Raw genomic sequence first — 124,385 nt, 5'->3', positions numbered from 1 at the left:
AGGATCAGAACTAAGGAAACATGTTCAAGGAAGGGGGGTGGTTGGATCATGAAGGATCAGAACTAAGGAAACATGTTCAAGGAAGGGGGGAGGTGGTTGGATCATGAAGGATCAGAACTAAGGAAACATGTTCAAGGAAGGTTGATGGAGAGGGAGAGATTAGCAATTTGGAATGAGAAAAAAAAAAGGAAACGCCTCCACGCGAACTTATTACTTAGGTGATAAAAGGACGTCATTTTAATACTTAGGTAATGAAATGACGTCATTTAAAAACTTAGGTGATGAAAAGACATGACTTAAATACTAAGGTCAATAAGGGATGTCATTTAAAATAGTAAGGTGATGAAATGACGTCATTTAGATACTTAGAGATAAAAGACGTCATTTTAATATCTGATTTTAGAAATGACGTCTTTAATTACATGAATTATGAAATGACGTTATTTAAATACACACGTGATGAAATTACGTCATTGAAATACGTAAGGGGTGGGATGACATCATTTATATTAAGGATTTACTTTTCTGAGCGAACATAGATTATTACTCACAATTTCTCTAATATGGTTTTACAGCTACAGTGCATATACACACCTTGTGTTGTATCTACAAAATGTATCAATCTCTACTTCGCGGTTCAAAAACATTCTTCTATACCAGTAAATTTAATAGCAGTGTCATGCAAGAAAAGCACATGCCAAATAGACGATACTCTTTTGGGATATATTCAACTAATCCTGTATGCAAAGAACGATGAATGGGATTAAATAGTTGCAAATTGATTGATTCGTGATGACCACTTGACTTGAAAAAAGTAAAGTTCCATTTAGGGCAGATGATTTAAAGGTCACCTGTTTCTGTGGCCTCTCGGTTAATGAGGGAGTCATGTGGCCAGCGCAACGACTAACCATTTTTACTTTTCCCCAACTAATGTCCGGTACCCATTAGAGCTGGTTGGCCAAAGATCCCGAAATTACCGCTTTACCGCTCAGCTACCGCGCCTCCCCTTTACTTGTCAAATTAAAAAATGGCAAGGCAACAAGAGAGAATGGACTGGCGCAAAAAAAAAAAAAAAGAACAAACTGTAAAGAAACGGAGCGAAAGGAGGAAACAATTAACTAACAGAGTAATGGACAGTGTAAGAACAAAGAACAGGATTCAAGAACACGGTACAGGAGCAGAGTACGACATAGTCTTGTATTCAACCATACCTCCATAATAAATCATACTATTACACTTCCATGTCTTATCGTTTTGTTTGGGATTAAATTAAACAGTTTGTTACCATGGAAACATATTATTTACGTTCTCCATGACAAGAAAAGTTTACCTGTTTCTTGTTGCCTTTTTCTTCGCTCTGAAAGTAAAATTGTAAAGAAAAAAACTTTGTAAGGAGGAGGTAATAAAAAAATGTTCATGATTTATTTTCTACCACCGTGGTCAAAAAAACAAAAAGGAACATCCGTGGCTGGTGTTTGTGAGTGTGTGTATAGATAGATACATTGATAGATAGACAGATATTCCAGGATAACATGCAAGCAAGAGTCCAAGACAACGGAGACTACTTCAAGCCTTTTCCTGTCTCAAATGGCAGGGCTATGTGCTGGCTCCAACGCTTTTCAGCATAATGTTCACCGCCATGCTGAAAGATGCATTTCGCACAGAAAGCATTGGAGTTGGCATACGATATCGCACCAATGCAAGTTTATTTAATGTTCAGAAACTCAAGGCAAGGACCAAGATAAACTACGACTGCATCATAGATCTGCTTACTGATGACAGATGACTGTGCCCTAAACGCCACAAACGAAGAAGACCTTCAAAAGAGCCTGTCCCTCTTCGCTAATGCCTGCAAAAATTTTGACCTCACCATTAATGTAAAAAAGACAGAAGTGCTGCACCAACCTCCTCCTAAAAAAGATGTCACAGAAGCAGACATTCTCATAGATAGCCAGACATTAGCAAATGTCAAAAATTTCTCTATCTGGGAAGCACCATTTCAGCCAACGCCAACCTAAATGATAAGGTTGACGTCCGTATTGCTCGTGCCAGTGCTGCTTTTGGAAGACTTCAAGAACAAGTGTGGCAACGGAGAGGACTCAGCATATCCACAAAACTGAAAGTGTACAGTGCTGTAGTGCTCCCGTCACTCCTATATGCATCAGAGTCCTGGACCCTATACTCCTGCAACACCATAAAGCTAAACTCATTCCATCTACGCTGTCTAAGGAGTATCCATAAGGTGCGTTGGTCCGACCACATAGCAGACACAGAAATCTTAAAGCTGTCCAACATGCACAGTATCAATGCGACAGTAAAAAGGTCCCAACTTCGATGGATAAGACATGTAGTCCGCATGCCAGACAATCGCCTTCCCAAACAACTTCTGTACGGGAAGCTGTGTGAAGGAAAACGCCCCCAAGGAGGCCAATACAAGCGCTACAAAGACACTCTCAAGAGCTACTTCAAGGAATGCGATATCGACATTCATGGCTGGGAAGCACTAACTCTCGATCGCTCCTCATGGCGAGAAGCTGTGAGTCTCGGAGTCTCAAGATTTGAAGAAAGAAGAGTGGCCAGCGTAAAAGAGCGCTGAACCTACAAAAATCTGAGAAAAGAAGAAGGACTATCTGCAACTGACCAAACCCACCCATGCCACGTATGCGGCCGGATTTTTAAAGCGGGTATTAGACTTTACAGTCATTTTCGAGTCCATAGGAAATGAGAAATGTGCTCATCCTCGATCACGAAGGAGGAGCTATATAAGATAGACAGACAGACCGAAAACAGACAGATAGATAGATAGATAGATAGATAGATAGATAGATAGATAGATAGATAGATAGATAGATAGATAGATAGATAGATAGATAGATAGATAGATAGATAGATAGATAGACTGATTGATAAATTGGAGTTTTACATATATCGGGTGTTCCTTCAAATTTGAAGATAACTCTATCCTAGCCCGCACCTCCCGCAAGACGGGTATGGCAACGAGCAGGTTTCGGACTCGTGACCATCGAGACCACCAAATGACATTCCAGAGAGCATACCACACGACAAGGCATCCATGGGGGTCAGTGAGAGAAAGTACGTTTCTTAGAATTCGGAGCGGTTGTAATGCCGTGGAATTGTGAACATTTTATTGACCAATTTTGATATAAATCTGCGTTGTACTTCAACACCGACAACTCAAGGCAACCGGAAGTTAAATGCAGCGCAGTATTAATTTTTTTTTTACTGTATTTTTATACCTTCTTTGTAATTCAAAATGTATGAATACAAAACATTATAAATAAATAAAAATATTTCATGTTTTTTGTTCTATTTTGTACCTTTTCATCTGATGAGCTTTCTTGTCCTTCGTTTGATTTCTCTTCGGATTTCTGAAATTTGTGAACAAGATGTTTAGAAAAGTTTTGTACATTATTTGCATTTCTCTGTAATAAGTATAAAATACATTCAAGCTACTAGCTTGATTCTATTTTATATAGCAGAATGTTTAAGTACTCTGATTATTTGTAATAGCCTTAATAACAAAATAAAGCATATTGTATACAATAATTATAGTTCACTTTAATAAATATAATATTAATTCTGGTTTGCAGAGATTTAGTCAAGAAAAAGTCAGAAGAACAGAACATTTACTGACCTAAACAACTTATAGTCTGTGTAGTTTAAAGGTTAAAAATAATGTGATCATATTGTTATGACTCTGCATTGCACACTTTGTTTAGGCGAGACAGTGTGCACCATGAGACACGGGACAGGAAATGTGCACCATGAGACACGGGACAGGAAATGTGCACCATGAGACACGGGACAGGAAATGTGCACCATGAGACACGGGACAGGAAATGTGCACCATGAGACACGGGACAGGAAATGTGCACCATGAGACACGGGACAGGAAATGTGCACCATGAGACACGGGACAGGAAATGTGCACCATGAGACACGGGACAGGAAATGTGCACCATGAGACACGGGACAGGAAATGTGCACCATGAGACACGGGACAGGAAATGTGCACCATGAGACACGGGACAGGAAATGTGCACCATGAGACACGGGACAGGAAATGTGCACCATGAGACACGGGACAGGAAATGTGCACCATGAGACACGGGACAGGAAATGTGCACCATGAGACACGGGACAGAGACTGGTAAAAGATAAAGGAAGTCGGAAAAACGCCCGGTGATTTGGATGTCAAGAAGAAGTCTTGGTTTTACTGGTTACTCTATTGAACTTCTGTTGTTATACAATCCTTTCGTTGAGATCTTTTGATTTGACTGCTGGCTACGTTACAGCATTATTGTTGTTCGCAGTGGCGTAGCTAGGGTGGGGGGAGGAGGGGAGAGAATTTGAAAATATCCCCGGGTCGCATTTTTAGGGGAGCCCAAATGAATGTTTTTTACATTAAAAATTAAATATTACGCAAAATGCAGGGGCCCCCAAACAGATCAAGACCCCCGGTCCCCAAAATAATGGAAAATTCCTAGCTGCGCCCCTGGTTGTTCGGTTCATAATGAGAAATGCAACAAATTGATAAACACAGTGTTATATACTTATTCCTATTGGACAGAAAAGAAACTCAAGCTCTCTTATTTACATAGAAGCGGTAAAGCGCTTACTTTCCGAATCAGGAGTCTCGGGTTTCTAATCCTGGTGAAGACTTGAGTTTTTAATTTCTGATCTATTGGCGCCTCTGAGTCTAATGGGTACCTTACACTATTTTAAGAAAAAATAAAAGCTGTTCGTCCTACGTTTCTATTGCCGACGGTTAACGAGAGAATCATGTGGCCAACACAACGATCCATCGCCTTGTCTTGCTCCAACGTAACAACCCCCGAAAATTCAAAACCACAGTCTTCACCAAAATTCACCAAAATTCAAACCTATCAGAAGCCAAGCACTTTACCACTCAGCCACAAGGTCCCATGAAAGAAAAATATTTAGTACTCACATCGCTGTCCTTGCCTTTGCCTTTGCCTTGTTGGCCATTCTAAACAATGAAATAAAAAAACATGCTTAAATATAGTAAAAAGGAAGACAATTTCAAAAAGATACTTTTTTGTAAGACAGATACTATTTTCTTAGACATCTGTTAGTAGGTTTTACGGTGTCACATTATTTCACAACAATTATTAGCCACTCCTGTTATAAAAACTTATGTTATGCGACTAACCTTTCTGCTCTTGTGGTTGCCATTGCCCTATAAATAAAGAAATACAGGCACAATTATGTGAACGTCACTCAATCTATATGTATAAGAAAATCACTTAATCGAACTTTCTTATATTAATGAAAGTAGAATCTCATTGTGGCACCGTGTTGAGAAATCCATTCTCTGTTAACACAGACAAAGAAAGCAGCAGTTCTTTCTAGAGATTTCCTGTCTCCGTACAGGACCAACTCACCATCAATAACAGTTTCCTCTTCACTCAAATGGCCATTCTTGGGGTGCAGTATCGCGCACTCACATAGCAGAAGGCCAACCGTATCATCGTCTTGCTGGCAGTGTCTACAACGTGAATCGAAGTTAAATTTAGCAAAACAGGCTCCGATTGGACAGTGTCCCGTTCTGTACCTAGCCATTGTCACCTGTTCTTGTCTGTTCAACTGCCACCATTCCTCCGATGGAGAAGGTCCTTTAAAGTTTTGCCAGACCTCCCTGCCTGGGCTTCCGTTTTCCTAATTTCGGTGCCACTTGTCTCTTGTCCGTGACGAGGTGACAGGTCTTCCGAACACGATTCTCTAAACCATTCGTAACTACACGCCATTTGTCATCTGTCATCTACTGTCGTCATCCAACACCAGAAGCATACATCATTATCATCCACACAATCATTGTTATAGTCTGTAGCCTGGTGCTGTGTCTAGCAATTTATGATGTCCTATTGTCAGGTGATCAAAGCACCTTGAATTTGGCAATGGTATGCATGTTGTTAAAAGGGCTAATTATGTTGTGCTCTCTCTCTCTCACTCTCTCTCTCTCTCTCTCTCACACACACACTCACTCACTCAAAAGATATAATTTATCAATTAATCGATTATTTTTCATCCAATTTATAAAAAAAAAATTCACTTGATAAATGAAACAAATCAAAATATCCAAGTGTCTTACTTCATTATTGTCTTTGTAGTCCTTCTGAAATAGACAAAGGAAAACAAGCAAAATATTTTTTAATTATATCCTTGAAAAAAAAAGCTTACTATATACACCTTTATATCTTAATAATGTAGACGTTATTTCCCTTATTCTATATTAAACAAAATAATAAATTACAAAAAATTAATAGACTAATTGGGTGCAATTTTAATTGATTCATGTTTTGAGAGGTACAATAAATAATTGTTTAAAGTTTTAATTTGATTTGTTCCATATGCTAGGACAAATTTGTACAAATACTCCTTCTTCCCTAGTGCTATTAGAGCATGGAATGGGTTGCCTGGGCCAGCCAGGAAAACCAGTGACTTGGAAGAATTTAAGTCATTGGTTAATATGTATGACTAGATGCATAGCGTGTAGGACGTAATCATCTACTTTTTTGAAGTTACGTCTGTATTTTATAAGATAAGATGGGTGTGGGAGAAACAACGTTTTTAATTACTCAAGGGGACGAAACCCTATAATTTTTTCCGTATCTGCGAATACTGAAGGATTAGTTTCCCTTGTTGGAACCAAAGAAAATAATTAAGTACTTGCTAAATTGGCTAACTGGTTAATATTTTCATTGAATTATGTCTTGTCTATGTCAATAAATGATTGTGCAAAGTTTCATCTTAATCCGAGAATGGTTGTAGCATATTATTTTTGTTTGCTAATTTCTAGCCTGCCACTTATGCAAATATAACTAATTGTGGATTGCTGCCTGGTCGTGCGGTTTGCGCGCTGGACTGTCGTTCGGATTTATCGACGGTCGAGGGTTCAAACCCTGCCCGCTCCCATCCCCCGTCGTCCTGCCGGAGGTTTGGACTAGGAAGTAAACTATCTTCAACTCTGAAGGAACATCCGAAACATGTAAAACATTTTACAAAAAAACAAAATAAAAATATACTCACGGGTGAACGCTAAAAGAAAAAAAAATTAAACATTTACAATTTTAACTTCAATTATTGAACATTTATATCTACTGCAAAAAAAAACAACTTTCATTTTAATAGTTTATTTTAAGCTGCTTTGCTTTTTTAAAAATAATACAAATATTTTTTTTTTAAAAGTGGGGTGGAATGAAATAAAATGATATCCAAGCTTTTTCATCATTATTCATTGTTACAGCAAAAATAATAAAAAGAATTTTTTTGCAAATGGCCATGAACTCTAGAATCACCATTAAAGCGATACCTCATTAATCATCGGACTCGAAGATATGCCTTACTGTCATACATATTTTATGATTATGACAGTGATCAATGTAAATTGTATATATGAATAAAATCTCAAACATAATAATAGAACTCGTATAATTCACCTTGACAATGACTTGGGTGTCCGTCAAGTTGGCTGACACTGAAACATTATCTACTCCATTATCAACCTCTTTGTTTTGACCTCTCTGTTGAATCACAAGTGGGAACACATTAAACATGATCAGGCTCCACATGGAACTGTGGGTCTAAGACACTTTGACATTTGACATGTGGGTCTAATACACTTTGACATGTGGGTCTAAGACACTTTGACATTTTACATGTGGGTCTAATACACTTTGACATGTGGGTCTAAGACACTTTGACATTTGACATGTGGGTCTAATATACTTTGACATGTGGGTCTAAGACACTTTGACATTTGACATGTGGGTCTAATACACTTTGACATGTGGGTCTAAGACACTTTGACATTTGACATGTGGGTCTAATACACTTTGACATGTGGGTCTAAGACACTTTGACATTTGACATGTGGGTCTAATACACTTTGACATTTGACATGTGGGTCTAATACACTTTGACATGTGGGTCTAAGACACTTTGACATTTGACATGTGGGTCTAATACACTTTGACATGTGGGTCTAAGACACTTTGACATTTGACATGTGGGTCTAATACACTTTGACATGTGGGTCTAAGACACTTTGACATTTGACATGTGGGTCTAATACACTTTGACATGTGGTTCTAAGACACTTTGACATTTGACATGTGGGTCTAATACACTTTGACATTTGACATGTGGGTCTAATACACTTTGACATGTGGGTCTAAGACACTTTGACATTTGACATGTGGGTCTAATACACTTTGACATGTGGTTCTAAGACACTTTGACATTTGACATGTGGGTCTAAGACACTTTGACTTTTGACATGTGGTTCTAAGATACCTTGACATTTCACATGTGATTCTAAGACACTTTGACATTTCACATGTTGGTCTAAGTCACTTTGACATTTAAGAAATGCGCGAAAATGAAACTAAGAAATATGTTTTTTACATATTCATACGTATATTCAATATTTTTTGTTTTTGAGTTTAAGCCATTTAGAAGTATAATCCAACTATAGTTTGCGCTTCTATGTAAAACCGTGTCAAGTGTAGTAGTATTAACAAGCAAAATATTAAAAACGAGCCGACCCGCGGTGTAGCATACGCCGCTATTTAGTGAGAATTACTTCCACTCCCCCCCTCTTTATTATTATGAGCCACGCTCTCTGTCGTCGCGAAAGTTACGTGGGGTAACTCTAGTCCGACTTGCAGAAATAAAAGAGGTATCTTTCCATGACTTTTCATCGAGGGTTAGAGAGTCGGCGTGCCTGTGTGGTGTCCTGCATGGTTGGCGATGTGGGAATTATATATATAGATAGATAGATCCTTAAGAAAAGCTTATCTAAAGGGGAAGAATTCTGTCCATAAAACTAAAAAATGTACGTTATTTCCCTTATTCAATATTAAACAAAATAATAAATTACACATAATTAATTGACTAATTGATTATTTTTGTGTATTGACTCGTGTTTTGTTAGGTACAATAAATAATTGTTTAAAATATCAACTTGATCTGAGAATGGGTGTTGGAGAAATAGCGTTAACAATTATTTAAGGGGACTAAACCCAACAAATGTAGCCATTATCTGTGAATATTGAAGTATTAGTTTCTCTTGTTGCTTTTAAGCAAAATAGCGAATTACCAATAAATAATTGTTTAATTGGTAATTTTTCGTATTGATTCTTGTCTTGTCTATGTCAATGAATAATTTAATAGTTGCTGCTTGATCCGTGAATGAGTGTGGGAGAAATAACGTATACACACTTTTTTACCAGACAGACAGACAGACAGAGAGTGTTGGTGTAAGTTTTGTAAAAAAAGTAGCTCTATATTTGCTTTTCCTTTTATGTGCATTCTCATCCTCTCGGAATGTATGAAGTCTCAGGAGACTATGAAAACATTTTAAACGCCAAACTGACCAGAGTGTAAACTTTAAAGCTGAACTTTGAGTTCAATAGAAATTGTTTACTCCAGAACAAGGACACGATGAATGGCCAAAAAAATTATATATACAGATTAAAATACTTTTTAGACAAGGAGAGAACTGCTCATATATAAGCATAGGTTTCAATAATGCAATATTAATTTCCCTTTTCTATATTAAACAATTGTAATTAATTACCATTAATTAATTAATTAATTGTTTAATTTGTCTATTGATTCATGTGTTGTTATCGACAATGAGTAATTGTGCACATGTTTAACTTGGTAAAAATAATTAGAAGGACTAATGAGTACAAACAATAGAAGTAACCTTTCTTCCCTTTCCGTTTGGCTTCTGCAACACACAAGAGAAAAAGAAATCATTGCTCTTTAGGCAGGAAAACAAAAGTATCAAGTTTTCATTTCATTTCCATGTTGTCGAATGATTAGATTGTTTATTTATCAGATGGCAAATGAATTTGATTGTTGAAGAATAAGATTGTTAATAAATTACTTAAATTAATGATTAGATTGTTGATTAATTATAGGCCTAATCTTGATGTTTAGTTGATTACTTATATTCTTGATGTTTGTTGATAAATTATATTGTTAACAAATTAGATTGTTAATGAATTAATTTATGAATTAGATTGTTGATGCTTGCTACTGAATTATATAGATCGTTCTGGTCCTAATTATTGTCTGGTCCAATTAATCAGATACGACTGTATTTATACAAGAGGTTTTTTGATTTACTAACATGGAATCTTTTGTTCCTGATTATTATATAAGCTTAAAAGTAACTTTAGTTATAAAATATATGCTGTTATTTTTAAACAAGAAAGATGTAAACTTAATTTAATTTAAAAACAAGACAATACCTCATTTATACACTCATAAATTATTTTGGTCATACTAACTAATGAATGTTAATTTAAAAAAAAAAAAAACATTTAAAACCCAGCCCCATTTCCACCGCAACCCCCCAACCCACGAGAAAAAATCCTGGTTAATTAATCGAATGTAAAAATGTAGACTTTATAATATTGTAATGATAGGCATAATACAGTTTTTTGGCTTTTCATATAAATACAAGTAGCAATCTTTTTCTTCGATTATTTTGAAGATAGTTCAAGGAATTAGATTTGAACTCACCCCGCCGTTTCTGTTGCCTTTCCCTTGTTTCTGCCAATACAAATATAAGCATTAGTCTAACGTAATCCAGATTTCATTCTCGTATCAAGTTGGTAATAGTTCATTTACAAAGACGCTGAACTAGAAACACATTCATAATAATTATTAACCTTATCCATACATTCATTATTCTTCTTACAAAATTAGATAAATTGGTAACACGAAAAAAAAATTCTTGACCTGTTTTAGTTAGGTAGTAAGCTAGATCTAGAACTAGGTCTAAGTCTAGATCTAGAAATATATTTAAGTTTAGGTCTAAAACTAGATCTAAGTCTAGATCTAGAACTAGATCTAGATCTAGAATTTTGATATAGAATCTAGATCTAGACTAGAATTCGTGTGGCCTTAAACATTTAATTTTAAAATTACTAGACCTAGGCCAATGTTATGATCAGGAATAGTAGGCCTTTTGGTACGGATAATACTGTAGGCCTACTATGCTGTCCGTATCCGATTCACTTCTTACTGTTTACATTATTAATAAATCTGCACCCCTAAGCTGTCAGAAGAAAAGTTATTGCCTCAATAATTAAAATTTTGTTCAAATTATTAATACATTTATAATATACATATTATATTAAATATATCTAGATCTGGAATCTATTTAGTTTTATTTAGACTGACAAGTGTTTAAAAACTGCGCGCTGATAATTAAAACGAAGTTCGTATCAAAATTCTTTTTTAAAAACAACATTTCAATCAGTATTCCATTCAATGAGTTAGTTAATAAATGGAAAATATATTTTATATTGAGCCGTCCACATTTGTTTCCATTGTGAATTTGATGCTAATTTTGTGTACCAATGCGTGAATCTATGAGTGAAGCTTGAGTTATTAATAAAGAAGTCTGTGACCTTTTTTAATTTCTCATTTAAAAGTGGTGTATTGTTTTGAAAAATCTGCTTGCATATGTAATATAAAAAATTAGATGTTTCACTTCTTGAAAATAAAAAAGTAGCCGTTGCACCAAAATTTGAATGATCTAAAATATCATGATGTCTGATTTTCATTTTCTCTTCTAGTTTCTGAGATCTAAACGGATGGACAGACGGACGGACAGACAGGCCACACAAAACTAATAGCGTCTTTTCCCCTTTCGGAGGCCGCTAAAAAGAACAACATATCAAAATACTTTTAAAAATAAGCAAAGCTTCTATTAAGCGTACATGTATCAATAAGTTTGGATCAGCCATGTAATTAAATTTGTTTTAGATTCGGACTTATAGCTCAAACCTTCTCAGGCTTCTGAAGCCAACACGGTAACCACTCTTTTGTGGAGAGCCTATGAACACAGAAGATTGTCTGGTTATCTCTTGTTTCTGGATTACGACATTTAGATCCTAAGAAGTCACTTTACTTCGATTTATTCTTTCTCAAAATTGTCACTGGGAAATTTTTTACTCTCTTTCACATATTTATGGGGGTGGCTAAGTGGTAAAGCGCTTGCCTTCCGAACCCAGGATTCCGGGTTCGAATCCTGGTTAAGACTGGGATTTTGAATTTCGGCATTTTAGTGCGCCTCTGAGTCCACCCAGCTCTAATGGGTACCTGACATTGGTTGGGGAAAAGTAAAGGTGGTTGGACGTTGTGCTAATCACATGACACCTTTGTTAACTGGGTTAGGGTTAGGTTTTTTTTTTCATATTTATGAGGTAATAGCTTAAAACAAAGCTTTTTTATCTGTGTTGTTGTTTTAGTAGCCTTAAATAGGTGGGAAATTTGCTTGGTGAGGCAGGTGGTTGTTTCGGAGGATGGTTCGTGAAAAGGTTGTTTTTGAGGGGAGAAATTGCTGTGGCAGGTAGTTGGTGTAGCAGCTACTTGCCGTAGGACTTGTTGGCGCAGCAGGTGGTTTGCCTAACAGGTGCATTGTGCGAGATATTGTTAATGTAGAGAGTGGTTGGTGAAGCAAGTGGTTGTTGATTTTTGGCTAATTATTAACATAACACAAAAGTAACTTACGTTATCCTTTTTTCTTTTTTCTTTGCTCTAAAAAATAAAATCAAAAGTTTATTTAACATAACAGTTAAAATTTAAAAAAAAAAATTAAAAATCAATGAAAAAAAAAGTCACTTGGCTATATACATTTGTTATTTCAAATCAAGTTGTTAAGAACAAGCTGCATTTGTAAAAACCTTGAAAAAAAAAGGGTAATGTAAAAGAAATAATAGTCTCAATTAAAAATTATATTGAATATAGGTTTTCTACGAATGTTTTTGCATTAAAAATAATTTACCAATACCAGTCAAATATTTTTAAGAGAGAGAGAGATAAGGGAGATATTTTAAAAAATAATGAAAAGAGAATTGTAAAATTTAAATTAAGAAATATCTTTTTTTTTTTACCTTTTCTTCTGAAGAGCTTTTGTTGCTGTCATCTTCATCACTTGAAGACTGAAAATAAAAAAAAACAACGTCAAAGTCTTAAAGTCAATTATGGGAATTTAAAAGCTTGTTGCTAAGTAATTTAATACAAATATTTTTTTTTTTCAGAGGTCTGCTAAAGCTAAGTTTCTGATTTCTGTCGATGAATTCAAATGATATATGCAAAAATACTTGACATAACATTATAATGTTTTTTTTTATTATTCTTTTTTAAGGTTAGTGCCTTCATCTGTTATAAAATGAATGATTTATCCCTGAATTTAATAATATCTATTTTGTCCCACGTAAAGAGTTAAACTTTGCGCACCTAATTTCTTAAGTTTTAATTTGAACATTGGTTTTAACCATTGTCGTTAGGCTATTGATTGGAGGCCAGGACAGACTTCTCTTAAGTTCTGATATTTATCAAGCTTCAAGCTATAGGAAGCTGTGAAAAGTTCTAGCAGAATCGATCTACTGGGGCTATATTATACACTATGGACGGAACTTTCGAAAGAGCCGGAAAACACGGAATCACGGGCCCAATGCGGTCGTCGGTTTTTAGTTCAGTGTGATCTTGTCCATACGTTTTTGTGGACATGATGGGAGGAGAGTATTTAAGAAGTTTTCCGTGCTGCGTTTAGGCGCCAAATAAACACAATTCACCTCGAGTTAGATTTCCAACTTTAAATTCTTAGTCCCCAACTAGATTTGAACTTTACCCCCCCCCCCCAAGGTTATCAAGGTTTACAGTGTTAAAGTGACAATACGTATTTCAGCGAAATTTAATTAAGAATTAAGTCAATTATTTGTTTAATTTATCATGTTGTATAAGAATAATTTTTTTAATGCTTACATTGTTTCCTCTGCCTTTTCCTTTGTTGCCTTTTCCTTTGTTGCCTTTGCCCTTGTTTCCTTTGCCGTTTTTACCGTTGCCTTTTTCATCTTTGTCCTTTTTAGACAGATATACAATTAAGCAATAAGTTTCAGAAAGCGAATAAAAAAAAACTCTAAACATCAACCTATTAATTTGACGTTCTCACTTCATAAAAGTAATGCGACTTCTTTTTAGATTCATAACCTCCATTTTATTAGTGACCATTAGATATTCGTGGTATCTATACCAATAGTAACTTTGTGACCTTTGTCTTCTTCATTGCCATATGTCAAATGTTAATTAGGCTAGGGGCACTACGAATATTATTTTCTTTTAACATTGAATTGAATTTGTCATTAAATACAGAACAGTTCATTTACCTTTAAACCCTCCGCTATTTTTGCCAAAAATTGATTCTATAAAGAGCAGCTTTTAAAGTGGGGAGAGAAGGTGACGGAATACCAATTATGACTTTGTTTTATCTTTGCAGATTTCTCAAAAATATCAACATAAGTCTTCAAATGTATACTATTCAAAAGTTGAGTTATATCTTCCTTTCTTTTTTATATGTGTCTCTCTTCATTTCTGTCTGTTGTACCTAACACCTTAATCTTAACCTAACCCCTTAACCCTAGCCCTGTAACCCTAACCCTCAATTACATTCTTTCTAGTGTACCTAACACCTTAATCTTAACCTAACCCCTTAACCCTAACCCCTTAACCCTAACCATCTCTTACATTCTTTCTAGTGTACCTAACACCCTAATCCTCTAACCCTAATTCTGACTTGGCCGAATTGACTGATTTTGTTTTCTAGTTTTTAATTTGTACTAGCCAGGTAGTCGCCGAGAAGATCAGTCTCTTTCATTTGTAATAGCTAGGAAGTCGGTCGCCGAGAAGATCAGTCTCTTTCATTTGTAACGTAGTTCTTAAAACTGAGACATTGTTAAAGCATCGCCTCTCTTTTATAGTTCTTTCCATCTCTACTTTTTCTTTCATTTTGTTAAAGATTATACGCGCTTATTAGCATCCAAAAGCACTCATTCTTTTATTGATGAAATCACTAATGCTCACAAACTGGCTGCATGTTTATGAATAAACTGTTTTAACCTGAAACAAAACTTGATCAAACAAAACTAGAAAAATAAATATAATATTTTCTTACATCATTTTCATCTTCGCTTTCCTTCTGAAATAAACAAACAAATAATTCAACATTTATTTTACATTTAAAAAAAAAGTATTCATATTTATCCAAGTAATATAGTAAAGTATTTCTCCACTACTTAAGGCTCAAGTAATATACTAAAGTATCTGTACCACCCGACTAGGTAAAGTGATATAATAAGGTATTTGTCCACTACTTTATGGTAAAGTGATATAATAATGTATTTGTCCACTTCTTTATGGTAAAGTGATATAACAAGGTATTTGTCCACTACTTTATGGTAAGTGATATAATGAGGTATTTGTCCACTACTTTATGGTAAAGTGATATAATAAGGTATTTGTTCACTACTTTATAGTAAAGTGATGTAATAAGGTATTTGTCCACTACTTTATGGTAAAGTGATATAATAAGGTATTTGTCCACTACTTTATGGTAAAGAGATATAATAAGGTATTTGTCCACTACTTTATGGTAAAGTGATATAATAATGTATTTGTCCACTACTTTATGGTAAAGTGATATAATAAGGTATTTGTCCACTACTTTATGGTAAAGTGATATAATAAGGTATTTGTCCACTACTTTATGGTAAAGTGATATAATAAGGTATTTGTCCACTACTTTATAGTAAAGTGATATAATAAGGTATTTGTCCACTATTTTATTTTTTGGTTGCAAATTTGCCAGTATTGGGATGTCCAAAATTGTAACTTGAAATCAAGTATTTCTTTTTTCCAAATTTACATTTTTTTACTATGACAAAAGTGTGAAATCGTTGGAATAAAAAATACGTTATTAAAATGTTCACAAAATGAAGAACGACTTCACCAGTATTACTCAATAGACTTTTTAAAACTATTTTTTTAAAAGAACTTTCAAGTAACCAAATTAATTCTAGATCTAGCACATGTGAAATCTAGCGTGACACAGACACAGACGAATATGAAACGTTTTCTAAAATAGATTTAAAATTGGTTGTTGTTTTTTTCAAATTATTGAATACATTTAATTTGGTTTACATGGTCATGTGTATAAAGTTTGGAGAGAGAGAGAGAGATTTCTCAATTAAATAAAACATCTATACTAAGATTACAAAATCATATTTTTTTAATTGTTATGGATTGCTAAAATCTAGCCTACCACGTACGCAAGTATAACTAATAAAAGCCAAAAGGAATTTATACTCACAGGTGAACGCTAAAAAGAAAAAACAAGAAAAAATGAAATATGAGTGTAAACTTTAATTGTTAAACATTTCCATTACGTACTAAAAAATGTGTACTACTTTATTAGGTCTGTACATTTACAGATTTATGCATCTGTACATACACCCGTTTAAAAGCTATTGAAGACAAATAATACTATGATAACTACATTAATTATTGTACCATCACATCCCCTTGTATCTGCAAATCAAAATATTTATCACACATGTCCATGAATTGTATATTTATCTTCAAAATGATAAATTTAAATGTCAATATTCAGCTTAACATTGCGTAATTCATAATTATTAGACGAGTATAATAAAAAACATATAATAATATAAGACAATTGTGATTTACCTTCATTATGGACTTTAAAGTTGTTTCGTTTTGGGCATTGGCTAGAGATGCGTCACTGTTAACATCAGTGATTTCTTCATTATCTGCCTTATTGTGTCCTACCTGTCAGATTGTAGAGATGATGTCTATTACACTTCAAATAGGCTTCTTTTTTTTTAAATTGCTTTATGCTACGTACAAGTCTATTCTTACATTCTGATGAGGTACCCAATAGTATCTCTATTCCTATACTCATTATAGCAGTTCTTAAAGTCGTGTATTCTTATAATCATTATAGCAGTTCTTATAGTATCCCTATAACTACTGTAGTAGCTCTTATAATACTGTATCCCTATGATCACTAGTAGTTCTTATAGTTTTGAATTCCTATAATTACTGTAGTATCTCTAATAGTCTTGTATTCCTATAATCATTGAAGTAGCTCTTATAATCTTGTATTTCTGTAATCACTATAGTAGCTCTTATAACCTTGTATTCCTGTAATCACTATAGTAGCTCCTATATGTGTTTTTCCACTCAAGCGCATGTGGGAAGTCTCAACATGACTATATTCTAACTATCAAAATATTTTTATAGGCCAGTGCCTAAGGTTAAATGTTGCTCTTCGTAATCATAGGTCACTATAAGCCAATGTCAATTCTTTAATCAAGGAAACAAAAAAATGGATTGAATATAACAATTAAAAAAAAAAAACTAAACAGAGAAAAATGTGAAAACGACCAAAACTACAAATAATAAAACATAATTACCTTTTTACCTTTTCCACTTTTCGTCTGAAATTCACAAGAGGAGGAAACAAATAAGATTGATCCTCTCAAGTTAAATCAAAAGTATAAAATCTGAATTTAATTTCGTTGTCGCAAATTGATGAGATTATTGATGTATTAATTTAGTAGATGGTTATGAAATATATTGTTGATGAATTAAATTGTTGGTCTTTGTTGATAGATATAAATTATAGTGTTGCCAAACTAGATTGTTACGTTACTTTTTAATTGTGTATAGTTACTGTTTAATCCACTAAGGTGACTATACAGTAATTACTTTCTTTAAAATATTTGCAGTTGGAATATATACGTGATCAGAGATTCTTATCTTATACATTACAGACGTTACTTCATAAAAGAAGACAATTACATCCTACGCATTTCCTGTGTCTATCTAGTCATGCAAGTTTATCAATGAATTAAACTCAGCTAAGACGTTGGTTTTCCTGTCTGTTTCAGGCAACCCAATCCATTCTCTAATGACTTTTAGGGAAGAGGGAGCACTTGTACAAATTTGTTCTAGCGTATGGGATAAGAAATGTGCCTCTATCTGTGTCTATAGATAGATTCAGATATTATAAATAGAATGAAACTAGTACCATTGAATTGCTCATTAGCTGGCTCATTAACTAGCTAAAATCAATATTTAAATTTAGACCTCTAATGGCAATGCTCTCCACAATAGAAGAAAAGAATGTATTGTTCCTTTGAAAAAGGGACATAACTGGTGTATCGTATCTTATGAAATACAGATGTGACTTCCTAGGTTAATCTAGTCATGCATGCTAATCAATGCCTTAAATTCTGTCATTGGTTTTCCTGCGCATCAGGGTCTGGATATCGTAGCGATACGTGACGTTTTGGCGCCGCCGTTTTGGCGACGCCGTTTTGGCGACGGGACGTTTTGGCGCGAGCCGTTTTGGCGACGGGACGTTTTGGCGCGAGATATCATTTGACGATAATTTAATAAGCACGTAACTTTTATAATAATGTTTATTTCACTCTACCATAATATTGTATGTATAGTATGAATTCTAACACCGTTCAGCGAATTGTTTTTTTTTTTAATTATAAAGGTTTTGCTTATTTCATGAATATAGGCCTATAATAAGTCAGATTCCTGAATGGTTATGACATGCTATATGTGAGTTCTGCTAATCGCACTGGATGACATTTTTGGATTTCTTTCAAAAAGATTTAGTTTTTTATTTGACATTAGTGTAATATACGAATTAGCTAAGTCTCACACTGTAATATAACAAAACATCTAACGCTCTATTACGCTGAATGACGACAATAACTCCACACATAGTAAAGATCAAGACTTGGAATGTGGTCAGTACAAACTGTAACGTGAATCCACCAATGTAAACAAACACTCTGGGCGACAATAGATAGAAACAAATTCACGACACTAAGATACTTTGAAAAGATATATTTTGAGAAATTGGGTAGGGGTGATTTGGGTGACACATCTCGCATTGACGCAGGTAGAGTTAAACAAATGAAGACAAGACCAGCACCGAGCACTGGTCGTTGGCGTCATGCGTCTGGCGATCATCTCCTTGGGAATGGTCATTACATGTGACACCTATCCCGCCCCCTCTCTTCTGCTCACATTTCACTCCTTGTATATACTCTTTCCTCCACCCCTCCCCTCTCTCACGCGTAAGCACTCCACTTGACATCCCTAGGTGCGAATTTATAATCCTTAATCTTTAATTCCGAGAGCGGCCCAAAGTCTACATACCAAAGTCATTAAATAAACCAATGTTAATGTAAACAAATAATTGCATCAATTTTTAGTCTATCATCGTTTCATTTTTTTTTTTATTTTTTTTTTAAATTTTAAAGTAATATCTTAATAAACTTTTTTGAAAATAAAAGTGTGCCTCTTAATAAACACACATACACAAGCCAAAATGTTTATTAAAGAAAATGATGTGAAACACAAACACACATTTACATTTAATACGTGAAAAATATGTCTTAACACAAACACTCATGCAAAACATAGATATGAATAATTCTTTTAAAAGAAATAATACAATAAACGTACATAATGTATATCGCGCCAAAACGTCCCGTCGCCAAAACGGCTGGCGCCAAAACGACCTTCGCGCCAAAACGGCGGGGCCAAAACGGCGTCGCCAAAACGGCGGCGCCAAAACGTCCTGCTTCGATATCGTAGGATTATACGCCCTTGCCAGATTGAGGACACGGCTAGGTTGTCAATATTGATGAAAGAAGATGCATCATTCACTAATTGCGACTTTCAAGAAACAAAAGAAAATACACTTTTGCCGGAAATATTGAAACATTAAGGTCATTGGGTTTTATGTTAGCCCCCCCCCCCCCCAAAAAAAAAAAAATACTGACAAATGTAATAAATGGTGACAGAAATAAATCAAATCTGTTATGACATTTTACTTATTGCATCTCAGTACGAGAGGGTCCCTTTTATTTGGATCTCACGTATTAGATGGTTCATTGTGTCCGTGTTTCACAAACTGTGTTCCACGGAACCCGTGAGGCCACGAACTACTGGAATACTTATCTAGTAGGTTAGCACGTAAGCACGTGAATTAATCTCTCTTAAAAAAAAATAAACAAAGTGTCCCGCTAAATGCTCAGAATGTGCGAAGTGTCCCCCTAAATACTCAGAATGTGCGAAGTGTTCCGTTAAAGAAAAAGAAAAGGTTTGAGAAACACTGGTTCAAATGGTTTGATTGAATTATGTACAGTAACTCTATTTTACTGCAAATCACGGTTCTCTGTTCTTTAATGTTTATATAGAGCATTTGACTTATTTGGACTTGAACTCACCCCGACTTGTTTGTTTCCTTTGCCTTGTTTCTGAGAATCAAAATGAAAAGTTTAAAGTCGTTCACGTTTTCATTGTTTGATAAAGATAACAATAAATAACCATAAATAACAATAAATAACAATAAATAGCAACAAATAACAATAAATAACCCACAGTGAATGTCAACTAGAAAAGACGCCACGATTCAATACTTTCAATGTCAACTCTCTCTAATAGGAACTACTGGTTCTACTTAACTTCAGATTTTGCAATATTAATTATTCGTTGTCCATGGAGACACAAGAAAAAATTCAAAAAAAAATCAATTAGTTAATTGTGAGTTATTCATTTTGTTGTTATAAAAAAGGGATATTCGGAGAAAATCAGACTGGCACCCAGGTGCATTATCACTTCATCATTTTGTGTTCGCGCCTAACCTAATCATCAAACAAGCAAACTATTTTTAAATGCTCTTAAAAACAATGCTAATATAAGGGTAAGAACTGCATATTTACTGCCATATCTCTTATGACTACAAGATTTATTTCCATTTTCTATAAAAACACAACTAATAGCTTTTTTGAATTAGGTTAGGAACAGACCCAAAATGATGCAGTGGTTATGAAAATGAAGTGCAATTCTAATCTTCTAGGAACAGACCCTGGTGTAGAGACATTACTAGTTGTCTCTTACTCAACTAAACAACTTTGATTTGCATATTAAGTCCAAGTTTTGAAAAGCAAACGGGATTCTGAATAAATAGTACTTTCATTATGTAACAAGTGGTTTATGTAGCAAGTGGTTTATGTAGCAAGTGGTTTATGTAGCAAGTGGTTTATGTAGCAAGTGGTAGAGAAAGTGACTGTTGCAGCGTGTGCTTGGTGTGACGGGGAGTAAGGGGGCTAAACTCTAAGAGTAGAGTCAATAATAAGTAAAGTTCCCCTTTCAGACCTTCCGATCTATAGGGCAGAGGATGTAAAGGTCATCTGTTTCAGTGGCTACGGTTAACGAGGTTGTCATGTGGGCAACACAACGACCAGCCGCATTTTCTTTTCCCCAACTAAGGTCAGGTACCTATTAGAGTTGGGTTAACTCTGAGGCCCCAAAAGATCCCGAAATTAGAAATCAGGATTCACTAGGATTCGAACACGGGACCCCCCGGTTCAGAAGCCAAGCGCTTTACAGCTCAGCAACCGCGCTTCCCAAACTCTTAAGAGTACACAAAAAATAGCTTACGTTTCTTTTGTTTCCTTTTCCTTCGTTCTGAAAAAACAAATTTTTAAAAGCTTTTTTAATAAAGCAATTAGTTCTTGAAATAGTGATTCTGGTCATAGTTCTATTACTGACTAAACATACTGAACTTAATTTTAATTTGTTGGTGTGTATCAACTAATTACACTTAGTAAACAAAAAAACTATGAGAATTGTACTGTTGATTTCTTGCTGTTTAATTTATGCAACTCAAATTGTAGCAAGTGTTGAATATCAAGAATATGATAATAGTTATTATAAAATACAAAAATATTCTCCCGGCTGTTGGCCATGAATAGTGTCCGCTGACAATGGTGACTTTATTATAGAACAATACATAGAATACCAATTGGATTGTCAGCCGGGTTATACAAGACCATTTGGAAGCAGAAAAGTCTGGATCTGTTACACATCCGATCTAAGGTTACTTACTCCTCTTCAAGAAAACGAGCATACTCTGCCCACATCCATGTGTTAGTATTGACATTCTTTAAGTTTAGAATGTACCACTTTACCTATTTCAAATTTCATTCCTCTTAGCGTACTGGACACCGCAAAACGTAAACTTGAGGAACATGCGAATTTTTCAATATCCAATTATGTGTCTCACTCCGAAATACAAATCACAAGGGTCGATCTTTTCAAAGCTGGAGAGTGTGCTCAAGGAAGTTTGGTAGAGCCTAATGAACGCAGCTTTGAGTCCAACATATCATTGTGCAGAATGGGCAACATTGGCATGTACATGGACCCAGAGACTAGACGGTGTTTACCTTGTAAGGTGGGTTACAACGACATTCCAGGAGCAGTAGAATGTAAGCCCTGCCCAGTTGTCATGGTGGACTCTTACCTAAGTGCCGATTCAATCACTGGCTGTTACGTTGATTTAGACAATCTGCCAGATCGCGTTGAAACTTTACGGGAAGGAGTTATTTTCTTCGTATTTTTTCATCTAATTTTTTTCGGTATAGTTATTTAGCAACTCAAGTATTTTCATCCTCTTGCTTGTTGAAACATGCCATTTGATGAATAAACTGCACACACATATTATAACAACCTCGGAGAGTATCACAAAGATCTAGTCCCTATGAGCTTCATAGGCAGCTGAAGAGACCAGACCGAGAGGATGCGTGGTGGCAACTTAGTGTCGCGGAGCAGGCTATTCTAGCCCAGTTTCGAGTCGGTCACTGTCCAATCGGTACTTTCTTCGGACTATTTCGAGAAAACTACGTCACTCGGTGTCGCCACTGCATAACGGACGAAGAAACAGTAGAGCACATTCTCTTTGAATGTCGCGCTTTGCATGAAGGGCGATCGGGACAAGGATTTGAAAGAAAGAGAACTTTTCCTTGTGCAGCCATGGGTCTGTCCTTGTATGGGGGCAAGGCGACCTTAAAACTCACTGCCCCCTTCCTCTCACGTGCTCTAAGGGATCAATCTCAGCATTATTCATTTATTAATGGGGTTTCTGATACTGCTGGCAATCGAAATTTCCGAAATTAAAAAAAAACAAAACCAAAATCTTCTTGATAATGTTTTAGGCGCTTCCACGCAATGTCTTAATGGCGGTAACACTCGAATAAGCAAACCAATAAGCACAACCGAAAGGCCAACTCTATAAAGGTTGTCGATGCTGATAAACAATGTCGACCAAGAAGCCTAATACGTAGTGAAGGAAACAGTCAAATGTCGCTAAGTTAAATATCTACTTCAGAAACTAAAGCCGACCTTACTCTAGCACTGCCAAAAGTCTTTGTTTACTTTTACTACCCTTCTTGTTTTAACTGGCCAAGTGGCAGTCTCTAACTAAAAACATTTTCTTTTTATGAAAGAAATAACTTTTCGCACCAAATTCTTAATCATGTCATAACAAATGTTAGGTAAAAAAGCAAATCATTAATAGTATTAAGATTACATTGAATTGTGTCCTTTTAAAGAATGTTTTGCATTTCTATGAACTTTGCGCTTGCACAAAGCCAACGAACTATTCATAACAAGAAATACAAACTTTGTGGCAGAGTTTTATAAGAAATATATTTAAAAGAGAGGTTTTAAAAAAAAATAGAAAATTATTTCTATCTATACATTTTTACTTATAAATATTTAAATTGAAAACTTATTTTGTACCTTTTCTTCTGAAGAGTTGCTGCTACTGTTGTCGTCTTCATCTTCATCCTCAGAAGACTTCGAATAATAAATTAAGAATGTTAATAAAGAAAGATAGTTTTTTTCAAATAATCGGTTGTCTAAAGTTAATTGTGTGACTTCTATCAGTAACGTCTATTGACAATGCAGGAATTTCACATACAAACTGTATGTTTTCCAGTGCTAAGTTTAGCGCCTTCATCTATTTTAAAAGTAATGTCCTCTCACTGATCTTAATAAATATTGAACAGCTCATTATTTCCAGAGGCTTCCAAAAGTTTTGAGTCTGAGCCTCTATTTTGAATATTGCCACACTCTTAAGATGGGAAGCCATGACAGAAGTCTCTTATGTTATCCAGCGTCAAGCTGGATTCTTCAATCTGGAAGCTGGTGTCAGAAGCTGTGTTTTCATTATAATAGTATCGTTTTTTCGGGTCTTGATTATTTTCAAGGGTGCCGGAAAACACAAAATAAAATTCCCAAAATGACTGCGGGCCTTAGCTCAATGTAAACTAGCCCAAACTTTGTGTGGACAAATAGGGGTACCTACGAGAAGGTTTACTTTCGTGCTGCCCTGAAGTGTTCAGCCAACCCATATCAGCACGAATTACATTTTTAATTAGAAATTGTAAATCCCCAGCAAGATTTGAACTTTAACCATCATTGTTAGGCAGTAAAGGTTGGAGTTTTTCTGAGGAAATCGGAATCAAGGTATGCTTTTTAGCGTACATTAATTATGGAGTAAGCCAATTATTTAGTCTAATTATTTATCATTTTGTATTATAAAAAAAATTCAATGCTTACATTTTTCCCTTTTCCTTGACTGTTTCCTTTGCCCTTGTTTCCTTTGCCCTTGTTTCCTTTGCCCTTGTTACCGTTGCCCTGGTTTCCGTTGCCCTTTTCGTCGTTGTCCTTTTTAGATAAGAGTTTCAATTCAATAATAACTTTCAAAAAAGCGAATCGCAAACTTCAAACATCAGGTTATTGAGTTGTGTTTCTTATAAAATAGAAAGGGTTTTAAAAAAAAATCGTTCTCGTGGCCTTCATTCTAGTACTGACCTCTAGGTATTCGTGACCTTTATATCATACGTTTATTATTATATTTGTTTGACCTTCATGCCGTTCATAACCATTAAGTGATTTGTGAACTTTGCGTTTGAATGTTAACAAGGGCGTGCAGTGTGAAAATAGAATTAAACTAAAGACATCATTGTCTTTTGTTTCATTTAACTGGTGAAAGACAGGTTTATTTCCTCCAAATTTTCAGATATATTTGAGTTAAGTGATTCTACAAATCAGAGCACCAGGAGAGAGAAAATAACCGTTAGAAACTGGACTTCACATCAATAAATTCTCTGCTTTACCTTTGCAGATGTGTTTAAAACTGTTAAGGGTGGTGAGTGTTAAGTATCTTTCCTATGTAGTATCTCCCCTTCTATCTTCTCTGAGTGTACTGGTGTCCCTTACCCCCTAACTCTAACCATAATCCTAGCCCGAGACCCTAACCCTAACACTGACTAGTCTTACGTATATTTTAAGGTCACGCGTAGCCCATTATCTATGACAATTATAAGCGTCGGTTTGTACAATGCATGTACGAAATTTGGTGAACCCTTTATTGATTAGGGATTTACAATTGTTGTTACATAAAAGCCTAGCTCCTGTTAAATTTAATGTGGAAATAATTTTACAAAAGTTTCTGCGATTATAATTCTGAGATCAAAGAAAATATTTTTAATGTACTGTTTACAATAATTCTTAAAATTTAAGAGCTTTTTTTTTGTTTTGTTTTTTTTTTCTTTATTCACGCGCAGACTTTTCACTTCTCTCCCCTGACACAGATACACGCACTTGCATAAATATTTCCAGACATAATGACATCACAGATACTCACGGGAGATCGCTGGAGGAAGAAAAGAAACAAAAAAGGTAGATAATGTAAATCTTTTTATAGTTGTGTATCTATGTAAGTAATACTCTATGCGCCACATGAGGAAGTGTGCAAGATGAACCATAGTTGTTCTACGACTGAAGGAGGTCAATAAATCTATATTCAATACATGTCTCATTAGGCCTTTTCTTTTACCAACAAAATAAGAAAGTCTATGATGGTTCTCACAAACCTTTCGTATGGCTGAGACTTGGGTATTCTATATTGGCCATTTAAAACTCCTCGAAAGCTGAAGAATATGTAAATATTACGCTTCTGCCTTGTTATCTTGCTATTCATGCTGTTATCACTAGCGGATCCAGAACTTTGGAGGGGGGGGGGGCAATTAGTTTCCAAACCCTAACCCTAACACCCAGTAAACCCTAACCCTAAGCATAAACGCTCGTATAGCATATATATATATTAAAATAAAAAATAAAGCAGTGTTTCTCAGCGTGGCTCAAAACAAGCATGCCGCCATATTTATTGTATAATGCTGATATATATGTTGTATTTTATAACAGCCACACTTTCTTTATAAAACAAAGATGTTGGCTTATTATTATTATATTCCACAAAAAAAAAACGTAAAGATCCGCCCTATGGTCCAGGTAGATTCTACATTTCCTGTTCATAAACGCACAAACATGAAAACATTAAAGGTGATGGTATCAATACATCAGAGAAAATATGAAAGCCCTATAGTAATAAAGATACATTTTTCAATTTTTTACATTTTTTTTTGGAGGGGGAATTTTCTCCACGTTTTGTCGACGTTTCGGCGAGCCGGATAGAACCACGTCGCGGGACGGATCTGGCCCGCAGGCCGTATTTTGGGCATCACTGATCTAATTCATCAATGCCTTTCATTTCTTCTAATTCCGTGTACATAACACCATAACCCTAACCCATATATAGACACACACAGGGACTTACAATACTTACAATACAATACAATACTAATGTGTACTTACAGGTGACCGCTGAGGAAAAAAAGAGAAAAAATATGATTATCACACTGTATCATTTAAAAAAGTAACTCCAGTAAAAATGGTTACGTTCTAAATATATTATTACTCTATCTTTCAACAATATTGAACAATGACTTACCTTATTAACTATGTGTGATTCAGAAGTCCCTGTAGCATTGGCATTGGCGTTGGCGTTGTTTTCAGCAACCTCTACATCTTCTTCCTGCAACAAACTTGCAGATTTTAGGAACTAACATTAACCCTAACCCCAACCTCTACATCTTCTTCCTGCAACAAACTTGCAGATTTTAGGAACTAACATTAACCCTAACCCCAACCTCTACATCTTCTTCCTGCAACAAACTTGCAGATTTTAGGAACTAACATTAACCCTAACCCCAACCTCTACATCTTCTTCCTGCAACAAACTTGCAGATTTTAGGAACTAACATTAACCCTAACCCCAACCTCTACATCTTCTTCCTGCAACAAACTTGCAGATTTTAGGAACTAACATTAACCCTAACCCCAACCTCTACATCTTCTTCCTGCAACAAACTTGCAGATTTTAGGAACTAACATTAACCCTAACCCCAACCTCTACATCTTCTTCCTGCAACAAACTTGCAGATTTTAGGAACTAACATTAACCCTAACCCCAACCTCTACATCTTCTTCCTGCAACTGAAATAAACTTGCAGATTTTAGGAACTAACATTAACCCTAACCCCAACCTCTACATCTTCTTCCTGCAACTGAAATAAACTTGCAGATTTTAGGAACTAACATTAACCCTAACCCCAACCTCTACATCTTCTTCCTGCAACTGAAATAAACTTGCAGATTTTAGGAACTAACATTAACCCTAACCCCAACCTCTACATCTTCTTCCTGCAACTGAAATAAACTTGCAGATTTTAGGAACTAACATTAACCCTAACCCCAACCTCTACATCTTCTTCCTGCAACAAACTTGCAGATTTTAGGAACTAACATTAACCCTAACCCCAACCTCTACATCTTCTTCCTGCAACAAACTTGCAGATTTTAGGAACTAACATTAACCCTAACCCCAACCTCTACATCTTCTTCCTGCAACAAACTTGCAGATTTTAGGAACTAACATTAACCCTAACCCCAACCTCTACATCTTCTTCCTGCAACAAACTTGCAGATTTTAGGAACTAACATTAACCCTAACCCCAACCTCTACATCTTCTTCCTGCAACAAACTTGCAGATTTTAGGAACTAACATTAACCCTAACCCCAACCTCTACATCTTCTTCCTGCAACAAACTTGCAGATTTTAGGAACTAACATTAACCCTAACCCCAACCTCTACATCTTCTTCCTGCAACAAACTTGCAGATTTTAGGAACTAACATTAACCCTAACCCCAACCTCTACATCTTCTTCCTGCAACAAACTTGCAGATTTTAGGAACTAACATTAACCCTAACCCCAACCTCTACATCTTCTTCCTGCAACAAACTTGCAGATTTTAGGAACTAACATTAACCCTAACCCCAACCTCTACATCTTCTTCCTGCAACAAACTTGCAGATTTTAGGAACTAACATTAACCCTAACCCCAACCTCTACATCTTCTTCCTGCAACAAACTTGCAGATTTTAGGAACTAACATTAACCCTAACCCCAACCTCTACATCTTCTTCCTGCAACAAACTTGCAGATTTTAGGAACTAACATTAACCCTAACCCCAACCTCTACATCTTCTTCCTGCAACAAACTTGCAGATTTTAGGAACTAACATTAACCCTAACCCCAACCTCTACATCTTCTTCCTGCAACAAACTTGCAGATTTTAGGAACTAACATTAACCCTAACCCCAACCTCTACATCTTCTTCCTGCAACAAACTTGCAGATTTTAGGAACTAACATTAACCCTAACCCCAACCTCTACATCTTCTTCCTGCAACAAACTTGCAGATTTTAGGAACTAACATTAACCCTAACCCCAACCTCTACATCTTCTTCCTGCAACAAACTTGCAGATTTTAGGAACTAACATTAACCCTAACCCCAACCTCTACATCTTCTTCCTGCAACAAACTTGCAGATTTTAGGAACTAACATTAACCCTAACCCCAACCTCTACATCTTCTTCCTGCAACAAACTTGCAGATTTTAGGAACTAACATTAACCCTAACCCCAACCTCTACATCTTCTTCCTGCAACAAACTTGCAGATTTTAGGAACTAACATTAACCCTAACCCCAACCTCTACATCTTCTTCCTGCAACAAACTTGCAGATTTTAGGAACTAACATTAACCCTAACCCCAACCTCTACATCTTCTTCCTGCAACTGAAATAAACTTGCAGATTTTAGGAACTAACATTAACCCTAACCCCAACCTCTACATCTTCTTCCTGCAACTGAAATAAACTTGCAGATTTTAGGAACTAACATTAACCCTAACCCCAACCTCTACATCTTCTTCCTGCAACAAACTTGCAGATTTTAGGAACTAACATTAACCCTAACCCCAACCTCTACATCTTCTTCCTGCAACAAACTTGCAGATTTTAGGAACTAACATTAACCCTAACCCCAACCTCTACATCTTCTTCCTGCAACAAACTTGCAGATTTTAGGAACTAACATTAACCCTAACCCCAACCTCTACATCTTCTTCCTGCAACAAACTTGCAGATTTTAGGAACTAACATTAACCCTAACCCCAACCTCTACATCTTCTTCCTGCAACAAACTTGCAGATTTTAGGAACTAACATTAACCCTAACCCCAACCTCTACATCTTCTTCCTGCAACAAACTTGCAGATTTTAGGAAATAACATTAACCCTAACCCCAACCTCTACATCTTCTTCCTGCAACAAACTTGCAGATTTTAGGAACTAACATTAACCCTAACCCCAACCTCTACATCTTCTTCCTGCAACAAACTTGCAGATTTTAGGAACTAACATTAACCCTAACCCCAACCTCTACATCTTCTTCCTGCAACAAACTTGCAGATTTTAGGAACTAACATTAACCCTAACCCCAACCTCTACATCTTCTTCCTGCAACAAACTTGCAGATTTTAGGAACTAACATTAACCCTAACCCCAACCTCTACATCTTCTTCCTGCAACAAACTTGCAGATTTTAGGAAATAACATTAACCCTAACCCCAACCTCTACATCTTCTTCCTGCAACAAACTTGCAGATTTTAGGAACTAACATTAACCCTAACCCCAACCTCTACATCTTCTTCCTGCAACAAACTTGCAGATTTTAGGAACTAACATTAACCCTAACCCCAACCTCTACATCTTCTTCCTGCAACAAACTTGCAGATTTTAGGAACTAACATTAACCCTAACCCCAACTCTATTGATGCCCTAACGGTAAATACAACCCTTACCATGATCCTGACCAATAACCTAATCCTAACCTAACTCTAACCCTAGCCCTAGCCCTTACCCTAAACCTTATCACTGAAAAAAAGAAAACACAATAAACAAATCTTCTTTTTTCCCCACATTTTGACATACACTTTAAAATATTTCAAGACCCACGTTGGGGCTTATACACAAGTTATTAATTTGTTTGCAAAATTCAAACGAGTCATAAGAAAAAGTTTTAGATAGATAGATAGATAGATAGATAAATAGATAGATAGATAAATAGATAGATAGATAGATAGATAGATAGATAGACAGACAGACAGACAGACAGACAGACAGACAGACAGACAGACAGACAGACAGACAGACAGACAGACAGACAGACCTTTTTCTCGTTTTCTTTTCCTTCATTCTGAAAGTAAAATTGTAAAAACTTTGTAATTACATATAGATTAGATGGATAGATTTGATAGCTAGATAAATAAATAGATAGATAAATAGATAGATAGATAGATAGATAGATAGATAGATAGATAGATAGATAGATAGATAGATAGATAGATAGATAGATAGATAAATAGATAGATAGATAGATAGATAGATAGATAGATAGATAGATAGATAGATAGATAGATAGATAGATAGATAGATAGATAGATAGATAGATAGATAGATATAGATAGATAGATAGATAGATAGATAGATAGATAGATAGATAGATAGATAGATAGATAGAAAGATAGATAGATAGATAGATAGATAGATATAGATAGATAGATAGATAGATAGATAGATAGATAAGATAGAAGAGAGAGAGAAAAAGACAATACAATTATCTGGAATGTGGTGTTGTAAATATAATATACAAATATTAGATCAAGGAAATGGAAGAACTACAAGTCAAGAATTTGAAAGTTTTCAAAAGGTTAGCAAAGAAGCAATGTTTACCTTCTGAAACTTTTTTCCTTTCTGAAAATAAAAATATGTTAACTATTACATTGGAAGAATATTTTTATTTTTAATAATTTAATTTATTTAAAATGTTACCATTTGATTTATTCCTATATCTATCTGTTTGTCTGTCTGTCTCTTCCTCTCTACCTATAATATCAATCTATCTATCTCATCTATCCCTATTTTACACAAACTTTGTGTAGCTAGCAACAGTGAATCGCCTATAATGTCAGATACCCACTAGAGAGACGGGTGTGCTTTGGGAATGTCTTAAATTCACAGCTACCTTGAGATGCATTGTAGAGCCTCGCTCCTCTATCAAAGAACATTGTAGGGATTGAAACTTAAGAGATGTATCAATTTAGCCTCGCGGGCCTAATTAGACCCGCGGGGCCAAGTTTGACAAACACTGAACTATTTCATTCAACTTACCCCTTTACATCTCTTCCTGTCTTTATTTTTCTACAAAAGAAAAAAAAAAGATGATGTTAGTTTTTATTACATATCATCGCTGCAATTTGTATAAATACATTACTAAAGTAGGAAAGCAATCTAGACAATTAATTAGTCACATAGAGGCTACCAAGCGGGTATTGAGCTTACTAGGTTAGAGGTCAAGCTGCACTAGCTACATGGTGGGCCGGAACCCAAATCGTCTAGTAGGCCACCGATCGGTCCGCATGGATGCCACTATGTATAAAATTGTTAAAGGTTTTATAATATTCTTTATAAAAGTGACCCTCTGAAGGAGGTGTTTACAAGACATCTCTCTACAGTGTAATACGAATGTAATCGAACACATTTTCCGAAATAATGTAATAGCCGACATTCGTAGACAGTGTTACTAGTGAAATTCATCCTTTAAGGGCCTACACACTCAGCGATTAAAAAGCCACAAAAGTCCTATATTTCTTATAAAAAAATATAGAGCTCACTGTTTGCACGTGTACAGTTATCGATACTAATGGCTTTGAGTATGCCTATACTTGTCTATCAAATACTATGTAACTTATGGCCCGTATTGTATTGTCCGCCCCTGACCAGCTTTGGATATGTGAAGCTACGATAAATTTTTTTTGGTGGTCAGATTGAGACATGAAGATAAAGTATTCATCCGAAAAATCTTTTGGGGAGATGGTTAATGGGGCAAGATATCGAGGTCATAGGTTATTAGTCATGTGATCAGTAATTATTCATTTTTCACTGTTCTTTTGTTTGTATTTGCAATATGTGTCCCTCAAGCTCTTTTACTACTTATATAGACAAGTGATTTGTGACAAAAATAGTGGCAGTCTATTTTTGGTGAGCTAAAAAGTGGTCAACGTAACAGAGGCGCCCCATGGAAACGCTTCAAAGACCAGCTTAGGCGTAAACTTTCTTTGGTTGACCTAGAAGAGAGCACCTGGTTGCATGCGGCCTCAGAACGAGACAGCTGGAGGTCACTCACGAAGGCAGCGGTATACACATTTGAGACCAAAAGAAAATCCGCTGCCGAGGACAGACGCAGATGGCGAAAAGAAAATCTAAATCAACCACCTGCGGAAAATGTTTATGCTTGTCCTGGATGTGGCAAAATATGTAGGTCACAGCTTGGGCTGCGCAGCCACGGGAAAAACTGCACTCCTCACTAATCCTCGGACTCGAAGACAAGCCTTATGATTTATATCTGAGTTTGACTGAGTGTGAAAATATTCAAATCTAAAATAATAGTATGTGTAACACTGTGTTTCTTCGGTGGCGCGAGGTTATACTAGTTTAAGATACAAAAAGTCTAAAAGTGTGACACCACAACTCTTTAAAAATAACGCCCGAGGGATTAAAAATAAATCAAGAAAAACATTTTAAAAAATACTTAAAAACAAAACTTATATTAAGTGTAATTGTATCAATTATTTTGGATAAGTGATATAAAATATATGCGATCGACCTTTACATATTAAATAGTTGCATTTATAATTTTTTTTACCAATAGTTTTTGTTTAGTTTTAGCTTTCTCAATGCGCAATGATCCTGGAGCAGTGGAGCAGATGTGAATGGGGAGGAAAGAAGGGGGTATCTTGGTGAATGTTTACATGTTGTTGTTTTTTTTAAAAGCATAAAAAATGTTCACTCATGGCTCGAGTCATCAAGAGGACTAATTCAACTGATACCACCACATCTGTAAATACGATTTCTTTCCCTTGTTCAAGATGCCATAAAAAAATATTAACAATTGTTAATTAACTATTGTTAATTTTTAAAAATTGATTCTTGTGTTGTCAGGTAAAAGAAATAATTGTGCACAATTCCAGCTTAATCCGAGATTGGGTGTGGGAGAAATGACGTGCACAAACTTTTTACCAGACAGACAGACAGTGTGAGTTGATAGAAGCTTTGATAACAATGAGTTGAGAGTTATGTTGCTTGTTTGTTTTTTACTAAAGTTAATCATTTTAATAGAATAGATATAAACATAATTTTTTTTATCAATCTTTTCCGGTAGTCGCACTACGACGACAGTCTCTTAGAAATAATGAGCTGAAAGCTCTGGTCATTAGCTCTGGTCTAAACGACGTTTCGAATGAAGCAGTTAGTTAGTTTGAAGTGGCATATATATGCACTAACTCTACTAATACTGGTTAGTACTGTTCTATCAATCTAGTAAAATCTAAAGTGCGTAATTTCTTATACACAGAACTAAGTGAAACAAACAAGTTTTTTACCTTTCCGACTGAAGAAGACTCCTCATTATCACCTTCACCTTTCCCTTGCTGCAAAAAGCAAGAAAATGTCGTATCCAATAAATAAATATGTAAATTTATAAGTTCACGTATCAAAACGTGCAGACCATAGGGGTAGATGCTTATTTGACCAAAAGTTAACGAGGGTATCATGGGGCTAGCACAACGCCAAACCACCTTAAGTTTTTCTAAGCAATAAGCAAACAAGAAAACAAAAGCGCCATCTATGTTTCACGTCTGTGCAAGTGCTAGTCTTATTCCGTTATATGTTTAGGCCTAGCATACATTCCCCTCCCCCTCTCCTGTAAACTAATCTCTCTTTCTGCACCTATCATCAGCTCAGTCCTTCGGCATGTCATCAACATAGATCGTTGACTTTGTCAGTACATTATGACAACCTATGACATTACTAGTCTGTCAAATCAAGTATATTTACTAACACTGGTTATTATTTAGAGATGCGAGAACATAGCAATGCTGGTCAATCAAAACAAGCACATTAACTAACAAGGTTACAAAGACAGTTTGTGTGCAAACACAAACTCAAAATCGGCCCACCGAAGTGGTCCACCAAGGCTGGTTAAAAGGCAAGTCTCAATATTTTGAGAAAGAAAATCAGAATGGAATTCTATCAAAGACAAATGACATAGAAGAATGGAGAAAGAAGGTTGAAAGATCTTGTGTGGTGCCCCAGCTGGCCGGCAGACCAAAGGATAGGTAAAAGTGAATGTGATGTTAGATGTGAACCTGACCTAAATGATGTCTTATAATGAATATCTAATTGATCTAATTGTTTTGTAAAGGGTCAATCTCATATTCCTCAAGAAAAAAAACGTCATTAATCGTGGGCCACAGAAACAGATGACTTTTACATCATCTGCCCTGAAATGGGAACTAAGGTTATGAGTAGATATCAGAGATTAACAAACTCCAGTATTTACAATTTTTTAGTTGGTAATGAATCCTTAATTTGTAATAGAATAACCCTCAAGTGTTTGAACACGTAAAGAGATGTCTATGCATTATTTCACGCTGACCTTTTTGCCTTTGCCCTTGCCATAACGTTTGCCTTTTCCATTACCTTGACCCTTGGAGCCTTTCTAAAAGATAGAAAGCAAAGAATATGCGGGAATTTCAACATAGAATAACTTCAAACATATTTTCTAAATAGTGTAAAGAGATTCTTTCCCTTTTTATACCTATCTAAAAGTAATATAAAAGCCTTAGTCTAAATCTATTTAATAAACAAGATTTATGAATAATTAAAATTATAATTAACATATATAATCATACGCTCAAGTGATAAGGTCATGTAAGTAGATATACTGCTTTGCATTCTTTTTTTTTTTGGGTTACAAAGGTCATATTAAATTACGCTGTCTCTCTGTCTGTCTGTTAGGTCAAAATTTTAAAACACATTATTTCACCCACTCCCGTTCTCCATCAATTTAAAACTTGGCACAATTATTTATTCGCAAAGACAATAAATAAAAAAAATTAACCAATTGGCCTATTGAGTAATTATTTCGTTTGATATCTAGACAAGGGAAATATAATCTACAGTATTGAGAGATATAGTTGTAAGTGGTGAGTTCTTATATAAACTTTGGTGACCCTAAATGAAATAGAAATAAAAACAGATTGAAAGCTAAATACTGAGAATGTAGAACTGCTCCGTTAAAGAAACATTTGGGAACCACTGATTGAAAGCATTAAAAAAATACGTTTCTTACTCTTACCTTCTTGCCGCCATCTTGATCGTTGTCCTGGAAACAAAGTAGATAGAAAGATTAGTTTGCTTTCTACTTACAGTGATCAATCGGCAAAGTAAATTCATCACTAACAGTCTTATTATTGAAAGGATTTTTTTTTTTATTTTAAGGTTGAATAGTCGCTAAAGAAATTAAAATCCTTACTTGATTTCTTGATTCTTCATTTTCAATCTACAATTAATGCAGAAAAATTGTAAAAATATTTTTTTTATAAAGATTTAGATAATCCAATGAAATCATGTATTTAAATTATAATTAGCCAAATTAAAATCATTATCACAATACTTATAAAACAGGGGGGATAACGAAGTTACTAACTCGGCAATTATAAATTAAAAATCATGGTCCGTGTAGTATTTAAAGTAGACCAAGAGACAGGGACAAAAAATAGGCTATATTATTGGTGCATCTAAATCGACCACCTGCGGACAATGGTTATGCTTGCCCTGGATGTGGCAAAATATGCAGGTCACAGCTGGGGCTGCGCAGCCACGGGAAATACTGTATTCCTCATTAATCTTCGGACTCGAAGAGAAGCCGTATTATTATTATTATTATGGGTGCATGTGTTAAAAGCAACATTATTAAAGTGATACAATTATATGCTGGAGTATCTGTTGTGTTTTAACATATTATTGTTTGGCACCCTTGGAGTTGCTTTCATTGGAATAAAATATATGAAAAGTAAATAAGAATTGTACTGAGGAGACAATGCTATTGTAATACAACTTAGCATATAAAACATCTTAATATTTCAATTCAATTCATTATAACTATATAATCAGTTTACAAGTAGTCACATTATAATACTTACAGTTAGTCTCTGAAAATAAATGTGTAATTGAAACGAAAAACAGTTAAAAATACATATGTTTGTATGCCTAATTTCAATATGTTTAAACTATATAGATATTTACTGTTAGGTATGTTAAAACACAGTTGCACATTAATAAATTGTCCAATCTATAATCTTGAAATTTTGACTATTATTTTAATGCCTGAAAACTACAATAATGTACTTTATAAGATAGATAAGATAAGATAATTTTTATTGATCCAATCTGATGGAAATTCAGTTTGACTAAAATTGACAAGCTCAGCGAAACTACTGTACAAAAACAATATTGATTAAAATAGAAACCAAGATATGGGCTACTGTATGTTTCATTAACCTACTTTGCAAATGAACTATGTTGAGGTTCTAGTTAATTTGTTAGTCTAGCCTATCTGTATATTTCTAACAATGTCCTGTGTACATAATTTGTTACGCATAAGCCTTGATAAACAAAACCTTTAGACTAGCTATATACACCAATAACCCTTGCAAGGCAATACCAATAGCATCTTCATTCACTACCAATATAGTTCTAATATCAACTTCAAATTGCCTTGTTATAAACTATTAATATAGTCATGTTATGATCTACCAATATAGCCTAGCTATCCACCACAAATAAAGCTTTGTTATTATCCACCACCAATATCACTAAGATTACTTCGCTTTCTACTTGACAAGATGATTTCACAAAGTAAATTCATCACTAACAGTCCTATACGTAGAACACATTTTTTTTTTATCTGCGGTTAAATCGTTTTAAAAAGTGGCTTAAGAAAGTAAAATCCTTACTTGACTTTTTGATTCTTCATTTTCAATCTACAGATAATACAGAAAAATTGTAAAAAGAATATATTTATATAAAGATTTAGATACTCCAATCCAATCATTTATTTAAATCATAATTACCAAAATTAAAATCATGATCACAATAGCAAGTAAATCAGGGCGAAAGAGAATTACTTTCTGTTCCCCACCCCATCTTTTTTTTCTGAGCCTCGCTCTCTGGCATCGCGAAAGTTTCGTGGGATAACTCTAGTTCAACTTGCAGAAATAAAAGAGTTATCTTTCCATGACTTTTTAATCGAGGGTTAGAGAGTCGGCGTGCGTGCGTGTCTCGCATGGTTTGGCGACTTAGAGAATTATATATCCTATACTCTTAAGCGAGCAATTCTTGTATGTATGTATGTATGTATGTATATATATTTATATTTATATATATATATAAATTTTATTTCGAAAACGGCTCTAACGTTTTTCTTTAAAATTTCACGGTATGTGCATAATAGTGAGAAAAAAATTCTCATCTCATTGGCCACATCGGGAAAACTCGAGATCGACCGTTATATCGGTTTGAAAATGGCTCATTATCGAAAAATTAATTTTGGCTAGAATGTTTTATGAATGAAAATTTTCCATGACGTAAACGGGAAAAACGGTGCTTACGTCACAAAGCTTACAGCAGTATACTAAAATATTTCTTTGCAAACAAGATCGAGTTCTAAAGGATCAATAGACCTAATTAAACATTTGCGCACCATCTTACTGTAGATTGATTTATTATAGAACTATGAAAGAAAAGTAATGAAATTAAATGTGCCGATATATGATTAGTTATTGTGTTTTAAGTGCTTAATAAGTTGTTTACTCTTTAATTGTGTAGAGCGGTGTACATACCTTTTACTTTGTTGTTTATTTTGCTGGTGACCTCCAGCTGTCTCGTTCTGAGGTTGCATGCAACCATATGCTCTCTTCTATGTCAGCTAAGTCAAGTTTGCGCCATAAGCTGGTCTTTTAAGCGTTTCGGTGTTACGTAGACCACTTTTTAGCTCACCAAAAAAGACTGCCTTTGGCATGCGTTCGTCTGAGATTCGTCTCCCATACAGGATACTGCTCTGTCCAGCGTAACTGTCGGACTTAAAGAATTCGGATACACATTTGAGACCAAAAGAAAATTTGCTGCCGAGGACAAACGCAGACGCTAAAAGAAAATCTTAATCGAGCACCGCGGACAACGGTTATGCTTGCCTTGGAAGTGGCAAGATATGTAGGTCACAGCTGCAATCCTCATTAATTTTCGGACTCTAAGACAAGCCTTATTATTATTATTATTTTGCTGGTGAATTATTACCATGTGCTCATGCTTCGGTGTCTACCTCTCCTGTACCAAAACAAAGGAAAGGGTCATAACACAGCTTCTCTACGCCTTACTTGCTCACACTAAACATGATATCCATCTAGCGGTCAACGAGTTTGCGTACGCTGCAGTCTCTTTTGATTTAACTATAAACCTCGGTAAAAAGCTTGGAGTTAGGGCGTGTTGACGGAAGGCCCAAGAGAGATCTGAATGGAGGGATGTGTAAAAGCAGGCCATATCCCTCCACGGGCTGTAGCACCACTGGGATGGAAGGATGGCAAAAGCCGGTATGAACTTCTTATAGTCAGGCTGGGCAGGGCACGTATCCCGTATGGGTAACGAGCATATTGTTCGGCGCAACTGAGGTGCCCCACGGAAACGTTTCTTTAGAAAACTAATGCGATGATTTAAGTCTAATAAGAAAAAATGCGCCATTTTACTTTGTCACTAAGTGCATGTTTTACCCTATAACGTAGAAAAGTTACACTGCAATGACTTTCTTTCAAGCCATTAATAGTAAGCCTACAATTGTTTTACGCAAAAGATGGATTGTAAAACTATAAGACCGACGTGAGCTGTAGTTTGTCTAGGCTGTAGGAGGACTTAAAAGACTTTAAATTTAATCGACATGTACAATTAGGCCTACAATTAGAACTAACAGAACACTAAAACAACTCTTCAGATTAGTAGTCTTTATCCGATCGTTCATTTTCGTAATTACAAGAATATTCCCAAAATGACTTCGGGTATGACTTCCTTAACAAATTATTCATCCGAGCGAGGCTCGGTCACCTGATATTATATATAGAGAGAGATCTGGTCCGTGTAGTATTTAAATGTGACTAACTGACATGGACACAAATAGGCTAGATTAGTGGTGCTCAAAGTGTGCAAAGAAACATTGTTATAGTAATATAATTATATGCTGGAGTATCTTTAGTGTTTTATCAATTCATTATTGCTCATCGACCTTTGGAGTTGCTTTCATTGGAAAAGTAAATACAAATTGTACCGTCGACACAATCCTATTGCAACACAATTTAACATATAAAATGTCTTAATTTTAAAAATCTAATTAATTATATCCATTAATGTCTATAACGCTGTATCATTCAGCTTACAATAAGTCAGGTAATAATACTTACAGCTTGTCTCTGTAACAAAAAATATGCAATAGAAAATAAAAACAGTTTAAAATATTTTTATTTATCGGCATAATTTCAATATGTTTAAACTGTTTAGATATATTTACTGTTAGGTGTGTTCAAACACACTTGTACATTAAAAAATGTTCATTCTAGTCTAAAATACTGACTATTATTTTAATGCCTGAAAACTCCAATGATGTGCTTTGTAAAACTGAGATAATAATAGTTCATGGTTTTATTGACTTCAGTTACAAGTGAAATTTGCTAAGGTTTTAGTTCATTTGTAAGTTTAGCCTATCTGCATATTTCTAACCATGTTGTGTGTACATAATTTGTCAATCAAAAGCCTTGGTAGTTATCGACTACTAATAGACTACTCTCCACTACTAATAGCTTGTTATCGACTACTAATAGGCTACTCTCCACTACTAATAGCTTGTTATCGACTACTAATAGACTACTCTCCACTACTAATAGCTTGTTATCGACTACTAATAGTTTGTTATCGACTACTAATAGACTACTCTCCACTACTAATAGCTTGTTATCGACTACTAATAGTTTGTTATCGACTACTACTAGCTTGTTATCGACTACTATATTTATGTATAAGGTAATACCCATTGAAGTCCCGATCAACACTTAGTCTGAGCGCTTGGGCATATAACGTTGAATTTGTTTGCATTATGGACCAAACGACTTCACTTCCCCCCCCCCCACAGGTATCCTAGGAAGGCTGTTTCAACTCTTGGATCTCAAACCAAAATCCTGCAAACATTACTTTGTGGCTCTAATATTCGACCACCAATGACATATAGCGAGTTCAAATCTTTGTATTGAAGAATTATTCTAAGAGGTTTTAGTTGCAATAGGGATAAATAGATGTCGTTGGACTGGACATACATTCCACTTTCAAATCACCATCATCATAAACGTCCATTTGAGTGAGGGCTTGAGAGGCTCAAATCCTCTCATGAAAAAAGCCGTCGTGCCTACATGTCACCAAACAGGTCGAGAATCTCTACTTTCCCAGACCTGTCGAGAAACACGGTTTCCTCTTCTTCCCTAAAGTGGCGGCACCGTAAGTCGAAGTTCGGTCATAGCCATAAAAAATTATCCCCTTTTAAACATTGGCTAGTACTTTTAAAAAAGGTAACAGTCATTATACACTTAAAACTATAATGCTAAGAAAAATGATACAGAACTAACACTATTGACATAAATGATTATAGAGAACGATATGGATTCACATTGACAAAAAAATAATAATATTATTAATAACCATTTTTTTAAAGTGTGCTTTTAACAGATAGACTCCACAGATAGACTCCACAGATAGACTCCACAGATAGACTCCACTGATAGACTCCACAGATAGACTCCACAGATAGACTCCACAGATAGACTCCACAGACGTCAATAAATAAAAACAACAAACAAGCTAGTTATGCCTAGTCCGTGCATTACATTCATAAAGATAAGATACTCTCATTACCAAATCGAAGACATTCTAATATATCAATGGAATAAATAAAGGAACACTGAAGAGTAACCTAAAACAAGACTTTATTCAACTAGAACGACACATGAACTGACGAAAGAGACTTGGACAGTAGCACACTAGATCAATGTTGTGAACACATTCTCACGACGTTACACAAACATAAACAAATAGTAACAATTTCACCACAATCAGATAGAGCCATCAACAAATCAATAAGAACACAAAAGTAAATACGTTTAAAAGATAAGGTTTTACTTTAAATAGCCGAAAGAAAAAAAATGCGAATTACCTTTACGACTGTGTGATTCTGTAAATGAAAATGTAATCGTTTATCTTATATTCATGCTAGAGATTTTCGTCTACGGCGGAACAAAACTATAAATAGCTTGTTTTTTTTTTTTTGGTGTATCCGGTGTACAGAATCAAATAATGGCGGGAAGCTACATGCTTTTTTTTTTTTTAAAGTTAAATGAAATTATTTTTTGTTCACTGTACAATGGACTGGCCGCTCTCTCTCTCTCTCTCTCTCTTGATATCCTGCTAAGAACAGCTACAGACCAGGGAAAGAGGGGACTTTGGTTACACGAACACCCAGATCTAATGGGTACCTGACGTTAGTTGGGGAAAAGTAAAGGCGGTTGGTCGTTGTGCTGGCCACTTGACACCCTCGTTAACCGTAGGCCACAGAATCAGATCAGGTCTGAAAGGGGAACTTTAATTTTTTTTATAACATAAAACAAATACTTTAAAAAAAATGGAAGCATCTGTAGTCTGTACATTTATGGCCATATCTATCAATACAATTAGATTTATTTCCCTTAAAAAATATCGAATCAAATTAATTAATTACCAATAATTAATTGTCTAATTAAATTTATTATTTTTTATTGATTCATGTTTTGTTAGGTACAATAAATAATTGTGGAACGTTTCAACTTGACCCGAGAATGGGTGTGGGACAATAGCGTTAGCGAGTATCTAATGGGACAAAACCCCACAAATTTAGCCATATCTGTTGATAATGAATGATTAATTTTCCTTGTTAGTATCAAACAAAATATTTCATTACCAGTAATAAATGACTATTTTTTAATTGATTCATGCTATGTTAGTTACAATAAATATTTTAATGAACTTTGAACAATGAACATAATGAACAAAACACGTGTATGCAATTTGTGGCAGACAGAGCTGATATAAACATTAAAAACAAATCTTCAGTAGAGAGGTAGAAGGGCGATATTAAAACGAGGCTAAGCCTACATTATGTAAAGAATTTCTTACATTGCCAGTGGTTTTATCATCAACCTGGGGAACAGCAGCAGCAGCATTAGTGTCGTTTGAAGCTTCGGACTTTAAACAAAATAAATACAAATAAGTTGGACTATTTCGTCCATCAAATAATACTTTTGTTCTAACTATAGAATGTAAAAAAAGAAATTCAGTCAACATACAAATTCAAACTGTTCCTCTATTCCTCTAGTTGCTAAAGTGACAGATATTATATGTCAGGGGACAAAGACAGAATACATGTTTGTCGACTGCATTGGAAGGCTTGTACATAAATAGAACGGGTCTCCCAGATTAGGATATACAAATGAAACGGGTCTTCCCAGCATCCTCAGACAGCGCCGTCTGCACTGGCTGGGTCACGTCCGCCGGATTGAGGATGCATGTATCCCGAAAATCCTCCTTTACCTCAACATGCGAGTTGCGCTACGCCGCTACCTATGTATTTATGTATCTATCGATGTATCTATGTATTTATGTATCTATCGATGTATCTATGTATTTATGTATCTATCGATGTATCTATGTATTTATGTATCTATCTATCAAACTATCTACCTATATCTATCTATGTATCTATGTAGCTATCTATGTATCTATGTAGCTATCTATGTATCTATGTATGTATCTATCTATTTCACTCTCTCTCTCTTTATATATATTTATATCTATCTATCTATCTATCTACCTACCTTTCTCTCTCTCTCTCTCTCTCTCTCTCTCTCTATATATATATATATATATATATATATATATATACCGTATATATTTCTACATCTATATCTATCTATCTATCTATCTATCTATCTATCTATCTATCTATCTATCTATCTATCTATCTATCTATCTATCTATCTATCTATCTATCTATCTATCTATCTATCTATCTATCTATCTATCTATCTGTCTATCTCTCTCTCTCTCTCTCTCTCTCTCTCTCTTTCTATATATATATATATATATATACAGGATTGGAAGGAAATTCCCGAAGCAGCATTGTTTCTAAAATTTGAAGTTATTTTTTTATGTATGAATATTACCTTATTTTTGCATCTCTTGTCCTGGAGAAACAAATGGTAGAACATAGAGTTAACATAAAGAATATTCTACTATAGACATTTGGCAATTCGTTTGCCATTTTTTTTTCATGATTTAAAGGCGCACTCTTTTCATCTTAGAATTTCGATTTCCCAGATTGTCCTAATAGTGTTTGTCGTCAAGGATTTGGTTGGCTCACTAAATTTAGTAATGGAAGCATTGAATTTATATTCTCTATGTGTCAATTATTGCGTGTATGATGATAGTTACAAGTGAGACTAGCAGAAATACCCGTCGTGAATGTTAAAATAAAGTTAAAAAAAAATACAAAATAGTTTTCATTACAACATTTCAATTTTTAAATACAAAGCTAGTGATCTATAGACCCTATCCTATTTCTCAATGCCTCGGAAACTTGGAGAGTGTACAGAAAACAAGCAATAAACTAAAGAAAAATACTAAATGTCAAATGGTAAGACAAAATACCAGATACTGAAGTCCTTCGAAGAGCGGGTTCTGCAAAGTATCCACACAATCATTATGCAGTCCCAGCTGCAATGGGCAGGACACGTCTGCAGAATGGAAGACCGCCGCATCCCTAAACTACTCCTGTATGGCCAATTAAAGGAAGGAAAGCGCTCGGAAGGCGGTAAAAAAAAAAACGCTTCAGGGACACCCTCAAAGCTTCTCTGAAAGCGTTCAGCATTTACCCAACCACCTGGGAGACAGAGGCACATGATAGAGCATTTACTTCGTGCTGTGAAAACTTTTTACTTATATTTTACTTACCCTTATGTGTGACTTTCCGAATTCTGCAGCCTGTAGTGAAAGGAATGTGTTTATTATTATTTTATAATGATTTTAGTAAACATTAATCTTATTTTCAAAAAAAAAAAAAAAAGATATTTCGCTTCTTCGTACCCAAAACGAAATAAATATATAAACCGTACACCTGAACTCCAGTAAGGCCCCCAAAGAATGTGGAATCAGCATCCTTAGAAAAAATGAACCTACGATCGATCTTCAAGGCGAGAAGTCACCAGTTTCGGTCATTCTTAAAGCCTGACAGCAAAGAATAAGGGAAAGCCAATAAAACTCATACAAGCCATCAATAGGCTCAGTCTTCCTTTTCCCTAAATGTATTCTGCTTTTCAAAGGATCGGAGATATATGAAGTGAAGAAGCTCTCATTTTCAAATCAAGTAATTGGAAATCTTTGCGATAACTGTGACTAAAATTAGGTAGTTTTTTTTTTTATTATAGCTTTGATATTAAGGCATTATTTTTAATTTATTTTAAGACTTCCTAAATGAAAAATACAATATGATTACATTTGTTATTACATTTCTTTGATTAAAATTAAAAATTAAAAAAATAAGTGAAGGAAGTTTAAATAAATAGGAAAATTATGAAGAAGAAAATATGCAGAGGAAAATAGAAGCAAAACCATTTTTAAAACTCATTTATGATATATGACATGAAATAGACATCTGCCACCTGCTACTACACCGTAGTAGACATGCAGTGTAAAGTCCATGTCCTATTTTTCTTTTTTGAATGTAACCCATTATCACAGCAATGACCAACCACACCCTTAAAATCTATCTGACACCATGGGTCTTAGACGTCTATTAATTAGCCTTATACTCAAGAACAAAATTCAGACGATATAGAGACTCCCCTTTCAGACCCTGCTTTCTAAACGGCCGATGGTTAACGAGGGTGTCCTGTTATCAGCACCAAGACCAACGCCCTTACTTTTATCATTTTATGTCAGGTACCTTTAGAATTGCGTACCATTAGAATTGGGTGGGTTCTTATAATCCCGAAATTAAAATCCCATTTTTCACAAATATTCGAACCCGGGACGCCTTGGTTCGGAAGCCAAGCGCTATACTACTTGGTACCCCGAATTTAGAAAGTCTGACAAACATTTCTGAGTATCAAACAAAAAATGTTTACATTAAATAAATATGATTTCCATTCCTAATTTTTAATACTTTAATTTTTTTTAATTCAACGATCCTAGTTCTAATAAAACGAGAAAATATGAATGAAACCTAAAAATGCTAAAAATAGATTTAAACTTACTTCTTCTCCTCTCTGACCTTTTTTACCTCCCTGGTAAACATGAAATAGAACGTGAATAAGAATTCATATCACCAATGATACATATTTACAATTTCATTTACATTTTAACTTAAAACTATTGCAAAGCATCACTAAACGACACCTGTATGGCCAATTAAGGGAAGGAAAGCGCTCACAAGGTGATCAAAGAAAACGCTTCCGTGACACCCTCAAAGCTTCTATGAAAGCGTTCAGCATTGACCCAAGCACCTGGAAGACGGAAGCACATGATAGAACATTACGGCTTGGTGCTGTGAAAATTGGCGCACAAATTGCAGAGGACATTAGAGCAGCGCTGGCAGAAGAAGTGCGTTAGAGAAAAAAGCAAGGCCATTGACACTAGCTCCAGCTGGAATAACCTGCCCAGTGTGCGGCCGAACATTCCGGGCTCACATAGGTCTCACCAGCCACATGAGGAGGCTTAAAACCCTCAGCCCCCCTGGATGACAAAAGTGTTCATCATTGAACCACAATGGACGAACTACACATTATGATTTTGATTTTTTTATATTGATGAAGATTTTGAAATTATCTTGACAACTTAACTTCTATAAGTTTATTTGGTTCATTACAAAAAAAAAAAAAAAAACAAGGTTACAAAGACAGTTTTTGTGGAAACACAAACTTAAAATCAGCCCCCGAAGTGGTCCACCCAGGCAGGCTTCAATATTTTCAGAAAGAACATCCAAATGAAATTATATTAAAGACAAATGAGAGATAAGAATGGAGAAAGAAGGTTGACAGATCTTGTGTAGTGCCCCAATGGTGCTGCAGATCAAAGGATAGGTGCAAGAGAATGCAAAGTTAGATGTGAACCTGGCCTAATTGGTTCCCCTTTCAGACCTTGTGGTCTATAGGGCAGATGATGTAAAGTTCATCTGTTTTTGTGGCCTACGGTTAACGAGGGAGTCATGTAGCCAGCACAACGACCAACCGCCTTTACTTTACCCCAACTAATGTCAGGTACCCATAAGAGCTGGGTAGACTCAGAGGCGCCTAAGGATTCCGAAGCTGAAAATCCCAGTCTTCACCAGAATTCGAACCCGGGACCCTCGGTTCGGAAGCTAAGCGCTTTACCGAGCCTCTCCTGGTCTTTTCATAATGTAATTGTTTTGAAAAGGCTTAATCTTTCATTCGAATTCTCATACATTTACATAAGCAATAAGTGTTCAAGAAGATGAAGTTTATAAGATTACTATTCGTTTTAAATTAGATCTAACTTATAATGCATACTAATTAGCTTTTTCTCTTTAAAAAACTGCTTGCATAACTGATTTAAAAAATTAGATTTTTTGCTTTCAGGAAAAAAAAAAGTAGCCGTTGCATCAGAACTTTGAATGGTCTAAAATATTGTGATGTCGGATTTTCAATTTCTTTTCTAGTTTACGATATCTAAACGGGACAGACGCACAGACGGACAGACATTTCGCACAAAACTAATAGCGTCTTTTACGCTTTCGGGGGCCGCTAAAAAGAATGACTGTTACAAACTCTAGAGCAATTGTTGTAAATATGTGTTCAATTATTTGGACAGAATAGTGTCAAAATATTTGCAATATTCATCCATCCCTGTGGCGCTACAGATCATGGAGGGCCCTGGCCTGCCTTACCACCTCTCTCCGTTTTGATTTATCCTGTGCTTTACGTCTCCTTGCCTGGATTTTTAGCTGTAGTAGATCCGCCTCTACATCATCAAGCCACCGTGTTCGTGGTCTGCCTTTGGGTCGCTTGCCTTTTTGTTTTTGTCGGAAATATTCTTGGTTCCCCTGTACATTCTTACGAGGTGCCCAACGCAATCTATTATAAGTTGTTTCAGTTTACATGCAGGGGTCTTCCTATAATATAGCTGATATATTTCTTGGTTGGTGCAATTCCTCCATCCGGTTTACTCATATTTGCATAATATTATTTTTAAATATTGCAACTTTTATGATATTGTGGTAGAAAGGTGAGAAGTAAGAAATTGGGCACAACTTGGTGTGACTAAATCTAACTATGGTAATATGACTAGAGCTACTAATGTACTCACTTTCCCTCGACCTTGTGGTCCCCTACTACCTCCCTGTTGAACAGATCATTGAACGTTATAATGTTAAACACAATGGTCTAGTTCTATAGAAGTAGAACTTTCTACAATATATATACAAGGAAAAAAGAAAAAAAACTTTTTAAAAAAGAAGGGAAAGAACTCCGCACTTACAACAATATACATCAATAATCAATAATGTCGAAGTTATTTCCTTTATTTGACATCAAACGAAGAAATTAATTTCATATACTCAGCTGATCAATTGGTTAATTATTCTTTTTAAATGATTCACGTTTTGTTAGGTAGAAAAAATAATAATTGTTTAAGGTTTGCTCTTGATTCAAGAATGAGGGAGAAATAACGTCTTCAATTATATAAGGGGATAAATCCTAAATATTTAGCTATATATGTGAATACTGAAGAATTAATTTCCTTTCTTGTTATCAAGCAAAATAATTAATAAACAATAACTTATTGACTTTTTTAAAAATTGATTCACGTATTGTCTACGCCAATAAATAATTTTGCAATGTTCCAACTTGATCCGACAGTGGCTGTAGGAGAAATAACGTGTTCAGCCTTTCTACCAGACAAATTTGATCTAAGTTTTATAAAAAGGAACATTGCTAGAATGTTCTAGATCTACTCACTTTGCCTTGTCCTTTGCCTCCTCTCTGTAAATTGATATTAAAGAAAAATTGTTTATTTACTTGTGACAAAGAAGTTTTAAAATTTCATTATTTAGGAGGAAAATAGTGCTAGAACTTTCTGGAGATACTTGCCTTGCCTGGTCCTTTGCCTCCGAAGTTTCCTTCCTGTGAAATTCATTCAATAAGAATTTTACATTAATTTGATACTTTATTTTTAAAAAAGCTTATAAAAGAGGAAAAACTGAACATTTACAGTAATATATCTCATTACTGTAAGATTTATTTCCCCATTTTCTATATTAAACAAAATTATGATTCATGTTTTATTAGGGACAATGAATAATTGTGCAAAGTTTCAAATTGATCCGAAAATGGGAAGTGGGAGAAATTATGTGTATTTGTACCAGACAGACACACAGAATGTTTGGTTTGTTTGTTTGACATGTTTCGGATGTTCCTTCAGAGTTGAAGATAATTACTTCCTAGTCCAAACCTCCCGCTGGACGACGGGGGATGGGAGCGGGAAGGGTTTGAACCCGGGACTATCGATAAGTCCGAACGACAGTCCAGCGCACAAACCGCACCACCAGGCAGCGAGTTGATGATGAGTTGATATATGATTGTAATTACTTTCTGCTACACGAATTTGAGCTTAGAAACTCGACAGTGTTGACTCATGCAAAATTTTTGTTTTGTTTTATTAAACACTTCGTTTATCATTGCCAGCATAATAATATGTTTTTATCATACACAGATCGGGTCGAACACTTAGTGAGGTTGTGACAGAGCGTCGCATGAGATTTGCAGGACGTGTTCTCCGACAAAATGAACTACGCATTCTAAGAGTTGCGATGACATGGAGGCCAATACGAGGAAAGCGCAAACAGGAACGTCCTCGTATAACTTGGCGCCACACTTTCAAGGAGGACCTCAGAACAGTGGACACCAGGTGGGAAGAGGCTTCAGACATTGCCAGTGACAGATCTTTGTGGAGACAGCTTGCCACCGAATGCGCCGAGTGGCGCGGGAGGACTTAAGTTTAAGTCTAATCATAGCAATATCTTTTGATGAATTAGCTTAAATTGCATGCCCGTCTCTAGTGACACATTTTAGTTTTTGTTTTCCAATATGTTTCAAATGTGTGAGAACAAAAACTGGTTCATGAGTGAGGCAATCTTTAATCAATTTAACCTGTTCAATTTAATATAACTAGAACCTGATTCAGGCAGCCCATTCCATGCTCTAACAGCACTAGGGAAGAATGAAGACTTGTACGAATTAGTCCTCGTGTATGGAAAAAGAATAATGCTTTTATCTTTGTGTCTCTCTAAGTATTTTATTAGGTTTTTTTTTATTTGTAAATTATGGCTCAGTGTTTTATATATAATTACTTTACTTTTTATTCTTCTGTCCTGGAGTGTCTCTAAACCTAGTCATTTTACTAATGGTGCTCTAATGAAATTAAATATTCTTTTGTTATATATCTCAAGGTCGACTGCAAATCTTGTGATATTTCGCTGACAACAGTAATATTTCAATTTAGCGTCCTTGACATTGCAAATGTTTTTTCTTTCAAAATCTCTCGTATTATTTTAATTTTTCTAGCATTTTTTTTCTTTAGGTTCCATTACATTGTCTCAACATTTCTCCAAAGCACTGGACACAAGACATTCTTTTTAACCTTCGGTCATAGATACGGATGAGCTTAACATCATCGACTCCCATAGATCTTAACTTATAACTTTACATATTTATATAAAGAGAAAAATATCTATTGTATCCATACCTGTCCAGCAAAAAATTCATCGTTGTCATTCTGAAATATTATTTACATAAAATATGATTAAATAAATGAATAAATATATTCGAATAAAAATGAGAGAGAAAGAGAAAAGATGGCTGACTGATATATAGATGACAGAGAAAGGAAAAAGAGAGAGAAACAGACAGTAGAGAATTGGTCTGTCTTTTAAAAATAATAATAATAATAAAATCTAAGTTTAAAAGCCTAGTGTATTTCAGGGATCAATCTCATTGCCCTAAATGTAGGCGCGAACGCCCGTGGCGTTTTCTATGAAACTTAAGTCTTTGTAAAGAAGGCAATGTAGAACTTGTGTTTTTGTGCGTAACAGCCTAAGAAGTTGTCAATAACCTGCTCCATCAGAAACCGCTCTCCTCTTTCAACCAAACAAAGGGGAACAATTCAGAGTTTTATAAACAGAGTGGCGCCAAAAATACAGAATTGCAAATCCAAATCTTTACTAGGCTTCGAACTCGAGATTCTCATTTTGAAAGTCAACCTCTCAACCACCACGCCATCTACCTTTAAAATTACTTTAAAATTAAAACTTTGTTCGCTGCCAATCATAGTAAGTACTATATTTTCAAAAATTCTTAGGGTAATTCTAAAAGTGTAGAGGATGTGTTGCTAAATTAGTTGATCTTATGCTTGCTAGACGAATACTAACAAAGTTTGGTTGATTTCCGAATCCAAGCTAACAAAAAAACATAAATTATATAAATAAAGAGAAAATGTGAGTACATTCAGCACCATATTGCACACATTGTATCAAAACGTTTAATACTTAATCTAGATCTTTGTAGAGTTAAAATTCTCACAGAATCATCGTCATTATTATCGTCTTGGTTGTTTCCTCTACCTCGGCCCTGTGAAGAAATAAGATAAGCAAGAAATAAGATAAGCAAGAAATAAGATAAGCAAGAAATAAGATAAGCAAGAAATAAGATAAGCTCTTCCATGAAACACGCAATTTTGTTCTCATTTTTAATGGTAGATGCATAGCATAATTTGTTAAATTTTTTTTTTTGTTACTTTAAAGTTTCAAAGGTAAACGCTATTATAGAGTATCCGGAACTATCGCTAGTTGGTCTTATCCTGGAAAATATTGAGAGGAAATTATAAGACACGCAGCGCTCAAATTGATTAATGTTCAATTGAAAGGATTCTATTGATCTTTCAACGTTTCGTTATGTAATATTGAACTAGTGTAATCGAAGAAAAAACACTACTGCGCCTATTTATATCACATATTTTAATTCATTTTATTAAAGATTTGCGGATTCATTGTATATATTGTAGTGAATTATTAAATGAAAAGACCTGCATCGTATTTAAGCTACAACAGATAAGTCGCTACATCGTGGAAGTTTTCATAGAGTGACAGGCAGTACAAACCCAAAGAGACAGGCAGTACAAACCCAGAGACAGGCAGTACAAACCCAGAGACAGGCAGTACAAACCCAGAGAGACAGGCAGTACAAACCCAGAGAGACAGGCAGTACAAACCCAGAGAGACAGGCAGTACAAACCCAGAGAGACAGGCAGTACAAACCCAGAGAGACAGGCAGTACAAACCCAGAGAGACAGGCACTACAAACCCAGAGAGACAGGCAGTACAAACCCAGAGAGACAGGCAGTACAAACCCAGAGAGACAGGCAGTACAAACCCAGAGAGACAGGCAGTACAAACCCAGAGAGACAGGCAGTACAAACCCAGAGAGACAGGCAGTACAAACCCAGAGAGACAGGCAGTACAAACCCAGAGAGACAGGCAGTACAAACCCAGAGAGACAGGCAGTACAAACCCAGAGAGACATTTACTACTTTCGTCATTTCTGATATTATTCACGTTGGAAGAGTAAGGAGGCGCACAATGTGTTAAAAAACATAAAAGTATTTAAATAAAAAAAAAACGACGCTTATATAAGGATAAGAACAGCACAATTACTGCATGGTTCTCTCAATACTGCAAGAGCTATCTCCATTTTTTTAATAAAACACACATTAATTAATTAAATATTTCATTAATTAAAAATGATTCGATAACTAATTGGTTCATTTTTTATTCATGTGTTGTCATCGACAATTAATAATTTTTGCAAAGTTTCCATTTGATCCGAGAATGGGAAGTGGGATAAAAAAAAAAACCTATACAAGATTTGTACCAGACCGACAGAGTGAGTTGATATAAGCTTTGTACAAATCTCCATTTTTAAATGTTTCTGATCTTAAGGTGAGCAGACTGTTGGTGTGACTCTACACAAAAGATATTTTCAAACAAAAGATAATACATCTAGATTCTGCAACTTGTATATAGAGCCAGGCTCTATGTCAGTGGTGCTCAAATGTTTTCGGCCATAGGTGGCAATAAAAATTTTCTACCCACGAGTCGAGGACCGCCTCATCAAAGATTGATGTCCATTAAAACCGAGGTTTCAATATGCAAAATGAGTAGAAGTTTGGAGTTGGCATCGCCTCGCGAGTGGGGTTCGTGGGTCAGAGAATGTCCTGAGAAATATAGACTTTGGTCACTTTAGAACTCACCTCGTACAATGCTTGAGGTATGGAGATGTGTACATTAAGAACCTACCGCTCCATGTTTCTGATAAACGCTCTTTCCTCTCTTTCTTCTCTTTCCTCTCTTTCTTCTCTTTCCTCTCTTTCTTCTCTTTCTTCTCTATCCTCTCTTTCTTTTTATCTTTTTTCTCTTTCCTCTCTTTCTTCTCCCCATCCCCTTTTCTAGACTATATATATATATATTTCTCTACATTGCCCAACCATGCTGGACAAGACGCGCGCACGTCGACTATCAAACTCTCAATGAAAAAGTCATGGAAATATAACTCATTTATTTCTGCAAGTCGGACTAGAGTTATCCCAAGTAATTTTCACAGCGACAGAGAGCGCGGCTCAGAAAAAAAAAGTTGAGCGGGGAAGAACAAGTAATCTTATCTGTATATATAATTATCTACGTCGCCCAACCTCCCAGGAAGTGTTCACCCGTCACTAAATGGCGGCGTATGCTACGCTGCGGGTCGGCGAGTGACCTTGAAAGTTAAATTAAAGTAAAAAATTAATTTTTTTTAAATGTTCAGACAAACTAACCTTTCCTCTCCCTTTTCCTTTCGACTTTCCTTGACTTTTTTCTCGGCCAACGCTTCCCTTGCAAACAAAAGATTAGCAGACGATACATTAGTGGACGGGAAATTTCATTTGAGAATAAAAATGTCATTCGTGGAAGATTAATGTTATTCAAGAAAGATAAATTTCATTCAAGAAAGGAAATGTCATGCACGGGAAATGACATTCTACAAAGAAAATGTCATTCTAGGACGGTTAGCTTGTTCTTAAACGAAAATTTATTTAGAGCCGAAAAAAAAAGAGAAAAAAAATCGTAAAACAATTTGTTTACAAACTATGTTAAATTGAATAAAATTTTACTAAGAAGCAGATTTCGTAACTAAAGTACAGTTCACAGAGGAAGGAATGTAACACAGACCCAAAGTTATCTCGTTACATAACGTTGTTTCTAAATAATATTTAAATCATCAAACAGTCCTCATAGCGAAACCACCTTTGCTAATTCTTCGTTGTCCTATATCTCTTCTATACAAAATACGCAATCCATAAAGGCTGTCACGTGCTACGTGTTTTTTTTTTCATTGTTTTATCAATATTATCACGTGGCTATAATGTTGTTTGTTAACGATTGGTGAATGAGGTCCATTATGTGGAAATGTTTTTGCACTTACTTCTTTAGGGCCTTGACCTCCTTTGCGTGGATACTGCAGGGACAGAAAAAACGTTGTTATTAATAAACACACACACACACACACCCGCACACACACACACACACACCCGCACACACACACACACGCCCGCACACAGAAACAAAAGACATATAGGGCTTAAAAGTCAGTTCTTTCAAGTAAAGAGAACATGAAAGTTTCCCTCAGCCAGCCCTGGACAAGTCAAACTTCCTCCATTCACTATATACATGCTAGTTTACAACCAAAAACAAATTATTCACATTGATTATAAATATACATATACATAAATAAAAAAAAGTATTTTAAAAGATAACAAAAAGGTATTTTGTAAATAAAGAAAATAAAGCGGAAATCGGAAAAAAAAAGGTTTGTAAGCAATACACCCCCGCCCCGACAGTAGATCCAACGTCCAGACGGCTTACAGACTGCGCTATTAACGTTGAATAAAGATACATTGATGTTTTTTTTTTTTATTTGAAATGACTGGTCATTGGATTTGCTTTATTGTTTCTTCACCTCCAATCCTGCCCACGTGATCAGTTTGGAAGCGAGTTAAAGAATAGCGAAACTTTCTGTGTAGCAAAGTTATGAAGCGCAAAATCATAAAGCACACAATCATTTATCACACAATCATTTTGCACACAATCATTTTCCACACAATCATTTTCCACACAATCATTTATCACATAATCATTTTCTACACAATCATTTACCATCAAATATTTCAAGTCGTATTCTTCATAATCAAATTTAAAGAATCATAAAACTGTTTAATTTGGTAATTAAAAAAAAAAGCTAAACATTTTCGATTATATAACATCCATCTTTTGGTGGCTACTTACCGAGTAAGTTTCGACTGTAATATAAATTAGCAATATTGCCAGGGCGAACAGAAGCGATTTGGACAACATCTTGTTTCTGAGGAATATAAAAAAAACAACAACAAAAAACATTAAATATCATTGTGAGAACCAATGGAGTCAAAGCACATAGGCCTGTGCAATCACACGCATATACTGACCAGGGCCGGACTTACGGCAGTGCAGTAGCCAGGGCACATTCAAAACCTACAAACACCCACCCTAGAGACGCCACTGAGTACAACTGTTCGTTTGTGGTGAAATTGTGAGATGTAAACAGACGATAACAAAATAAAAAGAAATTATCGCAAAATTAGTTTCAGAAATCGCCAACTCCCTCTATTGGGAGTGTAAAAAATTAAATGTAAATGTATAACACAATATAAATGTGAATTAAAATACATTGTACAGTTAGCTAGCGTATTTTTCTAAGTTGTAAGTACATTATATATACATTATATATACATTACATATGTATATTCGGCCCCCACTCCCCAAATTTGTGTAATGTGGCCCTCGATAGAAAAAGGTTGCCCACCCCTGAACTAAGCTATGCAAATAAGTATCAAAGAAAATTCAGTCAAAGCATATGTCAATAACATGAAAATCTATAAATATTCACATATACCATCAATGCATAAGCACATTTCAAAAATTAAAATATACATTCTATTTGTAGACAACAGCGGTTGCCCTATATAAAAAATGTGCATAATTTTTATAAACTTACCTGTAGGGTCCGTTAGCCTAGGAGAAGACAGAATATGATGTTCTTCTCACTCTCTAAACATCTTTTATACTTTACAGTTCGAACTACTAGGGCGTTGAAATTAATCCCCTTTAATTGTGTGTTATTATCTCCCATTGTCCTAAAGATATAATTCAGACATGTTGATTAACAATGTCGGCAGAAATCAGGTGATTAACTAGTTATTTTTAGACATTAATTTGAAATAAATGACACATGGCCTTTTTTTTTAATAATGATATCTCCATTTCATTTTTTTAAAAGGTTTTCAAACTTATCATTACATATTTATTGTATTTCTAAATCGTGCCCACGCCAAGGGGATTAGGTCGAAACATTCCCCACCTTAACAGTGTAATTATTGTTTATTTATCCCCGATGAGAATTATCCCTATCGGTTGCTAGTTAAGAGCAGAGGAACAATCCTATGTTAATGTGCTTGAATGATATGCAAGAAAGTCACTCAATACGTAGTAGGCGTCTTGCGAGTGAAGAGATAAGTCTAACTATTGTTGGTCATTTCACTAACGCCCAAACAACCCATGTACATCATTGATCACTAGACCTAGGAACCTACTCAAGCTCAGGGCCGGATTTAACGCCCAGAGATTCACACTTCAAATGGCTCTATATTTATTTTTTTAAATGTACATCGTAAATATAAGAAAAACAAATATATATATATATATATATATATATATATATATATATATACGTCTTCTCTTACATTCGGATTTTCCGAACGCGACAGTCCTTTCAAGAACGCGACAGTCCTTTCAAGAACGCGACAGTCCTTTCAAGAACGCGATGGTCCTTTCAAGAAGGCGACAGTCCTTTCAAGAACGCGATGGTCCTTTCAAGAAGGCGACAGTCCTTTCAAGAAGGCGACAGTCATTTCAAGAACGCGACAGTCCTTTCAAGAACGCGATGGTCCTCTCAGAACCATTGTATGATCTAGACCTTGATTTAGTCTTCAGTCAAATTAACATTTATTTATTTTTACTTTGAAAAATTATAATGGTCAAACGTGAGTTTTTCTCCATGTGGCCAAAGAGCTAGTAATTCTTTTCTCAGCAATATACATTAGCTGTAAAATTTCTAGGAAAATCGTTATTATTATTATTAATCGTGCAGATCTATTGTTGTTGGTCTACATCTATTGTAAGTGTAACTACATGACTGATCCAAACTAATTGATACAAGTACATGTTGTATAAGCCGTTTTTGTTGTTTTTTTTTTAAGTATATTTTATGTTTTTCTTATTAGGCATTCTGGGTTAAGATTGGATAATAAATAATCAAATGCATATATAAATTGTTAAAAATCTGACAGACTAAAATATTGTTTGGCCTGAACCCTTTTGTTGTTCTTGGTACATCCTGCAAATGCTGACATAATACTTTGGCCGTACACCCCTTCCCCTCTGACAAAAAAAACAATCCCCCTTTAGGTCCGTGAAATCTAGTATATGTTACGTTGAAAGAACGACCAGCTTTAACTCTTTGTCTCCTAATTGATGAGACCATTGTTGATTTGACCTCATTAAATTTTAAAAAAATGTTTAATTTTATAAACTTTACTTTGTGTTATACAAAAAGAGCATGCATTCCCCTTTGATTCTATACCAAAATAAAACATTTTCTGATAACAAACAAAAATGTTATTGAAGCTTAATCATAACAGGGTAGTGAAATAGTAATGAGCGAAATGAAGAATTCCGTCAGAATGTGAAAAAATAATTACGGAGATAAAGAGTTAAAACGCTACACCCCAACACAACTCTCTTCTATGTCAATCTCCTTGACCACCTTCCCCTCCCCCCGCTACTAAGAAAAGTTTTGTATCTGTTAGGTGTGATAGGCACGGCTCGCTTCATTAAGCCTCCCCCCTCCGTTTCCCCAAACATATACTTTTTGTCCGTGAAGTCGATGACAGATAACCGGGTAGCACTTACGCCCCCCCCCCCATTTTTTACGTCATGGGAAATAGCCCTGCATACAATCTTGAGTATTCTTTGGTCTTTTCAGATCTTTATCGAAATAGTGGAAAGGCTCTATGACACTTTCTAACCTAAACCCTTTTTATAAAGCTTATATTAACTGTTTGGCAGGATTATTTGACACGTTTTTTCTCCCACTTTGCGGATCAAGTTGAAAATTGTGTACAGTTATTCATTGTCCATGACAACCACATGTATCATAAAAAAAAAAACAGTCAATCGAGTAGTGGTAATTGATTAATTTTGTTATATATAGAAAAAGATAATTAAATCTGGCAGTATTGAGAGGTTTTTTTTTTAATTTGTTATCTAATATTGCATCCTGCGCATGGAAAGATCCAAACCTCAGCATTACCTTTCCCATTTTAACTCTCTCCCCCCTGACATAATTTTGACCCATGTCTAGGACGTTGAATTCGATGAATTAGAATGGCCCGATTTTATCGACCTCCCACTCACTTAGACATACTTTTGGCTTGAGAATTCTTCTCGCATTCCCCGCCAACACCCCTTCATAAATAATCCTACACAAAATCTTGGACTTTTCTTTCTCTTCTTAAATCTTAAAGAATTTCACAATCTACATGTTACTTTGTATTTATCGCTCAGTTTGTTTATTGTATTATCTTTTTTTTAAACCTCCGCCCTCCATACACAAAAAACTGACGTTTTACCAACATGTCATTTTGTTTTTACACACAAAAACATGGATTCAGTCAGTAGCGGCTTCATATGACATATCAAAAAAGTAATTGTTTATATGGTGTCTTCAAAAGGAAATTGCGCGCCAAGATGTGCAAATGAAAGCTAGACAAACAATGAGTTTCAATAGTGCTTGAAAACAGAAAGAAGTATATTGTACTTAGTGCGTTTTAACCGCTGCGGTTTCAATAGTAAAAAAAAAGCTTAGTACTTTAGGCGCAAGTGAATAAATAATTGGTTAATTTTTTGTATTCTTTTCGTCCACCGCAAGTGGGAGAATTAGTGATAGGGGAGTGGTGATTGAATCAGCCTGGGCCCTTGCATTTATACATTAGAATTTATGGGCTCTACTATCAGATAGGTAGATAGATAGATAGATAGATAGATAGATAGATAGATAGATAGATAGATAAATAGATAGATAGATAGATAGATAGATAGATAGATAGATAGATAGATAGATAGATAGATAGATAGATAGATAGATAGATAGATAGATAGATAGATAGATAGATAGATAGATAGATAGATAGATAGAAAGAGAGAGAGAGAGAGAGAGAAAGAGAGAGAAAAAGAGAGAGATAGCATTCACCTGTAATACAAATTATTATTGTCAGTCATTGTGTGTGTGTAAATATGTGTGTGACAGACAGACAGTCAAATATATATATATATATATATATATATAGAGAGAGAGAGAGAAAGAGAGATAGATAGCGGTCACCTGTAAGTACAAATTATTATTGTCAGTCATTGTGTGTGTGTAAATATGTGGTGACAGTCAGATAGATAGATAGATAGATAGATAGATAGATAGATAGATAGATAGATAGATAGATAGATAGATAGATAGATAGATAGATAGATAGATAGATAGATAGATAGATAGATAGATTTCACAACCGGATCTGTTTAGCCACCTAACATACTGCACTCTATCATTAAAACCATATAGTATAATATTTATCGTGCTATATGCTAGAATCATAGCTCTGCTGCAGGTAACAATAGTGGTGAATTGATAAAAAAAATGTACCTATCTAGTGAAACAGACCCTGGAGGTTTACATAATTAGTAGACATGTAATTTGAGGTTACCAGAGAAAGAGGATTAAGGTAAGAACCCAGCGACTTCATTCCTTGTATCTAATTGTTGGGTAGAGAAGATATTCCTGGATAACTGTTATTTAGTAAGAAATGTTGAGCTCGGGGAATCGCAATATTTATTGCTATATAGGTCACGGATCTCTGTTATCTAGTAGATCTATGTAAATTCTATAAGTTCTTTACAGTTTCAAGTCACAATTGTGTGGAGATGTGGATTCATTGATACTATAAATGTTGCCCAAGCAATAATGAAACTTGTGAAAGACGCACTTTAAATGATAAAGATAATTAACTCTTGGCATCCTACTTTATTTTGAAGGGTTGCGACCCATCTCTTATAATACGATGCCGTCATGTAGACTGGACGTGTTTAAAGGGACGTAACTTAACGATGTAGTAGCTTTGAGAACAATGGAAGTAATGTCTTTTCCTAGATAGGCTTATCTAAGAAGACAGAAAAAGAAAAGATTATTTTACAACTAAAAATTAAAAAAAGGGGTGGGAGAGGTGGGTCAATAGATTCAGAGGAAACGAGAAAAATATTTTTAAAATCTTATTTAAAAAAACTGAAAAACTCTAAAAGGGAAGAGCCATAATATTGCTGTCAGATATCGTCATCCTTCAGAACCATCTAACTAGCCATCTATCTATCTATCTATCTATCTATCTATCTATCTATCTATCTATCTATATATATATATATATATATATATATATATATATATATATATATATATATATATATATATATATATATCTTTTTTTCCATTTCAATATGAAGGACAGACAAACTGACAGACAAAAAGCATAAAAAATGCGGCTTTTATCCTGATATATATATATATATATGTGTGTGTGTGTGTGTGTGTGTGTGTGTGTACGTATTTATTTGAGCATGTAAAGTTTCCCCTATATCTATGAACCTTCGTCTCGTGTTCATCAAAACATTTTGAGTCGAACTAGGCCGTGTGGCGTCATCCAATTTTTTTCCTTTGACGTCATATGGAATGAAGTTTTTAAATTAAATTTAATAAGAACTCGGTGCACTAAAGCTTATTATACCTCGCCAACGTTCTCGTATTGATAAAGACATTTTTAGTCTAACTTGGCCGTGTGACATAAAGGAAATGCTTCTAAAACTCGAAAATCTCGCCAAGTTTCTCGTATCAAAAAAAGACATACTAGCTAGATAGTGTGTTCAAGATTTTCTATTTCTCTAGCTACATTTGAATTAAATAATTTTTTTGACAATACGTTTATTCAAGTCAGAACTTTCAAGGGACTTGGATCCAGGAAAAATCTAGATTTTATACACTAGATCTGGATACTTGTTCTTTTCTATTTTTTTAAATTACAAAACAATGCCACAATATTATCTAAAATCGCTCGTCTGGCATATTCGTTAGTTGTCATGCCGAAAATGTGTAATACATCTCTTTATCAAAAATACGCTATTAGTTTTGTTATTAAGTTAACAGCAATGGCTGGTCGTGCGATTTGCGGACTGGCCTGATTATCTCAACGGTCTCAGGTTCATAACTGCTCAGTGCCATCCCACGTCGTCATTCGAAACATGTAAAATATTTTACAGAAAAAACATTTTTCCAACGCCAAAAATTATTACTTTTGACAATCAAAACAAAATCACGTCTTGAATATTATTTGCAAATAGGGATCCGACGGGGGCCGCCTCTGAGTTTGTGTGATAACACAAACTCTCTTTGTAATCTTGTTTATTTAACTATTTCATTTGGTGCCACCAAAATTCATTTCGGCTAGGACTTTCAATTATCTAAAGCTGGTCAAGCTTGCATTATTAGATTACCAGGTCTTAGGAACTAGTTAAACCTTACATTATTAGAAACATACAGACTACTTGATCTAGAGAAATGAAAACATCAGACCACTAGTAAATCCCAATTTAATTTTAGATTGTTAGCTTTCACTCCTTTATAGTTATATAATATCCACAAGATAATGATTATCTCCAATAGACGCAGTGATTTCAGAGAAAATAGATACATCACGTGTAATTATGTTTTAATTGTGTAGTTATTTGATATCAACTGAGAATGTCAATGATTGAATAATCTATCATTTCCTGCCTTGTATCACACTTTATAAGGTGGAACGAAGGGTGGGAATAAGGAGTATAATTGTAGGTGACTTTCTTCCCGAGTTACTGTTCCTTGAATCATCATAGGTAGTTGATTGTAAGTATTCCAGCAAATATCTGAAAGTGTTGTTTTTTTTAGACAAAAGCTATTATAGTGCTTGTGCTATCTGTCTGTATCTTTGTCAGATTTTATATCTTATTTATTTATAGTTATATATTTATATACCTACGAAAACAAGCCTTACGTATTAGCTATTAATGCATTATACATACATAGCCATGCACATATGTGTCAAAGTATTTTAAGAAATGGTGATAGGAGCAAGTCAGTATTTACTTCATTAAAATTTGGGAAAGTCACAGATGATCACAAGAAAGTTCTAGATAAGTCTTCCGTCGTCTGTGGTATACAAATCATTGTCGAAAAATCACACATTATGACCAATCAAAATATAGGAGCTATCGTTTCAGACGAAGGAACCAGAGTGGCATAGTTCACAACATCAGTTGCGAAGCTTATTACGATACGGAAAGAAAAAGTTGTAGCGATTAGCACGAAAATCACACTGATGTAACAATCTTGTATGATTGCGTGTCTTGGAAACTGTGGAACTAGAGAGGAAATTTCTAGCCATAAAATAGTGATGTTCATACATCACTACACAGAGTGCATCACAAACTTGGAAATCCGTAACTGAATCAAAATGGCAATCGGGACCCATTATGATGTATCGTCGAAAAACGCAAACTTAAACTGTATGGCTATATTGCAGGGTCCTGATGGATCACAAGGAGATTTCTGCAGGGAAAATAACAGAAAAAAAAAGAGGCAGATATGAGAAGTGATGGGAAGATGGGAAGATATCAAGCCTGTTAATGAAAGAATAATGGACAGAGACGAGCAATATGTGTTCCAGGTCTTTGTGTGTTGAAATGCCTAATTGATAGGTACATTAAAGAAAAGAAGTGCAACTTGAAATAGGTTACAGAAGACTCCATAAATATTTTCCATTCACTCAAAAGTGCAATGACAACACAATTCTTAGTCACTGTTATGAAAGCTAATTAAGTGTGATGGAGTAAGTATGTAATGTGCGGCTAGGGCTGACCTAGCGTGGTCCACTAGAGTTTTTGTATTAGACTTCTCGTAGCTTTTCTGTGACCTCATGAGAAAACATAAGAATGCTTGGTCCATATGTTACATGACGGTATTAGACTAGCTATATTTCACAAAGTAACTGAATAGTACAGCCACTTTACCACGCAAGGGTGACAGTTTCAAGGGTGACAGTTTCAAGGGTGACAGTTTTAAGGGTGACAGTTTTAAGGGTTTCTTTCATAATCGCCCGTTCTTTACCCTTGTCGTTAGAAAAGAAAGTTCTCCTTTTAGACCTTGCGATATTGAGAGCAGATGATGTAAAGGTCATCTGTTTCTGTGGCCCATGGTTAACGAGGGTATTATAGGACCAGCACAACGACCAACCGCATTTACTTTTCCCTAACTAATGTCAGGCACCCATTTTATTTATTTACATTTTTTTTTTCATTTCAATATCATGAGCAAAAAATTAACTAAAAAAAAAACTCTATTAAAATAAAAACTAAATCTTGTTTCCATAGAATGCCCCCCCCCCAAAAAAAAAATAATAAATAATTATGTATACCTGAATATAATTATCAGATGAGGCCAGTAGTTATGTATACCTTGCAATTTTCTTCCATAACCCGGATTGATAACGTATGAGGTATAGGTTAATGATAGAGTGCAGGGCCTTTCATTTAAAATCTTACGAGTAAAGCTGGGGTCGATGGAGAGGGGTGGGGCGTAAAATTAGCTTAAATCTACGTCACTGAAGTCACCTTTCTTGTAAACAATAGAACTGTAGAGCATGGGCCCATATAATTTAGGGTCAAACAAAAATGAGTGGTTAAGCAAGGGGGGGGGGTAAGAGTTGCGCTGGGGACATTTTAAAGAGAGGGAGTTTACGTTTATTCAGGGGCGTCCCATTCTAGTTTGCAAATCTTCTATCAAGAGTTCTTGGGGGTCTTTTTGAAGTAACAATTTTTGCCTAGACCTATAGTACTCTTCAGTCGAACTACGCCCCTGGAAAAAAAGAGAAATGCATTGACCATTATATAAATTAAATATTTTTTTACTAAACGAAATTCTTAAAATGGGGTGAGTAGCTATACCCACCCCTTGGCGGCGCCTCTGCAGAGTCTTGTGTGAATATAAAACCGCAAAGAACTGAACGATCTGCGTAAAGAAATTTGTGAAACTTTGTGTTGGTATGGACTATTACTGCGTGTTCGTGAAAAAAAAAACTTGATGGATTTTCAAAAAATGCACTGGAAATTTGGTTTAAACTGTGGGAGAAAATGTCTACTCATCATCATCTATGATAACATTAGACATTATTGCATGTCAGATACATCGGCATGAAAAGTTAGTATGCGTGTTTACATTTTTACTTAGACCTATTGTTATTAATTACGATTTTCTGCCAATAGCGAAGAACAAATGTATCCCTTTCAGACCTTGCGATCTATACGGCAGATGATGTAAAGATCATCTATTCCTGTGGCACACGATTTACGAGAGTGTTATATGGCCAGCACAATGACCAACCACATTTACTTTTCCCCAACTAATCCAGGCATCCAGCAGGGTGGACACGATTGAGCTCTAAAAGAAAAGGGAACAAATTATAGGCTCATAGAACACAACATGCTTGAGTAACTTCGACGAACATTAAGACCTATCTGTTTATAACTTTTTTAGATTAGGTTGTCATTTTAACCCTAGTGTTTACATCTTGTGTGGTATTAAAGTACCTTCAGCCAACGATGTGTTTGTGAACAGCGTTTTAAAAATGAACTTTTTTATTATTATAGAAAATATGGGAAGTAAAACATAAAAATATATTTAAAAATATTTTTAAAAAAAAGCCAAACCTTATACCTATTGAATGAAATGGCATCAATTAATTTAAATCAATCATGTAATTGATTTTTAATAGATGAAGTCTAACTATAATAAATGTGTGCGATAGGAAATATTTTTAAAAATTGTTTTTGTTTAGTGCAAATTTCATGCTTATAGCATGATCAGTGCACTATGGTAGGCCTACAATCATTTTTGTGGACCAGTATAGTGGGGTGGGGGTGGGGGAAGTATCTGGAAAACGGATTCCGTGCTGCAGTTTTTAAATCAATTTTTTTTAATATTTAATTTAAACTCTATCCTACACGAGGGAGGATGTTTGAAAAAAAAAGGTAACTTCAAATAAATTTGTTTTAAGTTGAAAATCGCAACAATTTGATATCGATAATTAAACTATATTGTGGTATTTTTTCAAGAATATGAAGTGTAATATAATAGAAACAATATGCAGAGCATTTATTTATGTTATCTAAACGACCAGTAAATATTTTGTGTATATTTACAGGTGAATTCAGTATGAATCTCAAACTTTCAGTAGGCCTCGTGCTGCTCATTCTGGTAGGTCAGCGTCTTCTTACACCAACAGTGATTTTCAAAAACTTTTTTTTTATTATTTGTTAATATATGAATTAATTAATTTACGGATGAAAATATCTGACATACATTAATATCATTCCATTGTTATACAGGTTGTTAATGCATTCGCATTTGTCCCTCCACCATTAGTAAGTTGGTTTGTTTTTTTTTAAATTATCATTCAATTGCAATATATGTATGTGTAAGACAGACAGACAGACAGACAGAAAGAAAGATAGATAGATAGATGGATGGATGAATGGATGGATGGATGGATGGATAGATAGAGATAGATAGATAGATAGATAGATAGATAGATAGATAGATAGATAGATAGATAGATAGATAGATAGATAGATAGATAGATAGATAGATAGATAGATAGATAGAGAGTTAGATAGATAGATTGATAGATAGATAATAGATAGATAGATAGATAGATAGATAGATAGATAGATAGATAGATAGATAGATAGATAGATAGATAGATAGATAGATAGATAGATAGATAGATAGATAGATAGATGGATATATATATAGATAGATAGATTGGTAGATTATTTTTGTCTCTATTTTAACCAGAAGAAAAATGATGACGACAGCTCTGAAAGTTCGGAAGATTCTACTGAAGTAAAGGTTAGTGAGAAACCCAGCAAGCCACTGTTTTATCTTTTTATATTATTCACATTATATTTGTTTATTTATTATTTCTATTACTATCATGTCATCTGAAATTTAAACATAAAGGGAAGGTGCATTGATCATGTGATAGTTTCTTGATTTAAAAAAAGACAGAGTGACTGTTCTTGAGATGTTTATATCAATAAAAAAAAATATTTTTATTGAATGTTGAGTTAAAATGTTGAAAATAATAACCAGACGACACACGAACCAAAAATCAGGTTTGTTTAAAAGGGTTGATTATTTACAACTGATATTACTTTTGAACTAAAGGCATACTCACTAGTCAGAAGTCAGAACTTCATGGAACCTTGTTGAGGATCTCAAAAACGGCTCTAACAATTTTTCTAAACATTAAACAGTTTATGTAAACCTCTGAGAAATGAATTACTAGCTCGTTGGCCACACGGGGAAAAACTCTAGTTTGACCGATATAATTTTTCAAAGAAAAAAACATACATTTAAATTTGGCTATAAAAAAAATAAAACATAACGTAGTCAGCTGTAGTGTACCGATAACAAAGTTGTTTATCAAATTTAAAGTTGCTCTACTAATCGATTATATTTGTTTTGTTTATAGTTTTACGTAAATCTAATATAGATTTCATCTAGTTTCTAGATCTATAAGTAGATCTAGGTCTAGACAAGATGTTATTAGTTTTAAATCAAAAGTTTAGACAACTCTAGATCCTGTTTCAGATTTGTATAAAATAAAACTACCAATAAATAATAATACAATTACATAACTGTACACAACTTTGACCAAATAGGCAACGACGTTGGTACATCGAGCTGACGGTGCCATTGTACGCTTCATTAATTTTGTTTTTAATAGTTTTTTTTTTTTTTTTTTTTTTGGGGGGGGGTCTGCTTTTTTTTTCTTCAATATTTTGTCATTTTGAGTTGTGTAATGGAGGTATTGTATTTTTTTTTAAAGTATATTTGAATGTTTTGTTTTTGTTTAATAAATTATGATATATATATATACATATATATATATAATAATATATAATAATAATATAACATATATATATATACATTAGTACATATCTAAACTCTCTTTGTTTTCAATTTTATTTCAGAAGAAAGTAGAGGAATATTAACTATTTTATTTTTAAGGATTTTTTATAGTTCATGATCATTTGCACTGTTTATCGACGTCGAAAATAAGTAAGATTATGCGAGTTGTCAGAACGAGATCTAGTCAATGTTTAGGCATAAATTATGACCACATACAAACATTGTTTTAGTAATGAAGGGGAAATGAACATTATTTTTCATACAGTAATATGTGTTACCTACTAACATCCTTACTTATCATTTCTAGTAGTATACTTCATTTTTATAGTAAATACGGTGCCCATTATTTGCATATTTAAAGTTACAGCTGTGAATTGAAAAGGAGATAATTGTGTCTTGCACCTATCTACGTTTAAATCTAGTCGTGAATTTAATTAAAGACTTAAACTCTGCTTAGTCATTGATTTCCCTGGCTGATTCAGACATTCGCACTTCTACTAATTTTCTCTAGCATATGGAATAAGAAATTTGCCTTTATCTAGGTTGTTTGTTTGTTACATTACATTTTGTTAAGAACTTTTGTAAATTACATTTCTGTTTTTATGTATTACTGCTTCTCTACTTTTTAGTCTTCATTCCTTTTTTATGGTAATGGTGATTTTGTTCAGCCGTATAAAATGATATTGTAATGATAAGTTGATAATGATAAGTTATTAAAATACTAAGGGCACAATAACTTTCAAACAAATCATATTTATCATAAGACTGTTATGACACTCGTCCATGATATAAAAATGTTATTCATATATATGGAGTTATAATATGACAAAATGTACAAGAAAAAGAATAAGGACTAAGACTAACAGCTGGATTAGATTTCGGAAATAGAATTCAAAGAAAAGACAATCATTTCTAAAGTTAAAAGTGCATTGCCAGGCAATCATCTTGAAGGAAGTCTTCCATACTGCGAAGCAAAGGGAAACTTGAATGCTCTGGACTAACTAGACGATTCCTGATTATCCTTTGTAATCTTAAAAGAATCGCTACCTCACCTAGAACTATTCTCTGACGACCTTTCCATGTCTTCTGCTGGGAGCGGAAAGGAACTATCTCACTTGTATATTTCTAGTATAGATGGTGCCTTTTCGATTTCAGCAGACGACGTGTCTTGCAATTCAACGCCATCTTGAAAATTGAGACTAAAGACAGAAATGTGAAATTTTAACATTTTTGTTCAGAGAGTATTAAAGAAAAAGGAGACAGTGACCAGATGCAACATTGTCTTCTTGCTAATCCAAAGAGCACGAAAATGAAAGACATCTTTAGTATGAGGTCTCCCAGTTGGAGTGCTGGAGGAAGCTGTAATATGCCCTGATGTCTATCCATTTTTCTGGCTAGAAACATTCAAAGTGCAAATTAGAGACAGCTTGACAATGCTAGCACTGGCCACATTATCCCCTTGTTAACAGATTAAATAGCTTATTTCCTGGACCAAATTAAAATGGTAAATGAAATAATGTATGATCTACATGGCCAAATCTTATGCAATTTGTTTTTCTCAGTTTCAGCTACGTTTTAGTTGGGTTTTTTTAAGGATAACTTTTGTACAACTTCTAATAAACTAAAGGACAGGAATTTCTCCTTACGCCCAAGTTCCACCAGATTTGGGTTGTGACTATTTGTGAAGTCTTGAAGAAGGAAATGTCAACGTTACTGTTATTCTCTGAATTGTTGTCTTCTAAAACTTTTTCTCGCACCTGGAAGCAGAAGCGTAGGGGGGGGCACGATGCCCCGGGCGCCACCTTCAGGGGCGCCACACGCAGCCTATATTTTTATGTGATGTTTATGGAAAATGGGGAGGGGGGCGCCAAAAAAGTACCTTGCCCCGGGCACACGCTTTGCTCACTACGCCTCTGCCTGGAAGTACCAAGAAGCTTGGTGAAGTCAATACTTCGGTAGTGTCTGTATAATGTTATCGTGTGTTATACTGTTAATGCTGGTAAAAACACAATGATCGGCCCAGAATATCTTTGATCTAAATCAATATATCCACTTTATCTTAAACTTGAACTGAATACGGCGGGGGGGGGGGTGTTGGCTGAGTGGTAGAGCGTTTGGCTTACGAACCGATGGGACTAGAGTCCACTCAAACTTAAATAGGTACCTGACATTCGTTGGGCAAAGTAAAGGTTGATCATTGTGTTGGCCACATGACACCCTCGTGTGCTAGGCAGTTCCGACTTTCCTCGAGTTCCCGAGTTTGAATCCTACCCTCCTGCCTTCCACTTCATATCTAACTGAGGTTTGAAACGTTAAAACAAAATGTGTTGTTTTTGTTGTAGTTCTAGACATTGTAGGACTAGATTTGTTTTTATATATCTAAATTCTTACATCAACTCACTCTGTCTGCCTGGTAGAAATTTAAACACGTTTTTTCACCCACTTCCTATTCTCGGATTAAGTTGAAACTTTGCACAATTATTTATTGTCGAAGACTATAAATGATTCCTTTAAAAAAAAAACGAATTGTTTAATTAATAAGCGGTAATTATTTAATTTTGTTTTATGTATATAAATGGAGATAAATCTTGCAGCATTGAGATATATGGCATATATGACAGTAATTATGCGGTTCTTTCCCCTTTTTTTTTTTTTTTTTTTTTTTACTTAAAATGTAACCTAATCTTCAAAATTATGAATAATTTTGTTAATAACTATTAGTATTGAATTGTGTCTTTTCAGGTCAAAGCCGAATGGGAAACAAAGTGTAAATTTGTAATCAAGAACGTACTGGGCATTTTCAAGGTAAATATACTTTCTTAGCAGACACTTATAATGAAAATGATGGATGGAATCTAGATGAGAAAAAAAAAGAATTAGATAGGGAATTAGAGGATTCCAGAAAGATTTAACACTATTTCAAAAGTGGGGAGTCACAGGCAATACTCTTTTATCAAAGTTGTACAAACTCTCCACTGAGAAAGATTTCTATTTCATGACGTGTAACACATTCTCGTATTAGATTGTGAGATTCTTGCTATTGATTTTCTTCATTGACTTCTTTAATAATATGAGCTAAATTTATCAATGTCTCCAGGTTTATTTCAAATCCGGCCAATCAGTTTTACAATTCCTGAAATTATCTTGCATCTCCCATGGGTTCAAAACGTTTTTGAAACTGAAAACTGGACGGCATTTTGAAAACAGCTCTAACGATTTTCCTACAAATTTGACAGTTAATGTAATCTATATTTTGTGTGAAAAAAAAACAACTAAAAGGCATCACGGTGAAAACTCTGGTTTGACCGTTATAACTTTTCAAAATATATCATCTTAAAATTAAATTCAGCTTATTTATTTTTATTTTTAACACGGCTTCAGCGGGAATCCCCCCACTCGACTCAAATGTTTATTTTGTGAATTGAATAGAAAAATAGACGCAAATGAACATTTCGCCCTGCGTCTTATGTAGAAATCATTGGGGGGGGGGGTGTTAATAAAGGAACTTGATTGTTTAAAGCTCACTGGTAAGACTCCTTGCAATAATGAACTAGCATTAGAAATGAATAGAATGAGAAATTATAATCTGACATCAAATTAATGGGGCATGTGTGTACTTTGTATTCTGAAATGTACAATGTTTACTTTTGGATAAAATTTATTACAATTTATTTGGTTGTTGCTGTTTTGAATATTTTCAACCAAAATATTGATGTGTTTGTTTTTGTTTCAGAATTGGACAAGAGATTATCCAGAAAAGGAGGATGTTTTCGTTGATGTAACTAGACAATCCAATTCTTTATTTACGATTTGGGCTAAAAATATTTCCTGATATATGTTTGGCTAATTATAGCTCATAAGTTCTATAGTGCATTAGTATGAACTATAAGAGATTATAAATGGTTTTCTTAGAAGTAAAAGAAAGATAATTCAAATAACCTAAGCACTTTTTAAGTTAGGTAATAAAAAAAAATCTTTTACATTATAAACGTATATCAAAGTTTTGAACTATTCCGATAGTAAAAGACATTGAGCGGTGAGATCATTACAGGGTGATAATCTTGACTGTAAATACTATGTATCCTTATCACCCCTTTTATGCTGAAACAATACCAATTTTTTGTATTTATATACATGTTTATATTTATATGTAATTTTAATCTTATAATTCAAAATCTACAAACGACAGATACAAATTTCGTACACAATATCCACCACACTTCCCATTCTCGGATCAAGTTGAAACTTTGCATAAGTAGGCCTATTCATTGTCCATAACAAAACATGATTCAATTTTTTTTTATTTATATAATAAATTAACTAGCGTTACTTAGTTAATTCAGTTTGATACAGACCTTTATTTCCATGGGCCGCAAGGAGATCCACAAGAGATTGAATAAGAGAGTACCTAGTGGTGTCTTCTTCTTATCTTATATGATACAGACGTTACTTCAAAAAAGAAGATGATTACGTCCTACGCGTCATGCATTAATAATAATAATAATCGTTATTATCCGTCAAGTCACTGGTTCTCCTGGCTAGCTCAGGCAACCCATTCCATGCTCTAATAGCTCAGGCAACCCATTCCATGCTCTAATAGCACTAGGTAAGTATTGATGACACGCCATACAAAAACATTGCTACAATAACAATTAGGTAATGTAGACACTTGTAGACATATCTTTGTATGTTGTAGGATAATTTCTTGACCTTAAGTTTACTTTGTATTGCTTACTCTTGCAGAGTCTATACAGTACAATAAAAAGCATGCATGTGCAGAAGGTAAGAAGATATAAAACAAATTGTAAATCTAGTTTGGCTTTCTTCATCTTCCTCATCCTTTGTCTTCCTCTTAGTACTTGACTGAAGTGAAGGTATAAATTGAATTAGTTCCCTTTCCAATGGAAAGAAGTAGCATTTACTGAAGTGGTTAGGGTTGTATTAGCCAGTGGCGTAGCTACCAATGTGCGGGTGGTGCGGGCCGCACAGGGCACCAAGTGGAGAGGGGCACCAAAATTCCCCCAGTGTGTATTAATTTCCCTGAGCTTTTCAGTAAAAACGACTAATTGTATGGACACGAACAAACATAAACTACTGTATTTTAAACATGAACTAACGATTTATAAACTAGTCATGCCGCTATTTTGTTTCATCTCCTAGACTATTTCTTTAATACAATGTAAGCTATAGAACAGTTTGAATCTAATTTACTACATTTATTTCGGACACACGGTACATGTTGTTACTACACTGATCAATGCTCTGTAATATAAAGAAGAAGAAGAAGATAGGCCAACCTTTTTTTACTTCATTGTTTAGTCCATTGGTTTAATCTAGATATTGAGTTTACAAATATATTTCTAAACTCTAGCTCTAAACAATTGTGTTAATTTATTCATTTCTTTATTATTCTTAATAGTTTAATTTTTGAAATAATTCTATTGTAATGTCAATATTTTTAAATAAGCTAACCTTTGTTTTCTACAAGTTTTTTTTTAACTAACAAGTTAATTGTAATACTGTAACGTAAACAAAATGATGAACAGTGCTCAAGACTGACTAGTCTGGCTGGGGCCTCAAATCCTTTTAAGCTCAGACACAGAAATTGGCATCTCTGGTTCTGTCCAGTCTGTGTAGTCTATAAGGGCCCCATACCCAGATCTATCGGGGTCCCTCATTACCGACCCATCGGTGTAGCAGAAAATAGCATCTGATGGGTAGGACTTTAGTGTAGCTGATGCCAAGTTTTGGAGTATGGCAGGTGTTAATCGCCTCTTGGTGGCTCCCTCTTGCCCTACAAGGGACATGTTTATTTGTGAGGCTGGCATCTCCTCCACGGAGGGCAAGTATTAATCCTTCTAATTGGGATTCTATCAGTGGAGAGCCCAGATGATTCTGACAAATTGGCCGCAATGTGGAGGAACGATCGCATTTTTATGCGGTTCCTCTCTCTCCACTGTTGCACTAAGATTGTGGTGGGTAGCCAAGAGTCGCCCCTTTTGTAGCGCTCGTAGGCCGTAAGTACCGTCCTCTCCCTCCTTAAATGTAAAGGGGCCACGTTTGTTAAGATTTCATCATCTTCATTTAAATCCAAAGATGGATTCAATGAGTGGTGGAGGTTATCCCCGAAAATAGAAAAACATGAGACCAGCAGAGCTCACATTGAGTCATCGCTTGCTTGGAGGGAACTTGAAGTTCGCCTGAGAGTAGGAAACAATATGAACAACAAGGCCCAAGATTTGATTATACAAGAGACGAAAACCTGGAGAGTTAGTAAATTTATTATCAAAGTACGATCCACTCTTGAGGGAGCATGTGCTTCAAACTAATCTTTGTTCCAGACCGAATACATACATGTCTCAACAAATACAAAATGAATTTATTACAAAATTGGGGGATCACGCTAAAAACAAATCATACAGCAAGTAAAACAAGCCAAATATTTCTCTATTATTTTTGACAGTACACCTGACAGCTGGATCAAACTTATCAAATTTTACGGTACGTTGTCATGGAGAATGACGGGGTGCAGGTTCGTGAGTCTTTTATTGACTTCATCGACACAAAGGACAAGCATGCTGCTGGAATCGCTGAGATGATTCTAGAGAAACTGCGTTCGGATGGCTTAGACATAATGGACTGCAGGGGTCAAGGCTATGATAATGCTGCGGTCATGAAAGGTCAAAACTACGGTGTCCAAAAACGTATTCTAGAAGTCACTATTCATTGCCTGTTCAAACTCTGGAGACATTAACTAGCAGAGATGAAAATTCATCTACTAGATCTGAAGCAGGTGGATTATTGGTTGCTGTTCAGTCTTTTAATTTTCTCACCTATCTTGGACTTTGGGCTCCTGTATTAACTGAAATTAATGATGCGCAATTCTACCTTCAAAAACAAGGATTGTCTATTCGAGACTGCTCACTCAAACTAAAAACATTAGAGACAGTAATCGAGAGGACATCGCTGAAGCCAGCATTACCTTTGCCGAAAGCGTGTGCTCAGATCTGAGAATCAGTACAGAACCTCAAAAACGTATTGGCCATAAGAAAAAGATGCCTGGTGAGAAAAGAAACTACTCTGTACTTACACACAAAGAAGAGCTACGAAGGGAAATTTATTCTACCTTGGACAGGATTGTTCAAGAAATAATCACCCGATTCGAGCAACTTCATGATGTAGCTGATAGATATGAATTTTTGTCGCCTTCCCAGCTATTAAATCCTCAGGTCGAAATCAATCTCGATAGTACTCCTAGCGACATTGATAAAAACAAATTTCTGCTGGAGCGAAAGAGGCTTAACGGTTTGTCACAGTTTCATCAGAAGCCTCCGAACTTCCAAAACCTGTTGAGCTCTTGAAATTTATAAATAAATATCAGCCTGATGATTCAGTCCCGAATATCGTCATCATGATTCGCATATTTTTTACTATTGTGGTAAGCGTCGCTACATGCGAGAGAAGTTTTTCCAAATTTAAACTGATCAAGAATTACTTGCGATCTACGATGACTCACTAATTTGTCCATTTTGTCCATTGAACAAGAGCTGGTGGAAAAAAAATGGATTTCGATAAAATTATTGATACTTTTGCCAGCAAGAAAGCGCGTAAAATTCATTTGTAGTATGTTTATGTAAAAGTGATTTTTTTTTTGAATTAACAATATTTGATTTATGAATACATATTATTTTGAACAGGTTTTGCAATGTTATTAATTAGTTAGTTGTTGTTGTTGTTTTTTTTGGGGGGGGGGGCATCAAGATGAGGTACCGCACCAGGCATCATATACTCTAGCTACGCCACTGGTATTAGCTTTATAGATTGTCGTTAGAGGATTACTACAAATTTAATTACATGACAGATCAAAACTAATTGATACACTAAATATAAGCTTTGTTTTTAAGTATTTTTTTTTATTTTGCTTGTTCCATAATTGTTTTTGTGACTCTCCATGCCTCAGAACCGTATATTAGAACCATCTTAACGTTTGTCTTTAAGATTCGGATCTTGTTCTGTAGAGACAGTGCTTTGGAGCGCCAGAGAGTTTGAAGAGTGGTAAAGGCAAACCTATTAAAGCGATTTTAGATAACGTCATCAGTTCCAAAGTCTTTGATAATCCTACTTCCCAGGTCATTGAAGTGGTCTGCATCAAGGATGTTGAAATGTCCATAAGGTTCGAGATAACCGCATCCCTTTTGTGAACCTTTGACCCAGGAAAGGATTTTATCCCGTGTCCAGGATAAGGGATTGGCTTTTCACCGACCCCTCTGTCTGGAGCCCCCTATCAACTAAATGATCATGTAGTCACATCGGTTAATTCATGCGACACGGTACCTTAAGACACGCTATTAATCCCCCGACCTATGCGAGGCCGGAGGCCGAGCCCACGGTGGGGAACTCGATATACCTATAATGTGCCATCGCGTTCCGTGGGAGGACCTTCACCGCCCGTATTGCCCCCGCTGGCAAACGGTGCAATGGGTTTGGAAGGTTTAGTAAGCCTTTCTCAGATCCCCACCACGTGCAAGTACACTCGCTAGAGCATATCTGTGGTAGCTCACTGGGAGCCCTGTTTGCTCTGGTTCTTAGTCTATCCGCTTCCCCGGGCGGACGTTTCCACGGAGGCGCCACGCTGAGGCGACGGGAGCATTTCCTCCTTATCAAGGATGCTCTTCCCTTGAAGCAAGATTTGGGTTCTCTTGCCTATTATAAATACTCACAAGTTCTGTTTTCTTTTTGTTGATTAGAAGTTATGTCTTCTTTGCTATTTCTGAGAGTCTGGTCAGTTTGGCATGAGCGCTTTGTGGAAGAGGAGGCAGATGTCGTCGGCGAAACTCAGGTCCTCCAGAAGTTGTAGTATGGTTCATAGTATGCTGTTTTTGTTGTCAGAAACTGTCTCATGACCCAATCAATCACTCACAAAATATAAAGGGAAAAACAATATTTTTAATGTATTTTTCTATATTTTGCCTGTTTTATTTTTATTTAGATCCAAAAGTGGAAAGAATGGAAGAAAAATCAGGTAATTATGCTTACTGCCTGGTAAAAAGTTTGAAGACTTAATCTCTGCCACACCCAAATCTCGGATCAAGATGAAATGACGCACAATTATTACATTTACCTGACAAAATAAGAATCAAATTAAAAAAATAACCAATTAGTTAATTAATTATTGGCGATTTATTATTTTGTTAGGTATTGAACAAGGGAGAGAAATAGTACTTGACTGATGTGGTGGTATACGTTTAATTAGTCCCATTTTTACTTTTTAGAGAGAAATACGTCGACATTTTAAAGTTTCAAAATAACAATAGATAACTCTAAAACCTTAATAAGCACTTAACTAGCACAGCGGTTAGTTTATTGGCTTGAGGAGGCTGGAGGAAGTCTGTTCCCTCAAGTTCGAACTCAGGTCGCTAAACTTTTTAACTTTTTTTGTTTATTAATTCGTTTAAAAAGCGATCACTGTAACATTAGTCAGATAAACCCTTCTTTCTCCTCTGCCCCAGCAGATCCAGGCAAGTGATTAGATCAAAGCTTATTGAGAAAGAAAAAAAGCATGAAATTGCGCTAAAAAAAATGTTAAAAATATTTTTAATCGCAGAAATTTATTATTGTTAGTTTCGATGTATAACAAATTTAATTACATGACTTATCCAGAAAATCTATACAGCTAAGTTTAATATAAGCTTTTTTTTTTAAAGTATTTTTTTTTAAAGTATTTTTTTTTTAAAGTCCTCCTATAAGCTTTCAGTCTTTTCATGGGTGGTATAAGGAAAAGGCTGGGTGGAAGTCTCGAATTTTCTGATTTGATCAGATTCGATTCTATCCGAATCGATCAGATACAATCCGATCTTATCCGATCTAATTTAATTGTAGCATTTTTCTTTTTTTTTTTTTTTTGTTCTTTAACAGTTTCTTTTGACCATTATTCCATTCTGTAGGTTTCATGCGTTCTTGTAGCTATTTATGTTTATATATATCCGTTTATATTTCTTTATATTTTTCTAATTTGTTTTTTTATTCAAACTTAATAATATTTATACTTGTATCTGTTTATTTATATTTATAACTTTTGGATCCCTTTGTATCTATTAATTTTTCATCTAAATTTATGTATAATTAATATTTTTACCTTACCTTTTTACCTTTACCTATCTCTTAGTCTGTTGGACCGTTGGGGCACCAAGCTAGTTAATATACAATATTTAATTTATATCTGTTTAAATTTATATATATAGATATATAAATATAAATATATATATCTTTTCTATTTCATTATATTTTTTTTATTCATATTTATATTTTCATATCTCTTAATCTGTTTAAATTTCTTTCTTTCAAAAACTCTACACCACGTTAACCTGACGATCTGAACCCCGCCCGCTTGACACAACGAAGGACGAAGAAGATGATAGTGACGTGTGGAAGGTAAGTTGTTTTTCGCGGTCCCCGAAAGGGGAATAGACGCTATTAGTTTTGTGTGGTCTGTCTGGCCGTCCAGGAATAACAGGTATTGATACTTTTGGGGTTAGTACTTGCCTTCCAAAACTGGGGTTCTCGGTTCGAATCTTGGTTAGGACTGGAATTTTGAACTTACAGAATTTTTAGGGCGCCCTGAGTCATGGGTTCGAATCTCGGTTAAGACTGGAGTTTTTAACTTATGGGATTTTTAGGACGCCCATAAGTCCACCCAACTATGACTTAAGTTGGGGAAAGTAAAGGTGGTTGCTTGTTTTGCTGGCCACACGACACCCTGCTCGTTAACAGTTGGCCGCAGAAACAGATGACCTTAACATCATCTGCCCCATAGATCGCGTGGTCTGAAAGAGGAACTTTACTTTTAGGGGCGCGGTGGCTGCGTGGTTAAACGCTTTGCTTCCGAACTTGGGGTTCTGGGTTTGAATCTCAGTAAAGACTTGGATTTTGAATTTTGGGTTTTTTAGGGCACCCATGAGTCCACCCAATTCTATTGGGGGAAAGTAAAGTCGGTTGGTCGTTGGACTGGTCACATGACACCCTGCTCGTTAACGTTAGCCGCAGAAACAGATGACCTCAACATCATCTGCCCCATAGATCGCAAGGTCTGAAAGTGGAAGTGTACGTTACCGAAACTAAGAAGGTTTGAATATAGGATGAAATCATTTTCAATAGCTTTTCTAGGTTTTGAACTCAAAACGTTGCAGACGGACAGACTAAACAAAATAGGAATTATTCCCTTTACTTGGGCCACTTTTTAAATTGTTAATATGTGATGCGATATATTTGAGTTATTCCCCTTAGCGTATTGGATCGTATGCTAACGGCTATTGTAGTTCGTTATTAAAGCATGCGTGATGCATTTGTAGATTGCGCTTGTGGATGAATTAGTTCTACTCAACACTTATTAAGTGGATGAATTAGTTCTACTCAACACTTATTAAGTGGATGAATTAGTTCTACTCAACACTTATTAAGTGGATGAATTAGTTCTACTCAACACTTATTAAGTGGATGAATTAGTTCTACTCAACACTTATTAAGTGGATGAATTAGTTCTACTCAACACTTATTATGTGGATGAATTAGTTCTACTCAACACTTATTAAGTGGATGAATTAGTTCTACTCAACACTTATTAAGTGGATGAATTAGTTCTACTCAACACTTATTTTGTGGATGAATTAGTTCTACTCAACACTTATTTTGTGGATGAATTAGTTCTACTCAACACTTATTGTGGATGAATTAGTTCTACTCAACACTTATTATTCCTACTGACAACAAAAATAAAAAATATTAAACTAATTTGTTTAACTTTTTTTAATATGAAAAGAATAGATTGCTAGCAATACATGCATGATTGATTTCATTTCATTCTCCAGAAATTCGCAAATGCTTTTAAAGGTCTCGGAAAAGGCGGGAAAAAGTTATTGGAAAAAATATCCGGCGTAAGTAAATATTTTATTAATTGGGGCGAGAGTTTTAACAATAGATTTCCTTCACCTTCACCTGCTGGAGGAAATCCTTTTTTCCTTTGGAGTTTGAAAAGGGCACTTCTGATGACAATATCAAAGACATAGGAGATTATGGAGTTCAGGGAGCAGGAGTGTTTCGTTGACCTTAACACTTTCCGTTGGAATGCCATCTTCCCCTGGAGATTATCTATTTTTCTTACTATTTATTGATTTTTTTAAAGATCATCATGGTGATCAGGCATGATAGCTCATCTAGGCATTTACCACAAGTAAATCGTCGCTCATCTAGGCATTAACCAGAGGTAAATCAGTAGCTCATCTAGGCATTTACCACAAGTAAATTGGTAGCTGATCGGTAGTTATTCTAGGCATTTACCACAAGTAAATTGGTAGCTGATCGGTAGTTATTCTAGGCATTTACCACAAGTAAATTGGTAGCTGATCGGTAGTTATTCTAGGCATTTACCACAAGTAAATTGGTAGCTGATCGGTAGTTATTCTAAGCATTTACCACGAGTAAATTGGTATCTCATCTAGGCATTTGCCAAATAAATAAGTAAATACTAAACCTGTTTTCTTTAAAACCCCATGCTTCTTGACAAATAATACACTTTCACTTCTGGTGTTGATAACTGAACTCAACAGATACACTTTCACTTCTGGTGTTGATAACTGAACTCAACAGATACACTTTCACATCTGGTGTTGATAACTGAACTCAACAGATACACTTTCACATCTGGTGTTGATAACTGAACTCAACAGATACACTTTCACTTCTGGTGTTGATAACTGAACTCAACAGATACACTTTCACTTCTGGTGTTGATAACTGAACTCAACGATAGACTTTTCTTATCACTATCGTGTGCTGTATTCGCTATAAATGTTGTGTTTACAATTTTCAAGATAAATGTAAACAGAGTAATCTCCTCTTTGGTGGGGTTTGAAATAGACAAGTCAAGCAATCCCAAAGCTGGCTATTTTAAGTTCAATTTGCTATAGATGCCCATTTCAAAAAGCATTCGGACATATAGAACTACTAACATACCCAACGGTCACAATATATCATTTGTAGAATCTCCGGTGGTCTGCATACTCACAACTATACTTTAAAATGTTCCATTGTTTTTTAATCTAACGTTCATTAGTTATTATGAGAATACAATATCGCTCTATACGTTGTACAAAGAAGGTAATGTCTTTTTTTTTTAATCCGAAGTATTTTTTTATGTCTTTCTAGTTAAACTTTAACGCCAGATTTTTTGTGCGAACATTTCTTTTGGGACCGAGGTGATTAGGGCGTCACTAGAGCGCTGGTAACAGCATTGGCTAATCACACCGGGAGGGGGGGGGGGGCACCAACTGTAGCGACGCCGCCTCTGCACTTATTTCTACCATGTTTTCTTTTTCCAACTAGAAGAACGGTAAAGGGGGTAAGAAGAAGAAACAAAATCAACAGTACAAACCAAGTAACGACAACTTTGATTTTCTTGAAGACTTGAACAAGAACCTGTACGAAATGGTAAGATTGAAATCCAGCTGGTAATTCTAGATTTAAAAGTAAAAGTAATGTGTCTTTGTGTAAGTGTGTGCGTTTCAGTGTAATTAATTGTTTCGTTAACCAACTGTTTTCATGAAATAAAAAAAATATAAAGTTTAGATTAATTACCTCCCCTTTTCAAAGCTTTGTGTATGCTGTACTCTAGTAGAACAAGACATTCTCAAAGTTTTATAATCACACATGTTGTATACAAGTAACAGTTGCTATAGTACTAAGGCAGTGCTTCCTAAACTGTGTTCCATGGAGCACTAACACTCTGTGAGGCCTGAATAGGTGTTCCGCGAAGTACTGGAATAACTATCGCGTAAATTTAAAAAATATGCAAAGTGTTCCGCTAAATACCCAGAAGTGTGAAGTGTTCCGTTAAGAACAAATGTTTAGGAAACACTGTACTAAGGAAACATTTGAAAAGGAAGATTCATTTTTTTTTATTACTTCTGGGTCGTCGAATATGGCTGGTTGTTTAAATCAAATTTAATGACTAAATTGAAGTTTTAAACATCTGTTATACTTTTATAACCCTAAAGTTATTTTTATAGAGTACTACGACATTGCACTGTATAAGAAATCTTTGTCGTTGGCTTCGAGCGCCCATGGTAGCATGGTACTTAGCGTATGCAGAGCACTTTCAACATTATCTTATAAGTTACAGACGTTCCTTCCAAAGAGAATATACGTCTTACCCGTCTCCTCGTGTAAACTCTTTCTCTCCGTTATTATTTACCACTTTCTAGTGGACTCAACGTTGGTATCGTCAGTTAGGAGAGAAAGAGTTAAAACTAGTTGTTGCAGGTAGAGACTTAAATTCTGCCAAGTCATTTGCTTTCCTGACTAATTCCGGCAACCTGTTCCGTGCTCTCATGACATTTTTGGTAGAAGAAGCACTTGTACGAATCTGTCTTGGCGTATTGGACTAGAAATGTGGCTTTATCTATCGAAGTATTTTATTAAATAGCTTCCATCAACTCACTCTGTCTGTCTGTCTGTCTGTCGCACATTTTGTACACGTTACTTCTTCCACTTCCCCTTCTCGGATCAAGTTGACATTTTGCACAATTAGTCATTGCTCCTAACAAAGCATGAATCAATCGAAAAAATGGACCAATTATTTATCAATTAGTCATGATTAATTTCCTTTCCTATAGAAGATAAGCCTTGTATAGAGAATTAGATCGTCGTCTAACAATAGATAACACAAAAATCTTCTAGTTTCATAAGCATTTGGCTGACTTATTGGTTAATGTGTCGGCTTGAGCCCTAGAGTTCGAATTCAAGCCGAAAATATATTTTTTTAAATTGCTATTAAAAAGCTATCAAAGAAACCTTATCCCAGATAACCCCCCCCACCCATCCAACTGGTCCTCACAGGGGATTTAACCATAGTGCATTGAGCATACTAAATGCATGATATTACGGCTAAACAAAAACAAATGGTAAAAATATTTCCAATCGCAAAGATTGTTAGTCAAGGTCTACTCCAAATTAATTACTTGACTGAGTCAAAATAAATGATACAGTTACACTTCATATACGATTTTTTTAAAAGTATTTTTTTTATTTTTACTTGATTTTTTATTTTTTTTATTTGTGAGTTATAGCACAGATTTTGATATAAATAGACAAATAGGACGCCATATTGAAAGGTCATTGACTGGATACAAAGAAATAAAATTACACTAAACTACGAGTAAAATTTGATACTATATTGCAGTGATTCTCAAAGTGGTCTATATAGACCCCCAGAAGTCTACGAGGACTTCCAGGGGTCTGCGGAATGTTCATTAATGAATGAACTCAGACACACAATATTGAAATACTATTATTAAGTTGTTGTTTTTTTAATCATTTCATGTAATACATATTAAATGTCATAAGGCTTCAGTTTAACTTGAATTCCATCAATGAAAGGCCTAGAGATCAGTCAGAAAAACAGATCTGAACTTGATGAATTTTTCAAAAAAAAATATGCAGGGAGTCCTACTGACAACTGGAAAAAATGGCAAGGAGTCAACGAGACAAAATAGTTTAGCAACCACTGCTATACTGTTGTTTTTAAAAAGTTGTATGTAGTGAGAGTATACTCTCTTGTTTGTCACATGACTTGTCTAATATGTCAACAGGATACACGAAAACAAAGGCTAAATGGATTTTTGCATACACGTCTCAAATAATGCAACAACGTTTTTATCTTTAGTTGTAATATTCAATCCTCTAACAAAATCTACATTTTACATAATCTACACATGTTTTTATTCATGTTTTGTTTCACAGGCTGGTGAGGTTGTTGCTATTGATTAGAAAATAAAAACGGCTGCATCTTTCATTACTTCCCTTGAAAATGCTTTCCAGATCAAGAAACGATAAATGAATAAAAAATAATAATCTGAGACTGAGTTTTATTTTGTGTGTGTGTGTGTTTTTAGGTGCGTCTTTATGTCTAGCTAGAACTGTGTAGTTTTAGAATCACAGATCATCCACACTTCTTCTTCTAGCCAGCTTTATTGCTGCTGAGCTGTGAGCTCATTTGTAGACAGTGCCAAGGAAAAAATTGTGCGCTGTTTTCTTCAGCTGTTCAGCACTGCCGTACAGGGTGTTGGTTATGTTGGGCTGTAGTGGAAGTAGGGTCTGCCTAAGGTGGATTAGGGAGGGGCATTCAAAGAGGCTATGGTTTCATAAGGGTGGGCGCAGTGTCTGCAAAGGGGGAGTTGTGTGGAGATTATTTTGTTCCGACCATGCACACCAAACGATGAAGGGTGGGGGGGGGGGTGATAGTAGGCTATTCTATAATTGAGAAGACATCGCAGTCTCATTTCTCCTTGCCTCTTGCAGATGGGCTTTCTTTTTGTTGTTATTTGAACAAAGCTTATATAAACTACCCCCCCCCCGGTCCATCAGTCGGGTACATTATTTTAAATTCCTTTCACCACTTCCGGTTCTCGGATCAAGTTGAAATTTTGCATAATTATTCATAGTCGTTAACACTATGTAAATCAATCAAAAATTTAACCAATTAAACAATTAGTGTTACCAGGTAAATACCAGTTTGTGATAAAAAAAAAGGGGCAGATATGACAATAATCTTGCAGTTATTCTCATTGAGAAGAATGGAGAAAGAAGGTTGACAGATCTTGTGTGGTGCCCCAAGGGTTCAACAGACCAAGAGATATGTACATGGCCTGATGTCTTTTAATGATTGATCTAATTGTTTTATAAAGGGTCAATCTCTTATTAAAAGCTTCAAAAAAAAAAAAAAAAACATTTCCGTAAAAAAAATAACAAATTCCTCTAGTGAGGTGTTGCATGTGCTTAGTGGAAGTCTGCCGTTTACGCGTTAATATGAAGAACTACTTATTAATTGTTATTTTAAATTATGTTCCACTTATATGCATACTAAAGATTTTTTTGTAAATGTAGTAGTTAGTAGGACAGAACGTACTTATTTAGAAATACAATTGCAAAAAAAATAATTTTTGGACAAAAATATAAAACCGTTTGCATAATTGTGTTCAAAATATGGCAAATAGTTATCTCCCTTACTAAATAGCCTCCAGTGTTTGTTACTATTAATAGTGAATAGTTGTAAAAATGTTTTATGATAAAACTGCTTGCACAATTGATTTTAAAAATTAGATTTTTCGCTTTTAGAAAAGAAAAAAGCAGCAGTTGCATCAGAACTTTCAATGATCTGAAATACTACGATGTCGGATTTTCACTATCATTTCTAGTTTACGAGATCGGACAGACACAAAACTATTGGCAGCTTTTCCCCTTCAGGGAGTCAATAAAAATAAAACTTAAAACTGGCATTGATATCTAACTAGATCCTGCTCTTTTAAAAGTGGAGAACTGCATTGATCTCTGACTTTATCCTGCTCTTTTAAAAGTGGAGTACTGCATTGATCTCTGACTTCATCCTGCTCTTTTAAAAGTGGAGTACTGCATTGATCTCAGACTTCATCATGGTCTTTTAAAAGTGGAGTACTGCATTGATCTCTGACTTCTACCTGCTCTTTTAAAAGTGGAGTACTGCATTGATCTCTGACTTCATCCTGCTCTTTTAAAAGTGGAGTACTGCATTGATCTCTGACTTCATCCTGCTCTTTTAAAAGTGGAGTACTGCATTGATCTCTGACTTCATCATGCTCTTTTAAAAGTGGAGTACTGCATTGATCTCTGACATCATCCTGCTCTTTTAAAAGTGGAGAACTGCATTGATCTCTGACTTTATCCTGCTCTTTTAAAAGTGGAGTACTGCATTGATCTCTGACTTCATCGTGCTCTTTTAAAAGTGGAGTACTGCATTGATCTCAGACTTCATCATGGTCTTTTAAAAGTGGAGTACTGCATTGATCTCTGACTTCTACCTGCTCTTTTAAAAGTGGAGTACTGCATTGATCTCTGACTTCATCCTGCTCTTTTAAAAGTGGAGTACTGCATTGATCTCAGACTTCATCCTGCTCTTTTAAAAGTGGAGTACTGCATTGATCTCTGACTTCATCCTGCTCTTTTAAAAGTGGAGTACTGCATTGATCTCAGACTTCATCATGGTCTTTTAAAAGTGGAGTACTGCATTGATCTCAGACTTCATCCTGCTCTTTTAAAAGTGGAGTACTGCATTGATCTCAGACTTCATCCTGCTCTTTTAAAAGTGGAGTACTGCATTGATCTCAGACTTCATCCTGCTCTTTTAAAAGTGGAGTACTGCATTGATCTCAGACTTCATCATGGTCTTTTAAAAGTGGAGTACTGCATTGATCTCAGACTTCATCCTGCTCTTTTAAAAGTGGAGTACTGCATTGATCTCAGACTTCATCCTGGTCTTTTAAAAGTGGAGTACTGCATTGATCTCAGACTTTATCATGGTCTTTTAAAAGTGGAGTACTGCATTGATCTCAGACTTCATCCTGCTCTTTTAAAAGTGGAGTACTGCATTGATCTCAGACTTCATCATGGTCTTTTAAAAGTGGAGTACTGCATTGATCTCAGACTTCATCATGGTTGTCACAGATTACATTATAGAATTGTTTGTACATTTCACTTTTGAAAGAAATATAAGCCCTCGACATGAGTCTCGGGATTTAATCCTCAAATTTAGACACTTGACATTCAAGTCAGGATTTACCCAAGGGACGTAATTAGTATGTTTGAAATATATTGGTTGATTTGAATTTAAACAAAGACATTTTTTGAAAAGAGTTAGCGCCAGAGAATTGGCGGTAGTAAGAAAGAAAAGCGCAGTCGATAAAATAATGTCCTTGTAGACAGTCACGTTTCTAAGAGCTCTGTTTGAAAAGCCTTTGTAATATGTTTCATGCTCATTGATTTGTAATTTGTACATAAACTGTACTTACGTTGTATTTAATAAAGTTCCAGAGTTTTGTTTTAACAAAAAATTGTCAATTGTGATTCTAGATCTTCATTTTTTGTTAACTATTGAATTCAAGTAAAATCCCCGGCATCACAACACATCGTGACATCATACCATCTGAATGTTGTGACATAGGTCTTCTAAAAGTGTGGTACTATATTGATATCAGACTTCATCATGGTCTTCTAAAAGTGTGGTACTATATTGATATCAGACTTCATCATGGTCTTCTAAAAGTGTGGTACTATATTGATATCAGACTTCATCATGGTCTTTTTAAAGTGTGGTGATGATTTAGACTTGATCATGCTCTATTAAAATGTTGATACCAGAACTTGCGATCTATAGGGCAGATGATGTTAAGATGTTTCTTTGGCCAACGGTTAATGAGCAGGGTGTCTTACTTGCACCAACTTAAATCAGGTACCCATTAGAGTTGGGTGGAAGGGGTGCCCTAAAATTCCAGAAATTCCCAATCCCAGTCTACAATGAGATTTGATTCCAGGACCCCAGGTTAGAAAGCCAAGCGTTTAATCATTCAGCTACCGTGCCCAAAACAATATTTATAAGCCGAGAATAATGTTAGTTGACATCATATTTTTTCTTTCTTTTGTACTGATGGCCTACCTCTTACTTTTAAATTTAAAAAAAAAAATGTTAGTGCCTTCCCATGGGCCACTTTGATTCCTGTATGTATAAATGAGGGACAAGTCTTGGGGAAAAGGTTTCTGTCCAGCCTTCAAATGCTCTGCAAACAATGCTGTGATGCAAATTTATCCCCAATTTAAAATTCTTTATCTAGATTGGAGATGGAACTATCACAGCTTGGTTAGATAGTCAGGTTGTTTTTTCGACTCTGCCACTTGCTAATGCCAAACAAAAGATCTAATCAAGGTTTGAAATCTAACTGCAATCATTTACTTATGCAGGAATATGATTAATCATAAAAATAACCCAAGACAAAAAATATTCTATTCAATGACTGCATACATTACCTCTAATCAGTCAATGAGGAAAAGTATAATCTAATTAAAAGCCTTGATATTACATTTTTTAAATTTTATGTAAACCCATCAAGAATTCAGTGCAAAAATATTATATGTTTAAAAGCATCTAGCCTCAATGTCTTCGTTGGCAAGAAATATAATCAATTTTGATTTTAAAAAAAAAAAGAAAAACAAAACTCACCAGATAATACACAAGAATCTATTACACAGCAAAACAAAATAGTGATATAGGGTTGGAAAATGTTCTTGTGAAACCATGCTGACATCACTGTATTAAAATCTGTATAACACAGCACTAGGTGTACAAGTATATATATACACACACATGTATATTGTATCTAAATATACATCTCTATAAGCCTACACATTGAGATCCCAATGTCTTCTAAGATCACATCTTCATCTTGTGCAAGTTTCTCGAATAAATAATATAACAACTCTTTGCCTTTTGTAATACTTATTATAAAATCATATACCGGTACGTAAAAAAAAGTAATTTGAAAATCTATACAGATGGATTATAATAAAAATGATGCAAAAGAAAAATAAATCACTAAACAATTGATAATCATATGTATTACTTGCTAGTTGTAATGTACAAATAATTTACCATGCAAGGAATTAAAGTTTATTGAAATCTAAATCTATAAAGACAAACAGTATGAAAGAAAAAGGATCAAAACATATACTACTAGTACTTTCCCTGTAAGCAGAGGCAAGGAGAGTATTAAAGGATGCAACCGTCCAAGATCTTTCAGAATTGGGCGGGGGAGGAGGAGGAATGAGGAAGTATCACTTAAAAGTATACAAGTCACATGGCCAAGAACTAGATGAGAAATGTAGCCTAAGCATCTAAGGGAGGTAAAGATGGTAAAACTGTTTCAGAATTCTAATTTTTAATATGAATTTAAAATAAATTAATTGCTAATACATGGACATGGACTAAATGACTTGATACAACACACAACATATGTTGACATCAAGGGGCACACTGGAGGTTTGAAAGCATTTACCAATTTTATTTTTGTCTTAGTAAAGAAAAGACTTTACATTTGAGACTCCACATTAAAAAAAAACAACAAAAAATAATATTGTGCATTCTGTTGAACATGGGAGTTCCTGGTTGGACATCTAGTCACAACTGTGATAATAACAGGAGCAAACACAAAGTTGTGAGGATCAGTCACACAAGTATCAGCCCTAGAACATGAGTGAACTTGTGTGTATAAGCATAAAGATCCTGAAACTTGGCCACATTTATATTTACTTCCATTTTTAATTTGCTCAACATTTGGGGCAGACACTCTTGTAAACACCTAATGATGAAGTAATGAGCTTTATCTGGCAGATCACATTTGTTTACTTACCCGGCAGATCACATTTGTTTATATCTTATCTGCTAAGAAATGCTTCATTTACTAATCAATCAATTTTAGGAAATTCTGTTGGGATTTGGCAGATTAACCTTACAACTAAAAAAACCTAAAACAATAGTTGATGACAATAACAACATAAAATAAAAAACTCATCAGACCATTAGTGTTCATATGCTGACAAAAATCACCAACAGGTAAATGCTTTAAATCATTTGACGTGTATATAATCAAGACCCAAAAAAAGAGGAAAAGACAGTATAGGTGTAGTGATCTGCATATAAAATGCGTAATATTTGAATTAGTTTTAGACTGTTGAGAAACGAATGTATGGTAGTATGATCTAACAACAAGTACATCTTTAATTTAAAAAAAAACAAACAAATATTTACTATTTATGCCTATATGACTACTTACAATCTATAAAATGGAAAGAATGGCTACTTGTTCATAGTGAACAAAAGTAAAGCAAGTAAGTCAATTCTTCTGAAACTGTACTTTAACTGAGAAGAAAGAGTTCACTAGCTAGACAGTGTGCCAAGCAACTCTTGTTTGTATGCATTCATAAATATTTTAATATTTTAAAACAGATATAAACAATGTTGAAATTTTGTTCTCAATACTCCCCAAGTACTATATAAAAACAGGTTATAAAAGCCCCAAGTTTGATTTTCTGCTGGTATTCACAAAATTATGCATACAAGTATATTAATTTAGGGATAAAAAAATGGCATACAAATGTTTAAGCTTTCTCAAAAGACATATGCTTAATAGACATTTTTATCAAATGTACAAGTCTCTTCAGACATATCACTCTAGCATGAGCTAGATCATAACATAATTTATGCCAAAACAAAATTTCTAGAGCTGTAGCAAATGAGGGCAACAGGCTCAGTTTTAAATTTTTCAAAAAAAGGGAAGGGATGAACTGTGCCAGCCGAAGGGTTAGGATTGGGGAAAGCAAGAACAGACAGAGCTACACTGTGTCCCCCCCAGTGTTAAAGTATGTGCTCCCCTTCCTCATCGTCATCATCGTCGTCTATGTTGGCTTTAATCTCAGCCTCCACTTCGTAGCTAACCACAGAGTGCTTGGCTAGGATTCTCAGAAGGGGTCGTAGCTTCAACCACCACTGCTCCTTTGGTATTCTTTTACTGTAGAGAAAAATATGAATACAATTTAAAAGCAGTTTCTGTGTAGAGTATTTTGTTAATCTTGATGCCTAACACTTTACTAAGTGAAAAGACATGTGCCTATTTAGTTTCCAATTTAGAAACACAACAAAGTCTTGGGTCGTTTTTAACTGTTCTTTATTGTATGTGGTCATGCTCAATGTCTTTTAATCTTTTCATCCAGAACTAATGAATTCGGGTAGGTCATTTAAGTAAATTAATAACACTAGAGGACCTTAAACTACTTGCCACCTGTGTTTACAATCATGGTATTGATTTAAAGCTATTTATGATTACTCTCTATTTTAAAATCTTGGATCAGGCTTTAGTGGGAAACTTTGTAATAAGCTTTAGGAAAGTTCAATAATATTGCATCCATTTGCTCATTATCTAAACTGTTTTGTACAAAACTTTCTCAACAAAAGTAAGAATTGTGAGGTGCTTTTCAGTATTCACATACTTTTAGTAGATTTAATATTAATTCTAAGACCATTTAAGTGTTAGGATATCAAATCTACTGTGTTTTATTGCCTGACATGGCTGTATTAGGGACATAATAAATTATAAATTTAAGATTAATTATAATGACACTTAGGTCATCAAACAAAGATTTTTTTATCTTGAAGTGTCATGAATTCTGGAGAAGATTAACTTTGTTTAATAGCTCTGTGATTAAATCAATCCTAAAAAAACTAAATAAATTCTCCAAGTAAAAATATGATTATGAAAAAAAAAATTATATTTCATTTAATGAAATAAATAATCATAAAGTAGCAAGTTTATATAAAAACTTTTCTTGTTTTTTTTTTAAACAGTTTTAAGAACGCTTATCAAAATCTACATAGAAATAATTTAGCTACACAACTCACTCAAAATCTGTCTCCTCAGCCAACTCTGTAACAGGAGTAAATGTGAGATGTCTCCTCAACATGCCAAGAAGAACCACAGTGTCAGCATTACCTGTTCTTACATTGCCTGAATCAGAGAGTAAAATACGCCTTCTTTTCAACAATTTACCTACAAGTCTGGACATTCATTTTTATAAAATTTTAGTCTGGACCAGTGACAACCTCCCACCAGATCTCAGCTGACTCCTAAAAAACTGCTTAAAAAATAAACTTGTTACCGACTTCAAGCTCTGAACCTTTCTTGTCAATCAATTACCTTGTTTTGACAAGAATCTTGCCTGGTGAGAGGTCGTGAACAAGTCAGCAGTGGTGCCAAAGCAATGTGATAAGGGAAAATACTGGTACTAACAAGTATACACTCAATTTATATTATTTCATATTTAGAGTAAGTAGCACAATTTCCAAAACAAAATTTTAGGAATTTTGTGATTTTGAATGCACACACAATATACACTTTTAAAAAAAAAATATTATCGTCAGCTATGGAAATTGATTAGAAAAGAGAAAACAAAAATGCGATATACCTAGATGGCATATTGCAAAGGACTATAGCAAAATTACAAACAACTTCTTAAGAGGATAAGAAAAATAGGGTACTTTTAAGATCTATTAATATGTGTGATAAATTTTTAGGAAAACAAAAAAAGAATGTATTTATTATTTGGTGAAATGCCACAAAAGTATCTAAGTTATCCACACTTTCTTTGCCCTAATTATCTAATGATGTTGATACACGCTATATCTTCAAAAACGTTATCTACATACAAAGATCTTCACCTTTTTCATCAGTGTATTTCTCCACCATTTCCGACAACCACTCAACTCCTTTTGCCGCCATCTTTGTTCCATAGTTGCGGTCAAATGGGGAAGGGTAACCACCTTGCTGCATGTGGCCAAGCACATTCATACGTGTGGTGAATACCGGGGATCCTTCCTCGGAGAACAGTCGGTTGATGAAATCAGTGGTATAGTTTTCGTTTGCCATTTCATTTCTTAAAGAAGAAAAAATAAATGAATAGGGCAAAAAGCCTATACAAAATTATTTATTAATTAAGTTCAAAGTGAAAAGGTCTTCTTTTTTAAATTGTCCATATTTAAAGAAATTAAGTCAATACACAAAAAAAAAATAAAAATCTCTGCGTATGAATCATAACTTATTAGCATAAAAATCTCAAGTTGAAATACTTCAATATATATGAAAGCAAAATTATTATTCGACATTAGAAAACCTTTTCTAACTCATATGACTCAAGATATAACTCGGCTTTGCAAACTTCCCAAACAATTCTCTGTATCTACGCCTCATTTACTAAACAATTCATCAACTGTAATCTGATGTACTTTCAAATCCTACCTAAGAACTAGACCTCTTTGAACACCCGCATTCTGGATTTTGTCCTTCAAATGCTCAACATCTTGCTGTAGAGATCACAAACAAATACATTTTGTAACAAGACTATAGTGATGAGGGTAGGAACAATCATGTCCCACAGGCATTATCTTATGATCTAACCATAAAGTGAATGCAGTACAAAATATTCCAATCCTTAAAAATGTAGCAAACAATAATTTTAAGCTTATAATGAGCTCTCACCCTATTAAAAAGTAATGGGTAATTTGTAATAAGTCTTTAATATTTAATCAGAACATCAAGTCATTATGAATATAAATAAAAAAGGAAAAATAGTATCTAACCTTAAGATCCATGACATTGAACCTTTCCTCGTAGATGTAAGCAGCATCAGCGCCACTGGCCAAGCCTGCCAGTGTGGCCAGGTAGCCACAGTACCCTCCCATTGTTTCAGCAACAAACACACGCCTCTTTGTACCAGTCGCAGACTGTTTTATCCTATCACATATCTGTAACAAAAGAAATTGAGGAAGTCAGTAGTTTTATTCACCTAATTTATTCTTCTTTCTTTATTCTTCTTTCTGGCACTAAGCTGTGGAGGTAGTGTCTATGCTGAAAAGCAATAGCATTGTGTGGATTTATTTCATCCTCTGCCAATCCCCCTGTCACAACAACAGATAGTATGACGTCACGATGTGTTGTGATGCCGGGGATTTTACTTGAATTCAATGGTTAACAAAAAATGAAGATCTAGAATCACAATTGACAATTCTTTGATAAAACAAAACTCTGGAACTTTATTAAATACAACGTAAGTACAGTTTATGTACAAATTACAAATCAATGAGCATGAAACATATTACAAAGGCTTTTTCAAACAGAGCTCTTAGAAACGTGACTGACTATAAGAACCTTATTTTATCGACTGGCTTTTCTTTCTTACTACCGCCAATTCTCTGGCGCTAACTCTTTTCAAAATGTCTTTGTTTTAAATTCAAATCAACCAATATATTTCAAACATACTAATTACGTCCCTTGGGTAAATCCTGACTTGAATGTCAAGTGTCTAAATTTGAGGATTAAATCCCGAGACTCATGTCGAGGGCTTATATTTCTTTCAAAAGTGAAATGTACAAACAATTCTATAATGTAATCTGTGACATATTACCCCCCCCTCCATTTAGCATTTGTATGGTAATAGAAATGCTCATATGTATTAAAATTATTTAAATATACACAAAATACCATATGAAATTATAGAAAAATGGTTGAGGTAACATATGACAAAATAAAGTCAACTTGGAGATAACAACAATAATAAAAAAATGTAAATGCAGAGAATAAAATTATTGATGACTTTGAATACCTGTCTCACTGTTCAAGTAGTTATGAAAATGAGACAATGCTTGTCATGAACAATATCAAAAGTTGTACAAGGCATAATACTTGGATAAATTAAATCTTGAATTGAATAGGTTACTTCTCTTCATGGTGCTTCATGATAATATTAAAATATGACATTATAACTCATTTGGTTAGTACTAATGTGAAAATGTGTACATGGAAAAATCTATTGCATATGAAAAATTGACATAGAAAAAATAATTGTGATAGTACATGACAATCTTCTGAGAAAATAATACTCAATGTGATATAAACCTCAATATGTGTGAAGCAATGAAAAATTCCAATTGTCTGTCATGTATCTGTACTATTATAATAGTATATATGCAATAATATTCGACCTGAAATAAAATACCTGAAATAAAATGCTCATGATTTAAAAATTAAAATGTCTGATGCATGTCATATGCAAAGATGCTGAAACATAATAAACAAAGTATCTTGAATGAGTGACTTTCCTCATTGGGTTGCTTGGTGCTAAAATAAAAACAACATCTGATATAGAACTCCTGTGGAAAAAGTGAGTAAACAAATTAATTAATTAATTAAATATAACTGGATAATGTTCTTCCTTGACGAGTATGAATGATAATGGATCAAGTGGCACTAAATATGGTATAGTACATATATAAAATGTAAGTGTGAAGTTTAGAACCCTTCTGAGTTGCCGTCATGGATGTGTGTACGCGTTTTCTAAACTTGAAGAAAAGGTCTTTCAGTTTATGAAACTGTTGTCTCCATGTCATATTGATCTCACAGATAATGTCTGATTGAACCACGTTTGAGTTTGTTGAAAATAAGAACTGTCCGAAACCAAAACTCAATTTTCTGGTTGATGAACTTTGACGCTGTAGAACAATGGTAGCAGAATGCTTTGCATTAGAATGTTCAATAGAGCAATGACTGAACATGTCTGAGTTCAATCGGTCAATACAGCAATGTTGAAGAAGTTCATTTGTTCCTTTCTGAAGAAAAGTTGCCCCTTGAGTAGAAGGAGGATGAAACTTGGTGTTGTCAATGTTGTTGCTCTCTGGGTTATTTTCAAATTGCAGTACTGGAAATGTTTCAGAAACACTGGTAAAGAAATCTGCATGGTCTGGAAACACTTTAGTGTCCTTCACTTGCTGTAGTGCTATGTCATCCAGAGTGATGACCTTGGGAATGTCAAATTGATTTGATGCCGGTAATGAAACATCTATCTCAGGAATGGGTGTTGATGATGTTTCTTCTTCTTCCTCAGGAATAGTTGCTAAGCTTGTAAAATGTTCAACTTCTGCTTTGATGTCTTCATTATCTGTTTCATGGTAATGTTCAAACATATGAACATGAAATACTTTGGTTGACTTGTTGATGTTGATTTCATAAAGCAGGTTGGAAATCTGTTTCATGGTAATGTTCAAACATATGAACATGAAATACTTTGGTTGACTTGTTGATGTTGATTTCATAAAGCAGGTTGGAAATCTTTCTGATGATGTGGAAAGGACCTTGCCATTTGTAGAATAGCTTGTTACTCCAATCTGGTAACAGTAAATTGACTTGATCTTCTTGAGCAAAATATCTTGATTTCATGTGTTCATGTAATATTCTTTGACTTTCAATGTTCTTGGTTGTAATGGCTTCTTTAGTTGACTCACATTCTTTCAGATGAGGAATACTTGTATAAGTGGTAGAGTCAAGTTGCATAGTTTTTCTTTTGTCTGGTATAGCCAAAGTTGATTGAATAAAAATTTCTTTGTTATCTGCTTCTGGTTCATGAGACTTGTCTTGATGGACTTCAGTTTGAACAGTTAGAGTTCTTGTATCATTGCTAGAGACTCTGGGCATGTCGTCTTGTTCTTCAAAGTTCAACAATGGACATTCGGGAATTGGAGGTGGACTTATGACCGGTAGGGATGGGCTTGATGTAACTGGGGGTGTCCATGTTGAATGTTCTTGATTGTTGCTGGCTACTGGACTAGTAACTGGTTCTGTTGCTTTCTGCATAGCTTGAGTAACTGAGGTAGCCATGTGATTATTTTGGCTAACTTGTTCAGGTGCCAAATGTTCTTGTTGTCTGGACATGGATCTTGTCATTACTGCCAAACATTTTTGACCTTGCTGTATGGCATTTGTCCATTCAGTAAGTTCTTGAGGAGTGCATTCTTTAACTCCTTCTATGTTTCCAATGATTAGGTCCACTGGTAGATTGGGTGTTACTAATGCTTTTGTTTGACCACTGAAGAATGGTGTAGTAACATAAATGATGGCTTCAGGTAACTTGCTGACAGTTCCGTTGAAGGCAGTGGCTTGGACGTGGTTGCCTGTGAAACGGTTTGCGTGTACGAAGCGTTCATGTACTAATGTGGACGTGCTTCCGGTGTCACGAAGAACTTCCACCTTCTTGTCTCCTACAAAGCCTGGATAAAATTTGAGACCATTGGACTTTGCAATGACTGTCATAGTTGAGTGCTCATTGTAATAGCTTCTGTTATATGAGCTTCTGTTTGGCATATATTGTGGTCTGGAGTCCTGTGAATGACTTCTGTAGCGAGGTTTGTTGTTATCTGGTTTATTGTTTCCAGGTGCTTTGTTGAGATTGTATTGCTCTCTATTGCTGTATCTTTGAGTTGGTGATGTGGGTCTATCAAAATTTTGATTTTTGGAGACTGCCTGTTTTTTCCAACATTCATGAGTTTGGTGACCTTTTTTATGGCAAAATGAACATTCTGTGGTTCTGCTGCGGCATTGAGACGTGAAATGCCCTAGTTTATGACATTTGTTGCATTTGACTTTGTCATCTGACTTATATCTTGCATTTTTGTCTTGAGCAAAGCAGACAAAATTTTCTTCAACAGATGGTTTGACTGACTTGTTTGGATAGGCTGCTTTATATTGTCTGATGATCTTGGTTAATGTCTGTATATCAGTAGGATTTCTCTCTATAATGTAGGATTGAATATCTTCTGAGTGAGCATGGGTGATGTTGTCGATAATAATATGTTGACGCAGAGCTTGGTAACTTTCTTCTATTTTTGCCATGGATACCCATCTATCAAACCACATTGACATATTAGCTACAAAAATTTGAGGATCATCATTTTGCTGTGGCCTTTCATTATAGAATTTCTTTCTATAGTTGGCTGAAGTTGCTCCGTATTGGCGCAGTAGAGCTTCCTTGATATCAGAGTAAGTGCTGCGTTCATTGATGGACAGTTGTGAGCAAATGTTGACAGCTTTGCCAGTCAAAAGGGTGAGGAGTGAGCTCGACCAATGTGCTTCAGGTAGACCGGATGTTGTAGCTATTTCTTCAAATCTTATGAGATACGAGTCCATATTGTCAATGTTTTCGTTGAAAGCCGATATTTTGTTCATTAATCTGTATTTGTCAAACATACTTGAGTGACCTTGAATTGAAATGCTTTCTTTATTTTCTTTATTTTGCCTTTCGAATTCCATTTTTTCTTTTTCATGTTGTCTTTGCTTTTCGGCGTCTTGCCTTTGTTTTTCAGCGTCTTGCAATTTTTTTTCTTCTAATTGCATGCGTTTTTCAGATTCTTGCAATTTTTTTTCTTCTAATTGCATGCGTTTTTCAGATTCTTGCAATTTTTTTTCTTCTAATTGCATGCGTTTTTCAGATTCTTGCTCTTGGTATTCTTTTTCTTCTTGTTTCTCTGCCCACTGGTCTGGCTTTGAAATTTGCTTTTCTTTGGCAAATTCTATTAATTCGAAGAATCGTTGTGTTCTAGCACTGGAAGCCATATTTAATTTTTTTGTTAGTTTCTTGTATTGGAGCAAAATGTTCGATATCTGGATTTTGGCTTTATCTCAGATATAATAATAATATAGTGACAAAGTTCATGAAGCCTCAATTTGCTTATAAATTCTTGACAGTAGACTTGTAGTTACTGGAGTCGTATGATTGAATATATAGATCTATTGAGCCGAGTACTTTTTACTGGTTTAACAGTTGGTTAAATCTGGTCTTCTGTTTACTTTGTGCTGCTCAAATGATTATTTACTGGTCTTCTTTATAATGCCAGTTATTTGATTTACTGGTCTTTTATATTGCCAGTTATTTGCTTTACTGGTCTTTTAATAATGCCAGTTATTTGCTTTACTGGTCTTTTAATAATGCCAGTTATTATGTATATTGGTCTTATTCCTTTTGCCAATTACATATAATAATAGTTTTCGTGAGTTAGACGTAACTCTAACGAAAATCTTTATAAAAGAATTATCGATAACCAACTGACCTGTTAAACACAGAAATTCTGTCCTCCGTTAAATAAGAATGAAGTTCCTTTGAAGAGTTTAGAAATTGGTCCCAGATCTAGATCTTGAATAAATTTCGTTAAAAGTTGTCCATGAACTTTTGTTAGTCGGAGAGTGCCAAATATGTCACAACATTCGGATGGTATGACGTCACGATGTGTTGTGATGCCGGGGATTTTACTTGAATTCAATGGTTAACAAAAAATGAAGATCTAGAATCACAATTGACAATTCTTTGATAAAACAAAACTCTGGAACTTTATTAAATACAACGTAAGTACAGTTTATGTACAAATTACAAATCAATGAGCATGAAACATATTACAAAGGCTTTTTCAAACAGAGCTCTTAGAAACGTGACTGACTATAAGAACCTTATTTTATCGACTGGCTTTTCTTTCTTACTACCGCCAATTCTCTGGCGCTAACTCTTTTCAAAATGTCTTTGTTTTAAATTCAAATCAACCAATATATTTCAAACATACTAATTACGTCCCTTGGGTAAATCCTGACTTGAATGTCAAGTGTCTAAATTTGAGGATTAAATCCCGAGACTCATGTCGAGGGCTTATATTTCTTTCAAAAGTGAAATGTACAAACAATTCTATAATGTAATCTGTGACACCCCCATTAGAAGTTCTCTGTATTAGAAGTGAAGTGAGCTACTTTAGTCTTGGACTAATGTGGGGTTAGCCAATGGTCCATACTCCTGTACTCAGTGATCTTTAAATAGATGTGAAAGTGGACTCTTTTTAAAATTGGATTAACTGTATGCATATTGTGTCGAATCCACGATTCAGTTCCCTTAACTATACCACACTCACCAGCTCCAAAAGCCATAATTACTATTGTCTTTCTACAAGATAGTAGAATAGATTTGGTGCAATCTTTATCAAAAAGAACCAAAAGGAAAAAAAGACAACCATTGGCTCATATTTTTCAATAATTAAGTAAAAGGAAAGTTGTACGCTAGTCTTTTATTCCAGTCTAAGACCCCAATGGAACTAAGTAAAAAAGAAAGCTATAGACTATTCCTCTACTTCATTCACAGAGCTAAAACTCTTGTGTATTCAATATTTTAATACATTAGATTCAACACAACAGGCTTACCAAATTAAACTAGTAAGAAATATAATTCAACTTTTAAAATAATCTTATAAAATACAGTTACAGTTGATTACCTCCTATGTGTGTCCCTAGGTAAATCTAGTCATATATGTTAATCAATGACTTAAATTCTACCAAGTCACTGATTTTCCTGGCTGACTCAGGCAACACATTTCTTGCTATAATAGCACTAGGAAAGAAAGTATTTGTAAAAAAATTTCCTATAACACACAAAGAAAAAGCTCTTTGACTCTCCTCTCCCCCCCCCCCCCCCCCCCCCCCCAAAAAAAAAAAAAAAGAGAACAACAAACTTCTGTTATTCCACAACTCACATCTGTTATTTCATTCAGGGCAGTGTCAGCGCCAAGGGAGAAATCAGAACCTGGGATGTTGTTGCTGATGGTACAAGGTATAACCACAATAGGAATACACAGTGATGGAAATGACTCTCTTGCTTCAGCCAGTTGGTATGCACTGTGGAATGCCTGCGGAATGACAATAGAATGACACTTGAAAAATAAGTGAACAAACATTTAACTATTTATGCACAAATATAAAGATATTATTAAAGCACACAAAGTTTCTGAGTCTGAGTAATTTAATGACATTTTGAAAGAGAAAAACTTTGAAAATTAAAAAGAAGTCAAATAGGAGCACAAATTATGGACCTTAAAAAATCCCAATAAATATTAATCTAACAAGATAAAAATGGATTTTTTTTTTTAAACTGAGTTAATGAAATGTAGAATAATTAAAAGTTTGCAAAGAGATTAAAGAGAAGCTATATGCTAATATACCTTACATTATAATTTGTGATCTTTAAAAATATACTAATTCACCTAAAACCTTCTTAATACATTATTTTTCTTTCTTAAGTCCAGAAATCAGATTTATAGACAACTCCATCCTTCTATGGGCTAGCATCCCAAATTTAAGTTAAATTTAAGTTTCCATTGAAAAGTTTCTCAAGTAAAACTCAAATTTTATATTATTAATGACTGTAGATCAGGTAAAGAAAGCTTCTTAACCTAGTCAGACTCTTCATATAGGAGAGGCTCACTTAAAGGAGTGAGTCAACCTGAAGAAAAAATCAGGTGTGAAGCCCCTCTGAAGCTGGGACTATTCCCTTCAAGAGATCCTGCTACTGAGATAATGTCACCCACCCAAACATAGGAAAGGCTTTGGGAGTCAACCCTGAGGAAAAATCAAGAGTCGGTGACACTTTGGCAGTTTTCAGCACACAGCCAAACTGTATGGGCACCTGCAGTTCTTGGATACATCAGCTGCATGGAGAGTGGACAACAGTTGTATGGGCCACACAGGGGCAAACTGGTTTTATGAGCATTCGGGTAAATGCCCAGTGGGCTGGTACCCAAATGGGCCGGTAGGGCCATGGAAAGGGCCATGTGGATGCCACCACTATGACATGTATTAAAATGTTAATGGTTTTATAATATTCTCTTATACAAGTGAGCCTCATGTTTAAAAAAAATCTTTTACAGACTCTACATTGTAATACTAATCTAAACTAACACATTTTCTGATACAATGTAATAGCCAACATTCGTAGAAAGCTTCATCCTTTTAGGGCCTACACAATTAAAAAGCAACATAAGGCCTACATTTCTTGTAAAGATATAGAGTTCACTGCTTACATGTGTACAGATATCAATACATCATCAAAATTATGATTTTGAGGACAGGTAGGCCTATAATTTGATGCCCATTATATGATATACAGTTTATGGGCCAGATTGCATAGAAATGGCAAGGCTGAGTTTGACACCCAGTCTGCCCCTGGGGCCACATCATTCCAACCATTGCTAATAACCAGGCATAACAAACCAGATTATCCAAATGAAGGAGGCCATCATAAGCCAGGAAAACCTTAGCTAAAAAAAAAACAAGCTAGTCTACATAAAAATCTTTGCCACAAATGACCTCAAATGTGTTTGGAATAATAATTTCTTTGTTTCATTAGCATAAGACATTTTTTTCGAATCAGGACGTTTTGGCGCCGCCGTTTTGGAGCGAAGGACATTTTGGCGCGAGCCGTTTTGGCGATGGGACGTTTTGGCGCTAAATACATTATGTACGTTTAATGTATTATTTCTTTTAAAAGAATTATTCATATCTATGTTTTGTATGAGTGTTTGTGTTAAGACATATTCTTCATGTACTAAATGTAAATGTGTGTTTGTTTTTCACATCATTTTCTTTAATAAACATTTTGGCTTGTGTATGTGTTTTTATTAAGAGGCACACTTTTATTTTCATAAAAGTTTTTAAGATATTACTTTAAAATTAAAAACAAAAATCAAAAACAAAATGAAACGATGATAGACTAAAAATTGATGCAATTATTTGTTTACAATAACATTGGTTTATTTAATGACTGTATGGTATCTCCAGCTATACATACCAAACACTTGCTAATAATAAGTAAAAATATAATACTTGTACCATATTACACTAATGTCAAATAAAAAAATTCTTTTGGAAAGAAATCCAAAAATGTCATCCAGTGCGATTAGCAGAACTCACATATAGCATGTCATTACCATTCTGGAATCTGACTTATTATAGGCCTATATTCATGAAATAAGCAAAACCTTTATAATTAAAAAAAACATAATTCGCTGAACGGTGTTAGAATTCATACTATACATACAATATTATGGTAGCGTGAAATAAACATTGTTATAAAAGCTACGTGCTTATTAAATAATCGTCAAATAATATCTCGCTCCAAAACGTCCCGCGCCAAAACGTCTCGTAGCCAAAATGGCGAGGCCAAAATGGCATCGCCAAAACGTTATGTACCGATTTTTTTCCCTACAACTGCAATACATTAAGGTTCACATATTCAAAGCTTTTGCAAAATTAAATGCTAGCTAATACAACACTGGCCAAGGGTTCATAAAGAATGGAGTTTATTTTTAGTCCGCCCAGCTCCCATGAATAACCTGCAGAAAACGTTTAAAGGGTTTGGCAATTTGTGCTGGTCACATGGTCACACATTATCAACTGATCTCAGAATAAGTGTCCCTTTAATTCCTCTCTCTCTCATGGACAGCTAGGGAAACATATTTGGTGGGGGCAGGAAGGGATGTGTACCTCAAATCCACCGACAATCATCAAGCCGTCCAGTTTAAACTCAGCAAACTTGAGAGCTATCTTGCCAACTCCTACATCATGAGCCCACTGTCTGTGTTCGGGAAAAAAACAACATTATAGTCAATGAAGAAAGAAAGAGGTTAGGACACCAACACAGAGCGTGAAATAGACTTCTCAAGTAGCTTTGACCAAGACTAAATATCAGAGATTTTAAGAGTTCTCCCAATTCCCCAAGTCATAGTAATAATTTGTATTAATTATGTGTGTGTTAAAATGAGGCATATAATGACAACTGCAAAATTCATATACATATATATATATATTGTTATGACTTTGCCATGCGCACCACCATCCAAGATAGTGCAGAAAGAAGGTGCGCACTATCAGTGACCAGACAAGTCGGATGTTGACATAAGAGACTAACGATTTCCGCCCAAGTCTAGAGCCAATATGGAGATGCTGTGCTCAAGGCAGATGTCCTTTGTGTTTGTCATGTCTCAGTGTAAATAAACATCTATGTCTCGTTGAGTTGCCTCACTTAAGTTATTACAATATATATATATATATATATATCATCTAGGTTTTGAATTAATTTTCATAACATAATAGGTATAAGTTACACAAAAAAGCAACACATTTTTACAATGAATCTGCTGTATTGATTTTCTTGTATGTGACCATTGGAATAGGATCAATAAACCTTGACTTTCTGGAGCTAATGCCAAGTATCTCGAGGTAAGTGGATCTAAAACTTCAGTCCTAAATATTAAAACAAATTGAGGTTTCACACCTAAGTGTGCCCAAGACTTAAGCCCAAGAATCAATAAATTTAAATTTTGTCTTAGTAATTGACTGACAGCTTAATTTTGTTAAAATGTATTAAATCTTTAGTTTTAATGTGATAATTATATGATAACCTTTAGAAAAATAGACAAGCACAACAACCAATCATCTTTTTTCTTGGTAGAAGTACATGTTTAGCAACCAATCATTTTTTTCTAAGAAGAAGTACTCATAGAGCAACCAATCAAATTACTTCTTAGATGAAGTACATGTAGAGCAACCAATCACCTTACTTATAGAGCAACCAATCAAATTACTTCTTAGATGAAGTACACATAGAGCAACCAATCAACTTACTTCTTAGTGCCAAGGAAAGATCCTCCTTTCCCAGCCCATCCCTGCACTTCTGTCCAGGTCATGGGGTACACCTCATTTCTTATTAGTCCATCAAAGCTGTCGTGGATCCCCAACACACGGAAACCTTTGGTCAGACTAATACGCACAAAGGACCTCACAGCTGCATTCATGCCGCAAGCTGGAGCTCCAATGTTCATGATGGCTAGATTACGGTGTGCCTATGGAGCAAATTAAGGTATTAAAAAAAAATCAGTAAATTTACATGAAGGAAAAAAACAACTAGTGAAATATTTAAATTCAATGGCAATATTAATTATTTGAATCAATTTAAATATTGAAAAAAAATCATTATTTTAATTAATCAAAAGAAAGTAGAGAAATTAACACTCCATGTTAATTATCTTGTATAAAAGAAAAATGTGATATAAATATATATAAAACATATCTAAAAATAGTTTATATGTAGGTTTCATTTTAATAAAAATAACATAATTAATGAATATTCTGTATAATGTACATAAACAAATTTGTAATCATAATATTAATCAATATTAACAGAAGCAAATTCTTGGTTATAAAAACTATAATTGAACTGTGTTTCCACCCAAGAAGAAAGCTTAGATAAATTTGTTTAGATAAGTTCTCAATCAAAAGTTGTTTGAATTCAAAGCAGAATTTGACCATCAGTGTAATGTTAAAGCATTGGTGTGAATCAAACAAATATGTAGCAGTATAAATATAGTGGTACACTGAAACAATTACACAGAAATATAAAAGACATTAGAAGGTACTGAAACGACATCAATTCAACGATAGAGAGAGACAGCAAATGAGAGAAAGAAAAGAGGAGAGAGGAGATTAGAGGGGTGGGCAGAAAGTTCGAGGAGATGTGGAGACGGGAAAAGAGGGAAATTTGTTCTACTGAAATCAAAACAGTAATAAAATATTCAAAAAGAAACAATTTCAAATATATAGCTGAAGACAATTCTACAATCGACACAAATCAATAACAAAAACAAAATCTTCAATCGACACATTACAATAAAAAAAAAGAAAAAAAAGAATGAATTGAAAAGGAAAAAAAAAAAAATTGGTGTGTTGGTATGTGAGAGTGTGGACATACTTGGACACAAATTTCTAACATGGATAGAGATTAATTTCCCGAAGGCCTTATTTGCTTTATTTGTGCCAACCCTACCAACACCAATCTGATGGGGACAAATTCAATTGAAGTGATCATGACGAGTAGACTAGTAAGTACTTGAAAAAGATATTTTGAAAAACTATTATTTTTTAATTAGCAATAATAATAAATGTTTTTTTTTCTTTGTTCAAACTGTTTGTCCTCATCTCCTCCCCCCCTTTTCAAAATCCAACCCTGCTGCAATGTTTTATTAATGGGATAATAGACAAATAAGGTCGTCATTTAATTCAACAGATATACTTGAAGTCAGATGTGACCAAAATATGTGTATGTGCCTGAGACTTTGTGCAAAGTACTGAAATATAATCAAGCAGGTTACAGTTAAAAAAACACCACTAAATATGTAAATGCAAAATAAATTCATACTTCTGAAGACAGAAGTATCAGATATAAACTATTCAAAGGGTTCTCTGACTAACCAGAAAATAATCAATATATAAGACCCTCACCCCCTCCCTCAGACAAAAAAAAAATGAAATAAAAATAATCCACTACTACTAGAAAGTGTCTTGGTATTGTGTTCTCAAATCTACTTCATTCATTCTAAACTAATATGAACAAACAACACAAAATTATCTCTTCAACAAGTATATAAATATAGGAACTATCTACTTCATTCATTAATTAAAGACTACAAACAAGAAAACCGTTTAAAAAAAAAGAGACTTTTTTCAAAAGACAATATCTCCTTTATACAAATTAAAGAGTGATTATTTTCTTTTAATAACTAACGAATGTTAGATAAGATTTTTAAAAAGGGAACATTTTTCACCCACTTCTCCTACAGAAAAACTCCTGCTTAAGCGAATGTATAAAACTAATACACTTTAAGATATTCTTATGGTAGGCCTTTTGATGTAGACTTGGAAGACATGCGCGAAATGTTCCTGAACAATAATTTATTAAACTCTTTGAAAATAAATATTGCTTCTACCAAATTTAAATTTATTTCTTTTTACACTTTGAAAAATTAAAACGGTCAAACTAGTTTTTCTAATGTGGCCAACGGGCTAGTCATTCTTTTCCCTATACTATACAACAACTGCCAAATTTCTTGGAAAATCGTTAGAGTCGTTTTTGAGAAGGTTCCAGGTTCCATGTAAATCAATAGAGGTATTGTAAAAAGAAAAAAAAAAGAATTGACAGAAATCTGCACTATTTGAATTATGTCCAAAATTAAATGATCCCATGAGGGTTTAAGAGGGAAACATTGGCAGGCACCCCCCTACAGCTTGCCACCCAATGGGCCTAAAGTCTTAAGTCTGTTTTAAATAATAGAGTTTTAGGCTTAAGTTTAAAAGATGATCCAGACCATGGAGACCCATTAAATGAAGATTGATTGCTTAATGCGCTTGAAGTTTATAAGACAAAAAAAAAAGTTTCCCTCAAAGTGTGTGGACTCCAGACCATGGAGACCCATTAAATGAAGATTGATTGCTTGATGTGCTTGAAGTTTATAAGACAAAAAAAAAAGTTTCCCTCAAAGTGTGTGGACTCCAGACCATAGAGAACCACTAGATGAAGATTGATTGCTTGATGTGCTTGAAGTTTATAAGACAAAAAAAAAGTTTCCCTCAAAGTGTGTGGACTCCAGACCATAGAGAACCACTAGATGAAGATTGATTGCTTGATGTGCTTGAAGTTTATAAGACAAAAAAAGTCTCAAAAAAAACTTGGAGCAGATGTAAATAGAATCAGGTTTAACCTAACAATGATAACCAAGTTTTTTTATGCAAAATTGTAGACTTAAGCTACCTTCATAGACAAAGAAAATGAAATTGTGCTCAAATAAAGTGACATAGAAGTATAAACACAATGATCAAAAAGTTTTGAGACATTACACAGAGTCTGAGAGCTATACTGTTTAGCAAAAGTTTGACTAACACAAGCCAGAGGTAGCAAAGAGGAAATAAATTTCCTTTCTATGGTAAAGTGTTTACAATTTTAAAATTATTCTCATTATAGCCTCTCCTGGTTCATTCATTTGAATAAAAAAGAAAGCAGTCTTGTCATGAGACTTTTAGATACATTTTTAGTTGGGATAAATGAGTAAGCTCTGTTATTGTCTTTATTAAACTTCAAATCATTACTTCCTATCTTTTAATTTTAATTGAGATTGTTGGGTTAGTATACGATATGTTTCTATACAATTGGATATACTACAGATAAGTGCCAAGGAGTTTGCTCGTAAATGCTTTTAAATGAAACATCTCTAGACAATGTGCAGTCTATCTATCTATACTAGTGCTAATTTGAAAGAAAATAAATATAAATACAATTAAATGTCTAAAAAGGTATACAGATCACAGCAAGCGTTAGTCTAATGGATAAAATGACGTAGACTTAGATCAGAGAGCTCTGCTTGTAACAACTTACTCTGTGGTCAGTGAAAGGAAAGCATTTGGGATCCTGAAAAAGTCCTCAACATGTTTACAAGGTACATAATACATGCGTATCTTATCCAAATTAAAACCATTAGAAGTAACTCACCTGAACACATCATATGCAAACACATTTTCAATCAAATATACATGGAAACAAAAAAAAAAAATTAAAAAAAACCCATAAAATTTAAAAAAAAAAAATATACTCATTTTATTTAGAAAATATTCTTTAAAAAGATGTAACAAAGAATGATAAGACTAATTCTATTTGTTATACATAATATGTATTAGTTAAGGCTTTCTTTGCCTTCCTTTGTTACTGTGTGTTGTGATATAACCAATGTCCTTTCCCAATTGTGTTGGGGAACAATATAGACTAACTTTCTTATATCATATGACAAGTTAAAACATGTCAGATCAGTATTCAATTTTTGAGACTTTTAGGCTACCAGATCATGCTTCACCTGTATTGCATGCAGTCCCACAGGACATTAAAAAAATCAAACTAATGACATTTTTTAAAAATTAATTTTTAGCAATAATTAGCAAAAAAAAAAAGGGAGGCTTAAAATGAAATTAATCTTCAAATAAAAGATTTCTTTGAAGTTTCTATTCTTAGGAAAAAAGAAAAAAAAAGGAGGGGGGCTTCACTTTCTTACACCCTAAAAAATGACTTAAAAAGAAATATAATCAAAACTAAATTATTGTAAACATGTTTATAAAGTAAAAAATCAAGTCTACACAAAATGTTTGGGATAAAACCTTTTATATTTTGAATAATCAAAATAATATTGAATTCATAAAGATATAAAGGAATGGGCATTACATGAGATTTATAAACAGGGAAAAAAAATGGAGTATAGTCTATGTATATAATTCAGAGGATGTTAATTATAGGATGTTAGTTTGTGTATACAGTTGAGTGAAGTGGAATTTGCATAGTTTATGGAAGCTACCTTAATAAACCATAAAAGCAAAAGTAAAATAAAAATCTCTGAGTGTGACCATATGGTCTATAGTGTGGATGAAGACTTTGACTGCTTATGTTACGAACAGTTAATAAGGATGAAAAGAAGTCAGAACAATCCTCTTCTTCCACTCTCTCTTACACTTAAAAGATACTAGCGAAAGCTGAGAGATTTAAAAAGGTCCTGGCATCCAGATGTGAGGAGTTTTATTCCCTACCAGATTAACAGGGAAGTATTCACATTCACTTTTATTTTCTCTCCTACAATTTCTATATGAAATAATAAAATATGGGATTGCCATATGTAAATAACATGCTTTAAGATAATAGTGAATTTTATAAACATGCCCTGCACATAACATAAGCAGTTCCAATAAGAATTGATTTTTAAAGATAGTACAGAAACTGAGACAACTGAGATATGATAATCATCTTGTGGACTCTCCCACACAGAGGTGGGCAATTTTGCAATCTATTTATAGAACTGGCACCAGTTACATATCTTAGGCCAATCTTCATTTCTGTCGAATTTGAGAAATGTTTCATTTGTCTTTCTTTTCAAATAAGCAGTCCATATCTCGTTCTAGTTCGCTAAGCTGTTTTAAGAAGTAGTGAGTCCCAGTCTATTGTAACCAGACATCAATAATATAAAAAAAAAAAATGTAAAGAAATAAAGTGGCCTAAGATGAAGGTAATAAAAAAAAGAATAGTGGGGATAAAAGCTTATTTGTGAAAATGTTAATACCTGTTTCCAAGACTGACGACGCTACAATAAAATAAGCTTTCAAAAATAAATACAAGAATCACACCAAAAAAAAATACAAGTCCTTAAGGTCATAGAAATAAAACACAGCCAAGTTTCTCTTTTTTACCAAGTATTTAAAGATAAAGACATTCAATTCATAAAGTAAATGACAGCATGGACAGCATGCTGAACAATCAAAAAATCTATTTAAGAAAAAAAAAAATAGTATTAATAAAAGAAAATGTGAAACCATCTTGTATTTGTGTGTGTGTTATACATGTCATTTTGAACTTAAATGGAAAACATGCTGTTGCTTGAATTAGCAAGATATCTTTCACAATTGACTTAGTTAAAAAATATAGAAACATGCTCATGAAAGTTTGTAGGAATACAGCATGTAATAAAATCCCACTAAATGTGTAAAATAAAAGTTGTGTTAAATTACTTGAGTGCATGTAATCAGAATAAATACACTATAGACAGAATAAACAAAAGACAGGATGTTATCTAACTAAAGACAGAATGTTAAACTAAACTAAAGACAGAATTTTAAATTTAACAATAGACAGAATGTTAAACTTAAGTTATCTAATTAAAGAAAGAATGTTTAAAATAAACTTGAGACAGGATTTTTTAAAGCTAGAGTTAGAAAATTGATAGCCTGATCAGGACATTCAAGTAATTGTTTTTATATGATTGGAACTAGAAAGAAGTAGCATTAAGTTGTATATCAGTGTTGGGCAAACTAATCATAAGACAATTTAAATGTCCAGTATCCAGATCACAGTCCCCATGTGAACGTTGTTTCCTCTGTGCACTTTTTAGTGGCATGGACTCAAGGTTTAATCACAGACCCCACAAACAAGGCTCAACAAACAGAATACAAACTGAGAAGTAATGTGAACAAGAAACAAATGTTTTATGAGACCTGTTTGTTTGTATGCACATTCGACTGTTCATTTAACAGTCAAGGCTTTCAGTCCCGAATGTTATATATCCTACCTCTAGAAAGACCAAGTCAAATGTCCACAAACATTTCTCTCATTGTATACTTCAAAACGGTTAAAAATAAACCTTGTCACATACATAACATTATGCAGTCCGACAGAGTAACCAGCAATCTGGATAGAGTAACCAGCAATCTGGACAGAGTAACCAGCAATCTCGTATCTTTTTGCATTATGTCACTAACTCTTAGGTGTGATTGCTTCTACTCTTTCCTGCTAAGGCACAAAGAACACTATTGGTAAGATTTGCCCATCACTGATTCTACGTTGCTGCAAGGACTACAACAATGTCACAAAACAAGCCTGACAATATTCTATATGCTGATCATTACCTGCACAGCATGTGAATCTAGTTTAATGTGGCTTGATGGGGGGCGCAATTTGCTTAAAAGTCTGTATGTGTTCAAGTTGTTCTGGAAACTCCTGGGGAAAACAAACACATGACAAAAGAATGAAACTTTACATTTTTCAATAAGGCATTCAATTGGTTTACTTCATTTTAACGCCTGCCATTCAATTTAAAAAAAAAATAAATAATAAATATTTTTGTAATGCACTGTGAACTTAGAACCCTATGATTAGATCATGAACAACCTATTCAAGTTGAGTTCCATATATGGGGCTATGATTAATATCCACCCTAAAAAGAATGTATCAGCCTGTTATCATACATCATATTTTTCACCATTAGAATGAAATGTCTAAGATGGAAAGTTTAAGGTTTTGTCATCATGCTGATACCACAATACTCTTACAAAGACTGAGCTTTTTTTTTTTTTTTTGCTTTTCATTTCTTCAGAGAACTTACTTTCCTCTCAGACGAACCGCTTCATCAAAGTTTTTTTTGTCCATGTTAGCCTGAACCTCTTTAGTCTGGAAATAAAAAAGCAATCAAATCAATAAACATTTATCTTTATTTTTTTCTACATTAAATTTATACAATATCAAACAGCACAGTGGTTCTCAATCTTGTGCTACTGGTTGACTAAATAACAACTGAAGATTGAATCCCTGATGCACTTAACTAGTAGCCAGGGGTGTCACCCATGAGCCCAAGTAAACCCTGAAACCCAAATTTCCATATTTTACAAACCCTGAAATCATAAACCCCAAACTTTACCAACCCTGAAACAACTTTTACGTACCATATATACAACTTTGATGAAAAAAGAACAGTAGTAATATTAAAATAGTTTACACATATTAAGGCAATTTTTATTATAATTAGGCTTTGACTAAAAAAAAAAATATAATTTAATCCAATACACAACTTCATAAGAACACTAGTGAAAACAATGTTACAAAAAATAAGTTTAAAATTGTAGTACTTTTGTCATAGATGTGACTGATGGGCCTATGGTAGATTTGTGTGCCTCAGCTGTAGATATAGTTGAGACAAGAGTAGTGGAAATTACTGGTGAAACTTGAGTTGTAGATATGGTTGATGAGGCTTGAGCTGTAGTACAGATAGATGAGACTTCATTTGTTATGACTGTTGAAGTTTTAATAACAGGGATATTAGACAAACTTGATGTGGTATGACTTGATGAAGAGACTGGTGTAGATAATAATTTAGAGGAAGCTTGTGGTTTCTCAGTTGGGTAAGTCTTAGACTTGATAAAAACTTGTTGCAGATGCTTAGCTGAATTAACAAAGTTTCTCATTTGTTGGGACATTGTTAAAGATGTTTCTCCCTTTGCTTTCAAATGACTTTTAATAATTGCAATCCCTTCATAATTTCTATGAAGTATCCTACTTTGGTCACACTCTATTATGTCATCCATGATATTAAAAGTACTCTCCACCAATGGGCCAGAGAATATTGATAGCAAACTTTTAACAAGTAGACCTAATATTGGATATTTCACTTGGTCTGTTGATGGCTCTTTTATATTAATAGCTTTACTCCACCAGTCTGTATCAAGACGAAAATCTGGGGATGTCTCATCAGCATCTAACTGAGTCAAAGCTTGATCAATAGTATACAGCCTGATCTCCCTGTCAAGCATACCACATTTATCAGAGCAAATGACGTTTGGCAATTTTTCAGCCAGCTTTGTCAAGGCAGTTGCTGTTTCAGTTGATCGCTGTAACCCAGGATCTAGGGCAGAAAGCTGGATTATTGTGCTGTTTAGCAGAGGCATCTTTTTCATTTTATCAGCTGCATTTTGGTAACCAACTCTTACAGCATTAAATAAGTCATTGATCCAAATATTTTCTGATTTATTGCGAAGAAATTCCTTCAGATGTGGTAAGCAATAAACCCCTAGGCCAAGTTGTCTGTCTCTAATTTGAATGGATTTATCTGCTAAATTTAGATTACAGAGACCTTTCATTCCTTCCTTAGGGTCACTAATTTTGTCAGGAATAATATATCCAGACAAAAAGGTTCTAAATTGCTCATACATGTCTGCATGAAGACGATGGCATTGAGGCTTCACAGATTGAAATGTTTTAACATATCTGGAAAACTCCTGGAGTATTCCTCTGTACAATTGTAATGTACAATAAGTCAAATTCTTTTTATGAAACAGATGCAATAAAATTACTTCTTTTCTTTCTTTTCCAGCTTTTGTTATACTTTTCTTTAATTTCAGTGCTAAACCTTCTAATTTTGACTGGCTCTCAGTTGTTATACCATATTTCAAAAAAACACTGTCTAGGTCAGTTTTGTATTTGGCACGTTCAAGTGTGGATAAAAATCCATAATAGTAGATGAACAAAGAGTCCCACAACTCATCCAGTCTGTCACAAACTTCTTTCATTTGAAGGAATGTTTGCAATAGGCCTAAATATTGTCCTGGGTTTACCATACAGCATCTCCTGAACTTCCTTGAAAATGTCACAAGCTTTTGGGGAGTCCTCTATGTCATAGTAGATGTTGAAGGCAAAAGTTTGAAAATTACTAAGATCTTCAACAGGTACAAAAAAAGCTTTAGCTGCATTGCTAATCATGTGGACAGTATCTCCACTGACATCCAAAAGACATGGATTAGCTTTTTTTATGATGGTCTCAACACCATTTTTGGCCCCACGCATCACATTGCAGTTATCCATGGTAACTGAAATTAGCTGGGACCATAACAAGTCTCTCCAATGCATTGAAAATATTTTCAGCAGTAGAAATATTTACTTGCCTTGAACCAAGTAGTTCAACACAAACTTGCTGTTTAGTGTCACTGTAATACTGCACTAAGACATTGAGACATTTATTGCCAGCGTTGTTAGTGGCTTCATCAATGTTAAGAGAGAAAAAATTTTCTTGAAGACTCTGCAACAATTCTTTTTTCATAGCTTCTGCTATACCATAAGTCATTGTATATGTAGCAGAAGTTCTTCCTATTGAAGTTATGTTAAGTGCTTCAGTATCTTGTGCAAGTTTTTTGCACAGGTCAATAATTGGCTGAGAAAGGATGTAAGGCAAACAGTGCTCAGCTAAGAATGAGCCAACTATTATTCTGTTATCCAGGACTCTGTCTGAAATAGGGCTTTTTTTCCTGGAAATATCAGATGTACTGATGGCACCAGGTATTTGACAGCTGTTCCTTGCACTTGAAAAGGCAATTAAATGTGAGGCATTGATGCCTGAAGAGCCATATGACAGTGTTTGATTGCAGACAATGCAATAACATACTCCTGAAAAGTTAATAAAATAATTGTATAAAAATCTCTATAAATGTAGATTTAAAAAAAATAAACTAAGTATATGATCAAACTTTAACAAATCTCAGACCTAGATTCTAGTTATAAAATCTATATAAACAAACCTTAAGGTCACTAAATAACTTCTTAGAAGACTTTGATCAACTATAAATAAATCAATGCCACAAGACAAGGCAAAAAAAATATATAAAAAATTCATCAAATGTTTAAGATGCCAGTACTGTAGGACATATATAATATATAGATCTACAGATTAAATATTGATCTATTAGATCTATATATTATACTTGTGATTAAGTATAGTAGATCTAGTCTACTTAGATGACTAGTTGTCTTAGTATTATTTGATCTAAATTATAGAATCTATCTATAATACTATAATGTATTTATAATCTATTTCTCTAGATAACTCTGATAAGATTTCTATTAGATCTAGTCAATCTAGATCCATTATCTAGATTCTATAATTTAGATCTAGATTAGATTTAGTTCTAGTAGCCTAGTTTCTAGATTACTAGATTGACTAGATAAGATCTAGATATCTATCGATCATCATATCAATTCAGTATTTTTAGTCTTTCTCTTTCAGATCATGCTCATAGTCATACTCATATTAGTCATATAATATAATATATAGACTCAGAGACTACTAACTAAATCTAGATTACTTAACTATGATCTAATCTACATTGTACATCTATTCTAGATAAGCTTTAAAAATTATATTTAAAAAAAAAAGAAAATAGCTAGACTACTGAGTACGTACCTGGGGCATCAATTTTTTTGCACCATTCTTTAAATAAAGTACTGGTGCCATTATCCGTTTCTAACCACTGCCATCGCCATTTGTTCTTAACACTCTGGTCTAAAGTAATGGCCAACACATCATTGCTACTTAAAAATCGCATTTTGAAGAAGGAATTAAACAAATAGATCTACTATAAGAAACAACTTTCGTGTCCAAATATGAATGTGAAGGAAGAGAGAATCACAATCACAACCAATGCTTACAGGAAATACTGTTCTGAACGCGCTTTGCGCATGCCAAAACAATTTTGAGGGGAGAATTCATTGTGAAATGCGGTGCAATCTATTAGATTTGGCCTAAAAAGCTTGGGGATGGGATGCGGTGAAAAATACGGACAATACCTGGAAACTTTATTTTTTTAAGCTTGCAAACCTGGAGGGGGGGGGGGAGAAAACGATCTCATGAAACCCGGATTTCCGGGTTAACCCGGAAAAGTGGCACCCCTGCTAGTAGCATATATTAAAAAAAAACCTGAGCCAATATTTACTCATTGAAAAAAAAATCTACTTTAGGACCATGAGTTTCACCAGGATAAAACACTAAGAGTTTGCAGACATTTTAACTTAATAAGCACAAAAATAAATATTGTTTAATAGCCTTCTAAGACTTAATTTTATTTAGCAGACAATAAGTCTTTAGTCGAATGGAAAAATATACATGCCCTTTCTACACACTCCATCAAGGGCACGCGGACGGTAGAGTTGCCTTCAATGGATATGACACAGGCTGGGGTTCCTGGTGTGGCATCCATCAAAGCAAGAACTGCTTCAGCTCCCATACGTGAACCCTGAGAATCAAATACATACATTAAAAAAAACAAAACAAAAAAACAACACATACATACTAAAAAAAAAATATATGGATCTTTTAATTTTATATTTATACCTTTTTCTTTAAAAAAAAATCGTATGCTTGCCTATAAAATATTTCAGATGCAATTTAACGAAATCTAAATATAATTCGCCACTGTACTAAAAAAAAAAAAAAATAAAAATATTATCAACTTAATATATATATAGAGAGAGTTACTATATAACAAGTGTTTACTAGGATTCTATAGAGTGACTAAATTACAAGTCTTACTAGAATTCTGTCATATGCTGAAGGACTTCCACCTCTCTGGACATGACCCAACACAGTCACACGAGTGTCAATCTTCAATTCATCACATAAAATCTGAATAGAAAAGAAAAATAAAACATTGTTATGTTATAGAATATTAAAAAAAGTATTAAAAATTTCTTGCAATGCATGTAATGTACTAAAAGGGAGATAATACTCCTTAAAAAAAGTAAACCACATAAGCATTAAGCCGACAGCAATCTAAGCAGATGAATCTCAGCTCATTTCTTCTTTCCTTTTATTATTATCTGATTTTGTCATGTCCTTTGCTGTTATGTGTGTTAAGATAGGACAATTTTCTTTTACAATGACTTCTGTTCTATCATGTTTTTCTTATCATTTATAGAAGCAACACAGAAAAGTCTATTTATAACATGTTATGTTAAGAAAATCTCTATTAATAAGATACAAAACAGGTTTCTATGGATATTTTAACGAAGTGAATCCTTTCCTATCATTCACCTTTCTAACGTCATCGGCTGTGATGGCTTTGCCTTGCTCATCAATAGCTCCTTCTGCAACTAGAATAATATTCAGACGCTGGCCTAAACTTCTCTCCTGATACAGAAAAAAAAATCTTTGGTGATAACTACCAAACTTTCACTAAAAATGGCATTTCACAATATTAAAAAAAAATAAAATCTGAAAAAATTGTATGTTAAAGCAATATATTAACAGAATATATTAATTTTAGGTAGAAGAAAAATCATTTTAAAAAGGATTCTTAAATGATGTGCTAAAATTGATATGAGTGTGAGAATATCTATGAACTTGTAGAATGTTATTTTGGTCAGCAAACAAGGTTGCCTTGATGTTCTGTCATGCTGATCAATGTTTGACAAAACTTAAAGTAATCGAAATTATGTCAACATAACATTTTAAACATAATATGTCACATCCTGATCTTACAATAATAAAAACTATTGCACATTTAAACAGACCTGCCTACCAAAAAAAGTCCAAATGCGTAACGCTGATGGTCAAAATCCGTATTTTGGCACCAGAATGCGTAACACTTACGCGATACACTATTTTGTCATATATATATATATATATATATAATATAATATTAGATCTAGATGTCATGATATGATTAGATCTACAATCTAAATCTAGATCAATACGACAATAGAGATGATATCTAGACTAGATTTGGATCTATGTCTATATAATGAATATAATCTACACTAGATCTGGGCTCAAGAGTGTTACCGATGCCGTGGATCCGCTACAAACGTAGGTCTACTCCAAACTTTCGTAGGCCTACCTATATCCTTGATCTATTCTATGACTAAGACTAAGAATCTAGTCTAGATCTAGACTAGATGGTAGTAGATGTTATCGATCTAGATCTAGTCAATCTAAATCATACTACAACTAAATTGGATCTAGAGTCTAGATTGTAGAGTAATGTAGAGAATCATGACATAACGTAATGACTAGCTAGACTCTGGCAAGATCTATTCCTGTATAACAAGTTTTCTAGATCTAGAATCCAGATCTACATCTAGACTAGATATCTACAATGTCACTGAATGTGTTTTGAATCGATAGCACTTCTATATTTTTTTTCTATACAAATGAATACGGGAATCAGGGATTCAACATAATTAATTTCTACTAATGAACTTACAAAAAAAAAAAAAAAAAGTCACGTTGGTGTATCAGCTAACTGACGATACCAACCTGGTACCAATCCGCCACTCCCTCACTCTCCCGTTCTTCATTTCTAGACTAAATCTAATTGCTTTTAAGAGCCAATCAACGTATAGATCTGGACACGATGTGTTCCCCACCTTTGCTGCCCCCCCCCCCAACAGGACGGCTTAGCGTGACCTCCGTGACCGCTCGTAAGCTAGTCAAGAGAGGGAAAAAAAAAAGGATACGAAATGCGTAACACAGAGGGTTAAATGCGTATATGCGTACTGACTGTCATTTTTGGGAGATTTTGCGTAACGAATACGCATTTTGCGTAACGGTAGGCAGGTCTGTTTAAATGACAAATGGTAATTATTTGTGTGAATCATTGCATCACAGACACATTAAAACACACAGAGGTAGTAAATGCTTTACTATCAAAAATGCTATTATTTTTGTATTTAATTATTATTATTACGCTTATGCTAAGAATTATAAAAAACTATTTTTTTTTATTAAAAATGGAAAAATTATCCAGTAAAAAAACATTTTTTTTACTGCATTCATCATAATAAGACTGATATATAAGCATTAACAAGTAGTGGCATTAAAAGGTTAATTTTTAAAAAATTATAATTAATGAATATATTTGAGAAAATTAAAATTAACTTTCTTCTTTTTAGTGAAACAAAATATATGGCGGAAAACAGATTTCCTATTGAAAATGCATTTTTGTAGTTCAACATTTATTTTCTACATAAAATACATGTAAAATTTGCTTTACTGGTGGATAGATCTATGTTTGTGTAAGCTTCATTAGCAAAAGGTTTTTGAAATACGTTTTTATAATCAATTTGTGCATTTGTGAATACCAGCAAGTATGCACTAAAGGACGGACAAGATTTACTTTTGGATTTAAGTGCTCCCGTTTCAAAAGGTAAGAAACATTTTTTTAAATAAAATTCATGTATAAAATACATGCTTACCATTAAAAAAATGGATGTTCCACGTGATAAAGAAAAAAAAAAGTGAATATATTGATTCATTTGTCTTATTTAAAAAAAAAATAGCCTTGATGTTATTTCTGAGTTTTTTTACGTCCGTAAACATCATGTACAATTATTTTTTAAAATATCATTGTCTGATGCTAATGATTTTATTTTTTTTTAATTCCTCTATGCTTGGGCATTAAAATTGATATATAATTTGTCAAAACTGTAACTGTTTTGTTATTAAGCATGATGATAAAGTTATAATTTGCAACTTTTTTTTTACGCTGCTCAATTAATAGGCATAAATGTTTTTTAAAAATTAGTTTTTGATTTTTTTTCAAATGTTCTATAAATATACTTTACTTTGTGAAACATTTTTCTGTTAATAATATTGTGAATTTGTGAAATTCATGGATTATTGGACATATCTTCTGTGAGTGATGGATTTTTCATTTTTAGAGGTAAGAGTGTTTGACCCAATTTTTTAATGTTAAATAATTGTCTGCTGCTTCTGATTTTATTTTTTTTTAATTCCTCTATTCTTGGGCATCAAAAATGATATATAATATGTCAATAAAAGCCAATTTGAAATTGATAAAAAAAATAGCCCTAAAAGTAGAACGTCGAGAGCTCAATCTGTTTTCCGCCATATCATTTTTCTTTGAACCATGTATTTTAACATATTCAAGACTTTAAGTTGAACAAAAATGATTTAAGTTTTACTGTAGTAATTATTGTTAAGTCAGTATATTGAAAAACTAAATCACTACAATGCAAAAAAGAAAAAATCCATTTTTTTTTCACATTAATTTTGATCAACAGAAAAAACAACTCACTGCAGTTAATTTTTTACAAAGTGTGTCTCTCCAGTCTCCCTCTGGAGGCCACTCGGGGATAAATACCCAGTCAGCTTCTGTTGCTAGAGCACCGACCAGTGCTAAGTAACTGAAAATGCAAAAGATAGGAATTTTCAGTTATTTCGAAAATGATGTTGCCACTTTTGTACACAAACACAAAATACTTTAAAAAAAAAAATAAGAAAAACCTGAATCCTTAAAGTTTTACAACATTTCTGTACTTTCAAGCATGCGTTTCATTCACTCACAGAGCCCTTGACTAGCACACATAAAACTTATCTCATGCTCTCACTTAAAACAAGATATTGCTGTAAAAATTCCTTTTTTTTTAATTATCAACAAACGTTACTTTTAAATATATTCATAGGATGCCATTAAAACTTTTTTTTACAATTGAAATGCTTTGGATAAAGCTAGCTAACCAAAGAAAAAAAAACACCACAAAAATAATGCCAAACTTATCTAACCAAACACTAGCTCCACTAGATTGTCTTAAATAGGGTGATTTGTATCCATGAAGTCCACAACTAAAGCATGCTAAAACCCAATGGTTTCTCACTCTCTGAGACTGTTGTAAGTAGTTAAAGGTCTACCTGATTTTTTTTGTATCTGTTTGTTTTGTTTTCCCTTTTATTTGAAAGCTTTTAGTTTAATCGAAAAAATGGCTTTAAATTATAGCACAATACCAATTTGAATCAAGAAAGCCAACTTAATCCAACCAACCACATTTTGGGTTGAAAATTTATACTCTTCCCTTAGCAAAAAGAGGTAACTCTGAATAAAAAAAAAAGTAAGATTTAACTCTTTGACTCAGCAACGACGCTCCCATCATTGATTTTATCCAGCTAAAAATCTGGATCAATGCTGGCAAAGTCAAATGTTTTAATTTTTTTTTTCTACTATGGATCATAATATATTTCTTAGTTCTAGTATAGACCCAGAGCTGTTGACTTGTCCTAGGGGGTCAGTGTTTATTTTTCCAATAGTAGTGACATGAATATTTAGCTAAAATTTCCATTATGTGTTTTAGATGTGTTTTCTATATAAAGTTTTGTGACAATATGGATAAATATGCTAAAAAAAAATGTTTTTTTCAATATGGACCATACATTTTTCTTAAGATCACGTCTAGATCTAGATCCTGGAGGCTTTTTCACAGTTTGTAAGTTTTTATTTTTAATTTTCAAACATTAATATAAAAATAATTTTTTGTTTTATAATAATTGCTTTGTGCTATATATCAAAAGGGCATGCATTCCTTTTAATTCTATACTAAATATAACATTTTCAAATAAAAATTTTAAAAAGTTATAAAAGTTTAATCGAAGCATTCTTTTTTACTCCAAATGGCCGAAAAAATTAATTCCTTCCAAACGTGAAAATAATTCTGGAGTCAAAGAGTGAATAGAAAAAAAAAACAACAACAGATAGAACAATTTGTCAAGTATTAAAAAATATATACTTTTATAACCTTTAGAATATTGATTAGCATAAAAAATACTTAATTTCTCAGGTGGGGGCTTATGCACTGAGGGTATGGGTACTTTCATTTTAAAAATTCTCAAAAATATATTTTAAAAAAAAAAAAGCTATACACATCCAGTTTTCACTTTTAAAAAGTCTCCCTCTAAGAAAGTTTAAAAAAACTGCTGCTAGCATCCCAATGCAACAAAACACAGTAGGGTTTATCTGTCAACAACATATCCTACAGCGGTAGGTTGATGGGTGTATGTGGGGGAGGGAGAGAGAGATAGAGATAGGGAGAGAGATAGAGAGTCAATCCCTATCCTCAATAAGAAACTTTGGTCGAAACCTAACACCATCCACTCAATCTCAAGCCCCAAACCAGTATTCTTTTAAAGCTTACAGAAATGATACTCACCCACAATGTCTTCCCATTACCTCAAGAACAAATGCTCTCTGATGGCTAGAGTCAAAGAAATAAAGTTGGTTTCTTTATTATACATATAAATGTACTAGACAACATCAATAAATTAGGCAAACTAATAAATATAAGAACATAATATATATATATATGTATACTACATGTTAAAAAAAAAAAAAAAAAGAACCTAAGAGCTGTAGTAGCGATGGCATCCACAGCCTCGATGATACGGTGCAAGGCTGAGTCAGTGCCTATAGTCATATCAGTGCCACAGAAATCATTGTCAATAGAACCAACCAGACCTACGATGTTGAGATGTTTGTTTTCTTCCTTTTGCTGAGCTGTGATCTTCCCTGGGGCAAATAAATAACTTATCAGAAAATTTCTTTCAGAACAAATAGAAATAAAGTAGCTCTCTATTTCTGATCGAATCAATAAAGTTCAAAGAAGTAGGATTACCTAATAAATAAAGTTGATATAATTTAACCATTAGCACTGATATGGAGTAAGGATTATATTTTTTTAACAACCAATTTTTAAGGTAATGTGCCAAATATTAAAACTGGTATAGAACAAATTGTTTACCGAATCTATAAAAACAAGATAAAAATTAATATATATTTTAGTTCTCACTGAAATTACCATAAAACTTTTTTAGTTTCTAGCTAATTTTATTTGAGTTTCTGACTGAGATATACCACTTAGCTTCATTAGTTAATGGCGTCTTTTATATGCTAGTCATTTACCATTTTAACAAAGTGCAAAAAGAAATAGTTAGTTACATTTTTTATATTATCCACCTATTTTCATTTTATGTCTACCTTTTTTTACTTTAGGGGGCATTGTGGCATGGCAGTAAAGCACATAACTTCCAAATTGAGTGGTCTCAGGTCAAATCCCGGGATTTTGAATTTCAGGATTTTTAAGATCTCACTGAGTGAGTCCACACAACTCTAATGAGTAACTAACATTAGATGAGGAAAAGTCAAGATGGTTGGTCATTGTTCTATGTGCAGGACACCCTTGTTGACCAAGGACCACAGAAACAGATGACCTTCACATCATCTACCACATAGATAGCAAGGTTTGCAAGCGGTACTTTACTACTTTTTCTTTACTTTGTAGGATAACATTTTCCAAGACCACTAAAACTTGGTGCTTGACCTGATGGTTGGGTTTAATGTTAGAGTGATATTATACTTTAAATATTAAACCAAGAGTCAAGAGGTTTTCGAGTGTTATTAAGCACCAGGGCCCTTGACTTCTGTTGGGAAAGTTAAAGGTAACCAATCTTTGTCTTGGCGACTGAATATCTCATAAAGAACAGAGGTTGGTAGCCAAAAGTGAACCATATGTTAAAAAGACGTCAGATTTACATTTTAAAAAGTCTGCACAACCATGTTAAAAAGTATGCACAAGGTTTTTAAATGTTCTATGGTCGAAAGAATTTTTTTTTATATCAAACTTGAGGCTGCAAAAAGGGATATTACTGTTACTCAGTTATAAGAAAAAAAAAACAATCTAATTGTTAGTTCCCTTGAGTCCCATATATATATATATATATATATATATATATATATATATATATATATATATATCTCACTAACATTAAACAAAAAAAATGTAAATTAATACAATAATTAATGAAGTGATCTTTATGAAATTTTTTAGAAAATATTTTGCCATGCAGAACATTTTAATGAACGAAATTTCAATTTGATAGAATAATGATAGTACTGAAGAAAATGTTTATTGTATAAGCAAATCTATAATATGTAAAATATAATAGGTATAAGGGGAACTTACCACTCTCTACCAGTTCACTCAGAAGTTCAGGCCATTCCTGACGGAAGCAGTTGGCACCTGTAAGACTGCCATCACCACCAATGACTACCAAGTTGGTGATACTACGCTCAACCAGGTTGAAGGCAGCAATTCGCCTCCCACTGCGATCTCTAAACTCTTTACACCTGGCACTGCCTATAACAGTACCACCCTGAGGAACACAGGTTAATTACAATTACATCAAATGGGATCATAACAATATTGATGCATACTATCACAATTGTGTTTTTAGGAAAGAGCTTTGTATTGTCTTCACAATCACATGGCATCCACAGATATGGAGGTGTCTTTAAATCTATTAAAGCTCACTGCTAGGATACAAGAACTACAGCAATAAGTATAACTTTCTTGAGTTTAAAGCTTTAAAACAAAGTTCAATAAAATAAATAATTCAAACTATGGATCACAATGATAACAAGAGACATTTAAAAAAAAGTTTTCTTTTGGTGTTTCATGCTTTTATTTAAAAGTAGTAAAGCATGTGCCCAAGTCTCAACTTATTGATAAATGGGATTTGATGAAGTCAATCAAACATAACAATTATACTGTATCTTACCATTTGAAGGATGCCAGAAACACTGGACCATGTTGCCTCAACAATGTTGTCACCTCCATCTACCATCCCTTGATAGCCCTAGACAACAACCAAAAAACAACAACATTAAAACTTATAATAAATCCATCAAAAAGTAAAATACTCTTCCAGGTTTTAAGGACTGTGTGGAAGATATAAAATTTTGTTTGGCCTGACAAGGGTATCATGAACAGGTTTAACAAAGGTGTCATATGGACAGGTTTAACATGGGTATTATATGATCAAGTTTAACAAGATCAATGTCAAATGAACAGGTTTAATGTGTCATATAAACAAGTTTAACAAGAGTATCATATGGACAGGTTTAACAAGGGTATGGACAGGTTTAACTTTGAATTATGCAAGCTATCATTTTGTTTAACTCCATCATTCAGATACTTTTGGAGGAAAAGAAAATAGTTCTGTACGTCTTACCTAAAACATAGAAGTTCACCTTCTTAAATTGTATTCTGCTCTACAAAAAAAACATTCTTAATACCAAACACAGCAAGGACCTAAGGAGATCTTACTCTATATAATAACATCTTTAAATATTTTTTTGGGTTATCATCTCATGAAAATTAGATTCTATACTAGATCATTAGTTGTTGTTGTTTTGTTTTTTTTTTCAGTATATACACACATAATATGGAAAGTTCTTTTAAATAATTTTTTTTTATGTTGTGTTAATTCCATCTTTAGAATGAATGAAAAAGAGTTACCTCTTTGATGAAATATACTTTGCATCCTAAATAAAATCCCATACGCACAACAGCTCTAACGGCTGCATTCATGCCTGTCAAACAAGAAAAGTTAAATATATAGGTCTTTCTTGAAATATAAAAAATTACATTTAATAAATGTGACGCACTTATTTTTTTTACTTCAGGAAATTTAGATTTTAGAAAGAAATAATAAAAGTAAAAGTTATAGATTCTATATCAAGGAATGAAAACAGATTCAGCCTTAGGGGGTGGCGAGTGGGGCAACTACCCAGGCCCTGTGTCTTCCCACAATGAAGAGAATCTTTTGCCCATCGTATAATAATAATTATTTGTGGCCCTGTCACTGCTGAATGAGGAAGGCATTTTCCAAGGTTATAAATTATAAAGCAAATAAATAGAAAGAGGTTTACTGTATCATTACATTTATCACTAGATTTAAAATTTGACTTTATAGATAGACACTATAGACTATAGATAGTCTATAGGAGTATAAGTATAAAGTCAAGTGAGAAGCAACTGTTTGTAAAAATCCTTAGTCTTTAGAAGTTATTTAAGTACAAGCTCTAGTAACTAGTCTACCAAAGTGTAATATAAAATACCTAGATTCTAGATCTAAGTGACAGTATAAGTAATCTAGGTAATGGTAAATACCCCCTAATCCTACTTCCTACTAGATCTACTAATAGTACTAAAGTACTACTTCTGTTCTAGCCTGCCTAGCCCGGCTAGCCCTAGGCCAGCGTGACCTACCAGGCTAGATCTGTAGCACTTAACTATCTTTACCACGAGCTCATAGACTTTTAGATCTACATTTAATTTTAGCTTACCCTGAGAATCACCACCACTCGTGAAGACTCCAATCGAGTTACCAGCCCAAATACCTGGAGGCACTTGCTGTCCTTCTTTTCCAGGTTCGCCGAGAACACTCATTTTCCTGGTGAAAGATGTTCTGCGTGGACGCACTACCCCAGACTTATTGGGACTCGGTGACGTATCCATTGCATCCATCTGGTACTAATTAAGATGTAAGAATGATGTATTGGGACGACGCCAGCGGCCTTACTCAGGTACCAGATCTAGACTCAACGGTGAACACACTATTCTGGGGTAAGACTACTGTGGTTTAGTTATTGTTTTGTATTCAACCGGAAGACAAAGAGAGGCAACCTTGAAGCTAGCAACCTTGACAAAGGGTAACCAATGCCAGCCAATGGTAAAGGGCATAATTTTAGGGATTTCCCGAAACTCGCAAATCCACGCAAAGATAAAAGAACGCGGATAAAAACAGCCTAAGAGACAAAAACAAAAGGAGAAAATTGTAATAATTGTAATTGTCTTAATTTCTAAGTGATAAGATATTCTTAAAAGAAACGAAAAATTTCAGTCCTTATAAATGCAATTTTTAATCTAGTAATAAATATAAGCATAGCTATGATATAGCTTATACATTCACATGTGGTCTTGCAAAATATGCCTTAACTAATTAGTTGTACATTATTAACATCAGACTGTAAGTGATATTATTATATATTACTGCGCAGCAGGGCCGACCTTAGGCACTGCAACCAATGCGGCCGCAGTGGGCTCCGCACTTCCATAGGCCCCGCGTTGATTATATGTGTAAAGTATTAAATTAAACAATTTTGACTTATAATAAGGGTTCCCGCGGCCTCTTAATTTTCCAAGAACTCCTGTAAATCTCCTGAAATTATTAAATCTCCTGAAAAATCATAAAAATCTGGAAAATAGACACAACTATCATCGTTAACGAATTTTGTACCAAATATATCGCCAAACCCACTTAGAAATTTTAGCTTATCTGTCCACCAATAAAAGAAACAGTGCTTTTACAAACTACTATATTGCACTCAGAATATTTT

General features: G+C 34.4%; 3 protein-coding genes and 3 long non-coding RNA genes across 11 annotated transcripts; 1 reads left to right on the top strand and 5 right to left on the bottom strand.

The window, feature by feature from the left end:
- Nucleotides 1–7,070: 7,070 nt before the first annotated feature.
- LOC129923576 (uncharacterized) lies at nucleotides 7,071–10,609 on the bottom strand. Its single transcript, XR_008775542.1, has 4 exons — nucleotides 10,579–10,609; nucleotides 9,755–9,778; nucleotides 7,482–7,565; nucleotides 7,071–7,080 (listed from the first exon to the last, which is right to left on the bottom strand). It is a non-coding gene; the product is annotated as an uncharacterized LOC129923576 (long non-coding RNA).
- A 2,334-nt stretch (nucleotides 10,610–12,943) lies between these two features.
- On the bottom strand, nucleotides 12,944–16,224 carry LOC106052708 (uncharacterized). The gene is made up of 4 exons (XR_008775535.1): nucleotides 16,214–16,224; nucleotides 15,020–15,043; nucleotides 13,834–13,929; nucleotides 12,944–13,007 (listed from the first exon to the last, which is right to left on the bottom strand). It is a non-coding gene; the product is annotated as an uncharacterized LOC106052708 (long non-coding RNA).
- A 366-nt stretch (nucleotides 16,225–16,590) lies between these two features.
- LOC106052710 (uncharacterized) lies at nucleotides 16,591–24,519 on the bottom strand. The gene is made up of 6 exons (XR_008775530.1): nucleotides 24,361–24,519; nucleotides 23,539–23,595; nucleotides 21,400–21,426; nucleotides 20,184–20,213; nucleotides 17,340–17,363; nucleotides 16,591–16,692 (listed from the first exon to the last, which is right to left on the bottom strand). It is a non-coding gene; the product is annotated as an uncharacterized LOC106052710 (long non-coding RNA).
- Nucleotides 24,520–26,345: 1,826 nt separating this feature from the next.
- On the bottom strand, nucleotides 26,346–55,257 carry LOC106071898 (protein qua-1-like). The gene is made up of 24 exons (XM_056015230.1): nucleotides 55,207–55,257; nucleotides 54,459–54,534; nucleotides 53,599–53,631; nucleotides 52,952–53,008; nucleotides 50,665–50,712; nucleotides 49,832–49,861; nucleotides 48,174–48,210; nucleotides 48,046–48,104; nucleotides 47,396–47,428; nucleotides 45,328–45,357; nucleotides 44,027–44,056; nucleotides 43,240–43,260; nucleotides 42,194–42,262; nucleotides 41,199–41,216; nucleotides 36,913–36,939; nucleotides 35,430–35,456; nucleotides 35,247–35,279; nucleotides 34,551–34,613; nucleotides 33,496–33,543; nucleotides 31,226–31,255; nucleotides 30,788–30,808; nucleotides 30,226–30,251; nucleotides 26,597–26,687; nucleotides 26,346–26,469 (listed from the first exon to the last, which is right to left on the bottom strand). The coding sequence occupies exons 2-24, from the start codon at nucleotides 54,525–54,527 to the stop codon at nucleotides 26,446–26,448; spliced, it is 924 nt and encodes a 307-aa protein (XP_055871205.1). The 5' UTR covers nucleotides 54,528–54,534; nucleotides 55,207–55,257; the 3' UTR covers nucleotides 26,346–26,445.
- Nucleotides 55,258–61,199: 5,942 nt separating this feature from the next.
- On the top strand, nucleotides 61,200–82,277 carry LOC106071896 (uncharacterized). Of its 3 annotated transcripts, none has more exons than XM_056015083.1 (12): nucleotides 61,200–61,245; nucleotides 64,598–64,650; nucleotides 64,782–64,817; nucleotides 65,251–65,304; nucleotides 69,112–69,174; nucleotides 70,103–70,147; nucleotides 71,113–71,151; nucleotides 75,359–75,391; nucleotides 76,771–76,800; nucleotides 78,234–78,299; nucleotides 79,747–79,851; nucleotides 82,162–82,277. In XM_056015083.1, the coding sequence occupies exons 2-12, from the start codon at nucleotides 64,609–64,611 to the stop codon at nucleotides 82,186–82,188; spliced, it is 540 nt and encodes a 179-aa protein (XP_055871058.1). In that variant the 5' UTR covers nucleotides 61,200–61,245; nucleotides 64,598–64,608; the 3' UTR covers nucleotides 82,189–82,277. The 3 variants fall into 3 exon arrangements, with proteins under 3 accessions (XP_055871058.1, XP_055871057.1, XP_055871056.1); XM_056015082.1 differs by lacking the exon at nucleotides 61,200–61,245 and adding an exon at nucleotides 63,554–63,594 and having other exon boundaries at nucleotides 79,750–79,851; XM_056015081.1 differs by lacking the exon at nucleotides 61,200–61,245 and adding an exon at nucleotides 63,573–63,594.
- A 4,173-nt stretch (nucleotides 82,278–86,450) lies between these two features.
- On the bottom strand, nucleotides 86,451–123,667 carry LOC106060056 (ATP-dependent 6-phosphofructokinase-like). Of its 4 annotated transcripts, XM_056015110.1 has the most exons (22): nucleotides 123,333–123,667; nucleotides 122,503–122,576; nucleotides 121,763–121,840; nucleotides 121,168–121,357; nucleotides 119,549–119,714; nucleotides 119,359–119,403; nucleotides 117,456–117,564; nucleotides 114,452–114,547; nucleotides 113,951–114,043; nucleotides 113,529–113,654; nucleotides 109,205–109,269; nucleotides 108,729–108,819; nucleotides 107,390–107,410; nucleotides 105,670–105,702; nucleotides 102,090–102,307; nucleotides 100,950–101,040; nucleotides 98,165–98,317; nucleotides 91,412–91,576; nucleotides 91,071–91,135; nucleotides 90,494–90,708; nucleotides 89,678–89,783; nucleotides 86,451–88,790 (listed from the first exon to the last, which is right to left on the bottom strand). In XM_056015110.1, exons 1-22 carry the CDS (start codon nucleotides 123,511–123,513, stop codon nucleotides 88,637–88,639), a joined length of 2,535 nt encoding a protein of 844 aa, XP_055871085.1. In that variant the 5' UTR covers nucleotides 123,514–123,667; the 3' UTR covers nucleotides 86,451–88,636. The 4 variants fall into 4 exon arrangements, with proteins under 4 accessions (XP_055871085.1, XP_055871087.1, XP_055871086.1 ...); XM_056015112.1 differs by lacking the exon at nucleotides 105,670–105,702; XM_056015111.1 differs by lacking the exon at nucleotides 107,390–107,410 and having other exon boundaries at nucleotides 123,333–123,666.
- Between the last annotated feature and the right edge of the window lie 718 nt (nucleotides 123,668–124,385).

Source organism: Biomphalaria glabrata, chromosome 17 (assembly GCF_947242115.1).
Source record: "Biomphalaria glabrata chromosome 17, xgBioGlab47.1, whole genome shotgun sequence".
Lineage (NCBI taxonomy): Eukaryota > Metazoa > Mollusca > Gastropoda > Planorbidae > Biomphalaria > Biomphalaria glabrata.
This window is presented reverse-complemented; position numbering and strand designations above follow the sequence as displayed.

Bases quoted from the DNA above. Each gene is read 5' to 3' on its own strand.
- LOC106071898 (XM_056015230.1), bottom strand. From the start codon at position 54,527: ATGTTGTCCAAATCGCTTCTGTTCGCCCTGGCAATATTGCTAATTTAT. The intron at 49,862-50,664 runs GTGAGAATTTTA...ATAATATTTCAG, and splicing joins ATAATAATGACGATGATTCT to AATGACAACGATGAATTTTT. The intron at 30,809-31,225 runs GTAAGTTGAATG...TTTTATTTTCAG, and splicing joins ACAGGAAGAGATGTAAAGGG to AAAGGAAAAAAGTTTCAGAA.
- LOC106071896 (XM_056015081.1), top strand. The intron at 64,818-65,250 runs GTAAGTTGGTTT...TATTTTAACCAG, and splicing joins CATTTGTCCCTCCACCATTA to AAGAAAAATGATGACGACAG. The intron at 78,300-79,746 runs GTAAGTAAATAT...TTTTCCAACTAG, and splicing joins TATTGGAAAAAATATCCGGC to AAGAACGGTAAAGGGGGTAA.
- LOC106060056 (XM_056015110.1), bottom strand. From the start codon at position 123,513: ATGGATGCAATGGATACGTCACCGAGTCCCAATAAGTCTGGGGTAGTG. The intron at 107,411-108,728 runs GTAATGATCAGC...ATTTTATTGTAG, and splicing joins TAGATTCACATGCTGTGCAG to CGTCGTCAGTCTTGGAAACA. The intron at 105,703-107,389 runs GTATTAACATTT...GGACTTTTTCAG, and splicing joins GTCGTCAGTCTTGGAAACAG to GATCCCAAATGCTTTCCTTT.